The 144179-nt window shown below is 44.1% G+C and overlaps 1 protein-coding gene across 7 annotated transcripts; it reads left to right on the forward strand.

Moving 5' to 3' along the window:
• Window positions 1-3980: 3980 nt before the first annotated feature.
• On the forward strand, window positions 3981-120216 carry NFATC1 (nuclear factor of activated T cells 1). 7 transcript variants are annotated; one of them, XM_034066887.1, is made up of 11 exons: window positions 3981-4155; window positions 13551-14649; window positions 23804-23963; window positions 50110-50312; window positions 53470-53642; window positions 56076-56216; window positions 71605-71660; window positions 72938-73070; window positions 87206-87585; window positions 87697-87892; window positions 117657-120216. In XM_034066887.1, exons 1-11 carry the CDS (start codon window positions 4023-4025, stop codon window positions 117704-117706), a joined length of 2724 nt encoding a protein of 907 aa, XP_033922778.1. In that variant the 5' UTR covers window positions 3981-4022; the 3' UTR covers window positions 117707-120216. The 7 variants fall into 7 exon arrangements, with proteins under 7 accessions (XP_033922778.1, XP_033922682.1, XP_033922861.1 ...); XM_034066791.1 differs by having other exon boundaries at window positions 87206-87892; XM_034066970.1 differs by lacking the exon at window positions 87697-87892.
• Window positions 120217-144179: the final 23963 nt, after the last annotated feature.

Below are 144179 nucleotides of genomic sequence, written 5' to 3' on the forward strand. Positions count from 1 at the left end.
GGGCAAATTTATAGCTTTCGCTTGCAAAGATGAACATAAGAGGTAAAAAGTGATCCAAAACTGCCCATTCGAGCCTGTGTCATTTAGCTCCTTCCCACAGCAAAGGAGTGGTGTGTGGGGTTTGGAGGAAGCACATGTCAGACGCCAAGCTGTGCAGGGAAAGCCAACGCAGGCTCCAGGGAGTGCAGGCAGCTCCAGTGCTGGAGGGGTGCAGGTGGGAAGTACCGCAGAGCTGTGGCAGCACTTTCCACCCACCCCGCTGATGGGTGGGAAGAGAAACAGAGGGAAGGCTCCGTTCCTACTCCTGCCCCACGTGCCTCTACGATGCACAGTTTTTTTCTGCTTGTGATTTCTACAATACATACTGATCACTATCAGGGCAGCGGAACCTCAGTGAGAACCTTCGCCTGTACCCCAAAACAGAGGCTCTGTGGCCTGCTCTGTGGCTGCGCTGTATCCCCTTCTTCTCAAACCCTCGCCCCAGTCCAGACGCTCCCCATGAGGGAGAGCTGTGCCACCACCGGACGAGTTTCTCAGCCTGACCTGGGCCACGCAAGCCATTGTGTGCTCAGCCCCAGCCAAGGTGGAAAGGTAGAGCAGGGCAGCTGAACTCTCCCTGGCAATTTACCTAATTACTAGCTAAATGCAGCAAGTACTTTGCTTTCAAGCACAACTGCCTCTGCTATTAGCACCTGCGAAGGGGAGAGCCAGCTCATCCCCTCCTCCGTGCTGTGGGAGGTGTGGACAGAGAAGAGCTGCCCAGGAAGCCCATACAGCTCTCTGTAATGGAGATGGACTGTGATAAAAGAAGGGCCAGCAGAAGCACTTGTGTGGAAAGCTGGAGAAGTGTGGTGGCACAGCAGTGAAGGGGGGTGAGACATGGCCTAGCACAGCACTGGTGACAAGGGAAGGGTTTCTTGCTGGGGTACACATCTGCTCACTGTTTCGAGAGGGGCAGAGCCTGCTGAAGTCTCGCTAGCTCTGCTGTGATTTACCCAAACGGAATCATGGCTGGTCAGTGCAACACCAGCCTCAGACACAGGGACCGCTGAGCCTGGTCTTAAGAGCCTGAGCTGCCATGCAGTGATTCCCATGTGGGAAGAAGAGAGATGATGGGGAGAGAGGCAGTGGGAGCAGCCACATTTCCTCACCATTGTGTATGGCCAAACTCTCCCTGCACGTGGACCGTAGTCACTCTGTAGCCCAGAGGACTGCCAGAGATGAAGCGGAATGCAGAGCCCTTCCTCATTCCCCTTCCACCTGGGAGAAGTCCTGCAGAAGAGCTAGCTGTCCCAAAAGGCAAGGGGGATCCAATTTCAAGTGCCTGCTGACCCAGTGCTGGAGATCACTGTAACTTGTTCCAAATACTCCATAACATTTTTATTTCTTTCTCCTTTCCTGTGGAAGGAGTTGTAGGTTTGTGTGTCAGAACTTTATTAATTAATTAAGGTCAAATTAATTAAGGCCAATTGTAGCCCCAGCAATTCTGGGTAGGGTTTAACCAGTAGACGCAGGGAAGCAAAGCAAACAATGCAGGGGCCGGTCAGGCGTGCTCACCTCTTCGGCAGCGCAGAAGAAAGGACTTGGCATCTGGGAAGTGGCTTTTAAAAACGGCCAGGGTGCACTCGCTACAATGATCCACCGAAACAACAGCCGTCTAAAAATAAGGTTGTTTTCTGTACTAAGCTCCTTTTAACTTCGTTAGTCATCACCCGCTCCCAAAATAAGCTCCGTGTAACAGTCTCTCCTAGTAGCAGCTGTAAACAAACTTGGGGCGGCGGGAGGGAGGCGCAAGGGAATGGGAAGAGTAACAGTGGGAGGAGGCGGAGCGGCGGCGGGCTGCCCCGGGGAGGCAGACCGGGACTGTGGGGCCGGGGAAGCGGCGGGGCCGGGGCCGGGGCCGGGACGGGGGCTGGGGGCGAGGGGCTGCCGCGGGCCCCGCGCTGCGCCGCCGCCGCCGTCTGCCTGCGCCGGCTGGCGGGGCCTTGGAGCGGCGCCACGGTGGTCCGGGCAACGGCATTAAACAGGAGGAAACAGACGGGGGATTCCGTCATTTGAGCGGGGGGGCGGGCAGGAAAGGAGAGTCCCGCCGGGGGGAGCGCGGTTACCGCCCGCCCCGCGCCTCACCCCCGCTCCGGCCTCCCGGGAAGGCGCCGGGATCTCCTCAGCCCCCACCGGGCAGTGGGAAAAGGCCCCGCGCAACCCCCGCCCCGCCGGTAGCGTCCAGCGCCGCACCGGGGCCGCGTCGTCGAGGGGAGGCGCTGCCGAGCCGCCCTCTGCCAGCCCCGCAGCGCCCCCTGGCGGCGCCCCGGTGCGGCGGGGTCCGGGCCCCATCTCGCTCCGCGACCCCGGTCACTCCGCGTTTGCCACGGCCAGGGTCTTCTTCACCTGGTGCCTTAGGGGAGACATCAAGGGTGGGGACGATAGCGCTGAGAGTTGAGGGATTTTCCCTCTTTCCCACTCGGTTTTCCTTGAAGTAAAAGCATCCCCTTTTGGATTTGTTTTTATTTCTTCCCCACCCGAGGGGACAGCAGGGTCCGGTGATGTCGGGGGGATGGCTGAGCTTCTGGCTAAGTGCACTCGTTGGTGAGGACTGTCTTCCACCATGATTTAGTGGAGGATCTCGCCCCGAAGAATCAGCCGCGGCCTCCTGTTCCCCAGGAGCAGACAGTATTTCGTTTATATTGGGTTTATTTTCAACCACATATGGGTGTCAGGCACTAGATTTATGATTTTATTTTTTTTTTTCTTCACACACACCAGATACGCATAAAACCACCCCAGAGCTCCGCACGCCGCCGTCCAACTCCAACAGGAAAGCACGGTCTCCTCCTGCCAACTGTGGGGGCAGAGGGACGGCGAACAGTGAGCGCAGGGAGCGGGCAACGGGGCTGGAAGCTGAGGGGCCCCTCCAGCATCCCTCACCCGGGCGGTTCCGGCCCGTGCCGGGGTGTCACTGCCTCGGCGGGGGCCGGGTCGGGGCATCCCGGAGGTGGGAGGCAGGAGGAGGAGCCGCTGCGGGTTGGAAACCTCTCCTTTCCCCTCTGCGAAGTGATGAGATACAAGTGGGTTGCTGAGGTATTTACAGAATAATAATAAATGAAACAATAATAATAAATCTGGAGCGACTGAAACCAAGTCCACCGGGTCTGTTAGTAATTTAGCAGAATGGGATTTTCCTTTCTCTCGCCTGCCAGTTGATGCTCTTTTCCAAATTTCCACAGCGGGGGAAGCCTGCGATTTTTTACATAATGATTTCAGCATGCGAGGCTGCCTCGCTTTTCCTTTTTTTTTCCCTCCTTCCCTCCCTGCCTGCGTCCCTCTCTCCCCCGTCTCCTTTCCATCCCTTCCTTCACTTCGAGACCCCGGCGCTCCGCCCGCTCCCCCGCAGGAGGGCACCCGGCTCCCCCGGGCTGCGGGGACCCCGCAGGCTGCGGCGGGGCCGGCGCTGGGCGAGCCGGGGTCCGGGCGGCCTCGTGTCCCCACGGAGAGGAGGGTGGCGCGGCGTCCGAGGCCCGTCGGTGCCCGCCGGTGCCCGCCTCCCTCTAGCCGCCAGCCGGCGGCGGGGCCGGGGCCCAGCTGACATCACGGGGCCGGGGCGGGGAGAGGGGCCGGGAGGGGAAGGGAGGTGGGGGGGTGTTTTCCAGCTTTAAAAAGGCGGCGCCGGGCGCGCAGCCCTGCGTCAGAGCGAGACTTCCCCGCTCCGCACACTCCCTCACCCCCGTCCCCCGCCTGCGGCACCCGGCGGGCGGGCAGCGCCCGCCACCCCGTTCCGCCGCCGCGGCGCGGGCAGTGCCTCCGAAGTCCCCACGCACACCCGCCCTCCTCTCCATGCCCCGGCCCCGGGGGGGCGGCGGCGGCGGCGAGCTCCTGTGCCTCCGCGGGCGCGGCTACCACGCCGGGGGCGGCGCGGCACCGGTCCCCGGGGCGTGAAGGAGGGCGGGGGGGGCACGGGGCAAGGCGGCGAAGGGCCGGCAGCGGCCCGGGACGCGGCGCCGGGGCTCCGCTGCCCCGCCGGGTGGATGCCAAGCGCTGCCCCGCCGGTTGCCTCCGCGCCGCCGTCGCGGGACTCAGGCAGCGGGAGAGAGAGGCCGGCAGCTGCCCCGCAGCGCGGAGCCCGCCAGCTCGGCAGCACCATGAAGGCGGCGGAGGAAGGTAACGGGCGGCTCTGCGGGCGGGTGGGCAGCGGTGTCCCCCGGTGTTTCCCCGCGGCGGCCCGAGGTTTGCTGGCGGCCGGTTGCCAATAGGTGTCTCCTTCGCCTCTCGCACGGTGCCGCCTCGGCTGCGCCACCGCTCCCGGCCGGCTCCTGCCGGGCCCGGGCCCGCTCCCGATAAAGATCCCGGTACCGGCCCGGCCCAGGGGGGCAGCATGGCAGCGGCGTGACATCTCTCCTCGCCGCCAGCGTGGGGCTACGCGGGAGCCTGGGGTCCGGTCAGGGGGAATCGCTGGGATCCGGTTCGGGGATTCCCTTCGCAGCCTCGGGTTTGATTCTGGGGGAGGTCAGAATACACCCTGTAACTGCAGCCATCCCTGGCTCTTGGGAAATGAGGGAGCCTACTAAAACACGGGTCCCGGGCAGTGCTAGGCGCTGTACCAGCGGCCGGCCCTCCCCAGCGCACCGAAACAGGCGGGAACGGCACGGCCAGCTGCGGGGCTCCGCCGCCCCGGGTCCCCCGGCACCCCTGAGGGACCGGAGGAGCGCTTGCTCCGCCACCCTGGCTGCCTGTCGCGACTTCTTTCGATGCCCCCTAGTAATCCTGCTGCGAAAAGTGCCCTGAAAACACAGAGGCAAAGTTTAGAGAAAGAAGGTCGCGGGAACGGGACTTGGGAAGCACGTTATGGGTTCCAGACTGAGCTTGGTCCTGCCAGGGGCAGCGTTTGTTGTTTGGAGCCGGGACCGGCTTCAGTCTCTCCTGTGCCAGTCGGGACATATTTCTGTCCCCGGAGCATCGTTTCCCAGCACCGCTGTGCTCACCGGCGAAACTTAAGCTCCTCGCTTTCCGTGCCGGCGCCTTTAGGTAGCACCCGCGCCCCGGGAGCGGGACCCCGCAGACAGCTGCTCCGCATCACCTCCGCGCAGCTGCTTCAGCTGCGGGGCAGCTCCCGGCCCCAGCTGCAGGACTGGGGGGGGCACCCCCGTCTTTCCTCTCCCCCCCCTCGCCACTCCTCCGCCTTCTCCCGGGGTCCCAAGTTTCCTTCCGATCTGGTGGTGCCGCCGCTTTGCTGCTGCTGCTGCTGGTGATGTAGAGCGAGTTTTGGGACAACAATGGGGCTACCATGGCCTGCCGGGCTCGGGCAGGGCACAGCGAGCCCACACAGCGCGGAAAGAGGAAAGTGTGAAGAAATGGGGCAGAGGGTCGCGTGCATGGCCGCGGTGTTTATTCCGTAGCGTGGGACAACGGGGCTCCCTTCTCTGGGTTTGTCCCCGGAAAGCTGGACGGGCTCTCAGGACGCATCTTTTAACACAGATGTTTTCATTCCAGAGGTTCATTTCAGTTGACAGGACCCTGCCAATGCAAAAGCTACGGCCGTGGCTGTGAGTGCGGCTCCACTTTTGGAGCATGCGAGCGCCTTTCGGGATGAAGTTAATTACGTTTTATTTAATAGCATTGGCTTGCGTGCCTTTCACACGCTCGGACCTCCGAGGGCTGCACGCACGGCGTTTCCAGAGCTCTGGGCTTCAACGGCACTGAATGCCCTAACTTGTAAAAATTACACCCAGAGGCAGCTGACACAAAAAGAGTGCTAGAGCCTCTTGTCAAAAGCGGGGGGGGACATTCCCCCTCTTTATTTCTGTGGCATTTCTGATGCCCGTGTTAAAATGTCGCCAGCCCTCGTCGATAGTTCTCTTCCCTGTTGATGTATTTTGTAAGGGACTAAGAAAATTAGGCCAGCCAGAAAGTGTGACCCAATCCAGGAAACACGTCGGGGAGCCCTGCAAATCAGGATTGCTGCCTGCAAATTAAGGTGCCCCTTGATTGCCGAACTATGACAATCAAAGAAAATACTCCATTGCTGGCTGAGCCTGGGAAGACATTCCTGCAAAGTGTCCCGGTGGGAGGACCCCTGTTTCTTCTGTGGGTCATAGCGAGGTGTGGAATCCTTCGCCTCTGAGAATACCACATTCAAGTTAAATACTCCTTCAGGCTGCGGGGCTGCAGCTAGAACAGCCCGGCCGCTGGGTCCCTCGTTGGACCTGCGTGGAGACCAGGAGATCCGGGCAACACAGGTTAACCACGGGGTTGGCCGGTGGGTCTGTCAGTGGGTGGCACAAAGGCACCTGGAGGCACCGGGATGGCCTCGTCGGGGTACATCCCCTTCCCTCCCACACCATTCGTTTCGCTTTCCCCAGTTTAATGGCAATCTCCCAGTTCTAAACTGGATTATTAACTGGCGGGACGCTGTTATTCCATCCCTGCATGTGGCATCACTTCGGTTTTGCCTTTCCGTAGTACATCTTTCCTCTGTCTCCAAGGGAAGGATGCCAGCTGAAATATTTTATTGACAGCACTAACATTTATAGACCTGGCAAATCAAGCTGTCTGTAAATAGTTTGGACAATTCATCCCTCCAGCAGGTACCAGATGCAGGAGAGGCAAAGGATCAAGAGCAGCGAGTATCGGGAAGCTTCTCATCTCCCCTCTGGGGAGCCCTGGAAGGAGATGGGGAGCAGAGAGCAGTTCGGCATGGAGAGGTAGCCGGGCGGTCAGCCAGCTGCAACCGGGGGTCCGAGGTCCGGGGCGAGGCTGCTGTCCCTCCGGTAGGCCAGGGCAGGCAGTGAGAGGTGCAGCAGTGCCCGCCGTCGGGGCAGAGGACGCGGGTGAAGCGGTATGCTCGGCCTCTCTCTAAGTCCGGGGCAGGCCGCCTCTGGCCTGCTCCTGCATCCGGGCCGGCAGGGCCCCAGCAGTCGCATGTGGAGGGGTTTCGCACACTGTGTGCCGACACGTCGGGGAAGCGGCTGCAAGCGGGGGGACAGAGGGCAGCCCCACGGCTGCCTCACCGCCTCCCCAAAGCAGACCCGGGCCCCGCCGGGGTAGCACCTCGAAGTCGAGCGGTCTTGCGTGACCCAGGGCTGCCCCGTCAGCCCCGGGCGCTGCCGGTGCCCGCCGGCTCCTGCGGGAGGCGAGACTGAAGCGCGACTAGTCCCGGCCGGGGGAGGGGAGGGGGGAGGAAAGCAAACGGGCTCTGATGGAAAAAAAATGTGTTTTCCTGGCACTTTGCAACGGAGATTTCAGTCATACGCCTGGAAAATGGTATTCCCTGAGTTTATAAGGGAATACCGTTTCCATAAACGCTTAGAAAAAACTATTCCTTTTGAAATACGGCCTGAAGCTCATGGAGCTCAAGGTCTAGGAGGGGAGGTCCTTTACCTGGCAAAGACTTTCAAATCTGGTAGAAGTGCATTTCTGAACAAAAACAGTTTTCCCTAATTGACTTTTAACCCGTAAAAGTGGGACAGGCAGGGGGTCAGGGGAGCACGGTGCCAGTCCCGTCGCATCTCACTGTCTGCAGGGCCCTTTGGACCCCACCCCGTCCCTCGGTGTGCGGCCTCGGACCGAGGACCTTTCACTCCCTCGCGCACGGAGGCAGCCGGTAACGTTACGAGTCCCACTTTAATGAGCTTTTTATAGCAGCTGGCACTAGTGGGTGCTGCAACTAAATAAAATAAATAATAAATAAATGAAAGCGAAGCCTCCTGGCTCGCAGACGCAGCGCGGTGGGGAGCCCCAGAGGAAGCCTTACCAGCTTCCTCAACGAAGAGGGGGTCTAGCCGGTGCCCCGGACGGGCGGGCGGAGGCGCTCCCCTCCCTTTTCCTCTAGAAGCCCCTCCGGCTGAAGGTGTAAAGAGCCGCTCCTGCTCCGCTCCTTTTAGCGGGAGCTCAGCACCTGCGGCAGTTGGTTACCACCGGGCGGGAGCAGGTGAAGTCCAACTGCCCGACTACTCCCGGCCTTCTCATCTCCACCCCGGAGAGCCGGTGGTTCGGGATTGCCTCCGGTGGTGTCCCGCCATCTGAGAGGGGCTCCCCGCGGCGCGGAGGCTGCGCTGTAGGAGCAGAGCCCAACGGGAGGGTGCGGGTGGCGGGGGGGCCGGGCAACGCGGTTGTTTGCATCGACCCGGAAACATCAACAGCGGCAGGGAGGGCGGATCAGAGGCGGTGGCGGCAGCGAGATAGGCCGCCCGTCGGGGCTGGGGTCACGTTACCGCCCGCAGCGGCCGCCGTCCTGCGCCTTGCGGGGCTTGGCAGCCCGCCGTCGCCGACGGAGAGCTCGGCCCGGCCCGCCAGCAGCAGGTGTCCGGGCACGGCGGGGCGGACCCGACGGGGCGGGCCGGGGGCTGCGCCGCTGCCTGAGTGCCTGAGTGTGGTGGGGATCGCGGCGGGAGCCATGACGGGAGTGGAGGCCGAGCAGGAGTTCGATTTCGATTTCCTCTTCGAGTTCAAGCACAGCGATGAGGGTAGCGGTGGAGGTGGGTCGCGGCGGGGGGGCTGGCGGAGGAATTCCCTGCGGTTCGTGTCGGGGAAGGTTATCCCTTCGGCCGGGGTGGGAGAGCTAGCAGTCCCGCCCGGCGGGGTCGGCCTGGTGGCGGTCGGCGCTTCTCGTCTACGCCGCCCTGGGAAGCGGCGAGCGGGACTGCGGCGGCCGGGAGTGAAACCGTGCTTCGGCGGCTGGCACCGTTCCCTGCCGTGCCCTGGCAGCAGCCGGGCGAGCCTTCAAGAGAGAACAACTCCGGCGGCAGGCGGTGCCTGATCTGTGAAACTTGGGGATTGTTTGAGCTCTTCGAACCTCCGCGTTGCCCGCTCGCGCAGCGGTCCCCCCCTTTCCCTCCCCCGGCCGGCTGCCCGACACTGGCAAGGGGCTTCCACCTCGCACCGCTCTCACCGCCCCCCGAGTCCCTGGAGGGTGGACAGGGGGTTCTGGGTCGAGCCCGTTACTGAGATGGGCCAGTTCAAAAGCCACATCTTCCCCCCCCCCCCTTTTTCCCCCGGGAGCTGGAGCTAGTTAGGAGCAGGGTTTAGTTTGAAGGTCATCCATAAATAAAAATAACGGGCCTGGATTTTTCACGAGTCAGACGGTTTCCAACTCTGCTGTCTCGTCCTGGCTGCTTTCTTTTTTTCTCTTTTTTTATGACTTTTAAGAGTACTTAAGGTGGGAGGGAATGAGGCACAAGAAGTCTGGAATTGACACACAGAGAAAGTTGTTTCCTGGCACGAGGTTGAGTGCTATGGCATCGGAGATCACCATAAAAAGCTCTCATACAAGTATGTGATTTAACACAGCCTCAGAGTAAGGCTCTCCCTATGTCTGTACTTTATCCTTTGACTAAACTGAAGCAGATTCCCAAATCTTTGCTTGCATACCGCAGCCTGCCAGGATGGAGGCGAAGGTGTAGTGCCCCCCTTGGAAATGCTCCCCAGTTGCCCATCTCTCTGATAACGTTGTCAGTGTCCAAATAGACGTTAGGAGCTTCACGGGTTTTAGAGAAATGCGAGTTTAAGAGTTTCACACCAAGCTTCTCAGGTGTGTCCTGGTAATTAGACACCTGGAAAGTGGAGGAGCTTGGGCAAATGAAGTGTCAAAGTCCTAGTGAGAAAAGTACCGAACTCCATCAAGTAATTTTGAAGGCATGAATTTAAACAGACCTGGAAGTGGCTTCATCTTTAAAAATATAAAGTAGCTCTCCCTTTTTCTGAAGCTCCTCTGAGCTGCAGGTGTTCAGCATTCCTATTTAAAGAATGTAAATAAAAGCTGATAGTAGCCCGTGGCTTGCAGGCAGCATTTAATGATAGAAAGGAGTAAAACCTTTGCTCTGTGAAATCATCGCGGGGAGGGGGAGGTCTGAATTTTTCATGTTGTCCCAAAGTGAAATGTAATATGTGAAGAAGTGCTCACAAATCAAGGGGTCCAGTTTCTTGTCCTAGTTATACTTAATGTAAGTAAGGGGGCTTGTTGGAACAGAACTGTTGCAGACCTGCACTGGTCTGTCTGACAGTGGGGTTTGGCTCAAGATAACAAGACAGTGTCTTGGTAGTAAGTGGTAAGTGCACTGGTTCTGGGGGCCTCTATGGATCACGGTCATGACAGCAACTCCATGTTAAAGCATTACACCTTTTATCCCTAACAGCACTGTTGAAATTCCTTACACAGCTGCATTCTGTGATGCAGTTTCATGTCTTTGTAGCCACCCCCTTCTCTTATCCTCAGGATGGGCATTTTATTTCTAGATGTCTCATTCACCCTGGTGAGGAGAAGATCAGGATGTAACAGTGCTGACCATGAATGTGCATTGGGTTAATTTTGTAAATCTGGAAATTTTGGAATGTGGTGTCTCAGAAATTGTAGCTGGTGGTTTTTAGCTCACAAACCAAGGAATTGGTCCCGTTCCTAATTCGGGCTTTGGGGCTTTTACATTTGGTGGGCATACTTTTTACACACTACCTGAAAATTCAAGATGCCTAAATATATTCGCAGGGCTTTGGATCTCGCTTCTTCAATGTTGAGTGCTATTGCGTGAGAAGCTATATCACATGGTATTTTTCTTGGCCCTTTAAAAGTTGACTTTTGTGCATAATAGTTCTAAAAGAGGCTGTTCCTTAAGATGTGCATCAGGAGGACTTGTTGCTTGGAGCACTTGAAGCTGTCTTGTAACTTAGTTTGATTTTTTCAAATTGAATTCCGAAGGCTGGTCTTAATGCTTTATACTGCCTGTGCAGCCTGGGCTGCACATCTCCAGCAGGATTCAGTGTTTGAATTTCACCCTAGTCATGCATCAGATTGTAAGAGAACTGCTGGGTTCACAGAACTTTTCACACAGGTAATAATTATCCCTATTTATTTTTAATAAAAGATCTAAAAACACTGGTGCTGCAGTCAGCAGATGCTGTTGTTGCACCTCTCCGCAAAGCTTACCTGATGGGCACAGAGTCTGGGCAGCTTGTGGAGCCCATGGTTGCCTGCCAGAGGTGCCTGGCTCCACAGTGGGTACAGGCTAGAGGTGGCACCCAGCTGTGCCATGTCACCAGTGCCATCTCTTACACACCAGGCCAGCAAGCTATGGAAGGGCCCATGGTGCATCTGTGGAAGAACCTGGCCAGGCAGCAGTATGGTGCTAGGGACATCATCTTCCTCTAGAGCTGGAGGAAGCAGAGAAAGGGTTGAAGCTGCCTTTAAAGTGATGCTCAGACCCTTTCTCTGAACTAATTTCTACAACAGAGGAGGTCTTACCACTGTTGTACCACTTTGAGTTTTTGTTTCCATGAAGAGTGAAAGAGGAGTGGTGGTGGTTGTAGTGACACTGAGCGATGTGGCCATGTGGCAGAGCAGCAATGAAAGGGGGCTAATTTTGGAAGGAGGGGGACTCTGATCCTCCAGGCAGATCTGCGTTTCGCTGTGACCACTGCAGTCAGATTATCCTTGTCAGAGTATCACCTCTTTCTCCATAGTTCCTGCCTGCCGTGGTGTTGGAAAAGAGTGTGAAGCTGCAGCATGTTTTGAATAATCCAGTTTTATTTTTGGCACAGTCTGGTGTAATTTAATGACCCTTCTTCAGTAAACGGCTCGTCTCTGAAGGCAGACTATAGAGTGAGTTCAAAAGGTGTTGTTGCTCATCGTTCCTGACTGTTACCTGACATGACATACATCAGCTGGAACATTGCAGAGTTGCTGTGGAACTGCGACAGCACATTAATTTTTCCTAAGTACCGTTTGCCTTGGAGTCCTTGCCAGCGAGAAAGGCATCGCTGGAGGATGACACCAGAGAGGGCTGAGCTGATAAACAAAAGAAAGAGAATAGCCGGCTGCGCTGGCGTTGCCAGCTCAGAGGCTCGTTTGCATTTGTAGCACCCATTGGGAATAACAGACGCAGTAATTACCACAGCTTTTCCTTATCTCCCTAGGGAAGGTGGGCAAGGGTGACTGCCAAGGGTACTTTCCTCCTGGGAGGGAACAGGACAAATTCGCCTGGCTGTGGCTAGGGGGGACACAGAGTTTCCCTCTCTCCTGCAGGAAAAGTGCCACTACTGTGATAAACCTTCAGGGAAGACTGATGCACTGCAAGCACAGCTTGGGGCTGGAGTTGGTTGCATTTCTAGGCTGCTGAGAGGCACCTACAGTACAGCATTACCGATACTCAGAATTCCAGTGGCTGTTGTCCCTGATAGAAAGGTTTTGCTCTCTTTTCCCAGTAGTGCAAGAGGTACTGGCATTTTGTTATGAAGGGTGCTGAGGCCCTGGCACAGGTTGCCCAGAGAAGCTGTGGCTGCCCCATCCCTGGCAGTGTTCAAGGCCAGGTTGGACAGAGCTTGGAGCAGCCTGGTCTAGTGGAAGGTGTCCTTGCCTGTGGCAGGGGCTTGGAACTGGATGATCATTAAGGTTCCTTCCAACCCAACCTATCATGTGATTTTATGATTAGGGCCTCAGGCTCATGTGCTGGTAATGCTGAGCCTCCATCTATCAGAATGCATGGGTAGGATGACGCCTGATCTCATCACTGCTCACAGCACCAGGGACACATTGTCCTGGGTGCAGTCCACCGATGTCTCCAGGTAGTAGAGAGACACATATGCAGCCCTCTGGAGGGTGAGCAGAGCTGAAGGAGTCCCTTCAGCAGGCCTAAAGCAGCGAAGGTCAGCTTTGAGATGCTGGTCCCTGCAGAGCAGCAGGGGTGGAGGCGTGCTAAGGTGGGGTTGTTCCCCTGTGCTAAGTCAAGGACCCTATCAGCACAAGTCTGTGATGTGATCTGTCACCTCCCAGGTTTTCTACACTGTCTGTGTGGCTCTGCTATTGCTTTTGTATACCTGCAGCTGCTAAATGGTTAGACCACCGGCCAAGAGCACTCTGCTGGCAGCTTTCAACGTGATGTGCTCAATAACCAGCAATTTCAGTGGAATTGCGGCTGTCGTGGAGTAGTGAGACATCCTTGTTTATCCTTCACCTGGCCCCTGCCAATTGGGCTGGAGGATAAGTGGTCCCAGAAACCAGAGCAGGTCAATAGATCCATCTTGTTCCAAAATCCTAGTTAACTGGAACCAGTTGGAAACTTGCTGTAATGGAAATTTTGGTTTGTATAATTTTTGTAACAAAATGCAGTTGATCATGATTTTTGCTTTAGTCTGCCTCCACTTTTGGTTTTTGTCCTGTGATTTTTACGTATTCCAACTTTTCAGGGAGAGAATTAGGCTCACTTACATAAAAGCACATCTCCTGGGCAGCATTGCAGTCTCTGAAGCAATGTCGTTTGAAGACTCAGTTTTTTGCTCTGAAGTTTCCCATAAGAAGAGTGTCCTTGAGATAAACTCAGTCCATGTGCATCCTTCCAAGATGCTTGTCTTGTATGGTTCAATTAGTGCCATTTTCAGAGAAGCTAATCTGTAGCTTCTTCCCTGTCATGGCATGCCTGTGGGCTGGATTGTTAAGGAGATCTGTTTTTTTTTGTGTTGTACCATGTTGCTCTGTTCCAGCTGGATATACTAAGTATACAGCTGGTTACTAAGTGACTGTATTTGTGCAGCACCTCGTATCATTCTTGTTTGTTTGTTTGTTTGTTTTCCAGAACACTATAATTACACATCTTCAAACGTAAATGCTGTCATGCCTCTAAATGTGGCACATTCCTCATTGTCAACTCCATGTCATGGCCTTCAGACATCAAATCCCGTCATTTCCGTTGTCCCATCGACAAACCATCCTTCTGGATATGGAGGACACATGGACAGTGGGGCCTCCGACTATTACCTGCCACCAAACATCAGACCTAATGGAGCTCCAGCGCTAGAGAGCCCTAGAATTGAGATCACTTCTTACATGGGACTTCACCATAACAACAACCAGTTTTTCCACGACGAGGTTGAGGAGGCCATCCCAAATGCCAAGAGGTCACCTTCCACTGCCACTTTGAACTTACCGAACATTGAGGCGTACAGAGACCCATCTTGCCTGAGTCCAGCAAGTAGCTTGTCTTCCAGAAGCTGCAACTCTGAAGCGTCTTCCTATGAGTCCAACTACTCATATCCATACACTTCACCCCAGACCTCTCCGTGGCAGTCGCCCTGTGTCTCTCCGAAGACCACCGACACAGAGGAGGGTTACCAGCGCAGCATGGTGGCCTGCACCTTGCTCAGTTCCCCACGGCACTCTCCATCGACATCTCCCAGGACCAGCATCACAGAGGAGAACTGGCTGGGGGCTCGCAACTCGAGGCCTCCATCCCCTTGCAACAAGAGAAAGTACAGCCTCAATGGCCGGCAGACCTCCTACTCCCCGCACCACTCCCCAACGCCTTCCCCGCAGAACTCACCACGGGTGAGCGTCACGGATGAGACATGGCTGGGGAACACCAACCAGTACACCAGCTCTGCCATCGTTGCCGCCATCAATGCCCTCACCACCGACAGCACCATTGACATGAATGACGGGATTCCCATCAAGTCAAGGAAGACCGCCATCGACCACACGCCGTCCATGACTCTCAAAACTGAACCAGCTGGCGAGGATCATGGGACCATATCGCCAACTGCTGATTTATCACCAGAAGACTTCTCCAGCTTTCAGCACATCAGGAAAGGAAACTTCTGCGAACAGTACCTGTCTGTGCCGCAGCATCCCTACCAGTGGGCCAAACCAAAGTCTCTGTCTCCAACATCCTATATGAGGTAAGGAACCCTGACTTAGAGAGCAATCCTGATAGTATCTTTATTGCATGCTTCATTTTTTATCTCCTTCCCCTTCCTGTCTCTGTTTCCTGGCAAATCTGTCCATCCATTCATTCCACTTAGCCATATCTTGTGACTTTGCCTCTGTTGTTGGTGTGGTGTGACCATGAGTAAAGCCTTGAAGGATTAAAGAGGCTGTTCTAGGAGGCGGCTGTGCATGGGTTATAAGTGGCAACTGCTTCCCAGGAGATGAGCTGCAGTCCTGGCAGTCTGGAGATAGGGTATTCAGAAACTCATCAAGCAGCAGGACAATTCGGTGCCATCAAATCTGGGGCTTTACTTAAATAGTTCATCATATCTTAGTATGTTTTTCTTGCAGAAGAAGGAGATGGTTTCATTATTGTGGCTATTAGAGGTCCTTTGACATTTACGCTTTATAGATAGTGAATACAAACCAAATAGTAATATGGCTCTTTTGTGCACTCTTTCAGCTTTTACTTCACTTAATCTAAAAGCTGCTCATCAGCCTTCTTTTCCTGTCTGTGCTGTACAGTGATCCCCCCCCTCCCTTTTCCCCTACCCCCCCCCCCCACCCCCCGGCTTCCCCACCGCTTTTATGTTTAAACTAGAAAACCTTATATGTCATCTGATAATATACTGGTTGCATAGATTTATCACAAGAGGACTGTTGGTATGAAGCACCACAGAATAGCCAGAATTTGAGTTACATCATTGCTTTTTCTTTCAGTCTCAGTTATGGTCTTTATCCTGAAGTCTCCTGAAGGCTGTATACACAGAAGCATATGGTGCAGGAAAAGAGTTTAGCTTTCCAAAAGTTTGCAGGCTGTTCCCATTCACTGGCTGTGATGGCCACCCCTTCTCCTCTTCCACCCCAAAAGCACACTTGGCTTTTTACTTTTGACAGCAAAGCTGTCTTTCTGAAAATGAAATAAGTGGGCACATAGCTGAAATGATAACATTCCCTGGCTCTCAACTTGCCAGTCTGACTTTTCCCCAGCTGGCATAATTCTGCCACGTGCCATCTCCCAAAACTGAGAGTGAGGGGTGCATGGCACTTCATGTCACAGCATGTAGTACTGTGGTCCCCTTCCTCATCATCTCCTGCTCCTTCCTGCGTTGCCCAAGCCAAGGGCTGCAGGACCCTAACTCAGTTCAGTTCAGTGCTGGGAAGTGTAGCAACCCCTTTGGGCCTGGCCAAGCCATCCTTGGTACCTTTAGGAGATGAGACTTTTAACATCAGTCAAATCCTTCAGAGCCTTCCTGAATCCTAAAAAAGCCTTCTATGCTCTCCCACTGAAGAGCCGTGTGGCCCGCACTCATCAGAGAGGCCAGCCGTTGGCTTTTGAGTCTCAGGGGGGTTGCTTTTTGCTGAAGACTTGAAGGGCAGTAATAGGAGAGTTTGACCAAACAGGCTTTTATCTCTCCATTGCAGCGAGTGGCCCATAGGCACTCTGCTGCAGTCTGTCAGGAGGCACCCGACATGCCTGTGCGCTAACACAAACAAGAAAGGTGAAGCGTACAGAACAGAGCCCCACTACATTGTGTATTTAACATTTTTTTCCACTGTTTTGGTCTTGTATAAAATATGTTTCCTGGTTCACAATATGTTTCCATGTGATCTCATTAGCTCATGCTCTGGGGCAGTTGGAAGTAACTGTTGAAACGTGATTTTAAGTTATTTTACCAATCAGATACACTGACCGTGCTTCCTTCCACCAAAAATACCTCTCATTTTATGTATATTCAAAGTGCTGGGCAAATGAGCACAGACGTCAACAGGATCACAGCCTACGCAACAGAAACTGTTATTTTAAATCTTTCCAAAAAAATTGGTTAAGAATTTGTCACAACAGAGCTGGATTTTTTTCCTGTTATGTTACACATCTGTTCTATTTCAAACACGAGGGCTGGAGGGGTGCGTTCCAACAAACAACTCGGGCTCAAAAATCTACCCACTCACAATGATTTTGAGATAACCAGATTTGATTGCCTCCTCTGTCCCTTCCTGAATACGCGGTACAATTTTCATCAAAAGCCAGCATGCCTTGGAAAATCACTGAAACCTTTCCCTCCCTCTCTTGCATTCCCATCTCTTTGGGGGCAGGAGGGAGGAGGCTCAGGCAGACCGTCAGCTGCATGCTGTCTCCCTTCCTGGGGTTTTATAGCAGGCATCACCCTAAAGGGGAAACTACCTTTTTGTGTTGTTTCTAAAATTGATGATGTTTTTCATTTGTTGTAATTAAAGCACAATCTGCTTTAGGCTTTTTAAGTCCCAGAGGATGGGAAAGAGTATATATAATGACATATAATATGTATTATATGTGTACTAACAAAACTATGATAATGCCTGCTTTAACAGAAACACAGTATTTCTGTGCCTCATGGTTCTCTTGGTTGCTCACGAGGATTGTGAGATCAGAGGTTCAGTCTGGTCCCCAGGCTGTGGGCCCCACGGAGCAGGTTTGGGCTCACACATCCCCTTCAAGGGCTATGAGCAAGTGACTCTATTCCTGCATGGGACTTGTCACATGGGTGGTGAGGATTGTAGAAAATATTTGGAGACCAAGCAGAAATTTCCAGGGGGAGTTTGGAACAAACTCTGGTGTAGTGATGGCAATCATACATTTCCAGACCAAAATGGGTTACCTAAATATACAAGTTTACCTCAAAAACTACTGGAGGTAAATCATTATGAAGAGAGTCAAGCAATGGCTTTGTGAAATTCCACTTTGCTTTTAGTTCTGAGGTCCTTTTTTTTTAATTACAGTATTTATGCATTGTATTCAAGATGCAAATGCAAGAAGTTTTCATCTTAGTCCCTCTTTTCCAGTTAATGTAGCAAATAGTTCAAAAAGAAGCACTCTACCAGGCAGTTACTGTATGAGTAGGTGACGCTCTGCGTTTCTCAAGTTCTTGCTGTCTCAGTTGTGTTCCTTTCTGTGGTATTTCTCCATCACTCCTTACTGCTGTGTAATGCAGAATCTCCCATGGGCAAAAACGTCAAAGATAAAATGGAAGTACAGGACTTCTGCCCTCGGTATGGGGGCAGGATTAGTGACTATTTCCAAAACTAAAATCCCCCCCTTTTTTTTCACCCACTCATTAGCATGTCCTAAATCATCCTATAATATAGAAAGTATAGGGACCAATACAGAAAGTATAGGGACCGACAAAAGTGAGGGATTTCTGAGTATCTTGCACATTTTTAATGACTTCCTCTGTAGCCACTGTATTTGACTAAATACAACCTGAAATTTCCTGGAGAAGTTTCCTTACTCATTGAAAAGTAACACATTGTAGTTATTTCAGGTGTCATCAGTTTAATCCAAGAAGTGTGTCTGCCTGTAACACTTGAGTGTACATTAAATGTAGTATTTTTTGGGGAGGAGGAGGAAGAGAAATGATTGGGTTTGTTGGTCAGGCATATGGCATGTGTGAGGTCTACCACACCAAAAGGAGCTTCCAGGAATAGACACCCAGTTCCAGGTGCTTATGAAAGCTCCCTACTGTATATTCTTGTACAGTGTATGTTTTTTAAACCGTCGAAAGCCACATTTTCTTCAGCTGCAGTCTCCTCAACCTCAAAAATATACATGTATGTTCTTGACCTCACAGGCAAGGGGTCATGTAGTTTTACGTATAGAGGCTGTAGTTTGCACCTAGAGAATGTATGGGTGGATACCTGTCTACCCATCGCAAAAATCACATTTGGCTTTTACCTGCATTAATGGGCTGGTTTATTTTTTGTGGATTTTTTTGATTCCACTTTTGTGACTGTGACAGTATTAAACTCAAGCAAGCAAAAATTGTTCATTAAGGCCCTGAAACATACAATTTCCTTTAAAATTGTGATTTTAAAATGTGGCATATCTTTTCCTTCTTTCTTTTGATTTCTGGACCTTCCAGATGCTCTGATGCTCTTGATGCCTTTTTAATTCTTCCTTTTTTTTTTATTAAATTAAATATATGTTTTGTTCCAGATTGTGAAACACAGTACAGCCTTACTTGGGAGAAGTTAGTTTCTCAAGAAATCGGGGTTTTCTGAAGGTGGAAAAAGGCACCAGCTATCTTAATATGAGATAGTCACTGGCTCAACAGCACCGGATTTGCTGACCTGTGAATTCATGGCAAACTTGCGTGTTTATGGCAAGCCAGAGGAAGTTCCTCAGACAAAGCAAAGGCAGGACTGTCTGAGCAAGACCCAGTGAAATGGGGACTTGTGCCTGTGTGTCGGTGACCATCTCCTGGGGCTTGTTAGTGTTAATTGAGGGGCACAGGGAGTGGAGGAGGAAGAGCCTGCAATGCCTCCAACCTTTTTCTCTCTCCTGCTGTATATTTATGCTGGATGGGAATATTTAGATGTATCAACAGGTTTGGTTTACCACCACATAGCAGTGGCTTTTGATTATGTTAGGTTGCTGTATCATAAGGCTGAAGACTGCTTGGGAGCCTGTCTCAGTAAACCAATTTGCTTGTTTGTTTGTTTGATTGATTTAATCCTCCCTGTGCTTTCTCCTGCCTGTTCTCCAGTTCATTCATACACCCTTGTGAACATCTTATTAATGGTCTTCCTTCACCAGCTCCTTTTAGCACTGTGTGATTCTAAATTCAGAATGAGCAGAGACGTGATGCCAGCTGCTTGTTATCTCCATTCCCGCAGCAGTAGTTCCTTGTTCTCTCTCTAAGCTAACAAATGCAAATTTTCCCATGCAAATCGATCTCTGAATGTGCAGTTTCAGGACAGTGGTGTTAAGTATTATCTGGAAGTATGATGACGACTTGCGTTTTCAAGACTTCAACGTGAGGAATTCCAGTGCGCTGCATGCACTCCACAGAGGAGCTACTTGCTCGGCATGCCAGGAAAATGCAGCCAAGTCTGGGGTGGGATGCAGCATCTATTTTAACAGCTCGCAGCCAGATTGCTCAATTGTCATACAGGAAATTAAAAAAAGGAAAAAAAAAGAGAGCAAAATCTCTCCACATTAACTCATAGGTGAAATATAAAGCAGGTCTGTGTTTTTCTGACCACTGTCAAGTTGGTGGGCACATAGGCATCGTCGTTGTTTTCTTACTCTTCCAGAAACCACACAAGGATCTTTAGCAGCCATCCGCTTCGATGTGAGACATGGGTAATAAATAATAAATTATAACCGTATTTGCATTTGGCACACAGAGCAGGGGCAAGCTAGCAGCCTGGTAAAAGTTTCAGCAGCCCTGTGGTTTCTCTAGTTTGTGTTTTTGTTTCTAAAGGAACACTCCCACATAGAAACAAATAAGTTTAGTGCACACCAATCTCAGCCACACTCTAAGTCACTTGTTTTACTTTTTTGCTGAAGCACACTTACCATCCTGTTCTTCCAGGCAGTGGCTTATGCTCCTAGCAGGCAGCTGTCTGGGGTAGATGCTGTGGTAGTTGGCCAATGAGCAGGGTTAGGCCCTGTGTGAGACTGGCAGTTGTTCTGACACCTTTTGCCCAGTAGCCTAGTTAAGGACAAAGATGTTTGCAAATCTCTTTTTCAAGTGGCCTTATGCATTTAGTAGCTTAGAAAGTGTAACGGTAGTTTAATTCCCAAATGCATAGCAGTCGTGAAAATGGGGCTTAAATACCTATGCAAAGTTTAGTAGCAATGTTTGGCTTTGGTTCCTCCCTGTCTATGTTCCAGTGTGCTGCTTAGTATCTTTTTTTTCCTTTTTTTTTTTTTTTTGGTAACTTGATAAATCTTTCTGCTAAAAGCAGAAGTCAGCCAGACTGGATAATCTGTTTTTGATTTAATCATATTGTGTATCTGGTGTATGAAAAATAAATCACTATTCATCTGGTTTGTAATCTGATTTACCTAGGACAGAGGAGTTACATTGAGCAAATTTCCTATAGCCTAACACCAGATTTTGTGAACCCACCTTTAAACAACCAACCCTCATTACAGCATTTAGGAGGACTGCAGTTAGATTTATTATGGTGTTGAAAGGAACGGGACAGGTTTTCAGTTGGTGGAAAATTTGATCCGAGGGAAATACACCAATGTATATTTGATAGGAAGACTGTGTGAAGACCTTTCATTTCTCTTCTTGACCCCTGTGGAAGGGCTCTCCTCCCCTCTGTGTGATGCTGGCTAGATGAGGTAGTTTGGGCCTTTTCAAATTGATAAGGCTTATTTGCATCAACCAGATTTGACCACTACACCATTTGCTTGGTGATTTTTTCCTTTAACTGTGTGTAGCTGCAGGAAATTAAGTGCTTGATGAAGATAACCTAACATAGGAAATAGCTCTGACAGCCCTAGCCCATGACACTGTTAAATGCATCACTCTGCTTCCTTTATCAGGAAAACTGCCATTAATTGTCAATTTATAATTGGGCAGGTGGTATTTTGGAATTTTGATGATAGATTGTAGGCTAACAGCAAACTGTATTTTTATTTACAGGCATTATTTAAGAACCTGAATTTTACAACTCAATTATACTGGTATTTTCAGGTGATGATTTGAAAGAATTCTGCTTTGGTTTTGGCTTGGTTTGTTTTTCTTTTAAAGAGATATAATTAGTTATGAAACTACTACTTGCTTCCATGTGTCTTCAAAACAAAATCCCTCTTCACTTGAGGGCTACCTGCTGCTGGTCAGAGTTGTCCTGTTTAATTAAGTTCTTACAATTTCTAATCTGGTAGATGTTGTGTCCGCAGGAAAAAAAAGAGATCCATCAAGTGAAAATTTACTTAAAACCAGAAACATCTGTTTAAAAATGTGTGCTGATCATCACCAGGAGAGACACAGCTGTTTTGCTCTGCTCTTTGTCATTTATCATTACTCAAATTTGGTTTACCCAGATTTTTTTTTTGCTTTGACTTTTTCAGACTAGAGTGTGTGTACCTAACATGCTATGCAAGGAATAGTGGCTATAGACAAGTTATCTGTAGTTTTTTTTGGCCATTCCTTCACTCTTTCTTGTGCCTAGTAGTGGAATAGCTTCTCCTTGCCCCTTGGGTGGGTGCTGGCCATTTTTGGGGAAAGGCTTTCACAGGAGTTCAAAACATGTAGCTTCCTGCCTCTAGCAAAGGCTGGGGTTCCCATGCTTGATGGGCACTGCATCCAAATTCAGGATTTGTCCCTGGCAGGGTCTTGCCTCTGCAGAGAGTGCCCCATTGGCTCCTGCTGGATCCAGATGTTCACAGGAGCTGGGAACCCTCACAAAGACAACATCTTTCTTTTGGATGAGCTCACATGTGGGCTGAGCTGGGAGCTATGTGGCTACTTTCTTCTCTTTCCCTGTTATTTTTGAGGACACTCCACGTCCTGAGGGCCCTAGAGCAGAGTAGTTGGAAGTTTGGAGCCTGTGATTCACCAGCAAGCTGTGCTGGGGTAACAAGGAGTGCCCAGGGAGTGAGTATGGTCCTGGTCCTCACAAAGGGCTGGGACTTAGTGGCTCAAGCTGACCCCTATAATGCATATAGTGTGTGTCTATAGGTGTTCAAATCACATGGCTCAGCTTTATAAGCAGTGAAGAAAGATAACATAGAGAAACTTGGCACCACCTGAAGTTGCATCAGTGTATATGCACACGTACAGTTGGCAGAGATGAGTTAAATATGCCAGTGATAAAGGGCTGGATAAGCACTTAACCAAACTAAAAATCCCCTCTAAGTGGTTAAAGTCTGTGTCCTGCAGTGAGAGATAGCAAGGATGCTTTGGGGAATATGAGAGCTGTAATACCTGAGGAGCTACAAGGGCACTGGGTTAGTGTATGGGTCACTGGGATATTAAAATAAAGTATTAATTCTCCAGCTGAATATGTGCTTGGAATACACTCATCCAGTGTGGAAGCTCTTGTGCATCCTTTCCCTCCCAGCCAGCTCATTTCAGCTGTGATTCACACTGCTCAGGCTGTTCTTGCACCAGCACTATACAGTGAGGAGTGGGACCAGTAAATCCCCAGTGGCCAGCCTCCTTGCACCCTGGATGAGAGCTAATCAGCTCTTTAGCTTCTTCATCTGCATGCTGCAAGTATCCCTGGTCTGTTGTGGCAACAACAAAGGGTCAGAGACCCTTACTTTCGGCTTGCTGGTTGTGTTCTCCAGGTTGATGGGAGAGATAATAAAGTTTGATGTAAGAGGGCAGGGTTGCATGTTGTGGTTGTGCCATTTAACTACTTATAAAGGCTTTTGAAGGACACCTGGTGAGAAGAATCCACCAAAGTAAGGAACATACGCTAGACATAAAATCATTCTTTTCATTGTGAAGCTTTTTGCTTCGATTTTAAGATCAATAAATTTGTCTCAGACCTACTGTTTCTGCAGTCCTCGTTTGTTCCTTTTTCCACTTTTTTCAACCCAAAGTATCAGCTTGGCGTTTCTTACATCTGAGCGCTCCTGACTGTTTTCAGTGTGGTTCTACACTGGAAGTGGGTTTCTAAGAATGACACTTCCCCACTATCGCATGCTGTCAGGCCTGCTTGCTTGTGTGATGGTAATGAGTCCTTAATATTTCAGTTAATTGCAGAGTCAATACTGGGCCGGAGGAATGAGCTGGATTTTCTTCAGGCTTGTGCATCGTCATTAGTAGAATTTGTCAGCAAGTTCTGACTTCAGGGCTTCCTCCCTGGTAGTGCATGAACCAGAAGGAGATCGGCTTCGCTTTGGGACTGATGTGTTTTGTGTTGGAAAGGAAGCTGGGAAGTAACTTTTTTAATTCTTCCTGCCTCCTGTAAACTGAGCAGATTTGTTCAAATCCATTAGATTCATTAAAGCAGAACCCCTCCAGAGCTGGTTTGGCATTCAATTTCACAGCAGAAATACTGTTCCTTAAATTCTTCTGCATCTTTTCTGCCTACCTTTTTCCGTTTGGTTCACAAATCAATTTGTTAAGATATTTGTAAGCTGTGTCTTAACATTTTTCCATTTTGGTTACAAATTTGATAGCATCTGGGTCATCAGATGTATTCAGTCCATAAATCTTCATAAAATAACCGTTAGCTTCTAAATTACTTATGGCATTATCCACACTGATGAAGTCTTAAATGTAAGATGGTGAAGGATGAACTGTGAAACATAGTCTTCAAAGCAGTAGCGCTGGATGCTTGTGGTTTGTGATAGTGGACTTGATGTTAATTTTTAATATGTTTTCCTTTCCTTTGTAGCCCATCCCTGCCTGCCCTTGATTGGCAGCTGCCATCCCACTCAGGACCTTATGAACTGCGTATTGAAGTGCAGCCGAAATCCCACCACCGAGCTCATTATGAGACAGAAGGCAGTCGAGGGGCTGTGAAGGCATCTGCAGGGGGCCACCCTATTGTGCAGGTACTGAAAAGTGTAACGAGCAGCACAGGTTGTTTATCCCAGTGCTCTGTGGTGAGCACCCTTTCTTCTCCAAAACTGGAAAGGAGATTTTTCCTGTTCTCGGATATTACCCTGTGTGAGTGTGCCTTGGTGCATATTTAAAACCGGATGGATCAAGCCTTTATTAGAAACAAGGCAAGAGCAGCCAGTTGCTCTTAGCAATATGAATATGATGCACACAGATTGCTGCTGTGTCGATGTACAACTAAGCAAGTGTTCAGCTGGCAAGCAGTGATCGTGGACCTATCTGTGCAGTCAGATTCCAGACATGCAGTTTATACTGAAATCAGCTGGGGACGTGCCTCAGTACATTTAGTCCTTAACTTGCAGTTGGATCTAATCAGAGCTGTGAACGCATGTTGGAGGGCAGAGCTGTAGCAGTAATGTGGAAGTATGTTGCTGGTTTGGATGTTGCAGTGAATACTGAGGGAAGTGAGGCTTTTTGAGTTTCTTCTGTTTAGTTCTGTAAACCCTTCCAGCCGCTCTGGAAAACATCTGAGGTCTGAATCTAGTTTCACGAATCCTACTCAGCTCTTCAGTTACTGTATAGAAAGCATTTTAATTTAATAACGCTGTAAACTGACCCTTAATTCATTTATATGACTAGTCTCATTCAGTTTTAAAGGACTTTTCTCAGGAGTGGGAAGAACAAGATTTAGTTGTTTAAAACAAAAATGTAGCGGGAGAGAGCCAGCTGTGCCTGTCCCTCCTTGGCTACTTCTTTCTAACCTAGAAGTTAAACTTCCAGTGTTTTGTCAGGGTGGTGACACCCTGTGCAGCACAGTGCAGGTTTTATCAGTGCCTGGATGCCATGGCACCCATGGGTGTCAGGGCACAGTCTGTGGGAAGGAGGCAGGCGCTGCCACCCCACTCGTGCTGGTTGGGTTTATGCCACAACTCTTCCCATAAGAGCAGCGGCTTGTTGAAAATCTGGATGGCTCAAGATGATGTACAGGCCACACGTGCAGGGCTCACGTGTGTTTGTTTATTTGCTGTAAAACCCTGTTAGCAAATGTGTTGTTTGAAGGAGCAATGTGAGTCTGAGATGACACTGGGCAGGGAATGCTGCTACAGAGTTTGTGTGCTCCTGTGGCAGCTGAAAAAGGAAAGTGAGGGGAGTTGTCAGCAGCAAACAGAGTTTTCTCTTCAGCTCTGCCAAAGCTCATCAGTGACATAGGATTATGGAAGTCATCCGCTGAAAGACAAGGTTTTAGCAGAACATTTGTGAATGATATTAAAGAGGGATCTGTGGTAGACGGTTCATACCTACTCTGTTTGTGGCAAATGGAAGGATATGTAGATGAGGATGCATTAATTCGCAGTGGCCAGCCTGGTGTTTAAAGTTTCCTACGTGCTTTTTGGAAAGACTGAATGTGATGCCAACATTTAATTGGACTAAATGTGTCCAGACATTTCCCTTCTCATCCCCTGTTGGGATTGAGCGTGCTGCTTCCAAACACAAACAAGTGTCAGAAAAGAGGAGAGGAAACTGCGGAAGGGCATGAAGGGAAAGGGGAGGAAGCAGCCAGTCCTAGTCCTGTCAGTTGGCTCTACCGGTTTAACAAGGATTAATGTATTTTTCAGTCCTTTTATTACAACCTGAACATCCTTTTCTTGCAAAAGAACCAAAGAACAGAAACATAAAGGGCCACAAAAAGCTTCTCCATGCTGACATTGCTATCCTAGGCATTTGAGGAAATAGTTAAAATCTTCTGACTTTGACCAGAGATGGATGGATGGATGGACGGACAAAAAGTACTTCCAAAAAGAAAGTGCATACTTAAAAATACTTTTAATAAAAGAAATAGTAAGGACTTACAAATAAAGAGAGTACAAATAAAGAGAGTACATACGAATAAATGAAAGGAGGAGGAGGAGGAAATCTAGGGAGTTACCTCTTATGAATCAGTGGCTGACAAAAGCTGTAAAGTGCGCCTCTGAACCAACGTCCAACGTATTTCCAGATGTTGCAGGTGTTTAAGTCAGGTTTGATTCAGCCTACTATGTGACATAGAAAGAAGCCCAAGCTTCAAAGTTCACACCCAGGTGTAAGTTTGAGCAGTATCTGAGTGTTTTCAGGTGAAAGATTCTGGTCAAGCTTTTCTCCCTAATGTTTCTCAGTGTTTTCAATTGTGTTGACTCAGGGAAACCTGTCATAAAACTGCTCTGACCTCTTTTTCTACCTTTTTGAGTTGTGGGGGTTTTTTTGCCCCATGTGGGCAGTTAGGTCTTTCCTATGTCATTGCTTTGGGAGAACTTGTTAAAACTCTTACCTTTTACCCTTAACAAGAGGAGAATGAAGAGCAGGTCTCTTCCTCCCTTCTCCATTTCAAACCCTGTCTTACAGCATCCTGCTTCCTAAGCCAGGAGATTTTCTTGCACTAATACCTCCACATATCTGTAGGGCATGCTAAGGCAGAGGAGAAGTAATCCAAAAATCATACGCAGCTCATGGCACGGTTCTCCAGCAAAATTGCCAGGAGGTCGCCTTCTCTGCAGCTGGAGTCTGTTTATCTTCTTGTTCCAGGCAACATTAGCTTCTTTGCTGCTGCTTCATCTCCTCTGGTAGGAGGTGGAAGGTCTGAGAATCAAAGGTTTCCAAGGCAAGCATGCTGGATGAGGAGAGCAGTGGTGTAGGAGGGCAGGAGTCTCTTGTGGGTGTGACATAAGTCCAGGGCTGGAGGCTAATTTTTTTCCTTGGCTCTAGCGGCTCCTCCAGGCTGGAGACTTTTCTCTGGAGCTGGAGAGGGACACATGGAAAGCTGAAGAGTTTTGCACTGGGACCCAGGCACATGCTGAATGCCAGTCGTGTGTAAAATTCCTCTCCTCTTCCAAACCTGACCCTGGGAAAGGGCAGCAGTGCTGAGTGCAGCAGGCTGCTGAAGGGGGTTATGCTGACCTGTGGAAGGTACAAACCTGTGGGTACTGGCAGCTGTCCGCAGCAGCAGAGTCTTGCCCCACCTCGGTGCTGGAAGGTGCCACTCGATCCTTATAATCTTTCATCTGCATGGGGCTTGCTCACTGGAGGCTCCTGCAGGCTGCCTCCCAGGAGTGTTTCATGCCAGCAGAATTTCCTATGGATTTTGTTCTGTGAATGGCTGCGCTCTCCCTTCTGCACTTAGGAACAATATGGTTTTGAGCACTTCAGGTTGCCTGTGAGGGATGAGGAGCCTGGTAACATAATACTCCTCTCTATCTCATTTTGCCTTTGCCTCTTTGGGTGTTTGGCTGCTATGGCGGCCCCAAGCCATTGCTGGTCTTGATTGCTAAACCCACTGCTCACTCCCATTGAGAGTGGGATGAGCTGGCACACCTAGTGAGCTAAAAATGCTGCAGAAGATTGGCAAGCAAGTGGTGCCAGGGAGCGGTGCTGGTGAGCTCACAGCTGGCACCAGCTTTTACCCCTTGGCTTGGAGAAGTATTTTGTGAGTTGTCGTTGCCTTTGGTGATTTCAGACCAGGATACTCCCGCTTCTGAGTCAGAATGGGGCCAGTGCTCCAGATGGCATCAGGTGTTAAGAAGCTGCATGCCCTGCCAGATGAGGGTGAAACCTGCGACCACTTTGTGGAACAAAATCATGCCTCTAAACATCATTCTGGCACCTCTCTGGAAATCCTCTGACTAGGGTGAGGATTTCTCTGAATGAAGCAGGATGAAGTGAATCAGGACGTTAGGAAACTCATGGAGTTGGATAGCTACAGCCATATTTTAAGTGAGGTGAATTTAATTCAGGGGGTTTACATCCTTGAAAAGGTCCTCTATTTGTACCTATCTCTCATTTTTCATTTTGATAGTGGTGGTGAGGAGTTGCACAAGATGGGGGTTACATTCCAGCCAGCAATGGCTCTGTTTCAGCTACAGGTCAGTAATCTGGCAGATAAAAGTTTAGGCTCCCTGGGGAGGGATGGCACCAGGTTATAAATATATGGTCTGTAGATATCCTAATTAATAACTCATCTTTGGAAAAGTCAAGAACTTTGGCTGGCTGAGATGGAATTTTTACAAGCAGGGTGCGGTATATGTGTGAGATAAAATCCAAATACTCAAGTACGTTTAATTAAAGGGTATGATGTACTCCCATAGAAGGCTGGACTAAGTGGTGAAAGAAAATAGTCAAATACACAGAACAGTCTAGTAAGCACTTTAAAAAGTCATGATTATTACTCATTTTTTTCACAAAAAATATGCCAGGAATTTTGTTTAAGATTACTCTTGATGTGAGACAGATAAATTGGTTAGGACAAGGGAAGAAAAGAGGTTATAGGGGTTTCCTTTTTTCATCTAGGTAACTGGTACTAGTCAGAATTTGTTTTCCTCTTGGAAAAAATAAGTTAATATTGAAGATGCAGTGAATGCTGCTTTGCCTTTCACAGTATCACTTTGCAGTGAGGTGTAAAGAGGTTGTATGGCATGTGTGCTCCAGTAGAGAATTTGATATGTGCCTCTAAACAGGTGAATAGTTGGAACTCTCTCATTTTGCAGGCAAAACACAATGATTTGTCTGCTGATTTACATAGGCAAAGTGTTGTCTGTGCCAGGAGACTTGCTCACAAGAGTTGGCTCTGTCATTTCTTGACAAGATCTCAAGTATGCGCTTTGGGTTTGATTGTCAAAGGCCTCGAGGCATATGTTGGGATTTTAAAATCCCCTCATGACTAACAAGGGTCAAACTCGGCTCTAAAGCAATTGTTGTCTCGATATTTTTGTGCATCTCCACATCACCACAATTAGGCACCAACATGCCTCTGAGCTATTTGTGCACCTGGTAATATGTGTTATCATTTGCTTCCCGTGAATCAGCTGGTTTTGTTGCTTTTGGATAATGAGCTCAAGTAGTCCAGATCCAGGTGCTGGGCACTGCAGGTACCTATTAGAATCCTTTCTCTTTGCATCGTCTGGACTCTAGAGCTATGAATACTTTTGCAAACACCTCAGAGAATAAAAAGCCTTGTGATCAAACTTCAGGAGGCAGCAGGCAGTCCAGCAAGCTACAAATACATTTGGGTTGGGGCTTTATGTTTTACTTCAGAGCTTCATATCGCACTTCACATGCACCCAGCTTCACAAGTAGTTAACAGTGTGAGGTAATAGAATTGTGCAGTTACACAGAAGGCAAGATGGGAAGAAGAGAGAAATAGAGAGCTTAAAGGAAAAAGACTGGAAAGAGATGTTCACCATTGATGACAGAGAGGAGATGAAAAGGTAAAGAAGCTGATAGGACGACTCTTCCAGACAGAGTGGGGCAAGTCCTTCATAGCAATGCTCTGATGCTGCACAGCAAGACTGAGCCCATGATTAATTTAAGTATATAGTCTGGGCCTTCACGTATATGTGCAGTGAGTGCAATAGTACTTTTCTTAGTAGGGGTCCCCCAGTGCTGCGAGTTTGTTTAAAACAATGTCTGCCACCATAGCTGGGCGAGTCAAGCGAACAGGAAGGAAAACAGTCCCTGGTGGGTCCAGCTCATGGACATCAGACCAAGAGGAGTCAATACACTAAAAATCATGTTAGCTGCTTTCCCCTTCCCTCTCTGGGTCTATCAGAGGTGACAAAAGGACATACTCTTGTTAGTAAGCAGTGATTCAACTTGTCGTGCTGTAGTGGGCTTCTGCTCTGTGCTGGTCTTAAGTTCTTTGATAGTGTCATACTTTTATCCAGATGGAAATATAATGCTTTCTTATGGTGAGGATATTAAGACGTTGGCAAACACCTGTTAGCCAGGTTGCAATTAATAGCACAAAGCCATGCAACCATACAACAAACCAGACAGGGAGCCTACATTTTATAGCCTTGTTTTAGACAGCCGGTACTTCTTAAGAATAAATCTAAGCTGAATGACTTTCTCAGTTCTTGCATCTGTATAGTTAAAGCTAACCTCAAACTAGCAGACAGATAATCAAAACTGAAAAGTAGAATGTTTTGGCAGATGTTTTAAGGCTGCTATTGCTTCTATAAATCCAACAAATGGAACAAAGCCCATTGAAAGCTTTTTATCACAGTTTTTCATCATTAGAAGATTGTATTTTGGGAAGGGGAGTCTCTCTGTTTTGGTATTTCACATGAAGTTGGTCCCACAAGAAAGCTCCACAAGCACAGCCATATAGGTAGCTTATGGCCTCCCTGAGAAGGGTCAGGTTGAGGAGGGAGCTGTTGTGGGAAGTGTGCTGCTGTCAGACATTGAAGGTTTCATGACCCTGAAAATGCAGCTTCAGCTCTGATCTATGAGCAGTCCTGGGGACAAGCCTCTGCTGTTTGGTGCAAATGAAAAATGAATATTCCACCAGCCAGTGCTTGGGGGATGCGCTCTGCTCTCTTTTAAAAAGGATACCTCTCCCATGCTTAGCCTGATGGATGCCACAGTACATATCCTGGCTGTTAGGATGCCGAGATACTCAGTCTGGCTTTCCAGCCTGAAGGAGTTAGCCCAACATCCTAATTTTCCCTTCAGTTTGGAGTTGCTGGCTGCTGGCAAAGCAGAGTTAGTGGTGGCCTTGAGGGACGGGGGATGGAAAGAGTTCCCACTCTGCCACTGTTGCTGTCTCTGTTCCCTTGGGAAAGGAGATGCTGGTATCATCTCCCAGCATTTCCTTTCCTTGGCCTCTCCCAGTTTCCTTTCTGCGGCATCCTTTCTGACAAGGTAGTTAGTTGATGGCATTGCTCTTGCTCTGTGGGGCATCTTCTAGCTGTCATCTGGTGGTGGTGGATGAGGCAAAGACCTTCTAGGTTAGACCTAGGAAGGAAGCAAAGGAATCATCTTTATTTCCTCCACTGCTCACAGAGACATCTTTTTGCTGCCCTTGTTGGGCTGGTTTTGGTGACCAGCAGCACATGCACCCTGAGTGTCTTAAAACAACATGATGGAAGTCTCTGCAAGACCCAGAAAGACAAAACATACATGTAGAAGCCTTTTTTTTTTTTCACTTATTCCTCATTTACTTTGTCCTCAGGTCTCATGCTGCAACCTATACATGGTGAATTGTTTGCAGTGTGGGCAGAATTTTTTCTGCACATTGTCTGAAAGGGCGATTCATCATTATTTTGGAAGCGTACCTCAGAAGTGTGTATCACTGCTCTCCAGGGAGGAATCAGGACTCATCCTCAGCTGTTTGATTGCCATGCTTTTTTTGTCCTTTCCATCCCTTTTTCCCCCTGCTTAATAATGCATCACCCCTGCTAGAAGTTGCAGATGCCATGTCTCTTGCTCTGTCTCTGAATTTTCTTTCTAGAAGTTGCCATTCCTCTACCCTCCAAGCAAGGTAAGACAAATGCCCCTTTCCTTGTTTTTAATACATAACTAAATAAAGTGCAAGTGTATCTATGAGCCTGGGGAGTATCTGTCAGTGGATGATGTTCAATGAAGATGGGAACAACAAAATTAATGTAATCAGCAGTTGAAATGGGAGATTTCCTTGTAGTGCTGTGCTAGGAAAATACCTGCATAAGCCACATCAGCCCAGCAAAGGCATTTGCGGTACTGCTAGTGAGGCTGCTGCAGATGTGCTTATGGAGCTGAATGTCCCCAGTTCCTTCCTTTACGCTCCCTGTCAAGATCTGCTAGAGCTCAGGAACCCATAGTGTGATCTGTTCTCTCTTATAATTCTTAGGAAGAAACAGTTCAGCTGAAGTGATGTGAGAAGTAACAACAGCCAGTGAGATTCCTTAGGTGTTTGGCACATTTGAAAGCTTAAAAAATTGTCATCTTGTAAAAACTGGCAATTGCTTAGTTCATACTCTGATAGAAGTTTGTCTTTTGGAATTATTCGAATGCCTGATCTATTCATGTTAAAAAGTGGCCCCTGCATCTGCACAGTGATTGCTCTCTCTCAAGGACAATTGGTGGTGGTGATTTTTTTCTCAGTAAATTTGTGGTAGAAGCACACTTCCACTGAAAATGCACGCCTGAGGGGGAACGCTTAGGGGTGATGAGAGTCACAGAATCAGAATGCTGAAGTTCTGCAGGCCTCTCTGAGCTTCAGCACCTTTTCTTCCGCCCTCCCAGTGCTGCAGATGCTTCTGGTTAGCAAAAGAGGCTACCAGTAGTGCTCCAAATGGGTATCGGCTTTTCTGAGGAAAAATGCAACATGGGCAGAGCATTTGCTTGCCTCAAATTGCCAGACCTCAGTTACAAAAAGAACCCAACCCCAAACCAAGCCACATTCAAGCAGTGTTGAGGTGCTCCTGAAGTCAGTGAGCTTAGTCTGCTTAATTCAAGCAAACTCTGAGGTGTTTCTTGACTCTGTCAATTTAGCTGTTTTCAAGAAAATAAGATGGGTAGTATGTTGAGGACTGGGTTCAAAAGGGCTTTACAGGAAGGTTCAGATGTTATGTGAGGCTGTGGTCTGGGCATGAACCACAGTTGTTACTTGACTTAGTTTTGGTTGCAGTTGAGAAGACCTACTGCAAAGTTACCAATCAGCAAATCCACCCTAGACTTGTCAGATTATTGCACGTTGACATGCACCCAAAAGCTGAAATGAAACACGGTTAAAATTAAAATGCAGCTTTAGCAGAAGCCAGATGCTTCATTATGAGCTGAGCGAACCTACCTGCCAAATACTGCTAACCTGCGTGAGGCAGGTGATTAATTTTTTACAAGTCTGCTTTGGCAAATAGACATCTGTCCTCTATTCCTAAAAGTAAGATCTCAGGGCAAATAATTTTTTTCCCCCTTCTTGGTAGTCCAAGTTGCATAAAACGTACATAGCATGAAAATTACGTGCATTCTGTATGAAGATATATTACAGTTAGTTCGTATTTCAGATCACTTTCACATCACTAACTCCATTGGAAGAATTTCTGGTTTTATACTTTAAAATTTTTATATGTATGAAGAATAAAAAATTACATCCGTAACATACCTTGTAATCTGGAATGTGGGTATATGTGGTTATAGTATAGATTTTCCATTTTAATCAGTCATTGTTCCAACTAACAGGCTGAATCAGTGGAAAATATGGTGTCAAATTACTCAGTTGCTCTCTTGAAGTATGTTGCAGCTTTCATTATGAGCAGGGGTTTATCATTTCTTTCCTTGTGAAGAATAGCTCGAGATCTTCTTTGATACGTGCCGCAAAAGGGAGATGATCCTTTAGCAGCATCTGCTATATACATACACATAAGTAAATATGTTGCATGCTGTCAGTGCAGTGAAATCAAATAAACTTTCTCCTCCCTCCGCATGTTTAAGAAGTAATTTAGCAGGAGTTGCATATTTTCACTGAAACAGTTGAAGCAGGCTAGTGATCAATTTACTCGCACATGGTAAAAATAATACAGGTTGCAGACAGATTTTTAATACAGTTTTTAAACACCTGTTTTTAATGTTTCAGTACCCAATAAAGTGGAGGAACTCCTGCTTTTGGTTTGCATGCAGACATTAGGTACATTATGTACATTGGGATTTAAAAGTCTGCTGCCTATGTTTCAGATGCAGCCGTGTTCAAAGCAGTAAACAACACTTGCAGGCACAGTGTGAGTATGTTTTTGGGAGTTCCTTGGCACTTCAGTTACAGACACCAAAGTCCCCCTCGATGAGTTTTGCTCTTTGAGACACTGATAACACGGTGTTACTGCCAAGTGTGAATTCTGGCAAAAAAACCCTGTCATCCTCACCAGGAAGGGAGTTCTTCCCTTGCCATTTGCAATCCTACTTGTGTAAAAATATTGCTGTTCCAGTTCTGTGTAATGTAAGGGGAAAAACGTAAAAGAGATTGAGAAAAGTGATCTATTACAGTGCAACAGAGCACTTAAATACATCCTTAAATTTTCATAAAGTGGGACTAAATATTGAACATGTGCTTAAGTTTTCTACCAAGCAAGGTTACATTGATCGAATGGCAATTTATTGTGTCACTTACTGTCTCTCAGGTTACTCGGCTGCAAAATCTGGATTAAGACACTTTCACTGCCTTGCACGAGTGTTGTAAGAGATTGGGTGTCACATGTGAGCATGTGGGGCTGCCAACTGCTCAAAAATAGCATGAAGAAGGGGAGCAAGTAGCAGAATCTGTGCTCTGCTCTTGTAGATCTCATTGGAGCTTTTCAGGAGATCCGTTAAGTTTTCCATCTTAAAAATCTGATGCACTTTGGGCAGTGGTTGCAGGTTGCCCGTGTGTTGCTGCTTCCTTCTTAGAATTTTTAGATGAATGTTGTCAACTGAATCCTCCTTTCCTCTGCTATGCCTTCTGTCCCTTTGATTTTGGGAACCCTTAGGATGATTGCATGGTTTTTTTTGTCCCATCACTGCTACGCATGCCCATATCTAATGGACATGAAGTCCCAGTGTCTCTGAAGCTTTCACTGATGTCTTCATAGAAAGTCAGGTGTAAAGTTAATTATGATATTAGCACCAAGCTTCCCATCACCATCCAAAATCCTCTCATTACTTTCCTCTTTATTTGAGCAAACTGTGCCTTTCTTCCTGTCATTTAGGTCTGTAATTTAGACTGGTCACTGAAGTCTGCTATATTTAGCTGATTCCTGTGCCTGCATCAAAATAGCAGTATCAGCATATCGTGTATGTTCTGTGTAGGACATGGATACCCATATTTGCTGTACTTAATGAGCTGCATGTTCCTGTCTCCTTTGCTCTCTGTCTGTGAAAGGACAGTGGCTAGTGTTTGGGAAGCCCACAGCGCATCGTGGCCATACAGATGTAAAAAGAGCTAGAAGGAGTGGGTTGGAAGAGAGATGACGTTTTGTTTCTGGAGAGCTGCTCAGAGCTGAGCTGTGCATGAAACCTGGGCATAACTTAGTCACAAAGGGTTAGTCCCAAGTTTTTATCCTGCTCTTAGCATATTCACTGAGGCCACTGCTTGCTTTAGCACTGCAAGGAGAGAGACCTGAGCTGGAGGTGACTGCAACATGTCAGGATTAAGAAGCTTGAGCAGGGCTTGTACGAGGCTGCCTGTGGTTGCCTGGGGCCAGGACTACCAGCACCATGGCTCTCCTGCATGTGTGTACTGGGGTATAATGCTTTGGTCATGAGCACAGGGCAGAGAAGGGATGCAAGTACCTGTTTTGGATAAGACCAGCTGTTGCCAAAGTGAGCACAGTCCATGGTGGTCTGGATACAGCCATGGGGTGTTGGATATAGCTTTGCTACCACCATCACCCCACTCCCTGCAGATCCTGGCCTGGCATGTTGTTGTTGTGATTGCTATGGAAATAATATGTTTTGTAGTTTCGAGATGCTATGTCTTGCATTGTTTGGCTGGAAAGCTGCTTGACTGGTTTTAGAGGCTGGCTGTACATGCACAAACACTAGCTGATTTTTTTTTATGGTGGAAAGTAGGAGATTCACAGCATGGTTTTAATTAGAATTGCTCATTTAGTCTTTCACTGCAGTGTGTTCTTTAGCTGAAAGATAATTTAATTTTCTTTGTTTTGGAATATTTTCGTGCTTGTCTGTGTGAAATGTCTTTATTTACTGTGCCTCATTGTGCTTTGCGCATAGCTTTGATTGTGAGGAGAGTCAAAAACAAAAACTTCCCTGGGCTGTACTATTTTCCACCTGCTGTGGCTTTTAATATAGTCTCACTGCTATATATGTACCAAGTGCCTGCATTTCTAGGAGAAAAACACCAGAGAAAATTGGGAAAGCATGCAGGGTTAGATTTAGCCATAAAACTCATTGACTTGAAGAGGAATAGCTTGTCTGAAAGTTGTGAAGCGCTGACAAAGTGTAATTGATACGGGTCAGTCTGGATTTTAGTTTTGGAGAAGTGCACAGATAACACATGTTGAAAAAAAGTCAAACCCCCCCAAAACCATGCTGTTCTGCACAGAACTCTGTGTTACAATCTTGTAACACCTCCTGTACTATGGAGAGTATTTGTCTGGTTGAAACGCAATACAACATGGAACAATCATGTTTGTATGTATAAAAATACCTAGATAGTGCTTGTCAAATAGGAATTTAAAAAAGCTACATCAAATATGTACATCTCCCCGTATATGCAGGAATTCATAAAATGACTTGAAATGTGTAGCTTTTTTTTTTTAAAAAAGTACAGATGGCATTTATTCATCAATAATCCTTAATAATCTTGCAATAATTTTCCAAATAGCTTTCCAATTAATTTCCACTTCTCTTGAAATGATGCTGTTTTCATTATGTGGGCCTTATAGCTCTTACTGTGCAGTAATATAGTATTCCTCAAGAGACTCAAATATTGTTACTGAATATAGGCTATAGAGTATTATTGACTATAAAATGTAGTTATAGAATTTTACACAAACTCCATCCATAGCTGCAAACATGAGCTGCCATGGACAAACAAATTTAGACCACAACTTGCAGGCACATGTGCTAACATCTAGGTACACAAGTAATCTCAAGCACATGTCCTGAACACATCAAAGCCTCATTTTCTAATCCCTCCCAGTTGTGAGGAAAACCTTAAAATATGCGAACTGACATAGCCCCACCACTGGCTGCAAGAGACCTGGTTGAAATGGAGGCAAGTTGGAGAGGTTTTCAAAGAGCAACACAGTGCAGTGGCAATGCTGGAACTGGGTTATGGCTCTGCTGGCATAAATGAAGCCCCTGAAACTCTCAGCCCAAAATAGATTTTACACTGGTAGTTGCTGTAATCACAGGGCAGTGTTAATCTAGAAGCCTAGCCATAATAGCAGGTGTTTTTAGGAAAATCATCTGGGAAGTGGAAGCATTCTTTGGTTCCTCCAGTGTGGAGTTAAACAGTGTAATTTATTTATAAAGAGAAATGTGATGAAATTTGACCTTTAGCCTCTCATATCTCCAATTATTTGCGGATGCTCATTTCCCTTTTTGTGTTAGGAAAGGGTGCAGTACATGTTTGAATTTAATACAGAAATGAACACTAGCAGGAATAGTGCTTGGATTGTATTTCTCTCCCAGTTTTAACTTGCACCTCAGTTTCAAAACAACAGCAACAGCAATGCCACCAAACATGTACCTGACTCTGCTCCAGAATGTCCTGTGTGTTGCAGAGCTGAGGACCAGGGTGGGTTGCTGCAGTCATTGCATGCGAGTGGGTTGCTCCTTACTGCAGCTCTCTTCTGAGGGAGGGAAGGGATTTTAGTCTCATTGCAGGCATGGTGAGTCCATCTCCCAGCTGTGATCACTAGCTGCCCACTCTGGGTTGGGGCTGACTGTACGTCCGGGGTACAGCAGGCCCACAAAATGAGGGTAGAGAAGCTGAAGTGCTGAAGTTATGCACTGGTGGAATAGACTTTGACCTTTCCCTCTGGGAGAGTAAAGAAATGCAAAGTGCCGCTGTTGAGGTTGATGGTCTTGTACCTCTGCTGTGAAAAGCTGTGGGTGACTGCCTAAAATGTGTGATGGTGAAGTGCAAAACATGGTTTCTGTAGTGGGTTCTGCCACAGTGGGGGGCTTCTTGCAGAAGCACTGCTCTGCGCCTCTTTGGGTGAAGTGCAGTGTGCCCTTCTTGCAGCATTACCCTGGGTTTGTGGAATACTCATGCTTTGAACTGTGGCTGGTTACAAGGGCAAGTCTACCTTTTAGGTTTATTTGGCTAACTGTAAATGCATGCACCTGAGCCTTAGTTTCTCTCTGTAATCAGGGCCAAGCTTGTCGGTATAGCATTTGGGAAGCTATTAATTGTATTCTGATGTGAACATCTGAAGCAGCTCAGGTAAGTCACACCTTCAGAGTGCACGTCTCATTTTGATGGCTGCAAAGACAGCCGAGGTGACTAGTCACTGTTGTTGCCCAGCCTGCATATGTTAAAGTTAGGTGGTGTGAATCACCTGGCTTTTCTCTGTTTCTTTTTTACTTGATGTGTTGTGTATAATTATGTGTAACTGGGGCCATCAGGCTTGAAGATCTTACCAGTTCACCAGGACCAAGGTTTACTTCTTAGGTTAGATACCCAAGTAAGGATTGAGTATGATGGGGAGGAGCAATGCCCTTTAAGACTTCAGCATTCCTGTGTCTAGCATGGGACTTGACCCACCCTTGTGTTTGAAGTCAGGAGGCTGATATAGATGCTGTCTTGGTTTGGTGTAAAAACACAGGTCTTGGTCATTGGTACTCATCATACCCCCTGTAGGAGAAAGTGTTGCCCTCAGTGTCCTCCTCACATTGTGCACTGACATCCTGCTACACCAGCATTATTCATTTGCAGCAACAGATAAGATACTCTATAACGCTTTTATTGGCAAGTTCTGGCATTAATCTTTGCAACATTTTATTTGGCTTTAAAGGGTGTTGTGATATTAGCTCGTCAGTATTTGGATGAAATTCTAGTGCAACAGCTGTTGCTAAATAATGTTACTCAACATGACAATATTTAGAATAATTAATTGAAAATAGTGCATACATGTTGAGCAAATTTATCTAAGAGTCTTTCATGCTTATTTTATTTAGTTGCTGTTGGAAATCATGGGTCTTCCAGTTGATATTAGCCACTGTGGCCTGTTACACTCCTTGGTCAGAATCTGCTCTTGCATGTTTCATTTTGGTAAAACAAGTGACATCAACCAGTGGCACCACTATTGTTCTTAAACAGCTTAAGAGTCTGGAATGCAAGCTCTCTGGATATTTCACAGGTTAATCAGACTGTCTTGGAGGTCAGAAGCTTGAAGTCAAGCTATCAGATATACCTGACCTATTTTTATTGCTGCATTAAGATGCTTTCCATGGCAGGCATGCTCTCAGATAAAACTGCAGCGTAATCAGAGCTGTAGGACCTGGTGGATCAAAGGTGTCTTGTGGAGGGAGAGCAGGACCAGAAGTGTGTAGTGACTTGGCAAAACAGCACTGCCTTTTTCTGCTGTGATACAGGAGGCACAAATAGCGTGTTTATGAATCTTGCGCATGTGATGACAACACTTTTTGGGTGTTGAAAAATGGAAGCAAAACCTGTCCTGGGGAGCATACGCATGGAGACAGCATGTTCTGACTCTGAAGAGCAAGGAGCTTGCATTAATTTGCATTAATCTGGGGGTTGGAACTAGATGATCTTAAGGTCCTTTCCAACCCTATCTATTCTGTAATTCTACGATTCCCTGAAGAAGGCAGGTGTAAATCGCATGAGGATTGGTACCAGAGGGCTGGGAAACACTGCATTTTCCATAGTGAAGAAAGGGTTACCAAGCCACATGGCACAGTTACTGGCTTTTATTTTATAAGAAGACCGAAGCACAAACTGATTAAACATAGAGCAGGCTGGAAATATGTAAAAACTTGTTATGAAATTTTCTCTGCTCTAATCGAGTCATGTATCTGTGATGAAGCAAAAACTATCTGGCAGAGCTAGAGATGGGAACTTGATCACCCTGTGCCCAGCTTGCTGCTCCTTCAGCCACAAAGCCATCCTTGCTCTGAACTCTTGTAAAATGCCCTCAAATTCTTTCCTTCTTTTAATTCATTTCTACATTAAGAAAAACCCAAAAGACAGAGGGTACTGTGAAATTTGGAAGCCATTGGTACTCATGTGACTTGCAGAAGAAGCAAGAAAGTTTATTTCAGACCCTCAGACAGCCTTCCCACCCACTCCCTCCTTTCCCAAACACAGAAAGCAGTCAGGGCTTGACTCATGGACTGTCTGATTATAATAAGTCCCACTTGGGATACACAGCTATATAGCATGCTAGTGCACTATGTGCTTTGCCTGCCTCTATCATTTTGTTTTCAGTTCCTGCTCTGTGATGTGGCTTTTGACTCCAATGGCTAATTAAATAGCAAGATGTCCTACATAAGAATTTTTTGTCTTTTTAAAAGAGCTCTTGGCAGAGAAAAATCAGAGTAATTAAGAATTGGAAGTGTATTTATAGTAATTTTCATGGCAACAGAACAGTAAGTCCAATATTCGTGTTATGAATACGGCTCAGTATTTATAGCTCTCCAAATATTTACAGAGATAAAGCCTTTAAACATAGCCCCAGCTTTCTGTCTTCAGTAGCAGTTTAAATAGATGTCATTTGGATAGGAGTTAAAATTTAGGGGGAAAGCGAGCATTTCTGAGCTAATACTGTCTCAGTGGTGGCTATGAACCCCAGAGGAATTTTGCCTGGAACTGTGTTGCCCGGTCCAGTGTGAAGCAGTGTTCATATTCATGTGCAGGAAAAGCATCTCAAAAGCATTGCCCCCTAGCAGGTAACCCCTGGATGTAGCTGGACACTCTGTTGCCCTTGAATTTGTGAGGATGGGAATTAAAAGTCATGCAGTTACTGCAGTAGTGAGTCCGTGTGCAGTAGTGAGCCACCAAGTGATAATGCAGCATTTGGGGTTGGGGGTGTCTCAGTTTGGGAAAGTTGCCAATGGACATTGGCAGTGGTGCTGTGCCATTGCTGGGATGGGCATGGGGGGGGGGGGGGCATCACGCCCATCCTTCTTCCACTGATGGCACCTGACACACACCCGAGGATCCCAGGCCAGCCTGTGCTCACCCACAAATGGGAGCTTGCTGGATGCGAGTAGTGCATCAGTAGCATGACGAAAGGCAGAATCACAAGTATAAGCTTGTCCAGGATATCTGCCTCAGAATATGTAATAAATTCCTGTTGCAGTGCTGCTGTGACTTTTTTCTTAACTCTTACCTGGCTGTGGGTATGACTACACAAACTGAAAGCTGTTGTGGATGCTCTTTGAGTAGAAACTGAGTGGGTTGAGGGTTTGGGTAGTTTGAGGGAGGGCACTATTGCACTGGATTTACATCCAGACCTGGACTGTTAATCTGCAGTTTCTAGAGCCCCTCTCTCTGTTGTCAGCCTCCATTTACTCAACAGCAATTTAAATGCCTCCCATGCTTCAGCTTCATGCTGCTAAGGATCCCATCCAAATGCAGGCTGCTAGGGTTGAGAGCCCAAAAAGGTCACCCATTGTGGCTATGCTGTAGGACAAGCTATTCAGGGGAAAGGTGGTCCTACCACACAGGGGTCAGTGGTGACCCCCCCTGCGGGAAGCATAGAGCTGTTCACAAAGAGGAGAACTTCATTCAAGTGGACTGCCTGGTGAGGGTGCCACCCTCATCCCTCTATAGGGGAGCAACTCTCCCCATCCCTGTCTTTCGAGGAGATCTTGGAAGCTCCCATGGCTGCACTTGTAGAGATGGGCCATGGTGCAGAGACAGCTGCCTGATTAGGGGAAGGACATCCCTTTGGTCTCATAGTAAAAGGTGGCACAGGAGCAATAATGATATCCTTGTGTCCCAGTGAATAAGGTGCCCAGGACCTACAAATTAATTCTGTTAGTAACTCATTTTCTGATGGCCATCCGTCTTGTGAAACTAATAGCTTTAGGAAGAGTGTGACTTGGGTTGTTTTCTAGGTAGGTGTATTTTTGGGGAGGAAAATCCTTCCTAGAAATAGGGAGCAGCGTCTTGCGGCTGTTTAGACAAGGAGATTTCATGGCTTTGTTGAGAGCCAGCAGCCACGAAGGCTGTTTTTCCCTGGATAGAAATTGAAGTTACTTGTGAGCCAATGACTGAGTGTCCAGCATCTCTATTACATTAAGATTAATAATTCCTCACAGCATATTTGCAGCTGGAAGTTTTATATAGATCTTTATTCATCATGATGTGAACAGCTGCTCTTTTGCTGCACTGTTAAGTTAAAGTCCAAGTGGCAGCACTGGAAAGTGCCACATAAAACACACTCCTGCTGTTTTCCATTCACTCCTTCTCCTGTCCAGCTCTCACCCTCTGCCCACATTTAGCCTTTTGCAGGAGCAAGCCATCTTATTTTTATTTGTGGACCAGCTCTGACTGCATTTGGATCTTGAAACAGAGTTTGAGTGAATCCAAGGAAAATTAGTTCTAGAAAGGAAAAAGAAGTCTTGAAAGTAGCACAGAAAAACACAGGAATTCCTGTTACATTTTTATTGGAAATAAGTGAAGAACTAAGGGGTAGTAGCATGTACGTTATGTTGCATGGGGAATAAATTGCACACTTTCTTTGTTAACTGTGTCAGATAGAATTTAGCAAAAGGTATCACAGCCAGAGGGGCACCTCAGCTCCTAAAGAGGTGTTTTATTTTCTGGGGTTTTGTTTGGTTGGTTTTGGTAGGTTTTTTGTATGTTTTGTTGTTGTTTCTGCTGTTGTTGGTTGGCTCAGTTTTGCTTGTTCTGGAATTGATTTATTTATCCATCTGTCTGTTATTTATTTATTAATTCTAAGTCTGCTCTGCTGTTTTGAATAGGATGTTTTTCTTTTTTTTTTTTTTTTTTGATTTGTGCTTTCACTGAAGAACAGATTGTACAGGAGCATCCGAGTGGCCCAAGTTTAGCACCTCCATTTTGAACCCTCACTGACAAGTGGTCTAGAGCTGAGCTTTGCACCTCATCCAGAAACTGGCACCCACTACTGCATGCCTGGTTGCTGGCAAAGGAAAGAGGTACCAGGTCAGGATGATGTACATCTCAGTCCTACCTACGCTGTGGGCTACAGAAGCTTTCGTCCTTATGGGCTAGAGACCTAAAAAGCACAGAGAGTATGTGGATGGTATGGTGGTGGCTTAAGCATGTACATCTGCAGAGCATGATGCTGAAGGATGAGAGAAACAGCCGGAAAGAGACAGGGATGCTGCAAGACCCCGCAGTGAGGTGGGTGCTGCAGACAAGTCTGGGGTTGTTTGAGCTACCTTTAGTCAACAAGCAGTTAGTGCAGTTGCCCTTTTGTTTGGGAGAGGAGGCTAAGTGGAGAGCTTTTACAATACCCTATATCAGGCCACCTGAGGAGCGTATTTCCCCTCAAGCCTCCCCTAGCAAAGGGAATTCAGAGCCAAATGGAGTGGTATAGGTTGAGGGAATTTTGTGATGGGGGGCAGACTTTTCATAAAATCATGGACTGGTTTGGGTTGGAAGGGACCTTAAAGCTCATCCAGTTACAGCCCCCTGCCGTAGGCAAGGACACCTTCCACTAGACCAGGTTGCTCAAAGCCCTGTCCAGTCTGGCCTTGAACACTGCCAGGGATGGGGCAGCCACAGCTTCTCTGGGCAACCTGTGCCAGGGCCTCACCACCCTCACAGGGAAGAACTTCCTCACATCTGATCTAAGTCTCCAGTCTGTCAGTTTAAATCCATTCTCCCTTGTCCTGTCACTGCATGTCCTTGTAAAAAGTCCCTCTCCAGGTTTCTCTGTTTCTTTTTGTGTCTTTTTTTCCCATAGCCGTAGGTTGCAGGTTCAGCAGCAGGTCCCTGGGCATTTTCAGCCCTGGGCCACAGAGGCAGGGAAGTTCAGTGGCTGCCCAGGCAAAGGTCAGCCCCTGATCTTTGCAGTGAGCTCGAAGATAGATGCCCCCGTCTCCTGACCTCTTTCCCAGTGCCTTCACTTCACATGACCGTCATTGCCCACAAGACCAACTTTTTCCCCTTCCCATTTAAACCCATGATGCAATGGGTTATGTCTCCTACTGCCTCTACCTGGGAACTAAAAGTAAGTTCTTCTTGTTAAAAATCAAATTGATGACCCTATTGTTATGCATGCTTGGTGCTCACAGCTGAAATCTATACCCAGAATGTTTGTGCACTTTCTTTATAGTTTGATCTTCAATTTGTTTGCAATAAATCAGGATGCTGAGCACTCGTGTTACTTTTTGAGCCTGTATATTGGTTACATTTTTAAAACATGGCGATTTGTCATTCATCATTGAGCAGTTACTGTAACAAGAAAAAAACTGACTGCTGAAGAGAGTTAGCAGTAAAGCTGTTTGGTGTGCAGCTCCCCAGTCTCTGGCTTAAAGAGGCAAAAAGCAATTACTTTAAAAAGTTCACTATTTTATAGGTTTTATCCTCTTTGACATTTTTGGAAGCACTGGAATTACATTCCAAAACACTGATGGGAAGAAAAAGGAAAGAAGCCCCCTTTCCCCAGACTGGGTGTTTGGCCTCATTAATGATTCTTTCCAGACTGACTCAGGCTATTCCGTGAACAGTTCTAGAAGTGCGAATGGGACAGATAGTTACATGTTTGGATGAGAAAATGTAGGTGCTATTCTTAGTATTTTTAGAGGAATAAATGGGTGTGTTTACTTGTTTTCTTTATTATGCACTGAGCGTACAAAAAGCAGGCACACACACTTGTAGATGCATCACTGACATGGACGTTACCGATAGATTTTTTTCATTATTGGTAAGGATGCAGCCCCTAGTAGCCTGCAGAGTCTCAGGCACAAACGGCTGATGAGTTTAGAGGATGAATACTAAGTCCCTGGTAGTGCTCCAGTCTGCTATTAGTGGGAACTCTGTCCTGAATGCACTGAGACTGGCTCAGCCCTAAATCAGCCACTATGGTCATTTAACATATTTACAGAGTCAGAGTCTGGAGGAATTTACAGCTGTAGAGGTTTCTCAGTCTTTTCCTGGAACTCCCAATAAGTACATTTAAAAGCTATTAGGTGGTGTAGCTCCCTTTTTTCCTGATGGCACGGGTGGTACCTGGCTGCTGTGTTCTGTCAGAACAGGACCATTCTTTCAGTGGCCTCCAGGAGCCTCTCCAGGCACAGAGGGCTCCTTGTTATGACAGGTAGCTTTCTGAGCATTTCAACAGATGCTTTGGCATGCCAAAAGCATAAAGCACTTGGAAGGGAGCATCCAGAGTATTTCAGCTGCGTTTCTTAAAATAAATGCTGTAGCTTAAATAATAGAAGTTTTCCTTGCAGATTCTAGAATAACCACTCATGCTGAAACAGTGTTTAAGTTACTGGATGTGATGTTTGCAAAAAATCCTCAAAATTTCATAACTATAGTGGAAGTTTGGGGAAGTTTTGGTTTTTTTTCCCCTAATGCTCTTGTTAAAAACATCTCACCTGCTTCTGCTCATCATTTCTTAAGTCTGTTTAATTCTGATTGCCAGATTTCTTAGATATGCATCAGGCACGCAGTTGGAATCTGGGCAGACTATGTATACTCAAATCTGTGATAAACCTTAGGCTATTGTTGCCATGGGACTGAATTAGATACTACCTGGCAGTCGGACATTGGCTGTGAGGGGTGAAACAGCACTGTTTCCCCCAAGCTTTGCTGACCACCAGAAGAATCATAGAATAGTTTTGGTTGGAAGGGACCTTCTAGGGCATCTAATCCAACCCCCCTGCAATGAGCAGGGACATATTTAACTAGATCAGGTTGCTGAGAACCGCATCCATCCTAGCCTTGAATGTCTCCAGGGATGGCATCACCACCTCTCTGGGAAACCTGTGCCAGTGTTTTACCACCCTCATTGTAAAAAATATTTTCCTCACATCCAGCCTGAATCTCCCCTCTGTTACTTTAAAACCATTACCCCATGTCCTATCACAACAGGCCCTGCTAAAAAGTGTCTCCCCATATTTCTTGCAGGCCCCTTCTAAGTACTGAAAGGCCACCATAAGATCTTCACAAACCCTTCTCTTCTCCAGGCTGAACAAGCCCAACTCTCTGAGCATTTCCTCATTGGAAAGGTGCTCCATCCCTCTGATTATTTTTGTGGTCCTCCGCTGGACCCCCTCCAACAAGCCCGTGTTTTTACGGTAGTGAGGACTCCAGAGCTGGATGCAGTACTGCAGGTGTGGTCTCACCAGAGCAGAAGATGCCTGGTGTTCAGCGCTGCAGCATCTGGATGCCCAAAATCGTTCAGCCCCAGTGTATGGTGCGCAGCACACCTCCCCAGGGAAAGGCTAAGATTTGCTTTGGCACCCTGTGCTGAGATGAGCAGAAATCTACTGGTGAGAATCAGGACGTGTTGGTGGGAGAGGGCGTTGTGAAAGCGATGACGGAGAGGTGCAGGAATCCCAGGGAAAGCTTGGTGCGGTGAGAAGTCAGCCGGCCGGTGCAGTTTTTCCCTCGCACTTGCGTAAGATGACGTAAGGTGACACAGAGCTTAACTGTGATCGGTCCTGTTTTGGTGTTAATTACCAGTGACTGCATTGCGTTTGATACAATTAGAGGAGTGTAAAACAGGCCCACAATTAAGTCTGATTTTGATCTTAGCAGCTTCAGACAATATAAATGCAAATACCATTTGAGACCAGTTCAAGTGTTTTTAACAGTGTTGCTCAAAAAGGAGAGCACAGTAGTCAGTGGTCAGTCAGAACAAGAGAATATGACCTACTTTCATTTCAAAACCAAAACACTGGTCACAGAGGCCTTACTGCATACTTAAGTTTAGTCTGCATCTTTCCTGTGTACTAAATCAGGTGAATGCGATATCCTCACCTTTATTTGGGAAGGAAAACTCATTCAAAAATACTGTGCACTTGATCCTTATTTGAAGCTAAATCCTTTTGAACTTTCACGGGGGGGGGGGGGGAGGGAAAGTACAGTTCTTTCCACTTGGATCTATGTATTGCCAAGCAAAGCTGTGCTTGATAGGAAAGGCATATGCTGTATTATGAAGGCTGTAGCGAAGAGCAGCCTTTGTCACCTGTACTCAGCCACTGAGTTATTAAGAGAACTTTGGACTGTGTTACACAGAGAAAAAGATAAAAATAGGGTGTCTGACGCATGCATCCCATGTCACACGCCAGGAAACGGAATCATTATACCACCGAGTACAGTATTCCAGAGCATTCGTGGAAAATATGCATGGATGTGAATGTGCAAGATCTTTCCTCACCAAGAAAACTACTCAGTTCCCCTTTCACCCTGTCCCATTTTACATGTCTTGTTGAATATTCCCCTTACCTGCTGACAAGTCAACAGCCTAGAGTACCGCAGCCCTGCTTTGCTTCCACTGCTCCTCTCATTGCCTTGCTGAACAGTGGGACAGCAGTTCCACTCTCCTATATTTTGAGGGAGCCACAAAATATTCTTGATGTTCCAGCTGAGTGTAAGCAAAATGCTCCTTGTTTTCCAGACACCTACAGCATGCTGAGAACTCCCAAAGCTCAACACTGTCTGTCACAGAAATCATGGGCTCGGTGCATACTCTAAAATTAGTCATCCACAGTCGGTGCCCCTTTAAATAGTAATCTTTGCATCATTTTCTTTTATTGCTTCTGTTGGCATACCTGATTATGTGACACAATATAAAAGTAAATAATGTGATGCAATGGGTAAAAGTGAAAGGGAAATACATGTCAGAAATCAGATACCTCCTGCCGCAGACTACAACATAAAACTTGAGGTGACATGAATGTGGATTTTTCCTGTTTTGAGGGTGGTAAAAGCCACTGTATAGTGATTACATTAGTCTTTCTGGATGTTTTGACAGTTCCAAGCTCTTGGAAACTCATGTTTGTTCAGTGCTGTAGTCACTACTTGTCTTCAGGTGCAAAAGTAGCTGTCAGGGAGCAAGTAACTGTGCGTAATGGATCCAAAGCAAATCCCAGCACAACTGTATCATAGAATCATAGACTGGTTTGGGTTGGAAGGGACCTAAAGCTCATCCAGTTCTAACCCCCTGCCATGGGCAGGGACATCTTCCACCAGACCAGGTTGTTCAAAGCCCTGTCCAACCTGGCCTCGTATGTATGCCAAGGCCTTTAAAAAAAACCCAAACATAAATTTAGTTTGAAGATCACAGCCCTTAAAAACCAATGCAAAACATGCATCTGAGATCTTATTATTTATTTTCCAGCATGCGAACACTAATTGTGGAAAGGAAGGTGTGCAAAACTGAGGACTTTGGGTGTACGATTGCCTCCTGATAGGAAACCTGTGGGAAAAGCTCAAGCTGAGACTCAGCAGTAGGTTATGAGATACAGCAGCAGCTGAGTTCAGATTTAAAGATAAAGCCTGAAATAGCAGAACCCAATGCAAGACCAACATTTATTTACCCCTTTGCCTGGATTCAGTAAAACATATGGGTACCTTGGTGTGCAATTCTGCTTTTGCTGAATTGGGGTTTGAGTTACTCGCTAGTCTATTTTTACTTTTTAAGCGGCCTTGTAATTCAATATGTGTTTGTTTTAATTTTACACTCTCCATAAAAAGCACCATCCATGACGAGTTGGAGAAGTGACCGCTGTTAATACATAGAAATTTAATCATCTGGTGTGTCACACTGTCTTACTTCCCTGCAAACCTGCATGCCTCTCTTGATCAAAAATACCCCACAACACCTTGTGTCTCTTCTGTAACCTCATCTTTGCCATTGAGGGTCTGGAGATGCCAAGGCACGCTGAGATCAGACCAGGCTGAATCCAGGTCACCCTGCGAGGTGGGGGGACAGGGTGGTGATGAGTAGGACAGAGGTTTCCCTGTGCTGCCGGCTGTGATCACCTGCTGGCTGTGATCACCTTATGGGGGTTAAAGCCAGAAAACCCTCTTTTTGCAGTGTAGCACCGGTGTTGATGTCAAGGGTTGTAGGAGGCGTGTGTTCTGTGTGGGGCTGAACTGAGGCTTGTAGCCCATGGCACCCTGCTGAAGGCAGCGTGCATGCTTGGCTCTGCTTTTCTCTCTCCACTGTTTTGCCAATACCGCAGATTTTCAAATTGCCTCTAATGTGTTTTCAATTTGACGATGCTGGTTTGGAACCCCCCCCCTGTATCATATCACAACCCCGGGCACTGAGCTGCCTTTGTGTGGTGTCTCAGCAATGTAGAGCTGATAAAATACTGTGGTGCTGGAAATGAGTCTCCTCTTGCTGTCCCTGCGTCCTGCCAATATCCATGTGCTTTAGGTAAGGATGTAAAACTTGCTGCACCAAATCAAATAAATTAGATCACTTCTGTTTTTCTCCTTGCTCTTCTCACAGAACTGTGGGATGAAAAATCTGCAATGCACCCAGTTAGTGATGGAAGATGTGTCTATGTACTTCCTTGCTCATACACTGGTCATTGTAGTATCTGAAACATTGCCTTTAGGCATTCCTGTTGCCATCAGCATGTCTGATAGCAGTGGGAAGGCTTAGTGCCTGTGTTTGCACCCACCAGAATCTTGCAGTGCTCAAGGAGCAAAAGTGACTTTTTTGCTGTCAAATGGTAAAACACCCTGGAGAGATAGTTCTTAAGTTACTGTGAAGCCACAAATTACTTTATAAGATTTAAGGAGAGTAAAAGCAAGCAAAACACAAATACCAACAACATATGATGTGGGTTTCACCACTTGCTTTCAGCTTTATTTAGCTTTGAACTTGCATGCACCATACATCAAAAATGTTGCTACTCATCAAATTATGGTCAGTGGTCTAATCTTGATCTCTCAGATTAGTGATGGTGCAGCAATAGTGTATAACTCATGGCCAAATCCATGTGAGCTGTTCACAGAGGAAACTAAACCTGAAATGCAGTGAGCAGGTTCACTCTCTGATGGCGCATCTCCTGGGACAGACACTGTTCCCAGGCTCCCCTTTCCTATAGTTGCTGGATCCTCCCTTCCCTTTCCCTGGGATGAGGCTTTGTAGCTAACTACTGCAAGATAACTGTATTTGTGAGACTCATTTCCCCACGTCAGGCAGCAGCGTTAAGCAGAGGTTGGAGCTCTCTCCAGAGAGCTCCACCCGTGGTCTCCTTTGCAGCAGTGTGAACCCAGAGTAGCTTCTTCAGAAGATTGTGGGGATGAGGTCAGGCTTTGCTACTGCTCCCTCCCCAGCCTGTGGCAGAAATAACTCTTGTTGTCATCAGCGTGGCCACTGTAACATGGATGAGGTTCAAGTCAGGCCCAGTAGCTTCAATGAGATTTTTGTGCGATTATAACAAGAATTTGACACACATGGTGAGCTACTAGTTGTGTATATGTGATCTGTCTCCACACTGTCCCAGAAGGTATTTACCAGCATAAAAATCAGTTAATGAGGGGACATGTCATGAGCAGCAGCCTGCTGCTACATGAGGGATGACCCAGGAAGCTCAGGGATGGATGAGCTATGTGTCCTTTCCACTTGCAAACGCCATTGGTCTTGCCACCCTCAGTACCGGGAGGGAACATTGAGTTCATTGTGTTTTTTTGCTGAACACCACAGCAGAATTAATGCAGAGTGTTCTGTGGATGTGGCAGGAATGCTCACAAGCTCACCCCATCTAAAGTGCCTAAGGTCCTTTAGGATAATGAGACATTTTCTGAGTGCGCCTTTTTATTGTACCAATATTACATTACAGGAAAAATGGAAGGGGGGAACTTAACACATAGCACCTGTCACAAGTTCTCTCCTTGAATTAGGCTCTCCTGCTTATAAAAATTTAATTGATTCCTAGCAGTTTATGTGCATGGTGCTCAGTGGGCGTTTTCTGTTCTCTTGCCAGCTACATGGTTACTTAGAAAGCGAGCCGCTCACGCTACAGCTGTTCATTGGGACTGCAGACGACCGCCTGCTGCGACCCCATGCTTTCTACCAGGTTCATCGAATCACTGGGAAGACTGTTTCCACCACCAGCCACGAAACAATACTTTCCAACACCAAAGTCCTGGAAATTCCTCTTCTTCCAGAGAACAACATGAGAGCAATGTAAGACCCAGGCACCATATCCGAATCCTAGCAGTTTCCTCTTGGTTATCTCCCTTGATTTCTTCTGTGTTGTTTTGAGGGGGTTTTGTACACAATTTTCCTTTTCCTATATTTTTTTATGTATGTGTTAAAGTTCTTTCAGTAATAGTAGGTTTTTTGCAACTTTGCCAGGACAAATTGCCCCTATTCAGCTTAACAACTAAAAGGAGTTTACAAATATTTATGACAACTGATTGCTTTCATTCTAAAGTTTCAGCCAATGTGCCTATTTGCCATTTAAAATAAGTATCTCAGTTACCAAGCTGTAAATATCTCCTACCTCAGCTCCTGCATTTAGTTTCTAAATATGACACCTCTTGCTCCTATACGCACTAGCACAAGGAACAGGGCCTATTAAAATTTATCTTTGGATGTCAAAGGAAACTCTTAGCATTTCCGAGTACCCTAGAGTATTTTTTTAGACTTATAAATCCCCTCTTATTTCTTACGTAATAAAAATCAGCAGTATTTTTCATTACATCTGTGTAGAAGCAAAGTTTCTAAAACTAAGAAGACGAGTAAAGGTGATTCATTTTACAGACTGAAGTTATTAAACTGGGGTAAGTTGAGTCCTATGCAGAAAAACAGGCAGGGATGTCTTAGGATCTCTGAATTGGTGGGAGTCTGAATGATAGTAAGGGTTTTGTAGGTCCATTACACATAGGTATATTTCATTATAGGATTCAATATATAACAGTTCAAATATCACTCTGTGTGTGACCTACATGAAAGCCTCCACATTGTTTAATCTCGTCCTTTCTGCCCGCTTTGTTCAGATGCTCTCAGCCCTTATCTGAGTTGTCTTCTTCCTCACTGAAATGATCCTAGTGCTTACCTGAAGTGTCCACCTTGGGAGGAATTTGTGTGTGCTTGAATGCATGTATGGCTCTCACTGCATGTATAAATGTGAATGTATTCATACTTATATATAGATACATGCACCTTTGTGTGCATATCTAGGGAGATAGAAAGGTAAGTAGGCAGATAGACAGCAGGCAAGCAGGAAATCCTGGCCCCACCAAACTGAATACCACGGGAAGATCCCAGGGAGCTCACTAAAATCACAATTTTACTCCTTGTTATTCATACAGTTTTCCACGCCTTAACAAAGTGAAAAATGGTGTCAGACACCTGAAGTCCTTCCACACATAGTGGTTATTAAAAGCTGGTTTGCAGTGTCATGTACAACATGCCCTGGAGCACCTCATGTAAATAAGAAGAGCTAGAATGTGTTTAGCTGCATTGCCAGCTGGGCTTAGGGTGATCACTCAAGACCTGAGGACTTCTTGTCAGTGCACTGCGTTAAAAGTCATGACAAGCCTGCAGAATTATTGGCCTCGTTTGCTGTTGTCCTAAGCTGGCACAACTCCGTTGAGGTTATTGAAATTCCACTAATTTGTATGCACACCATATTTGTTTGGCCTTTTATTTATGCAGTTTCAGTCACATTTTTGGCCGCCTAGGAGTATTATTGCTGGTTCAATCATCTTTCTCCCTAGAATAAAGGTAGTTACACAGTTTGGGAGCCAAGCTGAATATTTTCATGATATGCGTGCCAGATCGTAGTAGAGCTCTCTCAAGAACCACAAACAATGCTTTGGCATATGTACGCCTTAAACGTCAGTAGTCTAAAACCTCATGTAGCACTAACAATGAGTTGAAATCTGGAGCCAAGGACTTTTCTCACACATGCTTTATGTATTCAGGCCTTAATTCAGTGAAACCCTGAAGCTCATCTGCACATTTAAACTTTTGTACATTTAGTTACTCCCACTGACTTCAGATTTTAATGTCCATGACTTTACAAGCCTGAATTTAAATACTGCTTCTCCTCTGAACTTTACTGTTTCTGAACTAATTGTCATTAAGTATCTTTATTTTACAAATGTTGCTATGGGAGAGAGAATATTGAGAAGCACACTGTTTATTCCGTATGTCATGCATCTTTGTGTAGAATTTTGACTTGGTACAAGTATTCTGTAATTCTTATGGCTTCACCTGCTAACATGTTTGGTTTTGAGAAGCTTTAATACTTTTATTAGTTTCTTTGATTGTATCAGCAAGGGCCTTTTTGTTATTCTGAAATGCGTATTTTAGAAAAAATGCAGATCAAAACCATGCTGCCATAGTTCTTGTTTGCAGTTTGCTTCAGAACAGAGCTTCAAAGGTCTGGAGGGGGAATTAAACTCTTTGAATGCAAAATAAAATTAAACTATGCATATTCAGTGTAATAAAATGCATGCCAGAGACCAGTACCCAGAAGAAATTGCCATGTAGGCTTTGTAGTCATGGCCAACACAGAGGTATTTTTGCAGTGGGTTTTTCAGGGTGTATGTTTATGTATCTTTTGTTCTGGGAACTCTCTCTATTGAAATTTGCATTGACAAAAATCCTGACTTCTGAACGCATCCAGAAAAAAACAAAGTTAAAAGAAAGGAGAGAGAGGTCAGAAACAGTAATAGTTCTAGCTGATGAAAAGCATATTTTTCCCCTAGTGTGAAGGGAGGACTCTAAGTTTAGGTTTTTTTTCAAGCAGAGCTTCAGCTCATCACTCAGTTTGGAAGTATTTCCAACTTACTCAGATGCAGACGAATTGACAGTAGAACTGACCTTGGAAAGAGGTGTGCTCATTAATAAGCATTTTCAGGACTTTGCCCTAGAATAAAAATGATGTCAGATTTTTATCCAGATTAGCTGTAACGAGTAAAATTGTAAGTAAGCCTGTGGTTTAGGTTAGTAACACTTTGTGTGTCTCTGTCTCATCCAGTTGACTTTTTAGTCTTGTTTCTTTGGGCTTTGGTTAATCTGTAAGCTCCATTCTTACAGGATGTGTTGGGGAGGAAGAATCTTTTAGATTTTCTTCCTCTGGGAGCTGAAGTAATATCCAAAATTCATGTGTCTAACAGCAGCCACTACCTTTTACTACAGATAACCCCAACTTAGATACCTGTGGGTGCAACAACTAGACTTAACAAAGTCTGATATGTTCAGCCTGGCCCTTGGGTCATGCCTGGCTCAGATTTTAAGAATGTATGAGAGAGGGAAGATACTGCAGGTTCATATCTTCCTGAAGTCTACTTGAAATGAAGTTAATTACTCTGTGTTTCTTCTTGGATAGCATTGACTGTGCTGGGATATTAAAGCTCAGAAACTCGGACATCGAGCTGCGCAAGGGGGAGACAGATATTGGTCGGAAGAACACGCGTGTGCGGCTGGTCTTCAGGGTTCACATTCCACAAGCCAATGGCAGGACCCTCTCCTTGCAAGTAGCCTCCAACCCCATTGAGTGCTGTAAGTAGCAACAAACATCCTTATTCTTGGCACTGTGCCAGACCACATGCCATCATTGTCCACTGGCATGCTATACACTGATTTTACTTTACCTGTCTAGTCAGTGAAGCTGGATTTTCTTTTCAGAAGCACATGGTTTCTGTTGAAGAGTAAATACCTGTGTCTTAGAACAAAAAGCATAGCTTTGTGCATTGATTTTTATAGGAAACAATGCACTTTAACCTAAAGTAGAGGGCACTTTAACTAACAGTAGACCTGGGAGTGACAAAGCTCTTTTTTTTTCTTTTTGGTGACTCCCTGTCACATAAGCAACTGCTGTAGGAGTTTTGGAAAACAGCGATCATGTCCTGTTAATTCTCTTGTCTCTCCATCATGAAGCAAAAACCAGCAAATGAAACCCCAACCCTTTTGATGAGGAGCTAGCAGTATAGTAAAGCTGACACACTGGCACAAGCTGCTTGCGGCTTCAGAAAACCTCCAGAAACAAGGTTTCCGCACTGGGATCTCTTTGATTGAGCAGACTGCTTTTCATCAGATACACTGGAGCACCCTCCAAAGACACCTAGATCATTCTTGCTTCGCAAGCTTCCTCAGCCTCCCACACACAAAACAAAACCTATTTGGTTTGTGCAGCTTTAACACTCCAGCAGAAGTGGTGAAAACTGAATTTCAGTCCAAGCCCTAATGCTAATTTGTTCAGCTGGATGGACTGAGACAGGTTTTTAAGGTTTTGTTTGATTACATAAAGTAGATATTTCTGATGCCAACAGGGTAGGGGTTGACTTAGCATCTGGCAGGTATGTTGGGGGTGAGCTCTAGGTGGGAGAGCAGGGAACATAGGAAGGAAGGCTTGACCATCCCTATCTCCATACATGCTAGAAGGTTGTGTCTGCACTTGTCCACGCATCATTGCCAGGCTAGAGTCCCACACAACATGTCTGGCAGTATTTCAGCTCTTGGAGACATGGGTCATTAATAGTGAGGCTGCTGGAAAGAACAACCCTGCATTCCTCTTGCAAAAGCAGTGGCATTGGTGTCATACTTTTAGACCAGTGACAGTACTCCTTCCTTTTGCTTGGGTAGCACCACTGCCCCTCTAGTAGTCTGAGTCTGCAAGAGAAGCAGAAATCATAGGAAAGGGTAGTACTGTTAGACAAACAGTGATAGCTTCTCTCCTTCACTGACATTCATTTAGATAAACAAATGAGCATTGGCAATGGGAAGGGACTTATATTAATGTAAGCCTAGTTATTTATGAAGAATAGCAGAGCTGCCTTATCTGTAGGAATATATAGGTGTAGGAATAGGAAGGTGTATTTCTTATCAGGTAGACTGGCAGAAAGCCCTGTCTTATGTCCAGAATATATATGAAATGAATAATTTCCCCTTTGTTTCTTATTCAAGGGCAAGTTCTAGGCTAACAGGCAAAGTAAGAATATGTGATGAGTCATGATTCCATCCTGGTCCTGTTGAAGTTAATGAGAGCTTTTTGATTGCTATATAGCAGGATAAGGCACAAACTGAATACATCCTGAGCTGGTCAGTGCAAAGGTGCCAAGCTCAGAAAGACACTAAATATGAAGTTTGGATTCGTATCAGTGAACTGCAGTTCTGAGGGTTGTGTAATGAGCAAAAGCATGGTACATTCCTACTGGAGGAGTGGAAAACAGGAGAAAAAATAAGGGCTAGTGTTATTTCCAGTGCAGAATGTGGAACAAGCTGAGGTCAAAAACTTCATACATCTCTTAGTGCATGTGACACCAGGAGGAACCATGTAATCTGGATAAAATGTCACGTCATTCCTTGAAGCGCAGCCATGCTCACTCTGTGTCCCAGTTGGGGGGGGGACAAAATACGTGCCACGAGAATACCAGATCCTGTTTGCATGGATCCACGTGTGCTTTGGCCCTCAAGTTCTGATGGAAATATGCTCTCTAAACTGTGAGCTTCTGCCAGACTGTGATACACATGGCTGCTGCTGCTGCTGCTGCAGGACAGTTTGCAGCATTGACAATACAGTGTATAGTGACCGAAGCACATTTTGGGCATGGATGGTCTCTCTTGTCACGTGTTTCTTATAAACACATTGCACATATAGATAACATAAAATAAAATTATTTAGAAGAACTTAATTTCATTAAAAATGCCTTTTTGATATGTTACAGATGAAGCTAAGTTTTAAAACACCTTTGTGAGGCTTTTGAATCTGTACTGCTATGTTTGATAACCCTATTGTTTATGATCAAGGCATTTGAAAACCAACTGTATTTCCTGCAATCTTTCTGACCTTTCTTTGTTTCTATATCAAAGTGAGCTTATCTTATGAGGGTAGGCATTAGGTTACTTAATAATGCAGTATTTACTTATTTGTGTGTGTGTGTGATTGTGTTTGCTGTTCCACTGTTTTTTTTAATCTCCTTTATAACTCTCCAGCTCAGAGATCTGCCCAAGAACTGCCTCTGGTGGAGAAGCAAAGTACAGACAGCTTTCCTGTTATTGGAGGGAAGAAAATGATACTGACTGGCCATAACTTTCTGCAAGATTCCAAAGTCATCTTCGTGGAGAAAGCACCAGGTATGTCTTTTCAATCTAGACTCCAGTCTGCCTTTTTTCCTCAGTTTTAAAATCTCTGCCAAATGATGAAAGCATAAATATGGTAATGACATTTTCTTCTGCACATAATATGTTTTCCATGTCACAGGGCAAAGCTGTGAAAGCAATCCGAGCTGTGCCTTATGCTGAGCTTTCACACTAAGGCAGGTGTAGTTACAGGTAGACAATAGTGACATTGAAAGTCAATGTTTAGCATTTGTTTCTGTAGCAAACTGTGGCTGTACCCTGTAAGATCTGTGAAAGGAGTTCAAAGCCTCTAAATGGCATGTCCCCATAAAACCTGCAAGATGGTACATCATGCTAAATCTCTGTAATTTGTGGAAGAGGGAGCGGTGCTGCTGCTGGTGGAGTGTGTGTACATACCTGTATTTCCTTCTGTGGCATTCAAGACTGGTGGCATTTACAAGCTGATGTCTGAGGAGGGCTTGCAGTGCACGTGCTTTCATTTGAAGGGTGTTTCTGGCTTACTTGGAGGACTAGAGGAGGACTGGACACAACTGACACCTCCTTACTCAGTGCTGCTTCCTCAGTGCATTGGTGTTGGGGCTGTTCCTCCTGGGAAAAGGTTCCAGGCCAGGCAAGCATCATGGAGTGGGAGCTGGGGCTGGAGCAGGAGGTGTGTGCACAAGTGGTGGGGTGTGTGCAGGAGCAGTAGGTCACAGGGTGAAAGTGCATAACGCGAATGCCCCTCGTGGGAAAAGGTGGTAGGAGCGGAGCTGTGAGTCAAAGTCAGGCTCTGAAACGAGATCGTTGCAGGTAGTTTTGAGTCTTGTTTTGGAAAGGGTTTCCGTGGTGCTGGCACAAGCCACGGATTCTTCAGCTGCCAGCTGAAACCCCCCTGAACTTTAAACAGTCCTGGGAGCTCCTCAGGCCGCCAGCATTGGCTTTGACACTGAGCCCATTTAACCCTTCATTTCCATGAGGTTCTCACACAATTCTCCTCCCCGTGGCCCCTACCAGCAGCACAGGAAGCAGAAAGAGGTGCCAGGGTGAGCAGGGGAGTTTATGGAGGGAAAGGCATCTGAGTCTTTGGGCTCAGTGAGCTCAGAGGAAGAGCAGAAGAATTTGCTGAAGTTCACCAGCAGAGTCCTGGTTTGGTGAGGTTTCAGTCACCGTAAGTGCACATGGGGCAGAGGTGACTGAGAGCCAGTCAGCACCATTCCTGTGACCCCCAAGTACTACACGGTTGGGCTGTGGCTGTGAGATTAGCAGATCACTGTTTTTGTTTCTTATGAAGTTTAAACAAAAAAAGGAAAGAAGGTGGTATTGCAATTAAAATTATCTGAACTCTGCTCTGCATGGCATGAGGGGAGGGAAGAATGTGACTATTTTATATTTAAACTTCCTTTGCTGCAGAGAAGTGGGTTAGTATGACATGTTAGGAGCAAAGTCCTCGATCTGTCTGATTACAGGAAGGAAATCATGTTAATGTGTGCTTTCCTTCAGATGTACTTTCTCTCCTCTTCCTTTATTAAGTTGAAGAAAGATTATGATGGTGATGTTGCTCACCCACCAGCAGGTAGCACAGTGTGGATTTGGATACTGTTGCCCTTAGGACTAAGTACGCCAAATGCAGATGTTCACTCTATAGTTTTAAATTACAAAAATGCAAAATAGAGCCAGTCTTGTATTTCTTAACCAGACAGATACCTCCCTTGAGCAAAAGGAATTTGAAGCTGCCCAAAGACAGCATAAAGATAGAAAATAATTTATATAAGTGACATTTTCTTAACATTGTGAAAAAGATGGAGTGCACTGCTGCACACACTGTATGTACTGATGAGGGAGATAGGACTTGCCTGTCACCCTGAAAAACTCTTGGGTATATGGGTTGACAGGATGGACCAGAAGTCAGTCAGTGAGCTGCTATCATTGAAGAATAATCAAAATCATTAAGCCAGTATTGAAAGGTCTGATTCGAAACTGACCTGCCTGGTTTTAGTAGTCTAATGGTAGATTTGTTGCAGTTGCAGGGCAATACTGACTCAGGGAGTTACAATGCAGAGAGAGTTACAATGCAGAGTCGAGAGTGTTCAGTATCTGCGGGAGATGCAGTTGTGTCACTAGGGATGGCACACAAAAATCTAAGTTGCTGGCTGATCCAGGATGAGCAATTTCTAAGGCTTCTGTGATGAGTTATGGGCTACACTGGCAAACACAGCTCAGTGCATTAAAAGCAACCAAGCACGATGCATCGCTGTCTTAGTGGCAGACTGCTCCAGCTCCATTTTTGAGCAGGGTATTTAATGTCAAATGAGCAAGCATTAGCAACCTTCACTTTTGTAAATCAGCACAGTGTTTCTTTTCCTTTCAGCTGTTGTACATCTATTAAAGTAGGTCAAGAACTGGAACACCAGCATAGTTTCTTTTTCTCTTAGAAAGCTAGTTATGAACTTCTGTGATTAGCTGGAGACGTTCATTAGTTTTGCTGCTTTTGTTTTTGATTTCGAAATGTTAATCACGTTCCTAGTGGGTAGCAGCCAAACACAGCTATTACAAATAGATCATAGGAATCCCTGCACTCATGAAGAGAATATATCTTTTATATAAAATTTAAACATTATACTGCATGAGCTCATGTCTTCAGTCCCCACTCAGGCAGAGTCCCCAAACCAGAAGGCAGTCTCTGGAAGCTCATCTAATTCATGCTAGTCTGCATACTTAATTGGTTAATGCAGAGTTTGAAAACACTTCTTGTTTGCTCTATTCCCTCTCCTTTCTGTCTTAATAATTTCTTTAAGTCTGCTGAGTGCATAGTGGCCCACTGAAGATTTTTCCAAGCACAAGTCCCAAACTCTTCATCTTCAGGGCTAGCCTTCAGCTGTTCTGGTCTTTGGAGGAATGGCATTATCCTGGCCTCCTTGCGTGGGGAGTCAGTCTGTGTAGTGACTCATACAAGAGGGAATCCCTGAAGAATGATCAAATCAATCCTTCAGCCAGGGAGGCAGCAGCTTGGTGCTTTCAGCTTAACCCCTTACTGCCTGCTCTTTAGCAGAGAAGCATATGAAACAGAACAGAAGATTGCAGCCCTGTGGCTCTGCACGTCACAGAGGAGGAATAAGACGGCTGAGAGATGGAGGCAAGACACACTGAAAAGACATGGGAGGAGCACTGTGAGGACCTCCCCTGAAAAGAGAACCCTTCACAGTGTGGTCCAGTGCTCAGGCAAAAGGCAACCCTTTGGATAAATAATGAGTCTGTTCAGAAGTGGACTAAAATTTGCTCAAGCCTTTTACAGTACCATAAAAAAGTTCTCATGTTGAAACAAGTCCTTATTTTACAGGATTTTGGTCAATGTTTTATTGCTTGCACATCAGACCATATTTTCCAGTGATGAACGATGATATAAAATGAGTGTCCAAGAAGCCTAGTGGTAGTAAAAATGTCAATGGTGAATGTGCTTTGAGAGGTTCACTGTCTTAAATTCAGGATTTCCTTATACTGGGGAGTTCCACGATGACTCTCTTACAAATGACACTAATAATTGTTTTTCTTACCTTCTTTCACTTCCTGTCTGTCTTTGTAGTCATGCTTTTCTCTTCCTGAGTTTCAAAAGGGTTTTGTGAGATTGCCTGTCATGGTTGTTGAGTGGTAGGTTTAGGATATCCAGTACTAATCTGTTTGTCATCAGAAGAATTAGTACTTTCTAAAACATATAAAAGTCTGCAACTTCTTACCAGCAAAGGCCCTTGATGTCTGTATGCAGGTATTTGCTGTAGAGGCAAGGTGTGCATTTTAGTTGCAACAGATGAAGCGAAGCTGATGTTTGTTAGCTGTGGGAGAAGGTATTGGGTGAGGAGGGACAAAATGTCTCCTTTCTAACACACGCATCTGGGAGACAACAGATTATGATCTGGAATTCTAATAAAAGACATTGATTTACTTATCTTTTTGAAACTTATTATTTTGTTTCTAGATTATAAATGTACCACAACATAAAAATCTTGAGGGAAGTTTAGAAAATGCAGAGGTATTTGGAAAGTATGTTTTAAGGGCTATATATCTGTTAGCTGCTTTTTTTTGGTAACAGCTTCTGCAAACTGTGTATTGTTTTCAAAGCTGGTTTCTCAAAGGTAATGTGAGTTACTGAACACAAAGCAGCACAAAAGCCAAACAGAAATGACCAGACTTCTGGCTCCTAGTGTATCAGATTATGAACAGTGATCTATAAAGTAAATTCGGTGCAAAAATCCTAGTTTCACTCAGTTCACAAAGTGTTTCCTGTAACTGACAAATGAAAGCTTACTGATAAGACACAAAGCAAATACCCCTAGCACCAAAGCACAGGAACATTCTGGTATGTCTTGTTGGCATGCCATAGGATTTTGCAGAGTTGCCCAGGATGTTTTGTGATTCAGAGTCTCACACTAAGATCTGAAAGAGTTAATCTACCCTGAAAATCACTCCTTGCTCAAAAATTGCTCCTTGCTCCTGTAGCTAGAATGGTTTTGGCGCTGGAACTAGCTCAAGTATTTCTGAACTTCATGGATTTGGCCAAGTCCAGACATACCTAAGGGATCAGGTTAAACTGACTGAAATTTTCATTATTAGCAAGTTGCAAGCTACGGGAAGAAATAGCTATTTAGCGTGTTGTTATTAATTGTCATTCAGTTGAGTTTCCACTAGTTAAGTTAGAGCTCCAAACCCATTTCTCTGGTTTTGTGCTTAGTGACCAGAGGTCAAGGCAAAATTTTAAAGAGCAAAAAGGCAGAAATGTAACACCCAACTTCACTACGGGAATAGCTTCTCGAATAACACTGACTTTGAAATTCTGGTTCTGAGTTGTTAAAGTTGAGGGCCATTTTGTCCTGGTCAAAGACACCTGCCTTTGAGCTTTCTTGTGACACATGCCCCTCCCTCAAGCTGTATCACTCTCTTTGATGGATGTTCATGATTTGTAATGCTGTATCTCTGAGTAACTCCAGGCTTACAGGCTTCAGAGGTTTTGAACATATTGTTAATTACTCAACCTTCAAATCGACAGTGATCCTAACACCTACACACTCTGTAACCTGACTGCATATCATCAGTTATTACGCTCAAAGCATTTGAAACTCAAGTTCCCAACAGACAGAGAAGTAAACAACATCTAAGCAATGTTTCCTCCAGGGATTATTCTCTTTTTTAATACTGTCAAACAGGGTTCTTAAGATTTAGTTACTGTTTCAAAGTGTTCATTCTGCTGTTTCTGTTTTGTTAAATGGATTTTTGTATCAAAACTATTCATTTTCTCTGCTGGAACAGGTTTTGCATTTAGAACATGAAGGTGCTGATGTGGCGTGATAATGGTTATACTAGAGCAGATGAAAGATAGCTGAGTGAAATCACTAAATTTTTTTTGTGTTTATGCCAAAGGTAATCACTCTTTTCTGTAAGTATTTCAGATAGGAAAACTTACCGTTTGCCTCCCATTAGACATGTGGTCAAGAGTGGTCAGCCAAATGTTTGCGCAAAGTAAATATGATATGGAAAAGAAGGAAGCTGGATGAATTTAAGTGTTTCACAGGTTTTTTGTTCCTCTCAAATTTCACTGTCTCTGGCAAAGATTAGTATCAGTTGCTGCTTTAAGGTACAAATGTCAGTCTGAGAAACTCAGTTTTGTTTCCCCCATGTTGTGTGAGCAAAAGTTACCTTGCTGTATATAGCAGGTAGCTCAAGTGCAGTATTTTAGCTTCAGGAAAACTTATAAAAAGTTCTGGAAAATGATACATTCATGAAACATTTGATTGGCATGTGGATGGAACAGATGCATTAGGGAAGCATGTGGGCTTCTTGGTTTGACTCAGCTACACTTTGGAGCTCAGGGTTTGGAGTCTGTTTTGACGTGATGTGATGTGATGGGGAGACGGGTGACCTGAGCCTTGGCAGAACTCCATCTGGTAAAAGATCTTACGTTCTCAGAGATCTTTCCATTGCTCTTTCCATTGCCAGTAGCAGTCACAGTTTGGGGGGCGACTGGCCAACAAGGGGTCATGTTTCACACTGGTAATCATACTGTAGCTCACATAATAAATAAGCAAGTGGCAGAACTCCCTTTCCCCCTCTAGTCAGATGGACAGATACTACGTAATTTTGTCTTTATCTGTCTGTTTATCCAAGTCCAGGACACACGTTCCAGTTGGCAGTGAGTGGTTGCACGCTGACTCATGCGCAGTGAGGCTAAAAATTCTGGAAACTAGATAAACTGGAAATTTCAAAGGCATACAAGTTGGAAGCACACAGTTCATGTGAAGGTCACCTGAACCTATTTCCTAGAGATGTATTGATAGCTGAAGGGGTGTCTGGCCACTGCCCAGAAAGAGATATCCTTGGGCAAATAATGTCATCAAATGGTGGAGTCATTTGATGGTGGAACCCTTTCACACGCATGCAAGAGGAGTGATGTAGCTTGTAGGAAATGTCAGCACATTTCAGTTTTTCCTGGCTGTTTAGTCTAGGGAATGGTGAAGACAGAATGGGACAGCAGCCATACGCATGAGATGGTATCAGTGGCAACAAGCCTCATCCAGGGTGTTGCTCTCACAATGAAGAATGAGATCAATCAATCACAGATATTTACTGTGGACAACAGAGAAATAAGGAATAACCATATGGTCTCTAGTTAAAAGTCACTTGTCTGAGTAATCCTGTAAATTTTTAATTATTACAGAAACTGTGACTGAATGCTTGAAATTTGTCTTTTCATGTCTTTTCCAGACTAAGTGGCTTCAAGCAGCCCTATCTGTGCAATCAAAGCTTTGTCTCTGAACTTTTATAACTATCACAAGTTTTCAGATAGTTTTTACTGTTACTGTTCCAGTAGAACGCTCTGTCCAAACACACAAGAATTTACAGCCCTTACCAGAGCACTGAGAGTCTAATGAAGCAATCAGTGCCCAAAGACAGGAGGGGAAAAGAGTGGGTTGACCTTGTGTGGCTGCCAGGTACCCACCAAACTGCTCTCTCACTCCACCTCCTCAGCAGGACAGGGGGGAAGAAAAAATAGGATGAAGAAGCTCATGGGTCAAGATAAAGACAGGGTGATTGCTTACCAATTACTGTCACAGGCAAAATAGACTCTGCTTGGGGAAGATAATTTATTACCAATTAAAAATAGGATAGGGTAGTGGGAAACAAAGACAAAACTAACACCCACCTTTACCTCCTTCTCCCATCCCAAGTCAGACTTCACTCCTTCATTCTCAAATTTTATCTCCTCCCTGAGTGGTGCTGGGGAGCAGAGAATGGGGCTGCAGTCAGTCCATAACAGCTCCTCTCTCTGCCACTCCTTCCTACCCACACTCTTCCCCTGCTCCAGCTTTGGTCCCTCCTTGAGTGACAGTCCTTCATGAACTGCTTCAGTGTGAGTCATCTCCATGATGTTCAGTCCTTCAGGAACAGACTGTTCTGCTGTGGGTCCCCATGTCCGCAGCTCCTGCCAGGAGGCCTACATCTTCATGGGCTCTTCTTCACAGGCCACAGCTCCTGCCAGGAGCATGGGCTTTGCACAGCCTGCAGAGTAGATGTCTGGTCTGGTGTGGTTGTCTGATTCCATGTGCTGCAGGAGGAGAATCTGCTTCACCATGGCTTTCTCCACAGGCTGCAGGGGAATCTCTGCTCCAGCACGTGAAGCACACCCTCCCCTTCTTCTTCACTGACTTTGGAGCGAGAATGTTTGCAGGGCTGACCCTCTCCTCACATATTCTCACTCCTCTCACAGCTGCTACACAACGTTTTTACCCCTTTTTAAATACGTTGTCAGAGAAATGCCACCAGGTTTGCTGATGGGCTCAGGTTTGGCCATTGACCAGTTCATCTTGGAGCCAGCCGAAGCTGGATCTGTCCAACATGCAGGCAGCTTCTGGCACCTTCCCAGAAGACATCCCTGCAGCCCCACCGCTACCAAAACCTTGCCACATAAACCAGTACAAGGGGATACTTCCTAAGTACTTAGTTTTGGGGAAAATGTCTGAATCTCTTGGAAAAGCACAATTTATTGTCTTCTGTTACTTCCCTGACATCACTAAGAGTTGGTTCGTGTCTCAGGTGGGCATTACAGGAAGAGTGGGGAGAACTGGGGAAGAGGAACATGTTCATTTTAGGTCTGTTGGGGGACTAAGACTGCACCTTCAAAAGCAATGTATAAGAAAGTACAATGACATTTAAGAGAAGAATAGAGAGGTAAGACGTTTCCAAGGTGTACCTTGTTGCAGGGAAACTGATCCAAGGCAGATTATCAGAGGAGAAGAGGAAGGACTTCTGTGATTGAGCCCAACCTTGCTGGACAAGAGAAACAAGACAAGGGACATGAGAAGGACAATGAGATGAAAAAATAAAAATGCCTCTCAAATGCTTATTGCTTAGACTCTGCTAAAATGTCATGTGGGGTTGTCATAATGTGATGTCTCTGGAAGATGAGAAGTTGTGGCCATATAAATAAAATGAAGACTTTTTGTCTTAAAAAATAATTAAGAAAGAAGAATTGAAAGTATTTGGATAAAACTTACATCTTAAGATGAGAAAGAAGAAGGAGTAGTTATAGTACAGGTGGTGATGTTGGCATCCCACACAGAAGTAGAGGAAAAGAACTGTTAATGGAAGGAAAATTTGGAACTTGGTTTAAACTGGCTGTGAGGTTTGTTACTCCAGCAGTCTCTGAGAAAATATGAGACAAACTAGACTGAAGAAGGTGGACCAGGAATATTTTACTCAGTTTCAGCTGCAAAGTCAGAGGTTCAGCCTACTAGAGGTTCCGAGAGCAAAGTAAAATCGTGAAGACGACATAAATGTAAACAGAGTAAAGTATTGTCATGACTGCTAGTGGATGGCTGTGCTGGGTGTGCTTGGTTCAACTTGCCTACTCTAGAGGGATTTTGCAGGGATATCAAGCTGCAGTTTTACTTGGAAGTTGAGTATCTTAGACTTGGAATTACTGAGACTTATTGAATATAAAACCGTCAGACCAACAGTAATTTCAATAGGGGGAGGTGCCAGAAAGCACAAATTGCATAACCAGCTTCCATTCTGCTGAAAATAGGATCTGGCAGGTCATTCCAATGATTTTGGCTCAAAATGAAGCTGGATCAGTCAGTTGTCAGCACAGTACCTCCTTTTAATTACCTGGACTAAAATTACAGTTCATTTGCAAACACTTGATCTCAGAATAATTAAGCCTGTTAGACATACTGTGGTAAAAGCAGCTAAAAAGGCTCACCATTTACGTAAAGTGAGTCCCTCAGCTTTTGGCTTGCCCAGCTGAGCAACCAGAGAGGAAGCGCATGTCTGGCACAGATGCCAAAGTACTGCAAGATACAGTTTGTACTGGATTTTTATCACCTGATTGCTGCATGACTTTTTTATTGCTAAGTTCAGGTAAAAAAAAAAGTAACTTGAGAGCATCATATGCATGACAGGCGCACCTATGTTTACATAATACTCAGCTCCATACTGAAAAAATATATAGCTGAAGGAATGGACAATATCTCTATGCTGCAAAAAATGCCTGAGACACAAATATAGCAGCTTTGATGTGGAAATAAAATACGTCAGCTATGCATGAGCCCTGCTGCACATGGACTGATGCATGCCAGAAGACATGCCAGGGGCAGGGAACAACGCTATCGGGGAAGTCTTGATATCAGGGAAGCAGGAGAGTAAACTGTGAAAAGGGTAGAACAACTGGGGGTCTTCCTGGCAAGGAAGATGGAAATAAAAGAGGCAAAAATCAGACCAGCCATGTGGTCTCATAGCAAAAGTAGTGGAAGAGCAAAGAGGAGATCAAGATGGCTGGAGGCAGATGGGGATGAGGTGCTGGGCAGCAGGCAGGCTGTGGCAGCATTGGGAGCATGGTGAGAGGTGGAGCTGCTCTGCAGGTGGCTGTGGGCCTGCAAACAACTGGGAAGCATCCTGCTCCTTCAGCAGGTCTCAGGGGAGTGAAGTGCCACTGGGGTGGTTGAAAGAAAAGTCCTGGCCTTTTACACTGAGGATATTTATTCTCTGCTCCCTCTGTGTTTCTGAATGTTTTCTTGCTGTCTTTCTGCCCTGTCTTCCTATGGCAAACTGCTTGGCTCTTGGTTCATCCTCATAGCCTTTCCCTTGTAAATGTCTTTAAAATGTATGCTGGTGTGAAACATGACATAGACTCCCATCCACAGATTATTGGGCTTGTTGGTGTCCAGCTGGGGAAATGTTTACAGCATGACACCTGCAAGACCAGCCTAGGAAAGTCCTCTTTGCCACTTTCATTGCCAGCCCAAGCCCAGTGTGTTCTTCACCGGGAAGCTGGTAGCATCTCATCACACAACTGGATGACTCATAAGTCTGAATGACAAGACTTTGCCTTAGTCTTCATCCTTTTCTCTGGCTGGAAATGCATCCTTTCCTTCTGGACATGTTCACAGATCAGTTATCTCAGTGCTATGAGTGGACTTCCCAGGGAAAAGGGGCTAGGTGCAAATTGAAAACTTGCAAATCCATCACTCCTAAGGGATTTGAATATGTATTAACAGGGCTGAATAGGAAGGTAGACAACCTTTGCAGAACACCTCAAAATTTCACTGTATAAACATTCTGCATTACATCTGTTCCCTGCCTGTTGTGGGCATGTTAAAGTAATCTGGAATATAGTAGAGGCATTATTGTTTAAGGTAATCTCACAACACATTAATCAAGTAGTGGGTTCCTTTGGGAGAGTAGAGCTAGTTTCACCATCTTACTTGCAATATATGAATGTAAATACAGATTTACAGTCTAGCCAGTGCAGTCAAGCTGTTGAGCCACAGGCTGGAAGAGTATGAAATGTACACTGTGTACAGGCAGTGAAATCCTAGATTATGTCTATTCTTCTCATATCACAACCAAACACAGGACTGCTAAAGAATATAGACTGTTTTAACCTTCTGTAGTAAAGTGAAATCACTTAAATATATCTGGACACTCCCATTATGCCTGTTACATAGAGGCAAGATTTAGGTGGTTGCCAGATGTTATACCGTCATGATTTTCCAGGTTTAGGATTTTTTGGTACTGTGCATTCTTTCCTTCTTGCCATCCATGGGTCTGTAATGCAAGTTATGCTGGTGGTTTGACTGTTGTGAGCTTGCAGACCCTTGGCACTATGACTGCAGTTCCCTGTGGGTAAGAAGGTAAACCCAGCCCTGGAAACCCTGTAGGAGTCCTGATGGGCATTGAGGAGGGGAAGACTAGAAACCTATATTTGGGAAGTCTTTACAGGTCTTTGTGTTGCTCTTCCATGCAGAAATTCCATATGTTGTAGTCTGCTAGGCTTTATGTGTAAATAACTGATGCCGTTAGATTTACACAACTAATTTTTAGCACTGCTTCTGTATAAAAACAGGCCTCTACAGTGCCTTTTTATGTGGAAATCTTGTAGCTGGGTGTGGTGGGGAAGCCGTTCAGTGACTCATACTGTAGGGAATTCCCTGATGAATTAGAGTATTTTTACTTCTGGACTTGTGCACAGTTTCCCTTAACGCTGGAGCGAGCGGCTGATAAGAGCAGACTACAAAGGCCCATTCACCGTTCAGCCACTGCATGTTGAAATAGGGTGTTTATGCTTTGCAGAGCTGACAATCCACCCCACATAACACAGTAAGTTCATGGTATTGTCGTCATTAGCAATCCCCGGTGCTCCAAGTGTCACAGTGCTGAAAAAAAAACAAGGCTGAAGCGGCTGGTGGTGAAGCACACCCGAAGCAGGGATGGCTATAAATAACATTGATCAGTCTGTAAATGTCAGGCTTCCTGACAAAACCCAGTGTCTTTGGCTGGTGGCAGTGCTGATGGCCACCTGTCAGTGGAGCACTGAGCCCAGGCACATCAGAGCCTGTGTGAAGCAGGGGGGTTCTGGCTCCCCAGGCACTTGCCACGCTCCTGTGCTGCCGCTTCAGAAGAGGGATTCAAGGGTACTTCCTCCAGCCCTTGGCATGGGTCCCAGGTGAAGCCTTGGCTGTGTCGGGTCAACCACTGCTGCTGGCACCAGGGGAGTGGGGCACTCCTCCATGGACTCTGCAGGGCTTTTGCACCGTGGTTCTGTGCAGGGCACTGTAATGGTTTTGTTTCCCTTTTGTAAAAAAAAAACCAAACCAAAACACAAAAACCCAACAAACCATCAGAAAACAAAGCAAATCCAATATGATACCTTGACACAACTTTCTAGCTATATAAAGAGATGTCTTGCTATTCAAAATATCACACTGTAAATGCCAAAACAAAGCCAGGCATTTGGTTTGGAGAAGACACTTCGTATTACTTGGTAAAAAGCAAACAGTGAAATGACAGGGAATGAAATAAAATCTTTGGAAAAGCTGTTTTCTCCCTTTTCCCTTTTCCTCCCTGCCTCCTCCTCTCCTTCCACTCCTGCCTCCATCACCCCCCACCCCCCCCACCCCCCCGTATAACAACTGCCCATTTGGGTACGGTAATTCCAGAGAGTAAACTTTAACGGGAATGCCTGAAATGTGTCTGCTTCAGCTTTGTGTTATGTCTGTAATTTGAATTATTTGCATTTTGGAAAGGTATAAATTGCTCTGGTGTACTTTGGTTGGCCGGCGGCCAGGAGGGAGTTGCCTCGGGCCCCGAACCAGGCGGGCTGCTGCAGATGTGGCAGGCTTACAATGGAAACTTTTGTGGTCGAGCAGCCCTCACTCCTCCAGCACACGCTGACAGGAGGCGGCATCCCGCCTGCTCGCCAGGGTCCCCAGCAAATGGGCACTGAGGCAAAACCATTCCCTCCAACATAGGCAGATTGTCTTGAGGCTCCGGACTTCTACAGATGGTTGCGAAGCCATTATTCCTTTCTCTACTTATTTTTTATATTTTTAGGGATTTTTTTTTATATTTCAGCTGAACTGTATAAACCTGCAAAACATGTTTACTGTAAGAGGTTGACGTAGTGGTCTAAGGTTTCCCTCCTGGAGCTGGTCCCAGTCCGTGGGCGTTGAGATTTCCCTCTTGGTTCACCAGACGTAATATGAGGAATTGTCTTTTCCCCCACCCCCCCCCCCCCTTTTTTTTTCTGTCTCTTGCTTCATAACAACTTTTCCTCCCTGTGTTTTTGTTAAATGAAATGTCACTAGCTGTTAATGAGTTGTCTATTCCCTACTTCTTGCCTCTGTTCCCCTTCCCCTCAGTTGCTGAGCAGCAATGGTCTGGACAGTCTCAAGGGAATTTCTTGGAGCAAAACCCGTATTGTTCTTACTGGCTTCCAAAGACGAACCATGGCTCTGGATTTCTATTTTCCTAATAGTTTAGATTACAGCATTTTAAATATTTCTGAACAAACTCTCTTTGTCATCATAAAAATTTCAAAAGCACATAAAGGCAGTGCTGCGTGAAGTAATTGAAAGATTAGCTAGAGATGGAGTCATTTTGAATTTTACTGAAGTATTGGCAGGAAATAAAAACCAGAAACGTGAATCAGATCATTCCTCTTGCAAAGCAGAAATTAAACGCAGCAAAAAAAGCTGAATTTTTGGTAATCCATTTGTGAAGGCAAATTGAACACATGTTAACTACTAGTCTGGGTGTCTGTAGATTGGAAACAAAAAACCCCTCAGAACACCAACAAACCCCTTACAATGAAGAAGAGCAAAATGTGTCAGCACCGGTGTTACGATAGCATTATATTACTTTTAGCACTGATTGAATTAATTGGGGGGGAGGGGGTGAGGTGGAGCTACAGGGGCTCTATAGGGAGAAGGCTGCAGATGAAGGAGGCTGCTTCCAGACAAGGGATGTGTCCTGGCTTGCCGAATTTCGATCAGTTTTTTTCTACTGACAGCTCAGGGGAAGCATCTGTTGGATAAATTGTGAAGTGATCGCCAGTCCTCCCGAGAAGTCTGCTTCAATTCTGGTGCTCTCCAAAGGCATCGTTAAGGAGAATCGAGCACAGTCTGGCTGCTCCTTCTCTCCCCCCAGCTGAACGTGGCAGTACCAATTAAAGGGATTCCTTTTCCAGGGTCACAATTTAAAATGTAGGAAGAAGCTAAGGGTGGATCTGCTAATTGTTTCCTACAGAAAGACTTGCCAAATCCACTGTGCTGTTTGTGCTGCAGCTTTCACGTTGCACTTCTTTCCATACATTAAAAAGAAGGGAGTTTTGGACATTAAAACAATCGCCAGGGCTAGTCCTTCAGCAGCATTCCTTTCACAGTAGGACAGCTGTACACAAAAATATTATTTACAGACACTTGTAATAAATCAGGCAGTTCTAAATGCGTCACCTTCATCCTGGCCATGAAAGTGAGAAGAGAGAATAAAAAGTGCATTCAGTCTTTTTACCTTCCCAAGAGCTGTTTTTCTAAGGCAGGTCCACGTCTGTGTGATGAAGTTCAAAATAACTAATATTTGCATTTGCATGTCCCGATGCTGCAATAAAGGTACAAAAGAGATGACAAAAAGTCTCGTTTTCCTTTCCATTCTGGTGACATCTGACAATGGTGCGACTCAGGAAGCTGCATGTATCCCCACTGCCTAACTTAGCAGTCTGCTTGTGGCCTTCCATACACATTTGTGTTTTTCTAGGCTTCCAGAATGGAAACCATATGTTTTGTATTATTTTTCTGTTTTCTGTTGAGTTTTGAAGTTGCAAGGAAATAAAAATACCTGTTATTGACCAGTGACTTCTGTATCAGTGAGGGACAGAAAAAATGACCAGATAAAACCAAAGAAAAGTAAAAAAAAAAGGTCCCAGAAAGGTCCCAGAAAGAGTGATAGCTGTGGCGTAAATCCATGTTTGCTTGAAAATAGAAATTAGTAAATTAGGAGGACCAAGCACACCACTAGAAGCAGCTTCAGAAAACTCTTAAGTGGAACCACTGTAGCTGAAATAAGCCAACTCTAAAATGAAATCAAAAGCTGTATTTCCAAGCCTGTGGCCTTGCCTTTTGATCCAAGGAGCAGAATTATGACAAGCCAAATTAGGAGTATATTAAAATTAAGTATTTCATGGCTGAGGAGCTTCTTTAATACTGCTTGTTTTGTTTTGTAGTGATCAAAAGGTCTCACAGGTAGCAGTGTATTTTTTTCTGAAAGTTTGGGAAACTAAGGTGTAGAACAGTGTTTTGTCCAAACTAGTAGCAGAATAAACTCCTGCTGGCTTTCCCACATTGCAGTATTATGCACTCTGGATTGTGGTTCCCCCCTTCAAAACAGCTAAGTAAGTGGACTCCCATCACTGGTTACGCAGATGGCATCCTGGTTGGGCAACACTTGGACAACGCGTTTTGAGAGCTGTTTTTCATATATGCAGTGCCCCTTCAAAGAGATTTTTTTTGCAAAAGTCATTCTTTTGTTGGCTTGGGAGAGGAAAAAAGGACGGAACTAGATATCTTTTTCTTTTGTCTTTTAGATGGTCACCATGTGTGGGAAATGGAAGCCAAAACCGACAAAGAAATGTGCAAGCCAGTAAGTCTGCCTTAAATATTTTAACATCAAGATAAAAAATATATATTGCCTTCTCCAGCACTGTTGCTAAAGAGGGATTTCCAAGGCTCTGGCACTGAAACAGAACAAGTACTTAGGCCTCCCCTCCTGGAAATCTTTCTTTAATGGAAGCATGGGGTAAAAAGCCTTTGTTGGAAGCTGTCCTGAAAGTAGGAGAGGCCGTTTGGAAAATATTTTTTCATTGTCCGGGATGGGCCAGCCTCTTCTGCTCTTCTTCTGTCTTGCTGGGTCAGTTCTTCCCTTTGCTCCCAAAGCAATTTCTGAGCATTTTCCTTGGCTTTTGTCTATCGTTGGCTGAAGAAATGTGAGTCCCCTCACAGGAGATCAGCCCCGTGCTGGAAAAGAGTGGCTCCCTCAGTCACGACTGTAAGTGGGAAATAAGGCCACTATTCCGCCTCTGCAGGAATAAGCAACAGTTTGTTAGCTGCAAACCTGCTGGAGACATGCAGGCAAACAATTCAAAGACCTGAATGCAGGCCAAATGCTAAGATGAGCATTCTCTTTCGTTCTTTAAAAAAAGTGCCAAGGGAGGTTTTGATGGTCATAGCAGATTTCACTGTGCATTTGTGTAAGCTGGTGCCCTAGCAGCTAACTTGTTCCTTAGCCCCATGCTGGAGCATTTGGGTTTTGACAGTGGAAGATCATCTACACATCTCCAGCCCTGATTCCTGTAGCACTAGATGTTCTTGCAAGATCTCCTGTCCACAGAAACTAGCATGTTTAAAACTTCTGAGTTGTTACATGAAAAAAACATTTCATTGTGGAAAATTGAAGTATCTGAATAATCATATGCCTATTCTAATTCTCCTCTCAAAGGAAGTTGTGTTAGGGTGACATATACTGGGGATGACCTGCCAGCCAAGCAGCTGTGCTTTCTCCTCCTGAGTTAGGACCACAAGTTGACTGTGGTCCCAGATCCTTGTCAGAGTCAGGAGGTACAGAACCTTGTCCATTTGCAGTGTCATATTTGCTGTTAGAAAGGGAAGAGATGAAGGCTAGTGATTTTGAAAAGACCTGAACCATGCTAAAATCTTATTTTCCTACTTCTTAAAACCTTGGCATGGATACTGGGGTAGTGGGAGGCCATCCCTGCTCAGAAAGCCCACCACTTCCCTTGCAAAGAGTGTGTTTCTCCTTGTGAGCCCAGGCACCTCCTCCTTGTGGTTAACATGTGAATCCTATTGTACAGCTCGACTGCCTTAGTTGTGCCTTGACTTTCTGTTTTGTTGCTTTTGCAGAATTCGTTGGTGGTTGAGATACCACCTTTCCGCAATCAGAGAATTACCAGCCCTGTTCAGGTCAACTTCTATGTCTGCAACGGAAAGAGAAAGAGAAGCCAGTACCAGCTTTTCACCTATCTTCCTGCTAATGGTAACAAAATATATCTCTGCTAGTAAAAATAAGAGATAATAATGACTACTTAGATACAAGGTGTTGATAGTTCTTTAGTAATTGAGTAATTTGAAGATATACTTCGTACTATGAAATGAGAGTGAGAATCAAACCATAAGCGCTGCTTTCTCTGCTGCCCACATAAGAGACCTTTTCTTCAGATTATTTTCTTTGATAGTGGTGGCAGAGAACTGTTGGAACAAGGACTTTTTCTGGTTTGGGGAGCTGAAGATCCCCAGCACAAATTCAACTGTGTAGCCATGAACTGTGAATGTGCTGAGCTCTCTGCTGAGTTGCTGTTAACCTTCAGTCTCGCTTTGTGTCCCCAGAGCGTACCCTGCACTTGAATAATACTTCTGAATTTGCACAACAACATTGTTAGCATGATGGGCCCTAAGCTGGAGGTGTGTGGGGATTCTCCTTCCAGTCATCATGCACCTCGCTGTCTCTTGCAGGGTGAAAATAGCACTCCAGGCTGATGCTGCTCTTGGGTAGTGATGAAGAGCACAGTATGGATGGAGATCAGAGTGCTCCATATGAAATGCTTCATGTATAGGAAATGTTCAAAAACACCTGTGCCAGATTTTTTTTTAAGCTCATGTTGGTGGCTCTGAAGTGACAATAAAGTCACTCTTGTTAGCTGAATTCCAGGCAGGCTTTTATGAAGATTTTAATAGCAAGTAAATTTAGATTTCTTTAATTTGAAATGGCTCTTTTTCTGAGAACAGTTTCTGGGGGAAAGTAGGAAAAAAGGATGGTTCTTTTGTTGTGGTTGTTTTGGAAGGAAGAGAAATTAGGAAAATTATTAGCTTCATGCTTTTTTTGTAGATGTTCCAAGCGAAAATAGTCCTTCTGAGGGAAATTCCCACAAAACAATACTTGATCCATGTCACATGATGACAAGAGACCTGCCAACTTTTTGCAGGTGAAATCCCATAAAATACATGTTTGGAATTTCATGCAGTTATCTTGCGTGCGCTCCAGACTTTTATCAGGACTTCAATTAAAATAAAAGTACAGGAAACCTTACATGGACAACCAACTGCTTATTGCATGTGCTGCATAACTGTGCTTTGCTGAATCAGCCTACTTATGCATTCTTCATCCCCAGTGGATACGTCTCTGTGTATTTAAAGTCTGTTCATCTCTCAAACTGGAAAGGAAAAAGTTGTTATTCTCTTGCACAACACTTTTCAGCAACAAAAATCTGTTGTAGAGGCCAACAGGTATTGCCTTGCCACCTACACATAAGTATTTCAGATATATGCCTGTTAACTGCTGTTTATTAAGTGGCATCTTTCCTTTCCAGCCTTTACATAGCCCATTTTTTAACATTTTATTCTAAACTATGGAAATAGTTTTCACTGCTGCAGAATTGGTTTATACTACCACCATTCTCAGTTTGAAATATTTGATGTTTCATTTGATGTGAAGAGATGGGAGTATCTACCTAGTGAAAGGCAACAGAGAACCAGCCTAAGCTTTATTCTGCAAAGACATCTTTAATTATGGTAATTTTTGAAAACATTGGGAATCTTGTTTAGTCTGTTTTGCTGATCTAAATTAATATGAAATATTTTTGCTTCAGTGTAGGGAAACCTGAAAGAAAAAATGTAACACAAGGGCAGGGTAAAGGGAAGCAGGTATTCGTAGTAAATATGCCTCTACCCACCACCTTCCTGCTTGGTTCTCCACTCACGTTCCCTTAATATTTATGTGTATATGCATATAGGTAATTGAAAAACATCTTATGTTCTTTGTGAACTTTCTCATTAACAGTGGTAATAGTGAATGTGCTTTTGCAGCCATCAGAATTAATAGCATAGTATGTTTTTATTATGCCTGTGTTGTAGCTGTTTTGCCCTTATATTGATGGTGGTTGTTTCCATCGTTCCTTTCAAAGGTAGATACGATCACCTTGGCTACGTATTGAGAAACTATGCACAATGACTGAATCAGTCATTTACACTGCTGTATTTCTAGGAGTCATTTTAGGATGTTCTGCTTTATTTGATTTCAGTCACAACATTCTTTTAAAGTTTTGAGATATTACAGAAAATTTAAGTTCAGCTCATGAATTAAAAAATACTTGCATCAACAATCACTGAGTGAGCAGTGTAAAAAGTTGTAAAGGAGATAAGCTCTGTTTTGGTCCAGGTAACACTGTCGCTTGTTTAAACAAATCCAATGAACACAGAAGGTCTAGGGTTTTGACAAGCAAATGTCAGAGTGATCATCGAGTGTAAGATGTGGTTTTACACAAGTCAGATGGTGTCCCGTAAGCTTCTTCTCCTTTCGTACTTTAGTACTAGTCAAAATGCTAACATTTCAGTGCCTGCCATAATATTGCAGGTATATCTGCATGAGGGATCCTTTAAAAGCTGCATCTTGCACAGTAGACATTATTTTACAGCTTAACTGGATTGTGCCAAAGCAAAACACTGTATATGGATTAAAGCCTCGGTACTGTGTGAGCCTGCTGTCCATGCTCCTGGGGTGGATGTGGGCATATGCAGATGGTGCAGCCAGTGGGAGAGCCATGGGCTAGCTGTGTGGCTCCCACACTGACCACAGAACAATAGGTGTTTTTTTTTTCCCCCATAGCTCCTATCTCTCCTCGTTCCCTAGGGGGAAACAGCCAGTGGATCCAGGGACACGTGGACTCATTCATCCCATCTCCTGTGGATGATCCTATAGCATCTGTATGGAGTACAACTCTGTGACACGCAGCCAGCACAAGCTGCACTCTCCAGCAGTGTTACTGTTTCGCCGCCATAAGGCCTTTCCTGGGCTGCAGAGATTTGGCAGGATTGTACTTTCTCTCTGTGTTAACTCAAGTGTTTTGCAAAGCAGGGGCTTACTTGCTGAAGATGAGCTCCTGACTCAGAAAGAGGAAAAAAAATGCTGTAAAAATTAAAATCTTACTGCTTTGTAAATGAAAACTTTAAATAACAAAACAAGACAGAAAGTAGAGGCTTCACAAATGGGGCCAAGGTCTGGAAAATGGGCTTGTTTAAGTCTTTGGCTTGGGACAGGCCATAAACCTAAGTACTTGTAATCCAGTTTTAACTGAAATTTTTATTTACTGTTCTGCTGAATTTAAGCAATCTCAGAATCCTGTATTAGCCTATATTGTGCTAATATAGACCAATAGTTCTATTTCATACAGAAGTGACTGTAAAGTCATCTTTTTTTAGCATTGCTTCAGTATTGCGCATCGCTGTGCAATTGCGTATCAGTTTTGTCCTGGAGCCTGTAGACTGTAGGCTCTTGAGACTCCTCCCCAGACATGCACAGAAATATAGGTAATTTCCATACCATTCTGTCACTGGTGAATTCCCACAGCTCATATGGTAAATACTGATAGGTTTTGCATTGCCACATCCCATCAGAATGTGAGGAGGAAGGCACATGATTGGACCCTCCAGTCAGGAGTCTGAGACAAGCACAATGAGCAGATGCTTGGATATTTGGCTTTTAAAGTCCCTTCACTGCTGCAGCTCTGTGCAGGTGTGCTCTGCAGCCCCACTATGTGCAGCAGTACACTTGTGGAAGATCATTGGTGAGCCCTGCACTTGTGGACCCTACCCTCTAGAAAAATGCTTTGGTTTCATTTCTGGTTATGAGAGTGTATCATTTCGCTTCTATGCATTTGTTATACCATTGGCCCATATATGCATTTCAAAAAGGAGTTATAGTCTTCTGCAATCACTAGAAGTAAGCAGTAGCATTTGAGATATAAACTAATCTGGAAAGGCCGAAGAAGAACAGAAGCAGCCAGACGTGCATGCTGTGGTTCCAAATCCTGTGCTTTCATCTGCTAAGAAAGCTGAAGGAGTTCTCCAGTTCGGAAGACTTTAAACAACACAGTGGATGATAAGGGTTAGATCTCTGTTTATTCAGATTTCTTTTAAGTAGTTACATCAAAATAGAGGAAACATGTTCAAGAACTTATTTTTCACAGATAGGAGCGAATGCTCTCTATGATTTCTCTTATCTCAATGAATATTGATATCAAGAATGGTGAACAGAAAAAAGTATTTGAATTTATTTATACAAGTAGTGGTATTTGACTAAGAAAGACTAGTTTGTCTAGGAAATATTTAATAAGATGGAAAAAGGAAAGTTGATGTAGTTGTTTTACTGGAATGAAAAACACGCTTTTGCAAAGAGTTGATGAAATATGTCCGGTTTCTCTTTCTGTCAGGATTCTTAATTGTTGAAGCATTATTAAAAAATCATTTCAGTACTTCAAGTATTTATTAAAATTGTGTTGATATCCTGGGCAACTTTAATTTTCAGGTGTGTTTCACCACACACAGGGCCAGATTTCCAAGTGCACTGCCTTCACTCACAGACCTAGCTTTTCTGCAGTTCCACTGCCTCCCTGCAGGCACCTGCCCAAGCCCAGAATGCTGAGCTCCTCTGAAAACCTGATCACATAGACAATGGCCTGATGAGGATGGAGGTCCTTTGAATCTGTGGGTACAGAGCTGTGCTGAGAGCTTACCTGTAGTGCCTAGATATGCCTCAGTATTGTTGATTACAGCCCGGTGGCACAAAAGTGAAGCTCTTGGAGTGCTTCTGAAAGGGGTGAGCGGTACCCACTGCATTGCTGTCAGCATCCTCCTAACTTCCTGCTTCTGCTCTAAAATTATCTCATGCCTGCCCTACAATCAGCAGTTTTCTAGTGATTGCGTTGAGGAGCCGTGCCTGTTTCACCTCATCTCTTCCGCCCACAACTCACTTTCTAAGTTAAAAGGCGACAATTGGTGGCCTTAGCTGGAAACAATTAAAGGGGGATGCAAAGTGTTGCAGCTCTCATGTCACACACAGCATAGCTTTTGCTGATCATCTCCTGACACCTCTCACCTTTTCAGTATTCATTGAATTTTCATGCTTGAGGCTGGCAAAAGTATTAGCCTAGCTATGTCTGCAAAATAGTAGTGATTTGGGGGCGGTTGGGGAAGCAAGGCCAAATTCAGTGCTTGGGTTATGAAAGGATCCTAACCAGCAGCATATGCAACATGACCACACAAGTGCCACGGTGGGCAGCATCTCAATGGTACCTTGCAGCTGGCCTGGGGAGCCAGAGGAAGGGACATGGAAGTCAGTACAAGTGCATTACACCTTGGCCCTCCGTAGGTCAGGGCCACATTCCTGGGGCCATGTATGAGGGGACCAAGTGCAGCTGAGTCAGGCCTGAAGCCTTGGACCTGTTGGAAGTGTTTCCATCCAGCCCAGGGAGCTGCCAGGGTGCTGCAAAGCCTATGCAGATCAGGGGGCGAAAAAGGAGAGATGATGGGTGAAGGTTGGCCCCAAGGGATTTTATTTTACATGAAAATATGAATCATGGTTGCTAATTTTTGCACTATGTGCTGTTATAGTTTATTTCATTTTGGCTGCTAGTTGGCTGATTGTTACTTTTGGCATCTGGCAGAATAACAAGAAGCAGGTGAGATTTTGTCAGAGTCCTGTTTCCATATAAGTGGATCACAAAATTCATCATCACCAGGTGAATCAGCCGCTCTGCTCCCTTCCAGCATCTACATGAGGTCTGTGGTGAAGCAGAGATGCACATTACACTTTATAGCATCACAGCCTCATGTACTTTTGCTCCCAGTTGCTCAGTCCCCACTAGAGCTGCCTGTATTTCATCTAGGTGACATCCCATTTTAGCTGTCAGCCGGAGCCTAGCCAGTGGCATCTGACCTGCACATGCAATCGTCTTGATCTTTAGAGGTAAAACTGCCTCACTGTGTGGTGCTCCATCTTCAGCTGGAAGATCAAGAAGGAGCATTACCTGTGAGATGTCCTTAGAACAGGCAGGGGTGGACAAGCACTGTGTAGAAACCCCTGGCTGTGCCTAACCATCAGGCTCTGTCACACAGCAGTGATCACCCATAATAGTTAACTTCCAGTGCATAGAGTTGTCTTTTGGCAGTACCTCCGTTTTCAAATATTCCCCTTCAAATGACAAAACCCACTCTGTAGTTTAGGTCACCGAACTCCTCTGCATGAGCATTTTGAAGACTCACTCCCTTGCTTTCCAGCGATTTCACATGCATATGTTAGCAAGTGTGGGGCTTTAGGCTCTTCCAATTACTTTAAAAGCCAAAGGCAGAACTTCTATGAGAGAGAACAGGGTTTAGGATTACATGAACTGGATTACAGGAAATGCTTATTTTCATTCTCCTCGAGTGGCTGATCACCATAATTAACCTAGCACAGTGACTGATCCTAAAGGGGTCATGGTGGTGATGGCTGCTGGAGGCAAAATGTATGGACAAAGATGTGTTTTTCTGGCTGTCGTAGGGTCTGCAGCCATCGCTGAAGACAAAGACCAAGTTAGAGCCAAGATGGCTGAGGTCAGCCATGTACAGACACCTCTCTGGAGAGGGTGGATCTGTGGATAGGACTGGCACAGTAAGGATACCTTTCTGCCAGTCCATCTTTGCAGAGCTTCCTACATGACTGCAAGGGATGAGCAATGTCAGGCTGCCCCTGTGTTGGTGCTTCGTGGGACCCCTGCCTGCAGCCCTCACTTTCTTACTCTCCTCCCCTTGTTGGGATAGCAGAAGTAATACCAGCATTCCTGACAGTGTAATGTTGTGCTGCAGCATCAAACAAGACCTCGTCCCAGTGAATCTTAGCATGTCTGACATAGAAAGCTTTGGTCAATGCAGCCTAGGTGTTGTGCTCATTTAAACCTCCAAATCAAGGCAGCGGTGGAGCCACTGTGGGAGCAGCAGTAGGGCAGCCCCAAGCAGGCATACCACAGGACTTGATTTATCCTTTTCCACATTGTAGGATTTAGCAAGGTATTAAGATAAAAAATGAGTCGTGTCTTTTAAGAAATTTCTTCTTCTTTTTTAGAAGAAAGCTAATGCTTTCTGTTGTGTTCTGTACTAACACAACCCAAATGCCCTCCACCTACCTTCCACTCCCCCTCAATTGGTTTAACAGTGTATGCACCAAGCTACCATGTATAATCTTCTGTCTGATAAATATGCATTGATTAACCTAATAGTTTAACAGCTGGTGAAAAGCATTTAGTAAATGAGTTGGATGAAAAGTACTTTCTAATCAGATAATGGCATTGTCCAAGATTATAGGTGCAAGGCTTCCATCTACCTGGAGGCTATTCTTGTATAAAACTGTGCATATGCATCTGATCCTATAAAAATATATACACATAAACCCAAAGAGGGCGGGCAGGCATGTGTTAGGGGTAGTCCTCCTGATGAACAGTGCCCATAAGCAGTGAGTTCAGATACTTCAGTAGATAAAAGCTCCAATCGCACATCTGTACTGCCTGCAGCTTCTTGATAGCATGAGGCTCCCTTTGTTAGAGTCACCATGCTCTGGTTTTACTAGCTAAAAAACAAAGGCTTGATAGTAGCTTGACCTTTAAAAATTGTTTTGGTTGAGTTGGTTCCTAAGGAAAAATACCCAGTTCACGGACAGCAACTGCAAAGGTCCCTGTAGTGACTGTCTCACAAGATGCCTGGGGTTGAGTGCCTGTCCCTTGTTGCTGAGATTGCCACTGCTGCGGATATGTTGGCAGGGTATTTCAGAGAGTTTTGTTCAGCCACTGCTGCTCTTGTGTTGCAAAACAGGGGGATTGTAGTTTCCAAAGGCAGCCAGCCCATTGCCTCTCCCCAACACCAGACTGCTCCAGAGTCAGAAGAACAAGGGGTGAGGTCCTCACTCTGTTAAGGCTGCTGGATCCAGATGGTGCAGCCACAGTGGCCAGAATTTTGTCTTTTCACAAATCCAGAATGTCTGAGCTGTACATGGAGATGTGTCCACGTCGCTCACTGTGTCTCCAGCCTGCCAGCAGTAGAGGTGTGGCAGCAGTTGGGATGACCTGTGCAGCATCTTCTGAAGGAACATCTGGTTTGTGGTGACGGGGGTGTGTTGCCTGGCTCAAAACTGATGCGGCAGGATTTTGAAGGCACAAATGGCATTTCAAAGCTCAGCTCAGTAATGGAGATTTCGCCACCTAACTCCTCAGCCCTCTTTGAAAGTCTCATCCCAAATTCTTACCAATTATGAGATGTTTAGTCCAGAAGTTGAAGAAATGTGTGTGCGTCCATGATGAAAAAGTAGTGTTTTGCTTTTCATATGCTAACCAAAATCTGTGTGCCAGTGCCAGGGAACTGCATCATAGTCTGCACTGTGAAAGGTGGCTATTTTGTTTGATAGGTTCAATCAAACTTAAGGGTAAAATAAATATATTATAGTGCCATAAATGTCTGCATTGATAATACTACATGGAAATGGGAATTTGGTAGTTTAATGTTCATCAGGATAAACATCTGTTTAATTTATATTTTTATATTTTCTCAGTTCACATATTTTAATAGAAAAAAAAGTTTAAAAACCCATCTGGATTGCTAAAGTGTAAAAGCAAACAGACTTGTTAGAATTGTCAGAAATACATATAATTTATATATAAGCACTTTCTGACTCCCTTTACTGAATGTGCATGATTTATTATTTTTCTTCAAGATTTGATATATTAAGTTTTTACCTGCTAGAAAGGCCTTTCATTTAAATGTGGGCTTGCAGAACTGCTTGGAATATTTCTCCCAGATTCAGACCCACACAGAAGGACCATTGTCTTCCAACCAGTGCCTCAGTATGATGTCATAACTCTGGTCTCTCTGAGTAAGAAGCTTTGATTTATAGCCAGGGCTGCTGCCAATGTGTGGTTCTCAGAACTTTGTATTAAAGTAGATGACATAATGACATGAATCCAGAGTCTAAGAAGGCACCATCAAACCACTGAAAACCAGTCAGCACAGATTAAGTTGCTGATCAGACTAATTTAGAATGGTGAGTTCTGTCATACTTTAATATTCAAAATTGAGGACCATTAAAAATCATGCCAGCCAACCTAATGCATTGTGAAGTAACAAGTTTAAAATTTCACCATACAAACCAAACTTACACTCATTTTTTGCTTTTTATGGCAGGGGTCTGTTAAGCACAGTAGGGTCTCTTAAGTGAGTAACAATACTTTTCAGTCTGAATGTATATAAAAACTCAACATTTTCTGTTTACAATTTCACAAATCCTGGCTTCATTGCCATTTATTATTAGCATTTATTATCCTCTCAGTGCATGGCAAAGTCAGCCACAATTTTTCATTTTAGCCATTGGAAGGGTACTTAAAGATCATCCAGTTACAGTCCCCTGCCATGACACCTTCTGCTAGGCCAGGTTACTCAAATCCCCTTCCAGCCTGCCCTTTGACACTTCCAAGATGGGGCAGCCACAACTTCTCTGGGCTACCTGTTACAGGTCCTCACCACCTTCACAGGGAAAAATTTCTTCCTAATACCTGATCTCAGTCTCCCCTCTGTCAGTTCGAATCCATTCCCCCTTGTCCTGTCCCCACCTGCCCTTGTCAAAAGTCCCTCTCCAGATTTCTTGTAGGCTCCCTTTAGGCACTGGAAGCTGCTCTAAGGTCTCCCCAGAGCCTTCTCCAGGCTGAACAAGCCCAGCTCTCTCAGCCTGTCTTCATAGCAGAGGTGCTCCAGCCCTCAAAGCATCTTCATGTTCCTTCTTTGGACTTGCTCAAGCAGGTCTATGTTCCTCTTGTGTAGGGGACACCAGAGCTGAATGCAGTACTGTGGCAGGGAGAATCCCCTCCCTTTTACTGCTGGTCACACTTCTTTTGATACAACTCAGGACACAGTTGGCTTTGTGGTCTGTGAGTGCCCATTGCTGGGTCATGTTGAGCTTCTCGTCAACCAACACCACCAAGTTCTTCTCAAGGCTGCTCTCAATCCAGTCTCCACCCAGCTTGTATTTGCTTGTTGCTATTTGATAAGGCTCTGCTGAATTTAAGAAATAATCCGGTTTCTGCTAGAAGTGCTTGTAGATTCTGAACTGCTGTAGGGCTTGCCACTGAGTTGTCAGTCCAGGCCTGCTGTGTGACTAGGAGTGTCTCTTTCCACTGGCAGGTTTCTACTAGGTCATTTAAGATTTGAAGTATTTTAGGTGGAAGTTAGTCAGGCTAATGCTTTTCTCTATTAGACATTAATCCTGAGAAAATGAACTGTATTCTTGTGTATCACATCGCATTTCCCTGTGTGAAATACTCACTTGTGCAAGTGAGCGATGGTAGGAATGTATGTGTGTTATGGCATCTAGCTTACACCATGCCTCCACAGGGATGTATTTGAGAATGAAACCCCTTTTTCTAGCTCAGGTGTGTAAAGATTTGCCATTAATCAAGCATGAGTCAGTAGGTAAGCAGTAATGCAAGTCCACAACTGGCCAGAGATCAGCTCTGACTGCTCTAGAGGAACCCACTGTGTTTCTTCCTAGGGGAAAATTGTGAAGCTGGGCATGTTAAGATTTGTGCTGCAGCTGTTCACCCCACTGGAGGATCTCAGCCCCCCAGAAGTTACTGAGACACAGGGTAGAGTGTGTTAGGAACTGGTAGCCTTATTACATGTGAGTATTTAAACTCATTTGAGTAACACCACAGACACTGTGATGGTGAGTGGGTAGCCAGTGAGTATACAGGTACAGGTGGGTCCTGCATCGGTTTTGGAAGGTGTGCCTTGAAATACCCACAGCTCCTGCCTTGGGCCTTCTGCAGTACTTTGTAAGGTGCAAGTAAACAGTTGCTTTTAAAGAAAGAATTTAAAGATATTTACACCAACTTTTGACACATTCAAAGTGTTTTCAGAATGACCAGGAGGTCAGACCCACAGCTCAGTTGAGTTGAGTTTGGAAATTCAAACATTAACAGAGTTCTGGCCTGCTGTTATTCCTTTTGTTGAAAGTTACGTAGGCTGCGGAGAAGCAGATACAGGATAAAGTGTCATAAATAAACTGTTGGTGTAAGGTAGCAATTTGTGGTATATCTGTCCCCCACAAGTCAAGTAATGTAGTTACTCAGGTAAAATACAGAAGTTGAGGTCTAGCCAGCAAGGGAAGTGTGAATGTCTTAGGTTTCTGCTGACAGGCTCAGCTTTGCAGGTCTGATTCCACATCATCTGGGTCATTAGTAAGCATTTCTCCAGAAAAAAAAAGAAATTAAAAATAAATCCTGCAGTGCTTCCTTCTCCAAACTGGGGCCCTGTGAAGACATTTACACTTTTTTTAAGGGCAGTGAGTTGCTGCATCCCAGCTTGGTAAGATCCAGACGGTCAATCTGCAGTGTTAAATGGCTGTACTAATGCAAAGCATTGAGAAATCAGATACAAAGCCTTTCACGGTTTCACCATTAATGCCTCTTCTGTGTTTCAGTGTGATACCCATGCTAGTGATGAGATTAGCATGAAAACAAAACTTATGATACTTAGTAGGGGGAGACTTTTTTTAACTGTGTTGAAAAAAACATGGTAAAAAAATTTAATGGAGACAATTCAGTTGAACAAATTCAGACACCTGTAAGACTAAGTTCAGGTAGTGGCTGTCTATTTAAGGGTAGTTGGTTTCCTATTACATTAAATAAACTATGCTAAGTATTATCAGTTCAGAGCAGTACAAGGAGACAATGTAAACAGTTGTCAAATAAAATGGAGGTCCCACTTAATCTCATATCCGTTCTTCCTGTTTCCCTCTCTGATAACCAGCCTACCATCAGCAAACAAAATACTGTGACTTACACTGACTAGTCCTGTAATTAATGCCAGTCTCTATTTTCCCTCTGATATCTGAAGTTATGGGCAGCCAGGAGTGTCCTGGGTTGCTTTCACCACCTCCAAGAGAGTTTTTGGACTAACAAGGCTGGAATAGTGTGCCTTCCACCCATCAGTCCGTTGCCTAGTCCAGAACAGGACTTACTGGTTACCCTCTGTTGGTTGAAACAGGTATATTTTGGTGTAGCAATATATGAAAACAGATTCCCAGTGTTTAAGGCCACTAATCAGATCTCCAAATAGACCCCAGGCATTGCTTTTATAAAGAAAAAAAAGTAACAAAAGTGTCTGGTAAACCAAGTGGCAAAGATGTGCTGTAGATGAGCTACAATGGGAAAACAGCCTGAGATGAGGAACCTGTTGTCTTTAAAGCCTCCAGCCTGCCTGCCACCAGGGCTATAACCTTTCCCTAGGTTATAACAAGTCAGACAACTCCAAGGTTTATTGGAGTTGAATTGCCAGTGGTTGAGCTTGGAATTATTTAGCACAGGTGTTTCTATAACAGTGATATATTGGGAAAATTCAGTGTTCAACAACCATCATATTTCCAGCTGTGCTGTGGTTAGTGCTAGTACAGTGAACCTAATATAAAACATGTGAGAATATTTGCTAGCTCAGGAACTTGTTAAAGGTATTTTCTTACAATATCTGAGCTGCTGTGTTTATCTAGGTGCGTTTCTTTGGTCTTGCATTTTCATAAAAGGTGTGATATTGGTCTTACAAAGCTGTCACTGAATCTGGAATCTGCTTCTCTGCAACCAAGTGCATTAGTAGCCTGCTAGCTTGTATGCAGCACATGAGCAGGTGAAAATAAGATTATGAGGAATCCAATGACAATCCATTATCCTTAGCACATTCATCTTGAGCAGCACCTGTGCATCTGTTACGTATATAGCCATATTTTTACTAGGGGTGCTAGAAATCTTGAAACAAGTGTTACAAGCATCTATATGTAAAAGAACATAAAAGGAGCAAAGTTAACAAGAGGCTGGGGGACTGTAAAACAAGGGTAGTGAAGTGCATTCACCAGCAGCAAAATTTGTGAGTGTTAAAAGAGGTTTTACATGTACACAGGCACACACGTGCATTTTTAGGGGTTAAAAAAACTTGTACATGAGCATACTAAACACCTGGAGAATGTATAAAGGTTTTTGTAGAACACATGAAAATAAAAATGCAGTCAAAGACACTCATATAGCATGGGTATGCTCTGAGCTAAGTTTTGCAGAGATGTTTCATTAATAACTTTGTGCCACAATTGGTCGGTTTTCTAATATTCTGAAAGATACTCTTTGGTGTCATCATAAATTTCCAACAGCCCCTTCAAGCCACAGCTGTTCCTGTGGATCTCTTTTTGGGAAAGAAGATAAATACCACTGTGCATCCATACTCAATTGTTGTATACATTAGAGTTGCATCTGGCTAACAAAAATACATCTACAGATTATAATTTTCCTGATGGAGAAAATGGGTGCCTTTTACCTATGCACTATGTTGTAGGAGATGCAGCAAAGGAAACTCTGTCTGATTTGAGAGAGAAAGCCAATGTCTAAAAGACACTTTGACTCGAGGAGGGCTCTCTTTTCTGATTTGAGAAAGCATTTATTACTACTGTTACATTTGTTATGACTGAGTTAGTGCTCATAGAGTCATTCTGTCCATGTGCTGGTGGTATTTAATGATGTGGCTTGACAGCTCAGTCAGAGCCTCTTTTGGGACAATGAGTAGAGCAAGCAGAGGTCTAGAATAGGAGTCAGTTTTTCTTGGTAGCCAGAGATTGAGTTAACATTTGTTAGGAACTGGCATTAGCATTTTGGATCTGACTTGGGATCACTGAGAGTTGGATGGAACTTACTGAATATTTTACACCCACCGGCTAGTTAGTAAGATTAAACACAATCATGTAAAAACTAAATAAATCAAATCCTGCTCTTTCAGAAATGCCCTCACAATTCAAAACTTCTTGTATATAGTAATTTTTCTTGTATCTTTGCAATTTTACTTTCACTGAATTCTTCAGGCCCCATCTCTACCTTATTATGTTCCAGTTTACCGAACGTGCAGACATTTATCAAATGGGCCATCAGTAGCTGTAGAAATGCAGTAGTATATCCAAGTTAAAATTCTTGCTTTGATTACTACAAATCCATGGAGCCCTTGGGTCCAAAGCTTCTACTGAAGCACAGCTATTTGCAAATAGATTTTTATAGCACATTAGTGCTGGAGGAGAGTCCAAAGAAAATAGTCCTTTTCAATATTAGAACCAGCTGTGACTTTCTTGTGCTGATGACTCATTCATTTTTTTTATAGGGTGGGAGAACTAGGCAAAAGACACACAGAGTCTTATTCAAGACGTTGTTTGTTTTGCAAAGGGTATCCTAGCCACAAGCCAACTTGATCATACCAATACGCAACTCATGTTTATTTAAAACTTTTTTCTTTTAACAGTTCCAATTATAAAAACAGAACCCACAGATGACTATGAGCCTGCTCAAACCTGTGGACCAATGAACCAAGGCTTAAGCCCTCTCTCTAAACCATACTACAGCCAGCAGATCATGATGCCCCCTGATCCTGGTTCGTGCCTCGTGGCTGGCTTTGCCTCCTGTCAGCAGAGAAATGCCGTGATGTCACCCTCTCCCAACGCAAGCCCCAAGCTGCACGACCTTTCGTCCTCTCCCTACAAGTGCATCCCCAACCCAGGCCACAGTCACCTCGGACTTCAGCAGCCCGCTGGAGGTGTCCCCACCATACAGGAAGTGCCAAGGTCTATAGTTGTGCACCCAAGCTCCCCCGAGCAATCATCTCACATCATGCTGCAGCCGCAGGTGAGTCAACATCTGAGCAGTAGCTGTCCCCTTGGTTATCAACAAACACTCTATCCCAACAGTCCCTCTTCTCCAGTTCCATCTGTTACCCAAGAGCCAACCTATTTGCAGTCCTGCAGTCCAACTCACTCATCCATAATGGGTCAACAGCAGCAGCAACTGCCGAAGGTTCACAGAAATGAATCTCCAACAACCCAACCACTGTCATTGCCAGAGTTGCATGAGGAAAGTAATCATAATTTGGCCCCTATTCCTGTAACGATCAAGCGAGAACCTGAGGAATTGGACCAGATGTACCTGGATGATGGTAAGTCTTCCACAGCATAGGTTTGCGTTCAACCATGTTGCTAAATCAGTGAGTTCCCTTAACCACCTCCTTCTTTTGAATCCTGATGGAAAAACGTTCAATTAACAGCCTGGTGGAATGGTGCGGACTTTTGCTTGGATTGTCTCTGTATGGGGAAGGGCTCTTTAATTTCGTTTGTGATAATGAAACCATATTATCTGAGCATTAAATGCTATTACCGTAGAGCTAGCTGCATGACCAATAGCTGTGTTGCAGTAATCTTAACCATATGGTCTTGGCCTATGCCCATGCCAGTGACCTGTGGAACTGCAGTAAAAACATATTTAACATTGCCCCATCCATAAAGTAGTGAAGTGTCTGATGTGCAAATCTGTTCATTGGAACTAAATGATAAACTGCTCTACTTCAGTTGAGAAGGTTCAAATTAAAAATGGAAGCACATCTTTCAGTGTAACTTTTCAGTGTGTTGTGATTTGACATTAAGACTACTTTTTCTTCCATTCTTATTGTGGCCTTGCTGCCTTTTCTTTGCTTTTGTAAGATTCTATATGTATTCTACACGCACCACTGAAAAGTTAAAATGCTGTGATGAACTTGTCAGACCCTAGTTTCCAAAGATTTATTAGGCGAACATAATAAAAGGGATAATCTGGAATTTAATTATATGACCTCACTGAACTATGATTTAGCACTTGTGACTAAGTATCCCACTAGTATTCTGGACCTTCACCTTAATGCAGTACGTGCATTCCCTTCCAATAGCCACATAACTTTATATAACCATACCATACTTTCTGAAGAAGAAATGTCTGCATTGAAACTAATTGGTGCCAAGGAACATCTGAATGCGATTGTCTTTCAGGGAGGATTTAAAGACAATTCATAGCACTTTTTTTTTTAAAAAAAGGACATTTAGTCATTCTATTTTAAACAGCATGATACTCACTGAATCAGGATTACAAATGAATGTTTTGGAGCTTGAGAAAAGCCTTTTGCTTTTCAGCTCTGGCAAAATGATTTTTCTTAACAGAAGTTATTATTGGTTACATGATAGACAGGTCTAAGGAATTTTTCCTAATTAGAAGTTCAGTTCACTGAAGTTTTTCACAACATATCTTTTGTGACAAGGTATCTTTTTTCTTTATGTAACATGCATTTTTACCACACACCCATGCCGTAAGAGCAAGATTTCAACAAACCAAACAAGAAACATGCACAAAACAAAACAAAAAGCCATGCCCAAACTTTGATTTTGAGAGAAACCAGAAGTTACCTATGGAAGGAAGAGAATACAAATAAAATCTAAACCTACTCTGTAGCTGTTTTTCTGTAAAAGCACAAAAAATGGGCAGCCTTTCTGCCTTACTTCTCCAAAATCCAGCAACCATTTCTTTGACAGCACTATGAAAGCCGCCTTTGGCTGATCGCTGCTGGAGAGATGAGACTACAGCTCAAGGATGAAGGGTGAAGCTCCTCAGCAATTTCTACTTCAGGTTTCTCTTGGAGAAACAGAGGAACTTTGCTACCATGCGGTCTGAAAGAGAGATTTTAGTGTTTAGCGTAAATGGTTTAGTCTTTACCCCATCTGTCTTCCATCCCCTCTTCTGGACACACACGCACACCAGTCCTCTGACAGGAAATCAGAAGTAGCTGTAGAAATCACCATGTACATCTGCACTGATACTGAAGATACCTTCAACTAGCCAAATCCAGATATACTTCCCTTTAGCATCATGCAGGCTATCAGAATGGTTCTGTGGCTGACCACAAAAACTGTAGGCCAAGAAAGAATTCATAGACATAACAGGCATAGCAATAATATGTAATAGAAAAAAATCAACTTAATGTAGTTCCAAAAAAAAATTAAACACCAGCTGTTCCCTAAGGGTGGTAATCAGAAGTAACCAGAGGAAGTCCCTTTACTATTTCTAAACTGGTTCTGAGGTTTGTCTCAGGGGTCACACTGATGGAGCATAACCTACGTGCTCTGCCCGTCTTATCTGTGCCTTATCTCACTGCCTGAAGAAAAAGGTCATCTTGTCTTGCTGACAGAATGAATCCCTTGTAGAAATTACGAGTGAACTACTCCTGTCTTATTTGTTTCAGTATTTGGACAGTCATGAAAGAAAATATGTGTCAGAGGTGCTAAAGGTGGGAAGCGTATCTTGTGGGACTTGTGCTGGCAAAGACCCTCTCTTCAAACCATGCAGAGCCCTGGCATGCCTCAGTCACACAATATGAAGCTATGAGTCAAGCTGGAAGCCCATATAGGTCTATGCTGTTTGCATTTCACAGAGGCAAACTTGCCACCACCAGTGCATACGTTGATTTCACATCACATTTAATCTGATGTAACTGCAGGCTCCCCTGGAAAGGGTGGCCTTGATCCATCTTGCCCTTAGCCATGTGTTCTTTCTGCTTCCTTTGACTCATATCAGTTGATTATGGAGTAGCAGATCAGGCTAATGGAAAATTAACCTGCCCAAAATAGCAAAACCCACAGAGTTTTCCACTGGGCCAGCTCATGGAACCTCATCCCCTGGGTCCAATAGCAGAGTCCAGCCCACGAGAGGGACAAGAAGATTGTTGCTGCAGGTCAGGGAGTACAGTGGGACCCCTCTGGGTGGCAGCAGCCCACCCCTAGGCCTCAGTAAATGTGACTTGAAGCTACATCTGATATTATCTTATCCTCCCCAGCAACTATCTAATCAACTCATCCTGTCTCAGTAAAAAATGCCCTTCTCATGCTCACCTATTAGTTATGGAAAGATGACATCTGGGCTGCATCTTGCAGTCACAGAGGACAGCTTGACCACTATGGTGACTGCCTGGAAACCACATGTAATTGGTCCTCATGGATCTCTTAGTAGGTGCTCTTCACCAAGATCTGCAATGAAAATGAAAAGCACTTCACATGTACAATGCCTCTGTGCTGATGCCATTTCATTCAGAATTCTGGCCATAACTGTGGAATAAGAGAGAATGGGTTTTGCAAAGTGGCTCATACTGAACAGGAGCAACTCAATTTACATGACTTTCTTTTTATTAATTTTATTTAATTTTGTTGTATTTTATTTTATTTTATTTATTTTATTTTATAGGCACTTTTAAGCCATCACCATTGTTTCTTGTTAGTATCATATCCATTTTTAAGTGTTTTCCTTGGAAGAGGAGTGAGTGGGATATCTGTGCTTTATGACCATATTCTGAAAAACAGAATATTAAATCATACCCGTTGAGTAAGGACAGACAGTTTTTTGACTGCTGTTTTACCTCTTTATAATTTGTTATCTCACTGATTCAGTTCTGATCCCTTTCTACAGCGTGGTTTAAACTTTTTTTCAGTATTTTTATAACGTTTGCATCTGTGAACAATATGAAAGCCAGGAGAGGTCAAATGTACTTGACTGTTTTCCTTGCCTGCTACTTTGCCTGCTACTATAAGTATACCAACTCTTTCCCTCATCCCTAAAGTAATTTAAAAGTAATGAAATATTTTAATAACATTATAAATTACATTCTCAAAGCATCACTCCATTAAAAAAGTGTATCTTCACAGTGTTATGTAGCTATTTAATACCTCCAGTTTTACCTGAAAGTACTTACAAAGTGTGAGGTATAGACATTTAACATTTACCGGATTACCACACAAATAAAATGTTTAACTGGCTATGCCAGATTATGTTTGGTAACCACTTCAGTGAGGTTTGATTTATACATCTAATATATGTATAGCAATCTTGGACTAGGTATAACAGAAATTTTTTAGTTTCAGTTTGTGGGATCAAAGTAGCAATATTAATTCCCTTTTGTCTGGAGTGTCTCCAAATATAGACCATCTATACTGCAGAATATAAATGGAAAAAAAGAGTCAGTGAATTTATATGTGTCCTATATATGTCATTTTTCTGCTTCTGTAATGGTGGGCAGCTGAAGTGATATAAAGGAAGCACATGAAGAGCCTTCCATTTTGGCACATAAGTTTTGGTCTTGGCAATCTTATTTTAAATCAAAATCTACAGTAGCCACCTGGGCTACTCGTTAAATGTGCTGTCCATCTGAGTATGTGAATATATGAGTCAACTTGTAGAACATATTTAAAGTCACCCCATAAAGTGATACCTGATATATTATGGCTGTGCTGTTGATATTGAAAGGTACCTGGCTTGTATACCAGCACTCGTTTCAAATAATTCTGAAATCAAACCTCCTAACGTAGATTATGGCTGATTCCCTTTGCTGCTTTCATAGCAAGAGTTGATTAAAAGTGGTTGAAAGGTGACAGTGATGCCTGGACTTGGTCCTGTGCAGAAGCCCATGGTCCTTTGCAGCAAGAATGGAGGTGTCTCCTGTCCTCCCTGCCAGAAGCTCTTGCTGGAGCATGTTGGCAGGCAACACAAGGGCTGTGTGTATGCCACCCCTGCCCTAGACAGTGAAGGTTACATGATATTCACAGTTCAGATCTAACCTGGAGTAGTGTGGGGGGCTAGGGTATTGCAGCTCATAAAGGGACATCTTCAGTACTAGTCCATGCAGTAGTTGCTTTTAAGAGAAAACATTTTATTTGGTGATCAATGAGTCTAATGTACTGTACAGCCCTTTGAGGCATGAAGTGGAGTTAGCATTGCCTGGAAAGGATGGCCAGTTTGGGGAAGCTGTGAGCTGATAAGGACTCCCCCTGGTCCCTTGAACCAGTTGGTCTCTCAAGGGGATGTGAAAATTTACCAGATTTGTATCGCACTTACGAACGTGCTCCTCTTTCCAGGTCTCTAACTAGGACTTGGGTCAAGAGCTGTGCCAATCTGCTCTTAAACAAATCCGGCTTCTTTTTTGTTGACCAGGGCAGCTCAGTTAATTTTTTGAAACATTAAATTATTTTCTTAATGGTAGAAGAAACCCCAAGCCAGAAGCAGTGGAGCATAAGTCCACACAGCTTTCAGGATGTTCAGGCAGCTGGGAACTGGCCAGGCTCACAACAGGAGATGCTGAAGGTGGCTAGAAATCACCTTCTTTATCCCCATTTCCCTTTCCTGGACCTAGTGTAGCCTGGGTGGAACACAGAACTGAGCTCCAAATCTTTTTATTTCACCAGGATGGAGAGAGTTCAATTAGGCATGCTAATGCCAAGAAACATTTTTCAGGTTGTAACTGGCACTCCCATAAGCTTTTAGATTTTTTTACCTGCCACAAAATGACACTCAGTTGTGAAATTACTTCCTGCCCTTAGAAACATCAAAGAAAGTAGTTTTTATTACAGATGAAAATGAAGCTGTTTCAAAAAAGGAAGGGGAAACACATTGGTACCAACAGGAAAAAATGTATGACTTACGTTCTCAGCAGATTTCAAGGTGTATTGTACATGCTGTGACCACATTTGTTATATTAATGCACAGAACTTTACAAAAGTAGTTCTTAATTGGAAAGCGAAGCAGCATCCTGGATGATTCTTTAATCAAGGTATATTTGAGTACTGAAGTTGAAGATCTTGGCTTCTATAAGCTTTGCCTGGGTTCAAAGCTTGGCTTTTGAGATGCAGTCCCAGCCGTATTGAAATCAGGAGCACACTCCCGTTGCTGGCAGCAGGGCCAGGGTTCCACCCACCATTGAAAAAACTGTTTTCCAGAACACCTTGAGTCCTGTGTTGGAGCCAGAACTGGAATAACAGTATCTGAAAGACAGATCTCTTGTCTGAAGGTTTGTATATTAATTCAACCTCCTCCTCTCCGCATGGGTGCTTTCATAAAGGTCTCTATCCTGATCTTGACTTGATCAGATCTATAAATCTTTGTGTAGCAAGATGAAAATACATAGGCCATAAATGAAGGTATCTGATGTTTAGATACATGGCTAACAGAAAGTATCAGAACCACATCATCATCTTTTTTAAAACAAGGAGTCTTTTGTTCTTGCAATTGTCTTTGCACAGCTGTGAGTTTTATAGCACTGTGCCAATGAATGCACTCATTGCGACTTTTATTTTACTCTGAAAAGGTAAATTGGGAGCATTAAGCCCCCAATAAGTATGTAAAAGTGGCAAAACCACAGGTGAAGTGTTACTGAAAGCTGCAGCCCTGCCAGCCATTTCATTTTAAACATGGCTCTTTTAAAAATAACTTTTGCAGTAAAAGCTGTAACTCGTGGATGTAATATGAGCTATTGCTAATGTCATTCCCATGAATTGCTTACAGTGTTGAACTGTTAGATGTCTGACAAGTCCATATATCTCCTATACGGTATATATGAAAGTTTTCTGCCTCTAAACCATATGTTCCTTTTTTTCACTCCTCCATATTCTTCAAATACACGTGGTTTGGTGATATAGTTTATTTGAACAGGAACCATAGCAGACAGAATTATTCTTTTGCTGAAATGTATCCTTTTTCATACATCTCAGCTTCATGATTAAAGCAATTGGCTCTCAAGGCATTAAGTTTAGTCTGCTGCTGCCACAATTATGCCTTTGAAAACTCCTGAGTGCACTCGGTGATTTCCAGTAGTCCACATGTCATTAGAACAACACACAGGTAGTCTGCAAAGTCCAGGAACACTGTCTACACTTCAGTCTGGCTTGGGAGAGCTTTTCCCTCCCTCTCTCTTGGCCAAGCCTCACAGCTCTGGGAGAAAACAAATAGCTTTCCTCATGGAAAGTTTTACTTAATCTGGCCTGTTGCCTGAGCCTAGACCCTCCTTGTCTCTAATGATGATTGAAAGTGTACATGCTACTGTGATAAAACATGCTGAGTCGTTAACATTTGGGGGTTGGGTTGTATGCGATGAGTAAGGGAGGACTGAAGTAATGTGTTCAAGTCAGACCTTTGGTGGACTCGCACGTCTGGGTTGAGTGGTATCCTCTTACACAAAACCCACACCCACAGGATCGGGTTTTGCTGTTTCTAGCAGGTTTGCTGAATTGGGTCTCCCTGGAGGCCCACCAGAAGAAGGCCCCCAGAAGAACAGCTGACCAAACTAAGTGTCACTCCTGGTTTTCTCCATTCCCATGTGTGCAGTTGCCCACAGAGCAGACTTGCCTACTTCTTAGCTTGAGTATGCTATGAAATCTAATAGCGAACTTTGCTCTCTCCTAGCATCAGCCCTTAGATTCCCAGGGAGGTCCTCGAGTCTCTGGCTTTCAAAGAAGTTTCCAGTCCCTTCAAAGAAGTCCTGAGTGCCTCCATACTCATACTCCATACTCATACTCTGGGAGACACTGGCAGAGGGAGCAGGAGGCTAGCCAGGTGATGGGAAAGCTGCAGAAATCAGCAGACAGTACTTTGCAGTGTCTTGATACTCAAGAGTATTTTTAGTGTTGAAAACCCAGTATTTGCTTGATGTGCATCGGCATGAGCACCTTCGCATTAAACCATCTTGAGTCATCAAGCGTTTAGCTGAAGCCATGTTGCACCCTCTGTTTTCAGCTAAGAGCCATCTTCACATTGCAGCCTTGCTAGTGGCCATGCAGTTGGCAAGGGAAGAAGCTACTTCTCACTCCCATGCCTGATTCATTCTCCTATTTCCATAGTAATGGCTGTTGGCATTGCTGTTTCAAATGATAAAGGTTTTGTGGGTTATTTTTTCTAAGCTTTCCTTGGTGGTCAGGGAAGAAGTTGTTGTATCTGAGCCTTGGTAACATCTGCTTTTAAGCCTGGAGGAGGGCCAATGAAAATATGTGGCTTGCAGAAGCACAAGCTTCATGAGAAAGCTTTGTTCTGATGCGATTCATTTTAGGACTATATTGTTTGTTTGAAACAATTCTGCTGAGCTCTACAGTGTTAGCCCGTCAGGTGTGGCCCCGTGGCTTGTGTATGGCTCCTGTGCTCTCATGTCCTGAACCCATCCTGGCAAAACAACTGCTGAGGAAGTTGTTGTGGAAAAGCCTTCTTCTCCAGGAAGAAGAGCATCACACAGACCCCTGCTGCCACTCAGCAGAGCAGGGCTGAACCAAGCTGCCGGCTCAGCCTAGCAAACACATACGTGTCAGAGGAAGCACTCTCATGAGTAAACTCCCTGCCTTCACGTACAGTGCTCTTGGCTAAGTGCTAGCAAGCTCTAGTGTTGCTCGATCTCAGAGCCACAAAGGGCCTGCCTTTGCTCCCACTTAAGTCAATAACACAGTTCCCTTTGGGTTCATCAGGAATAGGACCATGCGTATGGCTGGTAGTTAAAGTGCATAATAGCTGCATTCATTGAAATCTGGTTGCTGATAGACAGGCAGAGAGGGAGTTTTTTCTAGGAGATTTCTGTGCAGCACAGTTGATTGTTTCATCTGCGTCTGCCGGACAACTGCAGGGCTCAGGAATGGGCCTGATAGCAGCTTGACCATCATGCTGAGAATGGTCTGCTTGATAACCTGGCTCCTGGTCTTTCCTCCTCTCTGAGGAACTAATGCTGATTGTAACCAAAGGGGGCACAGGCTTTCCACAACAGGCTTATCTCCAGGCTGTGAGGAAGCTTATGAAAAAAAGCAGACCCTTAAAATGTTCCCCTCCTCCTCTTGTCATTGAAAATACCTGGAAACAATTGGTGAGAAATACAGTAGGAAAACCATGTCCTGTCCTTTACTGGCCAGCCTGGCTGGGTTTGTCTACAAGCCAGAGAGCTGAACCAGCCCTCTGCCTGATCTTACAGTCTTCTGCATTTTGGATACTTTGGAGCTACTGCAACACAAATACCAGAAAGTGGAGTAAGATGTTGCTGCAAGTGTACTGAAATTCCCAAACTGTACTGGCCCTGAGCACATGAATTGCAATATGAGCACTTGAACAGTCTTGAAAAGCAATGCCACAGTCAATAATTAGTGGATCAAATTCTTTGGTCCTTGCACAGTTATAGCTCATGTTATCCAAGTGTGATGTATGCACAAGAACATTCCTCACTTGCCATTGCACAACCAAAAGATGATTTTTCTGCTTAATTTTGTCCCTTCTGCAGCCATATTAAACGGCAAAAGACAAGACTTGACTCATTATGTCTGTGCTGTCCAGATTGCTCTTGATGTTAGATTTCTGTGGGAGCTAGGGCTGAAGATTTGTTCCATTCATAACTCTTGTGATGCCTTTGGGGTTGCAGAACAGGTATTGCAGTAGGTATTACAAATCAATTTTGATACCCTGGGAGCAGCAGGCCATTCTTTTTCTAGTGCTTCAAGGAAAATATGTGTTTCATTGCCACCTCATAAGCAAAATCTTCCACAAATTACTTAGGAAGGAGGAAAAAAAAAAAGAATGCTATTTTAGGTCAGACAAGAAGCCTCCAAAATACAAAACTAAGGAATATTTATTTTAACTTCTATTTCTATCCTGTATATATGCAGTTCCATACACACATAAAGTATCTGTGTGCATATATATGGGGTGGGCAAAAGTGATGTTAAGTCTCTTCTGCTCATGACTGACTTATCCAAAACTGCTGCAGGTGCCTGTTGAGTAAATCTTCTAAAAACATGAGGTCAGGAGAAGCCCATCCTGAGGACCTTCTGTCGTGCACAGTTAGTTTCTGAACCAAAGTGCCTGTTGCATCTCTGAAATCCGGCTCGATGCTGCTGCATGCCTCTGCGCTGCTATTGTCACTGCTGCTATGTCTTTTTCCGGCATCTGAGCTTTTGCTCTCCAGATTTTTTTTGCAAAACTGAGGCAACTGGTAAAGATGATCTTTTTGCTATTAGTTGACTTTTGTTTTTTTTTCCTGTGATAGCTCTGCTCCACCATGCTCCGGGCTGTGCTTGAACTCAGCTATTCACATAAGGACTTTCATCTCAGAGCATCTGCATGAGCCATTAGCAACTTCTCCAGGCATCTTCTTATAGTAGTATGTCTCTGGGTCAGTAGTATTGGAGGTTCAAATGTTCTTCTCAGTCTAAGATGACTATGTGTGAAATTGTCATCTTGAAAGAGGTTAGTAGAGAAACTGGCCCTGATTTATTTTCAATTAAGCACCTTCTTGTTTGTTTTCTTTCTTGTGAAAAATTTCCCCGACTCATTAACTGTTAACTGCTGTGCAAGAGGATACAGAGAGCTGTCCCTTGGGCCCTAGCAGTCAAAGGCTAGAACTTCCTGAAGTTGCTAGAATTGATGCAGTGCGAATTCAGGGTTTGCAGAAAGCAGTAATGAGTGCAAGCTCTGGCTCAATGTACCTCACCAGGCACAGTACGAGGTCTGTTTGAAAGGGGGCCCTGGAAGGGCTGCCAGCGATGGAGATGGCTGCTCTGCTCCAGTCCCTGAGTTCCTAGGTAACTTTGAAAGAGTTCTCAGGGATTTTTGCTTCTTTTTTCTTCCACATAAGGAGTATGTGACCTCACTGCAAAAGAAAAAAAAGCAAAAGTGATTCCTGGGCAGAAACTGCCATCAGCCACAGGCAGACTGCGCTTTCTTCATCAGCAGACAACATGGCAGCAATATCTGCTTCGGAGAACTTCACAGGAATTCTCTCACTGTTTCCAGAGACCCAGGCTGGACCTTGACAGGCCAGACAATCACCACTACAGTCCATTTAAACCACAGACTCACAACTGGATATTCTGTGTCAGATCACCACTTGGCAGGACCCTGCAAACCTCCATTGTTGCCAGACAAACTGATGGTTTCTGCCCTATTCAGTATGTAGCTAGAATTGTAAAGATAAAGGTGACCATCTCCTTTGCAGAAAATTTAGACTTACCTTTTGCAGTCCAATATTCCAGATATTTCACATTATTTCAATGGTAAAGTTCTAAAGAGGAGCCAGCACTGCTGAAATCAATGAAAAGTTTGCTCAAAGGAATGCTAATGTGAAAGCACCTTCTTGCTCTATTTTAGTAGCTATCTTACAAGTCCAGAACTATATGCAGCCCTCAGCTGAGCTGGTGCACAGTTGCTGGCAGAGCACATCTGTGTGACAGGTCTCCAGGATACCCAGCTGAAGCAGGGGCTCTGCATGGGGCTGCTCCCTGGCAAGGATTCAGCACAGTCAAGGAATCAGGGCACTCTGTGACAAGTGCAAACAAGTACATGTGTGTATATACATTTATTCTCTTTGGGAAACATACTAAAGAAAACCCAGAAGCTTTCTCGTGATGCTGTAGCATGGTTAGCAAGCATTTTGAAGTTTCAGGCTGGCTGTGAAACTACCTGGTGGTGTACTTAAAGAAGGCTTGAGAAAAAGAGAAATGAGAGGAGGGTTAAATATAACATCCTCATTAAAAAAAAAAAAAAAAAAAAAGACAAGCAGAGGTGAATTCTGGAAGAAGAGGGGAAAGGGTGAGTGTGGGTGTGAGAGAGAGGAGTTTGTCTAAAACTGAAATGGTAGAAATGAGTAGTAATAGCCTAGGAGTTGACTGCCATGGCAAAGTGTATCTAAAGAATATCTCACTTTGTCCCAAGCTCATTTACATATAGAGAAAAATGAGAGGGAATGATGGAATGAGCAGTGCTCTCATTAAACTTACAAATATCTGAGAAGAGAGTATATCTGGGGAGTAAGCTCAAGCCAGAGGAGCCCATCTATCTGATTGGCAGTGAGATGGCTGCATTGCATGGAGATAGGAGGCTTTTGTGGTCCAGGTCCACTAGGCAGGATCGTCAAATAACCCTGGGAGTTATTTCCATGCTCTATTGCCGGGTTTTCTAAGGAGCAAGGAAAGGGCTTCAGTGCTACCACTGGGTGGAGAAAGCTCCAACAGGAGCCCAAAACCCCCTCAGAAATATGGTAGCAAAGAAGGGGTGGGAAGTTCTCTTTGAGTAAATATAGTCACGTCAGCTGAACTTGGTGTGAAATCTCCAAATGAGACTTCTCTTGCAGGTTAACAGGGCATTTAATAAAAATGATAAAAATCAGAAAATATTACCCATTGATTCTTCACCAGTTAGAAATTACCCAGCAAAAACACTGCTAGAAGGAGTAGAAGTGGTAAGATGTTGACATGGCAGAGGAGGATCTGTAAAAGCTCGTTTTCAAGGCTACACGATTGAAGAGTAAAACAGGAAATCCCCTTACTTTGCAACTTTCAAAAGATGGCATTCAAATACATTTAGGATATGATCCAAATGCCAGGAGAAAAAATTTCCTTCAACTTCGGTGGATGTTCTAAAACAGGATGTGTTAAATCAGGGGAAATAATAACAGAGTCGCAAGTAAATTAACAGAAGATTCACAACACATTATGAATCACTGTATTAAAGAATCAATCAGAGTCAGCTATTTAAATAAAGGCAGAGTAGTAGTAAAAAAAAAAAAAAAAGTGAACTAGAAAAGATCATCACATCTGCTGAAGTTTCCAAAGCTATATTTAATATTAACTTGGGAAAAGCACCTGGACTGAATGGTGTCTCATCAAAAATTTGTAAGTGTTTCCAGACCAAAATCACTCGGATACTTTTTTAAAAAAAAATAATCTGCTCAACTGAAAAAACAAATTCCTCTCTAAACCCTTCCCTACCACTGAATTTTATTATGGGGAATATCACCATCTTCAACCAGAGAAGCAACAAAAGGCAAATATTTCTGTATGATCCAGGTTTTTGTTGACTGTTAAGATCTAGTACTAGAGCCTCTGCCCTCCTGGCTACTACACACAAGCTGTACCTTCTGCCCCAGTGAGCTAGTGTGCTGGAACAGGGCCTGCCTTTGTCTAACAGTACAATTAGCTAACAGTGAGGTAGACTTTATCATTATAAAGTATATTTTGGATTCAAGCACTCAGCACAGAGGAGAGTATGAAAAGTGAGCAGACTTTTGGTAGAGATGCCAGATTTCCTTTCAAGAAATCTGCGAATGCATCGATCATTTCTTTGGTTGTTAGGTGAATATTCAGGAACAAAAAAAAAAAAAAAATCTGCTTTTGAAATTTGAAGCCAATTTACTGTCCATTATTATTATTATTATTTTATTTTCATCAGGAAGGTAGTAAGAGACAGGACTGCCTGTGTCTGATTGTGTGAGTCATGACCCTAAGAGCATTTGGTCAGCCATCTAGAGATCAGCCAACCGTATGCCTGATGTTTCATTGGCTATATTTATGGTTTCTCTGATGATGAAATCTAGATTTCTGCAACGACCAATATAATTTCTCTGCTGTCAGTTAAGATCTTGTTTGAGGGAGGAGCTGGAAGATGCTTGTGATGCCAAACGAGGCTGTATCATGCTTTCTGTTGTGCACAGTCCCCTGAGCAATGGGGGCCACTGCCTTTCTGTGCCTGTTTCCTGAAAAATGTCACTGTTGTCTGAAGCCAGATTCAAATTTCATATGAAAAACATTCATCGGGGGGAAGCACCACTGCAGGGGGAAAACCCCATACCTTGACACACTAGAATGATTGCAAGAATTCTTCTTTAAGATGTCTAAGAGGAGATATTTCTCATAACATGGAAAAGGTATTTAGATTTTGCATTGCTGCTGCAAAATGAAAATTTTAGAGTGGGAGAACTTACCTTTGGTTATTTCTGATAAGGACAAGAGTAAGTCAGCATAGATCCATGTAGAGGTATTGCAGCTGCGCTGATTTCTGCCTGTTTAGACCCTAAATCCACTTATTTAAGAATGAATGTACTAGCTTCAGGGACAGTTCTTCTAGCTACATCCTTATTTGAGATAACCCCACTTTTAAGTACAAACAGACATTCTGTGTATCTTTTTCCCTTTACAGACTTTTATTTATATTATGTATTTGTATCTCACATGCCAATGGAAATCAGGAAAGGAAATTAATTTGTATGAATGGACTTCATAAATTTCATGATTTACCAGTAATGAAATCCTGGTTTGCAGAATGAGAAATAATAGGGCTTTTCCAAAATATCTTAATCCTTGGCTATGATTAGTGGCATAAAATGAACCATTCTTTCCTATGTGTCTAAAGTCCAAGTTGTGCTCCATGTAGCTATGTGATATTCTTTCCAGTCCCATGTCAGTAAATAATTGCAGTGCTGCTCTTTGGTCTGTCTCTGACCTTCACTATGCTTGTCTTTCTTGAACAAAAGCTAAGAATTGTGGCAGATTGATCTCTTATTGTGATCTGATCTAGCCTGGTGTGAAAGGAAAGTTTATTAATCCTACTCCCAAATTCCTTAACCAGTCTACTATAAATGTACTACTCTATAAGCATATGTAATATAGCACAGCCATAACAGTGCTTAAAACAGGATTAGGCAATACCTCTGATTTTCTAACTACTTCTACTTTTGCAGAAATACAAATTCACTTTCTTTATACTGTCAAGGGTGATCTTTTTGTAAAAACAATATATTTTAACTAGTTCAGGTTTTATGAGTTTAGGCTAGAATATTGACTAGTCTGTCTAAACTTGGCCACTTTGTGTAATTCTAGTTGCTATTACCTGAGCACAAACTGAAGATGATTTGAGTTTCAAGGAGCCTTTTTTGGAGACAGGAAGAACTAGATAGCTTAGCATCATCTTGTTTTATCAATTAAAAATTGTCAGCTGGCCTGTGTACTCAAGCAAACGAAGAACTTCTAGGTCTAGAGAAATGGTTTAGGATCTAGAAAAGAAAAACCATATGCTACTAAAACCCTGTGTGTGGTTTTCCACTATTCCCTAGAAAGCGGGTAGGTCTCTAGGATCAAACTGTACCCACACACCATATGCATTAAAGCAAACACACTGAAGTAAACACATAAGTGTTATTGACCTCTTTGAGTGGTAGGAATCAGAAGTATGTCTGCTGGCATCAGAGAGACTGTGCATGCTTCAAAATTCAGGCAAAATAAGAGAACAGATCTACTTGTCTTTTTTGCATGTCAGCATTAAAACATTTCAACTAATCTTTAGGGAATGAGCAAAATAGGGTGTTTATAACGCAGTGACTGATTCTTTCCTGCCAAGCCATCAGACCTGTACCTTTGCATGTGTGGACCACCTTTAAATATCTGCCTGTGTTGAATAAGGAATTCATGCAAAGCCCATTGAAGCAAATAAGAATTCTTCTGTTGTCTTCTGTGCTCCTTGGATTAGGTTCCAGTTTACTATCATATGAGAACCTATCACTTAATTTTCTTTTAAAAAGTCCTATGTTTAAAAAAAATGCATGAAAATGTATAATACTGGATGAAAATTTAAGGGCCTAAAGGTTGATGCAGACACTAGTTCCCACAGTAACTGTAAAATATTATATTGCATTAATATGTGAAGGTTAATGGCACATACAATAATCTAAAATACCGTATGTATTGCATATAGGGCGTGACTGACTTGCAGGGTTTTAAGAACCCTCACTTCTGTTGTTTAGATGTGCTGATATTTAAAGTAATGTTTGTGTTGGTTACAAGGCCTAGGCCAAAGTGATCTCAAGAAGCCTTACATGCTTGCATATTGAATAGTGGATAAGTATGTTTTGGGTGAATACACCACTGTACCTGTTTCTACCCCCTTTATACCAGTTGAAAAGAGAAATTTCTCTCCTCAAGTAGTTGTCATACAGGTGCATCTGCTATTTTGGAGGTTTCTTGAGTTGCTGCACTTTTTCCTGTGATCTGTAACAAGACAGTGGTAACATTGCACCATGCATTCTTCATGGAAAATGGGATAATTTCAACAATTTTCCATTTTCTGCACTGTTCTTCACTGAAGCTGAGGGCCTTCTCTTTGTGTGCATTGCAACTCTCAATAGATAGCCATGACAGAGAAAGCATGAAAGCTTCTAGGGCAGAACATTTGTCTTTGCTTATCTGGCCCTTGGAGACATTAGCTAATCGAGCCACGATACTTCATACAATAGGACAAGTGCTATAAAGCTATGTCTGTTATCCCAGCAAACGTGGACACTTATCATTCCCATGGCCATTTTATAGTACTTGTTTTCTTCTGACAACAACATCCACAGCCTATGGTGCTATCGACTCCAACAATGAATCTGATGCTGGCTCTCTGTGTTATCGGCTCCCTAATAACTGTCTTTTCTTTTTTCCTCTTTTTTTTTTTGTCTTTCCCACCCCATTTGTGAGAATTTGTCCCCTGGAGCTCTTCTCTATCAGGCCCCTGCAGCTGCTGTTATTTTAGATATGGCAGGAAGTAGGTACCGGAAAACAGCGAGAGCTCGCAGCGCTCAGAAAAATCTAGAAATTCCTCTGATTTACCCCAGGCTCTGGCTCCAATCAAAGTCGGCTGCTAAAAGGGAAAAAAAGACGAGGGAGAAAGGGGGGGGACGAGGAGGGGGGTGTGTGCTGGCAAGGGGAAAGGCCCTAGGAGACAACTGTGTCTGGGCTGCGTGTGTCAGGAAGGAGAGTTTCAGCCATCACCTCCTGCAGAGTACTGGAGAGATGCTCCAAGCGTTCGTGCCATCGGTGCAGCAGAGCTGTGGCTGGCACCCTTCCTCACCAGCTAGAAAACCCCCCTCTCGCTTCCCCAGGGACATGTGTTTCTAAAAGCTCATCCCTTTTTACACTCTCCCCTCTTGTGTCCAGTGTGTGCCTGAAGCAGATCAGCTTAACCAGTCATACAGCAGGCTCCCATAAATGCTTTTAGCACAGCTTAACAGCTAAAGCCAGCCAAAGGCACTGATGGAAAGTCACTGGAGCAAGAAGCTTACATCACTACTACTATTATTATTATTATTATTGTCATTATTATTACTATTATTATTTTACAACTCAGGATACTTCTTAATCTGCTAAGCAAAGACATTTTCAGCCACCCTGAACACCTTTTAAATCAATCAGGCCTACTCTGGCATTGACTTCTGAAAGAAAAGAAAAAAAGAAGAAACGATAAACACCTCCACACCTTTCAGTTCGCAAGTGGTTTAGAAAACAAAGACACCACCCCCATACACAAAGGCATACACGGAAAAGATACTACCTTTAGAACTGGTTTGAATAAACAAATCTTCCTCTTTGACACAGCAGATAAGGAGGAAGATGTCCACCCACAGACATCTCACACCATTAGCAATCTAGTTAACATCTGTAAATGTTTTAGGGAAAGAAATTACACTTTGAGACATTTCTTTTTTAATTACAGGCTCCAGATGAGATTTGTTAGAGCAGGGAAATGTATCCCATAGCGACTGATGTCAATAGCAAGCAGTCCCTAAAGCCAGCCAGGATTGGGAAAGCCATGCTGTTTGCTGCTCTTGGCACTGGTCCCTGCTTTCACAATGTCAAACTTAGAACCGCCTTTATATGCACTTTCCATTTTTTTTTCCACAGTAGCTTTGCCAGCAAGCTGTAAACTACCGTATATCACTCAGATTTAAGAACCTAAACTTTAAAACAAATTAAACTCTTGTTGACATTGTAGTAAAAATCAGAATCGAACTGAACAGCTCAGTAAAACTGCACTTCAATTATTTTATGGATTTAAGATTGTTTTCTAGGATTCCCAGACTCCCAATACAGCAAAGTTATTTCCTCTTGGCAGATGTCTGGAAAAAAAATTCATTGAATGGATAAAATTATGTGGCAGACACCAGGTTGAAGCCTAAAGGGAGGAAATGGTGTCTCCCCAGCACCTGTAAATATTTGCTCAGTGTCTTGACCAGAAAAGGCTTTAGTCCATACTTTGAAAAAAAAACCAAAAAATCATCAGGGTATTTATTTTGACAGTTTTTAAGAAAATCGAGTCTTCATCTGTCAAAGCCCAGTTCCTAGCTAGGTATTTATGTGGTTTTGAACGAGAATGGCAAATACAGGTCTGACCCACCCCTCAGAACCATGTCCAAAAGCAGGTAAATGCATGCCGCACATGAGTGCTCCTAGTGGCTGGCCTCTGCTTATCTTTCATCTCCCTACTTAGCAGTTAATGTTAGGTATTCTTTTTATGATTCTCTTTTTTTTCCTATTCTGTAAGATGGAAACAGAGTTTTCCATCTGATTAATTGCCAGGTTTCCATTCTTTATAATGTTTCCTCTCAAAACATTTTGGAATTAAAGTATTTCAGAAATGTGGGGAGACGGAAGCTACCGGAGATAATAATTTGTTTCATGTAACTGTGTTTTACAAAAGGTGTGGTGCATGAGGAAGGCTGTTGCATGGAGCAAACAACAGTCAGCTTGTGCAGCCTTTCATCAAAACCTTTGTTGCACTTAACTTTTCCCTTTCATCACGTCAGTGAAATGTCCTTTATGTCCCTAAGGCCCCAGCCTGAAAAGTGTTGCATTCCCAGGGTCTTCAGCAAGAGCTGATCCTTGTTGAGTTGCTTCTGTCACAAGGATGCTTCTGAAGATTGAGCCAGATGTTGCACATCTGCATGGCTGCAGCTAGGTCCGGGGGTCTGCGTGTTCTGGCTGTATGCCCAAGGGAGTGGGGAGGCTCCTGTCCCTTGGGCAATGAGTAGGGTGGATTTTCCAAAGCTGCTGTGTTAGGCTCCATGCATTCACCTCCTGATCTGAGTTGGCTGACTTGACCTGACCGAATCTCATGTAAGCAGCCAGTTTTCTTCATTGTAGCATTAATAAATTTTTTAAAGCTACTCTTGAATTACTGTTAAAGTTCTTCCACTCATTTTGTTGCCTGGAGCACCTCTCAAAGTGAAAGCCAAATTCCTAGTGGAGTTTGGATGTGCTGCCAGATCACAGCCTGGGCTGTGGAAGCACCCTGTCATTTCTCAGCTATCGAGAAGTGAGGGGTTTCTTGAGTCCAAGTACTCAAAAAGAGGCAGAAGTCTGTCACATATAGCGAGTGGTTGTTTGGAAAGTGTAATACAAACATTTTGAATAAAATTTCAGGTCCTTAAGTGTGCTTGAGAGATGAGTGTTGTATGCCTATGTTTTTCAAGTGCCTTTTTCCTAGCTCTCTAGTGCTGGCTGCAGGTTTGCCTGCAGGCTTCATTCTTGGGGCACAATAAATTTCCCCTTTAGTGGAGAGCACTGAGCTTCAGCACAGTTCTTATGTCAAGCACTGAGCTGCCAGGGGGAAGGTTTCTACTTCCCTGAGAGCCCAGCTGTGATTCTTACTGAATTTTTGCAGCCATACCTGGTACTTTTTCTGTTGACATTGCTCTGTCAGTCCAGCCTGAGGAGCCATTCTGCAGCTTAACACAGCATGTGGGAGAGGAGAAAAGAGGAAAACACATTTTGCCATGTTGCAGTTCTTTGCACTGGGGCCATGTACAAATGAAAGTGTTCTTCCAGCTACTCTTAACTTGAGAGGCTTGCATCCTCAGGTGGTTTTAGCATATAAGGAGTACTGGAGTCCAGCAGCTGTCTGGATGCGGTGGTTTTCACAGCTACATCTTCTGTGCTGGGAAGAGCACCTTATAACACCCCACCACAGCCCAGCTTGCATTGATATGTCACCAGTGTGGCTCCGCTAAATCAGCCTTTGGATCAAATCTGAGCCAAATTGTATGGGAGTTTTGTCATGGAAAGGTCCTTACTTAGTGTAGTTAGTGTGGTGAAAAACCAACACAAGAGTATCATTAACCACTGCCAATGCTCTTCTCCAAGGCACCGCAGCAGAGAGGACATGCATTCCTCTTTGAACTGCAGCATTCTTCATTCTTCACAGATGCTTCTGTGGTTAAAATCCTGTGGCATTACGTACAGCTCGTGTTATAGTGGTGGCCAGAGTATCATGGCACAAGCAAATCAATTGCATGACAATTTGCCTGCATCATGTTTTTTCACAGACTGTTTGCAGCCACCAGTGCAGATTCCCAGAGCTAGCCCTGCGTCTGTGCCCACAGCTTAGCAGCCATCTTCCATCGCCTAAGGATTTCCCCCAGCTAGTGTGACCTTTCCCAGCCTACCCCCCAGCAGGCTCATAGGTGGATTTCTTTTCTCTTACCAAAAACAGTAGCCACACACAGCTCTTCTCGTCCATCGAGCAGCATGTGGCCACTCACTGAGTCATTTCATGGCCATCATTCTGTATGCCTGAGCAACCCCCTTGTGAATTATGGGTCAGCAAACAAAGCTCAGCCTTCTCCACAGCCTTGGTGGGAATGTGGCCCAACAGTGGTCACCCCATAATGCAGCACATAGGTACATCATGTTTGTATATGCAGCAGCATCCTAATGTTGTCCCTGCCTCAGTGCCCTCTTTGCTAAATGATGTGAATAATAGCATTGATCTTTTCTGTTTAGCATTCACTTTGAGGTTTGCTGATGAAAAGAGCTATAAAGGAAAAAGGTACTGATGATGGTAATAGGGCAAGCAGGGTACATTTAAAAAGACAACCCTTCTTGCTCAAAAAACATATCTCTAGGACACTTTTATTGTTGAGGCCTAATGTTACTTCTACTGAAGTCTAACAGACTTTGAGGCTGGTTGAGTGGCAGAAGAGCTGAATCATTTGGCTGTTCTCTGCTCCTGTGTGACCCAGGGTGCTTTTTCCTTTCATCCATTCATTATTTCTTGGCTTTATTTGATATTCTCAACTGCACATGAGCTGATTTTTATGAACAGCAGCAAAAGGTGGCTAATTTTGGAGGATTCCAGATGATCACTAGGGGCCACACTATTATTACATAAAGTCAATTAAAGAGTATACATGCACATCCCATTGATTTGATTTAGAACTAACAAAAGCTTCAGTAATGTGCAATTACAAGAAACTTAATGACCCCTTTATATTAAATGCAACTTCTGTGGCACCTAATATGCTTTGATGAATTGCTCATTATGTGCAATGTTGGAAAAGCTTCTAAAAAGATTAATAATTGTAGAATCAATAGAGAAATTCAGTCTTATCTGGCTTTTTTAAAACTCTGAAATCAGTAAGTCATACAGATTATGGATTCTCTTTTTGTTTTTTTCCTTCTGTACCCTCAGAATTTGATATTTTTTCTAAAGCTGACACTTTTTTAGCACGTGGAGAAACCCCTTCTTGTGTTATGTGGTCAGGCCTGGCCTGATACAGGTTACTATGTGAGGACCAAAAGGCTGGTGACGGCTGTCATCAGAAATAGACAGTGCTGGACTGGATATGTCCACATGGGATGGTCCTTTGTCAGGGCAGGAGGTCTCAAAGTAGCAGTCCCCAGCATTGGGCTCAAAGCTTTCCACCATGGTCCAAACCCACTACCCCTCTTCCATTCACTGCCTGTAAATTTCAGGAGCTGCCAGCCCTTGGGGCATCAGGGAGGCTTTAACCTTGCTCTTCTACCTACACATGCTTTGAGAGCCTCATGTCTCAAGTGTTGCCTATGCCACGGTTGACTGCTAGTTGTGAGATACAGCAAACCTTGTGGGATGGGATAAGAAATATGAGAGTAGGAAGGGAAAAAATGAAGTTTCATTTCTGTTGCATTCATGTTTTAATAAATGCTGCCAGAGACGTCTGGAGGCTAAAAACAGGCAAATGCAGAATTTCTTAAATTTGTTTCAATTTTGAATCCATACTTGTCTTGCTTCGGGGCATTATTTTTGAATGCCAGGGTCTGACAACGCTATTTTACTGTTGGGCGCTAAACCAGAAAGTAAAACTGATCACTATGGTCAGTTTGTATTACTGTATTTGCTACGGCAGGAGCAAATTGCTGTTGTCTGTAGCAAAGCAGTGCGTGCTCTTCTGTATTCCTTCCTGACTGGTACCTACAGAGCTTCCAGCAGTATCGACCTCTGGTTTTAGGTAGCATTTGCGTAGTTCTTCTGTTATGTGGAAATTTTGTGTAAAGTGTAAAATACATCTGTTTTGTTTCCCTTACAGATGCTCTCAGGAACGTAAACACATAATTTTGGTTAAAATGCGGTTTATTTCTCCGTTGCCCAGCCCTACCCTCACGTGTGTGTGTATGTGTGTGTGTCAAAAGTGGCTTGCATCATACTGGGGCAAATCCTGCAGCCATTGCACAGCCCAAACCCCAGCTGCTCCAAGCAAGGCTGGCCTCTGTAAGGGCTACTGAAAATTCCTGTTGACTCTTTGGTATAAAAGCTAAATCAGGTTGAGCACAGCCACCCCCAGATTAGGAATAAAAATGAGCTACAGTTTAGATCCCAGTGTGCTGGGAATCACTGTGGCTCTGATTCCTGTGCTAATTCCCAGCAGTTGGGGAATTAATCTCTAAATGTTTGCAGAGCAGGAGACTTAGGGTGTTTTCTAGGGTTGCATATGGGAGGGATGAAAAAAATCCAAACCCAGGAGTTGTGGTGCGATAGGATGGGACTAATTTAGTCTGGGCACCTAGTCAAGAGCCCCAGTTAAATTACTGCCACACGGTGCTGTCATCACACTACAGTGAGGAACCATTCCCATTAGCCCTCCACAGTGCAGCCACTGTGGGAGATTTCGCATTTGTTTGGAGTTGTTGAGCTCAATAAGGCAGAGGGTAGAGCAGGTAGGAAAACGATTCCATGTTAATGGCTGTCATGCACAACAATACCGTCCATCGTGCCAAGCCAATGCTCATATTGGTGGGATCATGTTTTATTAAAACCTGCTACTTGTTGTCACCCACTTGCTCCACTGTCCTATTCACTGTCTCCAAAAATAGCATGCCCTGTGGTGGTGGCTTATTATGATTAAACAGATAAAAATAAGTTTAAGGTTTAAACGCATCCAGGACACCTGAGGTAATAGAAGATCTGACTTTCTTTATGGAACGTGTGAAGTTATATTTTCCATTGCTTCACAAGACTTGTTTTGTTTGCTTTTTAATTCACTAAGCTTTAATGTGATCTATAGTTTCGCATTACATGCTGGCACCTCAGGAATTTGTATAATTTTCTGATTTGTTTTTTCATTCACAGGACAATACTTACTAGCTCTAAGACAGCCCCATTTCTTTTCAGTGATTTTGTTTGTTGCAGCTCTCATATGTCAGAAAGGACAGAAGTCAGGAAATAGGTACCCTGATAAAAAGTGTAGGATTTTACTCGTGGGATAGAGTTTATACCAGGAGCTTCATTTCTTTATTCACTGTATGTGTGACTACATTTAACCATATTTCTCTTTAAATAAAATCTCTATATGAAGATCAGAGGAAAGACTTTTTAATCCTGCATTTCTGCTTTCTCTGCATTTATTTGTAACATTAAATTCCTATTCAGTGGTGCTAACATGTAGAATTTAATTTGAAATGAAAGCCATACGAAAGCACAAGAGCCTGATGGAGTAAGATGTGGCATCACTGGTGGAAAAATGCGAGGGCAGTAATTATAGACAGCAAAGTGAACGTCATACTATGAAGCATTACTACAGGTAGTATGGTGTCAGCGTCAGACTTGTAGACTCACTCCAGAGTTATGTTCCCCTGTTCATATACTGAATAGTATATGGTATGTATATATATAGTATATCACTGACTGCATAGTCAGAGCTGTACTCAGTGGAGAGGAGAACACAATCCCTGCTCCACAATGCTTGTGACCAGTGAGCTGTTGCCAACAGTGGAAATTCGGAGCATTTAGGGATATGTCCATACTGTATAATGAAGTATTGGAGAGTTCCCTGACCTGAATGTCACTGTAGTTGTACTAATGTAAGGCTTGACTAGTGAATTCTGCTGGAAGACAAAAGGGATGAACCAAACCAAGACAGTTTTGCTTCCAAGACTGCTGCTCATTTCTGGAGATTGCTCAAATGTGACACCTAGCTGTGCAGTTTGACCAGTGCCAAACATGGTCCAAACGTGGTGCCCAAATGTGACACTGCATTGCTTGGGCAATTACACCAATCTAAAAGATGAAGCATTGTTGTCTGGACATGGCAGAATCCAGACGTAATTTCACACAGGCTTTTCACACGTGTGTCCTGAAAGATGCAGCTGGTATTACTTGTATTTTCCATGACACATGCACCAGTCACAGCAGGTTGCTTTTGTTCATCTTTGGTGAGAAAGCATTATGATATCTGAATCTCCCGAACTTCAGATCTGCTCCATCATAGTGATGATGGTCCCCAGAGGTCACAGGTGAACAAGAAGTAACAAGCAAAGGTTGGTTAGTTAGCTGTGGAAGAAGAGCTTGATGTGACCCTGAAGGCCTAGATGTCCTGGGACATGCCATGTGGCTTTTCTATTGATCAGGAAACTAAAAACCATCCTGAAGGAACTGAGCTGATGCTGTTGCTATTTATGAAGGAACAGGGACATGTACATATCCAATAAATCACAAGGTGTCAGCTGTGTGCAAAACCTCTCACTGACCTTTGGCTTCAAGTCTATTACATCCCTTAAAGAAGAGTGGAGCACAGAGCCATAGAGCTCCCATGTGAAAGAGAAGTGTGCAGTTCAAAAGGGGGGCAACAGTAAACACAACCCACAACTCCGCTACTCAGCCTACTTGTACAAGCCTTTCTGGGCTGCTGCTGAAGTGGACTGAAATCAATGGAAGGATGGTCGTTAACTTCCACAGCCTTTGGTGTGCGATGTGTGAAGAGATAGAGGCTTAACTGAGACAGAAATTGGACCCCTAATGTTACCACTAACAAAGTGAACAGAGATGGGATATGCTTTCAATTTGTTCCTTCCCAGCACTGTTGAATTGTGGGTTTGACCGTGGTTCTCAGCTCACCTTCCATTTTTTTCAGATTCTTGGGAACATTCACCCCAAGGAGTATGAAGTTTTCCAAGCTTTTGTTTGTAGCCCCAAAGAGCTCCCACACTGTGGAAACCCACCGCATGTACCTTCTCCCTGCTCCCCGCACCACTGACCTTGTAGCTTCTTTGAGTGAGATCATTATCTGAGCAGAAAGGCAGAATCTCGGAAGAACAGGTATCTATTAAAAGAAAAGGCCACAGTGTTACCCATGTTACTAGTCAGAAACAAGTAAAGCAGGAATCTGCAGAAGTTTAAAGTTTTGCCAGTTGATGGAATCCATGTACAGCCACCAAATGTTAAAAATATTCCATTTCCTATGAAGTTCACATCTATATATGGAACCCACATTTGTTCAGATATATCTGGTTGTCCTGTTCCATGCAAGAACCCAAACTGTTGCATCAGTAAGACACTGATTTTGCTAATTAGTAAAGCAAAAATTTCCATTGCAAGGGCATTTTAAAGCAAAATTAAAATACAAGAAGAAAAAACTCCTTATTAAACTAAAATGTGGTGTAACAGCTCACCACATCCTGCTACTGTGGCATCTGCTGTTTAGCAAAGGAAAGGTTCCTCTTTCAGATGCCTTGACAGGTAGAGAGGTCACGTGTTACCTGCATTTCTCAGCACTATTATTTTTTTTTACTTTCTGTCAGTGGAAAAGCTGAACATGACAATGGAAAACCATCAGTTGAGGGAAGGCATTGTGGGGAACTGTAGGTGTTAGCTATAAAAGCGACAGTGGCCCCCCTCCCCAGAAAAACAGTGAAAAAAATCTGATGACAAAGATGCTGTAAATCATTGTACTCAGCTGTTTGATCTGATAGGGATTAACCTCTTGTTTTAAGGAAAGTGTTGTGCTAATGTAGGCATTGAAAATTAGACATTTTGCATGCTGTTCCAGATCTACTGCTAAGCTGTATGTAGGGCCTTCAGCAAGACAGGTAATTCTTCGGATCTCATCTGTTCTGTCTGTAAAATGGGTCTTTTTGAGTACTCAAATTATGTTGTTTTAAAAATGAGTGTAAAGACTTTGCAGCCCTTCTTCAAAAAATGTTGCACTCATTCAAAACACAACTGCTCCTGGAATGGTGCTTAGATGTGAATGGATCTGTATCCAAGCAGCAGCAGAATCAAAGACCAGCATTTGCTATAGGAATGAAACTCAAAAACAGTCCAGAATACCACTTGCAGTGAATACTGTTGTTCTGTGGAGCACACACAATACTCTTGTAGTAACAGGTTTGTAACCCAAAATTTAAGCATTCAAAACAGCAACCAGCTGACTCTCCTGAAAAAATAAATTAAACATTTTGTTAGAAAGGTGGTAACTAAGAGAAAAACACCAGTTATTTTTCTCTCCATGAGCAATATGTCTTACCTCTCGGGGGGGTTCTGCAGTGGTCCTACAGGACCAAGTGGAGCCTTGAGGTTACCAAGGAGAAGGAGTGTGATGGACAGCAGAGGAGATGGTGAACAGGGAACAATCAGCTCGTTCACATGATGCATGAATGAAATTATCAAGAAGCAAATTTAAACCAAGAAGAAAGTACTTTTTCCACCAGCACATCCCTGAAGTGTGGAACCTGTTGCTGCAGGAAACTACAAAGGCCAAAACAGGTTCAGAAGGTTATTAGAAAACTTAATAGAAGAAAGTTCATCAAAACTTGCTAGAAATGAGCATGCAGAATTCCTGTTGCTCACAGGGCCCTTCAGCAGAGTAAAGGTGTACTAGAGAAATCATCTCTGGGGGTGTACCTGGTTCCTATGCTCTTTCCCAACAATTTGGCTGCTGGCCATTTTGGTTGATGTGACGCTGGTACATACAGACATACAGGATGCTTCAGATGTCAGAGCCATACTTCAGTAACAGAATTTTGATTTGCTGTTGGGAAGGACAATCTTGGGCCAACCTACAACAAGAATATTTGAGTTTTTCTTAAAAAAAAATGAATCAATTTTTGAACAGAACATTCCTAAAGATTCCATTTGATCCAAAATAAAACATTTCCTAACATGTAACAAAAGAATTAATATGTTTTGGACTATTAAAAGAAGCAAATTTTCCAGAAATGTGAAATAAAAAATGTTGATGCTGAAGACTTGAAACTACTCTGAGTGACCCAAAATGCATTTTTCCCCCAACAAGTTTTCACTCAGCATTTGTTTCTCAGCCCTGGAGGGAGAAACTAGTGTCTTCACAGGAGTTCTAGACCCTGCAGCTGGAGGTGGTGGAGAGCATCCTTCTGGCCAAACCCACCAAGTGTCTCTCAGGGCACATCATGTGCTTGCCACCTGGTTTCCCCATGTCTGCACCCACTGGAGGGTTTTCCTTCCAGCCTCAGGTGCTTCGGCAGGCGGCATGGGAAAGCCCACTCTCAGCACACTTCCCCTTTCAGCTCTCATGTTTAGTGCTCTCTGCTAGCAATCTGCCCCTACGAGATCAGCTGCTTTGCCAAATCACATATCACTCCACCTGGGCCTTCTTCCGTGTGCACCCTTGTCCTTCTCTGTAGGTTTTTTCCACTGTGTTAATTGGGAATTTTTGCATTTTCAACACTGTGGTGGGTAAAGGTGAACAAGCAACAGAAAAAATAGAGACCTCTGTCTGAGCTATGCCGTCCGTGGTCCAATATGGATGAGAGAGATGATAAACATCCTCTTGGTGTTGTTGGCCCTGTTTTATTGTGATATCTGGTGGCAACGGGTGACCTTTAGTTGAGGTTCATTTTTCTCCCAAGTCCATGCTGACATCGTCTAATGACTGTTGTTGAACAGCTCTCAGATTTACATGAGGCCTCCAGACTTGACTGTTACTCATAAAGGTACCAGAAGCCCACCTATGTTAAGAAAGTAACATAAAAATTAAGAATAAATCTGAAGGTCTAATCTGCATCCTATTTCAGTCAATAATGAAATTATGAGTTATTTCAGCTAGGTAAAGATTGGTTTGGCTGCTGAGATCTAGAGAAGATGCATCCTAAGGACCATGGTGGTCTTATGGGCTGAGACAAGGCACATGGGCTTCCAGCTGAAATGAAAAGTTTTGTCATCTCTAGGGTAAGCCATGTGCCCTACAGTGCTCGAGTGACAGAAGATTCAGGTCAGAGTACCTAGCGTGGCTGGAAAAGTCAGCCAATTTTGGAGATGAGCCTTTGGCTCTTAGACCCTCACGTCATCAAGTTTCTTCTGAAATACTTCTACTAAATGCTTCAATAGGAAAGCACTGGCTTGTGGGCTGGGGGATGTTACTTTTGAAAGCATTACTGAGTGAATCAAGCAAGAGTACCTCAGCGTGTGCTGTAGCTTTAGTCTGAGATTTGAGTGCTGATCCTAACTGAAATGGGGAGTTTCTTTGCTTTTCCACTTCCATGTCCTCTTCTGTGAATGCTTAGTTCACATTTTGCTGAAGCACTTCGAAGACTGCACAAAGCCTTGAGTAGTATCTTAGTTTTATTTGATGTAACATAAATTTTGAGAGAAAATTAGCAAAACTGTGACACTGGCTGTCCTGTATGAGGCTTTGTTTTCATTGTCGTGCTCAACACCAAGGTATCACTGTGTGGTTTTGCTGCATACCCAGTGTTACTTTGAGAAGTTTATCAAAGAAACTATGTTTACAAAAGCATCATCCTACAAAAGGATCATCCTACAGAAGTGCGCTGTTTGCATTCAAGGCAAGGGCTCCATCCTGAAAGCTGTCCTGAGTCTTGCAGCATGTAAACAGGGTAGCACTTCTTGCTGTGTTTGGACACATGCAAGGCAGTCTTTGACATAGAGCAGGAATTGCTGTTTGAGTTTGCTTCCGTTGTTTGGTAATAGTAAAGATGAACTCCATGGCACTCTCAAGAGAAAGAAATGCTTTGTCTTCACATCGCATTTCCATACCACTCTTAGTATGCTGCCATAAATAGGTAGTTGCAAATACAACTGATGTTTCCCTTCTGAAGTAGGGTGTGTGTATCCATGAGTAAAAGTGGTTTCAGTGGCCAGGACCTGTGACACAAATCCTGCCTGATTCATGTGCTGCTATTACTAAATGGGCAATGGGTCTGCAGGGAAAAAAAAAAAAAGGAAAAAAAAAAGAAAAAAGAAACAAAACCCCAAACCAACCAATTGCTTCAGGAAGTTGTTTTTAGACAGGCTTGGTCTTTTCCAGTAAATACAAGAAGTTATCTGGATGGCTGTGAACAGCAGCCCACAAGGAAAGGAAAACATGGGCTTTTCTGTGGTGCTTCCATGACGTGGGCTTGTGTTTCCCACTCCCAGCAATGTCAGGGAAACTCAGAAGCAGTGATAGCCCTACTGATGGCATTTTATCTATCTTCATGTAAATCAGGTGGTGGCAGTCACTGCAGGGAGGAGGTGGGGTGGAAATAAAAGGGATGTTGTGTAGTCCACTGTAGATGGCCTTTGCCAGGTTCAGTCATTTCCTGTCCATCTGCCAAAAATCACAAGCTGATAAATGGACATAATTGGAGTGTGGGAAACTGTATTGCTTGATGATCTGCAGGGGAGGGAGAAAGGAATGAAAGAAGACTCGTGAATAAAGAAAACAACACTTTATCAGTGGAGATGCAGTATGACTGGCTGATGCTGAGATAGGGGACCTTGTTTATTCTTTCCTCTGACTCTTGCCAAGGGTTTTAACATGCTTGTCCCTCCCATCTGTCTGTGTGGATAGGAGCAAAGACTGTGTCCACGTGTGTTGATCACCATGAAAGGAGAGTATATATTTATATATGTTACCAGCTCCAGGATCTGGACAAGCATGCAGCAGTTTCTTCTGTTTGTTTGGGGGTTGATTTTTTTTTTTGTAATACCATCCAACAGTGGAAAAAATCAGCACGTGAAGTTGTATTCTATCTAGGCATTGCAGCTGCACATACCCAGGTTCAGTGGCTGGCAGCTTTCTGCCATCAGTAGCTACCATGGCTGACATACTTTCCAAATGTTTGGTTTTTTTCATGGAAGCAGTAGATTATTCTAAGATTTCCTGTGGTTCTCTTTGCTTTACATTTCCAAAGCCAGTTCTAGAGCAAATGAAATGTTTTTTTTTTCTGTAACTGATTTGAAATGTTAAATATGTTGGATGCAATCAAGGATCCAGGATGCTGCTGTCTTGTGATGCCTGGTTTTACAGAGTATTTAGCATGTGGATAACCTTAGTTAATCCTGCTGGTTTGCACTTTGATCAGCCTGTACAAGCTATCTCGTGATGTTACGTTTCCTGTTTGGAGCTATACTGAAGCTGTCAAGGAACGGATGCAAATCTGGGGGGACTCTGTGCTGAAGAGAACTGTCTGCAGCAGTGGGATGCTAATCAATTCCTCTTCTTTTGTTTTCTTTCTTTACAGTAAATGAAATTATAAGGAATGACCTTTCCAGTACCAATGTCCATTCATAGCTTTCAGTACGGGCCTAATATGAAATCCACACACACTTTTGACTCAGCTGGCATGTCAGCTCAAGTAGAGGGATACTGAATAGACTGAAGACATTGCCTGGTACCACTCTGATCTTCCACCTTACTGAATGTCAGGAACTGAAGATTTACCTCTTGCTTACAAAGAAGTAGCTCCTCAACTTCAACTGATGAAACAGCTTCTTTAAAGAAAATCATCTCGAAAGAAAGAGGAGGGGAGCATTTCATGGGACAAAACTAGGAAACTCAGCAAAATCGGAGTACTTCTTCCCAGTGCTGATCTTTTTGGCATGGCACCGCTGGAATACAGCCCTGGAAGTGCCTTATTTTACCAGGTTGTGGCATCAGGGCATTTTTAATAAGCTTTGAATTTGCTACCATTAGAAGTGTTGGTAGGTGCAGAAACTATGGAGCTTGCATTCTGGAGAGTGATAATTGGAAAAAAGCATAGGACTCTGCAGCAAAGTAGGGAGAGCAATCCCTACTCCAGTAAGATGTGTTTATGAATTCCAGAATTTCTTCAGCTTTTCCTCTGCTGTAATGTACAGCCTATTGCCTTATTCTCAGTGCATTTCAAAAGCCTCCTGATTTGTCATCATCTCAGCTTTCTTTTACATATTGTCTTTATTATGTGCTAATGAATCATAGGGTTGTTAGCAGTAGCATGTTAAGGTTTTGATTTTAATCCGGCTTCAGTCATAGCACAAGTGAGTTGAATAGCACAAAATAAAAAAGGTTGATGGACAAAAAATTGAAATCTATCTTTTACATGATAGATGAATGTGTATGCATGTACATACATACTAGTATATATGCATATATTTATATATGACAAATAATATAGATGATTGCCTAGTGAGGGCACTGAATTTAGCAATAATTTCAATTTCTGAGAATGCATTTCAGATCCACAACAAATATTTCAGCTACTTCTTTTGAGGGTTTGTTGCACCTAAAGCAGGTATGCATTTTCTTTCCTCATGCAGTTAAGCAAGCACTTTAGATAGGCAAGAAGGATGCATACAAGATACATGTTATTTACCAAATGGCAAAATACGAGTTATAGTGACTGTAAATACCATTATGGAAGAGTGTAAAATATTTGTTCAGTTATAATATTATTATTCCGCAGAAGCCTTATAACTCTCTGCTACGTGTATGAAAAAGAATATTACCAAAAACCCACAAAGGTTTAATATGCAGCGCTGTATAGTGTGTTTTCAGATTAGCTAATGTTTCTGGAGCTACAGGTAGGCATGTAGTGTAGCCTTTAACATTGTATTTTTTACAATCAACCGCTTATTATATAACTACAAACAACCTATTATTTCATATAACCAAAAAAAAAAAATAAAAACAAAACTAAAATAAAATAGCATGACTTAAATTAAAAATGTTTAACATTAATATTGTGCCTTAGGAATCTCTGCCCCCTTCTGGAAGTACACCTGAACTACACCTCCGTGCTCGGGTGGCTCCTTAACCCTAATGCAATGAAGATTGAACAGGTTTCACAAACAGGTGAAAACCTCCTAAGCGTTTTAAAACATTATTCTGTATAATTATGTCTTACTTTCTTTAGGAAAAAATTTAAAGCCATATTTGTCACATTTGCACATTACTGTGAAGACATGAGAATATAATATGGCTATATGTACATACTATGCTGTTATTGGTCCTAATAATAGTCTGTTATTCCTCACCTGTTTAATCCCAGTTATTTACCCTGTATTTAGCATTGTAGACGTTGCATGAAACATTTCTTATAGACTGCCATATGAAAAGTTAAAAAGCTTGACAGATGTCAGCTTGACTTGTAGCTAGAAAATAGATCCAATAAAGCAAAACGTTTTGCTGGAAGCTAGTCTTAGAGTGGTTCATTTTATGTTATCGTGACAAATCTTCCTTTCTCATATAAAATAAGCATTTTTAGATTATATGCATATATATAAATATATATCTCCATCTCTTCTATTTAAAGCTGTTTGCATCCTGCTGCATCCTGCTAATATAACTGTCAGTATGGAAGTAAAGTCTCTTGTCAATAGACTCTTCTTCATTTCCCCCCTGTATTTGGAGTTATTGCTGCCAAGGAGAGAAAATGATATATGATATAATTCTCAGATTTTATTCTCCTAGTATTTCAGAAATGTCAACAAAATGTGCATGGAGGAATCTCTGGTTATGCCAAAGCATTTTTTTATTCATATACATCACTGCCTTGGGTGAGGCTTTTAACAATACACACACACAGAGACACACCCTCCACATATTCACATTTCAGCAGTAATTTTAGCAAGGTTTTCATCTGTATGGTTTGGGTATGTTGCATCTCCTTCGTCCTTCTTTTTATTTTCCCCTTTAAGCTATTTTGAAAAAAAAAAACAAACAAAAACCCAAACAAAACCAGCCTGTTACTTTTAAGCCTGGATAATGGAAGATTATGCATCTCTTGTATATGTATTCATAAAATAAAAATGAAAGCAGAAATATTTTCCGTATGAGACTGCTATCTTGTTTTTGTACGTGTGTTATGGTTGTTGCTGTCAGTTTATGAAAATGGTTTTCATCAGCCCTTTTTAAAAACAAAGCAAAACCAAAAAGCCACAACGCGTCAAGCTTAGAGCGTAGTCCTGGTAGGTATGTTCAAAAAGATTTTTGCCAGGGATGATTCTATCTATTAAAAAAAGCCCTCTGGATGAATTTTAAGTGGTGAAACAAACTTACGTTTTTAATCATGCAACAAAGTACTTGCATCTGGATATATTGCTTGGACAACAGTTTCTTTTGCTCTCCCTGGAACTGCTCCTGAAATGCGTGGGTTATAAGGGTAGGCTTCGGATCTGTGGTCTTCAGTGCGGTAGGTACAAGAGACAGTTTTGCTAGGCTGGAGGCTTTCATAGCTCTGTGAGGGGAGGGCTGCCCACAGATTGGCAGAATGTGTTGGCTTGCCATGAGCTGCGTATGTGTGGTGGATCTGTATGATGGGTCCTACTCCTGAATCCCTCTGGTGCTCTGCCCTGAAGGAGACGGGGCAATGAAGAGGATGTCAGCTTGGTCAAAGCTGGGCTTTCTAGTCACCTCATCAGGTGATGCATTTGTATGTGTCAACGGGTGACACCTGATGGGACAAATCATACAGAAATGCCAGAAAAACATGACCTGTTTCAATTTTTCTAGACCAAAGGCAAGTTACAAAGTATATAAGCACAATTGCAAGCCTACCACAGGAGTCCGTATTTCAGTGAGCATTTAAACACATTTCAAAAATGTCCTCAAGAAGAAGGAGACACAAATACGCATTTAAGTCTTTGTTGAGGGATGATCTTTCTCTGCCTCGGGTTTTTTTTTCCTGTGAGTAAAGGGTGACACATCCTGCTCACTCACACCTGGCTTCCCTGGGGCTGCTATCCCAAACCCTTCACAATTTAAGGAGATGCTCCAAACCCGTTAAAACCCAAATATAGCCCAGCTCTTCAGAGGTCAGTCAAAATTCTCTTCCTCTGTTTCTCTCTCTGGATGGTGGAAATAGTGTCATTTACACCTCATGTGGACAGCATGAGCCGTACTGTTGGTGAGGTTCCCGGAAAAAGGAAAATACTGAAAACTCATTCATAAATTCCCTATGTTTCCTGGAGACTCTGGCATCATTTTGTATCAAAGCAAAATGTCTGGCAACATACCGAATTCATCTAAGCAACAAACTTTGTTCATTGTGCTACCTGGTTTCCTTTGAGCTTCCTTTCCCTCTCATTTCCACACAGCCCCTCCTCAAAGCACAGCAGACCCAAGTATTAACCACATCTTGACCAGACTTCTTTAAGCAAAAATAGCCTTTGCAAACCCCTATCTGGCTCATCCATTCATAACCAAAGCAGATGAATCTCACACATCCATCTGGTGCTGCTTGAATGAATAGCCTTGCTGGAGTCATGCCTTTGAGATTTTCTCCTTTCCTGCTGAAAATGGCAAATTTCAAGGAGTCGAGTTTGTTGGACAGAGCTGTACCGCCTTTAAGTTAAGCTTTCCTTCACAATGTGTGTAATTTTGTTGCATTCATCACTGTAAATTGGTTGAATTTGTATCAGTAAAAATAAAAATCTCATCAAGTATATTACAGAGAAGTGTTAAGGTCAATGGCATAAGATCTTACTGGTTTCTGTAGCTCTTTTTTTAAAAAATGGTCTAATTTTATGTCAGAAGCTGTGATTGGATTGTTCGTCAAACCAAAGTGAGCCCCATCTCCTCTACCTTTGCACATGCCCTGTATGGAGATCAAGCATTTGCCCTCCTTAATTTGCCCGTATTGTTTCCTCTTTCTCAGCAAGTTAATGTTTTTCTTCTTTGACCCTCTTTCCAAAATAGCATAGAGGTTTTGATTCTCTTCAGGTAGCCAAATAATTTGCTCAGAGCAGATCAGTTACAGACTCTCATACTGCAAGCTTCAACTGCAAGCTATTACTGATTCCAAGAACCAGCTTTTCTTTGGCCAAAGAGGCTGTATTTTTGTACTGTTGCAAACTCATGGAACTTTAACAATTCAGATGGTTGCATTCTGAGGATTTAAGGCACTGGTAGTATACCTGGCACTTGCCATCACCACGGGTACATTAGCTTTTGTCATTTAAACTGAAAAGTTGCTGACTGCAGCACTTCCTTAGCTGCTTTCAGAGGCAGGCAACCCACAGGCCACTCTTTGCAGATGTGGCAAATTCATTTTCAGTTGTTTTAGGAAATCCCTTTTTTTTCCTTTTTTTTTTCATCTTGGGGAAAGAGTTTCCAAAAATGCTGTCAGCATCAGTTTCCAGCACCTCTTCCGCAGTCTCTGTACCCAGCCAGTTTCCAGTGCTACTGGCAGAGGGCTTTTGGGTTGAAATTAACATAGAGCAAACACTGACAATGGGTGTCAGGGGCAGAGCCCAGGGCTTGCTCTCAGCCGAATGGCCAGTTCATTGTCTTGACTTCACTGGTCCGTAGTTTCTCCAGCAGGAGCAGCCGCCCAGCCGGGCAGTCATGCACTTCACACAGCTGGTTTAAGCTGCCTGGATAAATGTGCCCTACACGTGCTGCTGGGGCCACCACATACCCATGATGCTGAAGGATTTTGTAAGCAAGCCTTTGGTGTCTGAATAGAGTGAGAGTCTGCTTCTGCTGGTGTCACTCTCTTGGCTTTCCTATGGGGGTTTCTGCTGGTTTCTGCCCACTTGGACCATCCCTGAACCATCAGGCTGGTTGGGATGGGGGCACTGACTTGCTAGCTGGGAGGTTATTTGTCTGTGATTCCGGGAGGTCCCAGGAGAACAGACTCTGCATTTTCAGATGCATTTCTAGGCCCTGCACTGGTGACATTTACAAACCCAACTCCAAGAACATCCATGGTTGAGGTTGTCCCAAAATTCAATGCAGTGCTGTTCCTATCCAGCTGAGGGGTATTCCAGTAACATGAGTTTCATGGTACTGGGGGTGAGCAGAGATCTCTGGGCCTCACCAGAAAATATTTCAGTGCTTGGCAGGAATTCTTAACTGGGATTTTTCAGTTTGTTTTGGTTTTAAGTAGGAAAAACGACATTTCCTCCAACACAAAATCTTTTGCTCTGCTTACTCTTTTGCTTCTTTTTTTAATTTTCTGCTCAGAAAATACAAACCTCATATTATTCTGGATCAGGTTGATCCAAACTGCACCTTATTTCTCCCCCTTCCCCTCTCCAAATCTCTGGGCTGGGCTGCTTTCCCAGACCATGGCTCCCCCTCCACCCAAGCAGAGCCGCACAGGCGTCACATGCATGCTGCCTCTGCCCAATTTCTTGGATGGTTTCTTTACAGGAAACTCCTCATGGATCTTTCCTGCCTCCCTGGCCCCCTTCCAGGGCTCCTGCCTGGGCTGAGCTGCTCCAGCCCACTGCTCTCATCCTCCTGGCAATCTCTTCCTTTTCTTATTTTTACTTTTTTTTTTTACCACAAGCTTCTTGTATATTTTATCCTATAAAACAGATTGGTTCTAGCTGGAAGATGACAATAAATTGAGCACACACCTTTTAGTGGATTGAGTGAATTACTCCCATGCTTTCCACCCACCCCATGCACAGGCAGCCACCCCTCTGGGTTTTAACCCTGTCTGCCTTGCCAGCACACCAGGATGCCTCCCACCCAGCAGCAAGCTCCTTGTGAAGTACCCCACAGCAAGAGGCTGAGACACTAGCTCTACACGCAGAGGGACAGAGTTCATCACTGGTGATACAGGGGCTATAGCACATAGGACCTCATGAAGGACCTCACCAGCCGAGCAGTTTCTACTCCCACTGCTGGAGGAACAGTGCCTAGGAAGGACTGATGAGGCTCTGGCTCCGACCCATAGCAACCACCCTGCCCTGCCCTCCTCGACAAGGCTCCATCCCCCACCATGCTTTGTGACAAATCATTGGTAATCCCTTAATTTAGTGGTGGCAAAAGTGTGTTGGGTGTGAAGAGCAGGAGAGGCAGAGGGAGGAGGAGGAACACCACATGGTGCTAACCCATGCCTTGAGCAACCTGGTCTACTGGGAGGTGCTCCTGTCCACAGAACTAGATGATCTTAAGGTCCTCTCCAGCCAAAACCTTTCTATGGTTCTGTGATTCTATGACTGCAAGGCATGGGGCTTTCCATCTGGCAATGTCATGGGGCTGGGCAGGGAGAGGAGACCCCCCCGCAACACAGACCCGTGGGGCCACACTGCCAGGGGTGAGTGTGGGCCTGCCCAGGTGCAGGCTGAAAACAGCCACACTTCAGTGCACCTGTGGGAACAAACCCTGCCCCAGTGTGCCCCTGGGATGTGCCCCGGGGAGACCACCCATCACCCTGTGATTAAAGGGGAGTTATGGTGGTTTCTCTGTCCAGCAGCAGGAGGGGATGGGGTGAAAGGGCTCCAGGGGCAAGGCTGCGCAGCAGCAGTGGTGTGTGGGAGGGACCGAGCTCTGCCTGACTCCCGGGATGAGTCTCTGCAGTGGGTGTATGAAAACTCGTCCTCTTTTCTCTTTAACTTTCCAACTGAGCAGTGTGGTCTGGGCAGAGATGCTGAGGGGAGGAACTCCAGCATCATTTCTCTGTTCCTCCTTGTCCTCAGGAGCAGAACCACCCCATCAGCAGGGAAGTGGGAGCAGGAGGCACCAGGTGGTTTTAGGTGCTCTGGTGCAGCCACTCACACAGCTCCTGCTGACCTCAGCCATGCAAATGACAGCCCAAGCATCTACATGAAGACGCAGGCTGGCGTAGGAGTTTCTGGTTTTGGTTTTCCCTGCAGGCATGTTGCCATCGACACTTTAGAAAGCTGATTTCAGGAGTGGTGAAAAAGGTAGAAAAATCCCACTCACGATTTAGAAACTCAGTAGTTTCAGAGTTTAACATGTAGAGATGAGCACGCAGGTGCACATTGGTGGGATGGGATGGGAGCTGGGTGCTACTTTTCTTGCAGTCTACATGGCTGCTGAAATATAGGGGTGAAGTACCTGGCCCAAAGCCAGAGCCAATTTCCTTTCAATGATCACAGAATCACATAGAATCCTATGCTGGTTTGGGTCAGAAGGGAACTTAAACATCATCCACTTCCAACCCCCTGCCACAGGCAGGGACACCTTCCACTAGACCAGGTTGCTCCAAGCCCCATCCAACCTGGCCTTGAACACTGTCAGGGATGGGGCAGCCACAGCTTCTCTGGGCAACCCGTGCCAGGGCCTCACCACCCTCACAGGGAAGGACTTCCTCAAATCCCATCTCAATCTCCTCTCTGTCAGTTTAAAGCCATTCCCCCTTGTCCTGTCCCTACCTGCCCCTGTCAAAAGCCCCTCTCCAGCTTTCTTGTTGGATGCTTTAGGCACTGGAAGCTGCTCTAAGGTCTCCCCAGAGCCTTCTCTTCTCCAGGCTGAACAAGCCCAGCTCTCTCAGCCTGTCTCCATAGCAGAGGTACTTCAGTCCTCAGAGCATCTTTGTGGCCTCCTCTGGACTTGCTCCAACAACTCCACATCACTTGAACATCCATGTGATCATTCAATAGCAGTAATCGTCTTGCTCTGCTGTACAGTAGCAGACACCAGAGACTTCTGTCAATACTCAGAGGCACAGGGTTCCAGGGCATCTCTAGCAGTCATCCCAGCTTGCAGGGAGGGGATGTTTCTTTCAGCAAATTAACCCCTTGGTATTGCTACCAGTGAGCAACCAAGAGAGGCAGGAACCACTGTGTTGCCAGGATATATCAGTGAAGCAAATTGCCACACAGCAAAAAGCATAATAAAAGCTTAGATGCAGTAAATAAATTCTGGTCTACCCAGGTCCTTCTAAAACACGTGGGTGTACAAAAAGATAAGTAGAGAAGTAAAACTTATTGCTAAAAATAACAATGGAAAATGATTGTTACATTTGTGGTTCACATGTACATGGCTTGTACAAGTTTTATAGGCCTTAAAGAGTCAAACAGAGCATTTAATTGACTAATAACGTTGAATAATTTCTGATATAACACAGTGGGTCTCTAAAACATTTTTGTGGCTGAATTGTGCACATTTCTGGTGACTCAAGTACATTATCTGAGCTCTAAAGCAGTGGCCAAGGCACGTCACTTATCACTGTTACCTACTGGTCCAGTGGTTGACCTAAAACCCCAACACTTCCTTTCCCCACAGCCGGAGTTGTGAAGTGCAGGATAACAAACACACCATACACCATCTGCTGACGCACTTCAGTCCCATTGCAGATTACAGCACAGTCTTGCAGAGTGATGGAAAACACAGAAAGGTCTTTTCTTTCTAGGAAGATCTATATCAGCTTAATGTGTCTGAGCTGCTGGGGTCAAAAGGAAAGACACTGAGGCAGCCTGGCCCCAAGGTTTGTGGTTTTACACTCTAGTGCTTTATGGGGACTCCTGTGGCAACCTTGGTCGGGTGTCCCCTCTTTGAGGGCACATCTCAGGAGAGCAGAAAGGTATGTATGTTTGCCTCCCAGGGCAGGGGACCTTTCCTGCCACTGGCTCCCATGGATACACTACTGAGCACTTGGTGAGCTGCTGCAGAACGAATATGGTCTCAGCAGACATCATGGTGCTTGGTCAAAACCCCTTGGGATTTTTTGATCCAAGAAATCATTATTTTAGTCTCTTTGGGCCTTTCTTTTATGTGCTCGGAAGTGCTGACTGTACATTAAGCTTCTCATTTACTAAACACAGTCAGTTGCACTACACAACACTGGACTATACTCTGTGAAGGCTCTAAGTATCTTTGTTTCTAGAATTGCTTCACAGCCATGTTTCAAAACCATTACAAGGAATGAGTTTAAGCCTCTGTGGTCACACATGCAGTTAATCTGGACTGATACTCAGCTGGAAGATAAACCCAGTCAGTGCTTGGGGTTCCTCTCTCCTCCTGTCTTCCCACACTGCGGCTGCTTGTAGCTTGGCATGCAGACAGGCTTTGGCAAGGAACCACATCAGCAGTTCACTGGCTGTGCTGTCAGCACACCATGTGCCTTTCATGCATCCTGGTGAGTTGCCGAGGGTCCAGCCACCCCCAGCCAACCACGAAGAGCGAGGAGAGTTCACACTTGAGAGGTTCCTAGATGCTGAAGGCATTGAAACTGGACTTGAAGGGATGTATCACAGAATGATGCTGACCCTTGGAGGGCTTTTGACCTCCTGGTTGCTTGGAAGCTGACTGAGCATCGTAGCACTAGAGGTCCAGGCCTCTGTATAGAAATCATGCCTGCTGGATGCTGTTCCCCTCAGCACTGACCTTCCACATCAGGATGGGAAAAGAGCAATGTTTTACAGCTCTTTTTTTTTTCTGAATATTCATTTGACATTACTCAATGGAGTTCAGTCAGTGCTCTTCTATAAGTGAAACCACACATCCCAGCACTGCCATACTCTGTCTCATAATACAAGTTGCCACTGCAGACAGTATCAGTACTGTTTTCAGCTGATGGGAATTTTCCAATATTTGTTTTTTTCTAGAAAACCTTGCATCACAATGCCAAATGCTTAGGTACTGTGAGACTTTTTTTCCCCCAACAAAACTTATTTTTCAATTAGTTAGAGAGTTACTCAAGAAAATACTGAACTTTGAAGGAGAGAAAAAAAAATCTCCTCCTTCTGCTGGCTCTGTTGTTCACATCTTTGGTTATTTTCTTCTTTCTGCAGACCACAAATTTTGCCCATTTAAAAGGAACCAGGCTGATTTTGATCTTCTACAAGTATAATTACAGTTACTCCTGAATTCTGCCAGAATAAGTGAGAACAGAATTGGGCTCAAACCCCTGCTTCTCCAAAGCTTTATGATCAAAGCTATGTTGTGCAAGAAACACTGAGGGGATAAAGGGAATAGAGGACAACCAGCTTACTGCAGTCAAAAACAAAAGGGATTAGTGCAGTAGCTGTGCTACATGCTCTGCACTTTGGCTGCATCACAGAAGAAAAAAACTCATGTGCATCAGCCCCATCCTGGCTCTTTAGAGGGCATGAAGTTGCATCACGCTCGTCCCAGCTGATTTTCAGGCTCTGTCTGGCCACATACTTAGGCCCATAGATGCTGATTCTCAGCATTTCAAAGCTCATCAGCCACCCTTCCTGACCTGGGATGTTTGGCTGAACTTCTGGGTCTGAGGTCACCCTCACTGTCCTCCCAATCTGTCCTTCTTCCTTCAGCAGGTCAGCAACTTATCCACATGCTACAGAGAGCACAGCAGTGGCAATCCCACAGTTTCCTGCCTCTGGCTTCTGCTTGTCTGAATGATGGAGATACAAATCTGTAGAGAGAAACATGCTGTCTGCACACTGGCTCACAGAGGGGTCTCATTTCAGATGGTGCAGAGCACTAAGGGATGTATGCAAATGGAGAAACCAGAAGCACTCGGTGAAAGGCTTTAACACACATGCCAGGTAGGCAATAGATGAGTGGCTGGTGAGTCACTTGTCAGACAGTGAATCAGGGGATACTGTGCAGGCTGTCACCAGGTTATTGGAGACTTTCTCCAGCCAGTGAAGCTTCACCAGGCTCAAGAATTCTCTCTGCTGTCCAAATGGACCTAACTGATGAGGCCAAATCCTGTCCTTCTATCATTGCAATATCCCAGACTGCAACCTGGAGAGGACTGAATAGGGTGAAAAGGAAATCTCAGAGCAGGAGCAATGATCACATTTAGAAAGATTTGAGCAAAGATATTCAGTATAAATGCTGTTATCTTCAGTCTTACATTATTACAAGTTCTTAGACCAGATACTACACAAAGCAGGAGTCCCTGCCACTTGCTCCTGAACACAATTGGGTGCACCTCACTTGGGAGTGCATTTCCTACCAGAAAGAATCAGGCCATTATCAGCTGCTGCTTTCTCCAGCTGCCAAGATCACTGTGATGAAGAGCCAGCCTTTTCTAAGTCTGATCCTGTGGCCATCACTACCTATATTCTGCTAATGTGTGTGGTTTGTGTCAAATGGAGCTAGGATGCTTCACAACCTAGCAACAATACATATTTACATAAACTCAAAGATTCCCAACGTAATCCTTGTCAAGGCTTTACTCACAGACAGAATAATGTTAAAATACTGAAAGAACGGGAACATGCCCAAAATTATTCTTGTTTTGTTTTGTTCTTGTTGTTGTTTGTACTTGAGGATGGCTTTGCTTCTTATTTTATGAGAAAGTTTTCTTTCTAAGTTTTATGTGTATTTTTTTCAGTTATGCTGTGTAAAAATAAAGGCTAGCAACTGTTTATCTATATTTATGCATGAAGGAATTATTTTAGAAGGCCTGTACCTACAGCACAATCCTTCCTCTCTGTAGTTTCATAATGATTTCATATGGCAAAAAGGAAGCTTCAGAAGGAGTGTTCTGTCCAGAGCTTCTGACGGGGAATGCATCTTGGTTCCCAAATTTAAAAGGGGGGCAATATATGAAGTGTCTATGCAGCGAGGACAATGGAAAAACTAGTATTTCAGTTTTGGTTGCACACAATGTTTACTGCCAGATCTCTGAATGTGAGGTTTTGGTTTAACCCTCCTTCTCTCCCATGTGGTTGAACTTTACAGAAGTTCCTGAAGCTCCAAGCAGCGCCTTCATTCCCGGTGGTCCTGAGTCCTGCTTGTTCTGCCAATGCAGTTAAGCATGGTGGATCCAAGCCTGCCCTGATGGAAATCCCTGCGGCTGTGGGACTGTAACCCAAGCCACAGTTTGCCCAGCTCAGTTTATGCTGTGCTGGACATGAACAAAGGCCTCGCTGATGGCAGCTCTCTGTGGAACAACAGCCTCCAATCAAGATGCAATGTTACCACCAACAGAAAGAGATTACATTCACACTAGGAGTTTTGCTTCGCTTTAAATTGCCACCAGAGATTCATTTCTTTTCTTTTAATAGTTCTTTCTTGGCACAATTTTCAGTATTCTGTTTTCTAAATGCGGGTACCCACATTATCTGTCTGGTCCTGCAGTTTATAGGCTCTATAATAATATCCACTCCCAGTTCACCATTCACTTAAAGCCATAAACAGAAGACCTGAATATTCTGTTTGAAAATTTGGCTCAGCCTCTATGGCGATAGATTTAATAATAAAAAAATAAATAAGTAAATAAAAAAGCAAATACAAGAAAGAAGTGGGAGAGGTTTTGGAAGGGCTGTGTTACACTAACAGTCATAAAACAGCCCCTGAAAGCAAGGCAGTGTCTGCCACTGCCAAACAACCACATTTCATTACTTTGGAACCACAGTTCAGGGCTCAGGCAGCTTGTTTAAATACATTTATAATGCCCCACTACCATGGGTAGGCCTGCTACAACCTCACCTTGGGTCTCTGTCATTTCTTGTCTGATGCTGTGGGGCAGCTCCCTTCCAGCCCTGTGCATGGGGCTGCTGCTTATCCCAAGGGATGTCAAAGACTGCATGTGTAAGGATGGCTTGGCCATGCCCTGGAGCAGCAGGGTAGGGATGCAGCAGGCATCAGCCAGACGTTATTTCACAGATCTGTTGCTATAGAAAGGAAGTGAGGAACAACTCCTGCAATTAGAAGCACAGAGGTGATTTTAAATAGGTAGACTGCCAGAGCTGGTGATGTGCCAGATGGGATTTGGCCAGGACACCACAGCTAGCACCTGCAGAGATACAAGAAAAGCCGTGGGATCAATGACTTTGAGTGCACAAAGCCTCCCACCTCCTATGTCACTTCAAAGCTCTCCCCTCCAGCAGCACATCACCGAGATGCAACATCTGTTCTGCAGTTGACACCAGAAACATCATCATTATGAACTGGTCCAGTGAAGACTCAGCCTGAAAACCACAACCTAATGAACCTCCAGCCCCACACTGTGCAAAGGCTCTCAGCCCAGCGCAGGCTGATCCGGAGATGGTGGAGGCTAATGGAAAACCTCCCCAGCACACTGCCAGGCACAGCTATCAGGCCAGCTTGATTACTGTAACGTGTGAGCTCCGACTAGAACATAGCAAAAAAAGAGAAAGAGCTGACCACAGGCAGATTTCTTCCTAACTGTGTCACTGGTGAACGCCGTAATTCCAAGTTGGAGGTGGGAGAAGGGGTTTGTTTTTACAAGAAACCTGTCGACGGAGAACAGAAAAATTTGAGGCAAATTTAGCAACTGGCTGAATCTGGCAAATACTTTCAGCTGGAGAAAATAGCTAAAATAGTTCAAACTTGGAGGGGGGAGTGGGAGAAGAGAAATTCTGAAAATCCATTATTTGCACAGCTCTTCTCCAAAGAGCTTGTATTATACTGCCCGCTACCAGCTGGCCCGAGATTTAGGTTGCCTAATATTTTCCGTTATAAAAGATTCTTTCAACATTTTTATTTTTTTAGAAGCTCTAACACCTCCATTGTTTGGAGCAGGCCCTTATAATTTGGCAGGGACAAAGCCCCTGGGCTATAGAAGTGCCTTTTCTTTCATCCATGAAATTCCAGTCAGGTTTGGCTGGATTGAAAAAAAAAAAAAAGAAAAAACCTGTTAAAAATCACCATTTCCCTTCTCTCTCTTATGTGCCTCAAGAAAATATGCTGGCGGGCAGCCAGCATAGCAAGTGAACGTGAACGTTCTCATTAAATTGAGCCCAGGTTGTCACCAAAGCAGCCGTCCAGACTCTGCTGGGAATGTCTGGGGGCTTGCAGGGCAGCTGCAGCAGCAGGAGAAGAGTTGCGGGAGACCGAGCACTACCCCGAGGAGTTTCCCCAACAGGAGAAGGAGGCAGAGAGGAGAAGGAGCTCCTCCTGCTCCTACTGTCATTGATTTAAAAGACCTAGCAAGCCAGCCTCTGTGCCCTAGGGCTCCTGCCCCTGCTTGGGCTGAGAAGAGTAGAGCCAAGTTCTCACTCAGCCAGCTGTGAAATAGCAAAACAAAGCCACGCTCCTCTTTTTCCAGCACCTTGCTCTTCTCCTCGGGAACATCAGTCTTATCCTGCCCTCCCCTAATATAATTAACCCTGTTGTTCTACCTGTATTCATCTATTCCACGATGCTGAACAGAATGGGTTTGGTATTCGTTGGGGGTGGGGTTTGCAGCACTGAGGAGGGCATAGTTGTCTTGGAAAAGTTTCTGGTCTACAGATTGGACTGAGACCAGCCCAGAAGACTGTGCAGGAAGAGATGAGAACCTAGGAGCCAGACTTAGTAGGAAGGCAGCTTCCAAACAGCAGTCAGGAAATAGAAATGGGACCATGTGTACAGAAATGAGCCCAGAGAGCTAATGGGAGTGGAATGGGAAATGGGAAAATTTGGACATCACTGTGTGGGAGACCTGGTGAAGGCCTGGAAGATCTGAAGTAGCCAATATAATACACTCTTGGCAAAGGAGACTGTATTATGAAAGTCAGCATTGAGCAGAATAAAGCAGGATGAGCACTAAAGCCAAAAGGAAGACATAAATATATCATTTAGCAGTCCCTCGGTCTAGTTTTTGGCCTCCACAAGTGACTTCGGAAAGGATGGCATACAGAAACTCACCAGCTAGCAAATTCCTGCCATTTGTGAAAATCCTAGTTCAATCCTAAATAGCAAAATATGTGGTTTATGCCACAGAGTATCGAGTTTTATAAGTTTTCCCAAATCTGTTAATATTAACTGAAAGTTGGATTGAAAACCAAATGTCAGAGTACACCACACAGAAAAAAATTGTCTTGCCTGTGCAGATCTCTTTATTGCCATAGATGTGTAGCTGTCAAGAGAATATAGCTGACTTCATAAGGGAGGTGATTATCCACATTAAAGTTGTTAGTGCTCATTTAAGAAGCTTGGTTGTTGCCTGTGGACAACAGGGAGAGAAGAATAGAAGGTTGCCTTAACTCTGTCATCCTGCCGCTGCTCTGCTGGCCATGGTTCAGGTATGGTCTGACCCTGTGCTCCATCTAGAGATGGAGCACAGTGAAAAGCCACTAGCCATTCTCAGCCCAGAGCTGACCTTTGCCAAGAGGTATAACTTATTCCAGTGGGCATAGGGAACCAGAGCTCTTGAAATCTGTGCTGCTGCTTGTGAAGAGCATGGATGCATGAGTTAATGGGCTGGTGCTAATTTATAGTTCTTTGCATGGCACTTCATTGTGCCAAGTAGATGCAGTGGTAAATATCTTGGTAAAACATAAAAGATTGAATGGTAGCAGTGAGAAGGCAAGAGCTGGTACTTTCATCACTGCTTAAGCATTTACTTTACCCTGAAGATAGGCTTCTAAGTTAACAGAGAAGTGTGGGGCCAAAAGTATGCCAAAACTTGGCTTTGCTTAGATGACCTTTTAGAAATTAAACACTACTATCGCATCTGAATTCAGAGTCCCTCAAGGGAAAGTGGCAGTTCAAAGATGGGTCTTAGTACTGCTTCTAATTTGAAAAGAAAAAATTGTGTATTTTCACCTTCAGCTGGATATTATACTAAGTAGCATAACTTCTGGAGTGCTACTAATAAACTATATGTTCAACAACTTTGGCAGTAAAAAATGTTGAAGTAAGCATCAGCAATTCCTGAAGACAGAATATAACTATGAGTACCTAAAGACTCTTTCTTTGGATTGCAGGAGTGGGATAACTTGTCAGGAATGGGTAAATTGGAATCAAATACGTCCACAATTCAGCCTAGCTAAAGATAGAATAATCAAAACCATCAAAGTTTGGTGCATAATGGTTTGAGACAAGTGGTCTAGCAAATATTGTTCTGATATCATCTTAACCACAAGGGCTGCTCAGATGTGTTTCTTGAAGATGTTTAAGTTAGCAAGGAGTACCCATCATTAATCTTTTATAATGGCCTTTGGGAGCCACAGTTCATTTAAACATTTTACATTTTTATTACTTATGTATGCAGGGCAGCAATTAAAGCTGTCGTGGTCATATAATGAAGACTAATGAAAGCTAGACGAAGGCAGGTTTTCATTTTCTGTCAACCTGAATATCCGTCTGCTTCTGCCATCTCCCTGCTCCCTTCCCCCCAAATAAGATTTTTTTCCTTGCTTGAAAACCAGCTCTCCAGTCTTTAGGCATTTAACCAAACACCTTCACAACTGTCCAGGATGAACTATGAAGACTAAGTGGTCATTTCTTTTCTTACATGAAAGAAACATATCTCTTAGTAATCAGACAAGTACCGTAAAAGGCTCAGTCTTTCTCAATGCAAGTGAATGTGAGTGATGCAATAACAACATCTTTATGGTATGTTTTCTTGGCCACTGTGAAGTAATAGTTTTGGAGGGGAGACAGGGATTAGTCACCCCACAATTAGTCATTCTGCAGTGTAGTTTGATACTTGAGAGATCTGTATTTCAGAAATGCGGTTCTGCAACCATAGGACCTATTTTCAAGTACTTTCTGCTTCCTCCCTCTTTTAATTGGAAAGAGTTTGTAGAAACTAAAAACATTCCTCTTCACTTTTAATGTGCTTTTGCACTCATGTGTATCTGTTTCATCTTCATAAAAAACTGCTTTCCCTTTCTCAGGAGCTGTGACCAAAACCACAGTTCAGGAAGTGCCTTCATTCTAATTTGTCTAAGGGAAAGCCAATCAGCCTGGCCAGGCACCCTAATTCTGGTGCTATAAAGGGGGTCACACATGTAGCCTCGGAGCCCCACAGAGACCAGATCTCTTTAGTGCTTGGTGAGATGCAGAGGGGCTCATGACCACTGCAGCTTGCATGCCTGGAAGGAGCTATCTGGGGAGGGAGCTGTGAGCTGGGGAACCTGGAGACATCTCCTTCCCAAAGGTTATTTATTGCTTTGGGAATAGTAAAGGTCAGAGACAGCTGGACTAGAAGTCTCCTCTTTTGTAACAAGTCAGAAACTTTCCTACAGAAAATTTGTTCCCTTTAACTGGAATTCTTTGGAGTCAAAAAGACTATGCAGATGTTTTAAAGTGTTAATCATAAATATCAGGGGAAAGCGAGCTTAATGGCAGAGCTCCCAATGAGTAACGACTTAATGTTTGGCCTCAAATATTTCAGCTGGTAAGATGTTGCATACTTCACTGATCTGTGCATGGCAGCTCCACACTTGTCTTAACCATTTCATTTTTGGAGTGAGTAGCTGCAGTCTAGCCCATGTGTTACAGAAAGTGTGCCACGCAGCAGGGTTTACACTAAGCACACATTCATCACTGGTCAAGGCACCTAGACAGGATCCAGTCCTCTCCTTATAAAGTGGCATGTTTCATCAAATCTCCCCACCACAGCAAGAACCTGGACTGTCTTTCCAGCTGACTGTCCTCCCAGCTCTATGGTACTTCTCCATTTCCACACTCTCATCTCCTGAACGTATTCCATACATACCAAACCCTGCTTGAAATTTGGCACTGGGAACCTTTCATAATTCTGCTTCTGTTGGTAAAAATAGAGTTAATATCTTCTTGCTTCAGACATGTTGTTATTATTACTTACCAGCCCAAACTCCAAACACAAAAATCAAATCTGGCAAAAGCAATACAGAGCAAGTCATGGGCCAAATTGATTTGACTTAAAACAGCATTGAAACAGATGAAATACTGTATTTCATTTGGAAAAAAAAAAAAAACAGCAGCTGTGTCTGTACAGTAACTACTGTGCTTCTCCAAAGGGTTTTTCCCACATGCAGGGCCAAACACAACCAAATGTAGTTTGGAGTTAGAAGGTAGAGCTCCCATGAAATTCCTGGATCAAACTGTTTGAAGATGTAAACAGGGTTACTTGATTTGAAATCAGCCAAAAGTGGTATGCGTTGCACCAACTATGGGAATTCAGCATAGCATTTCTGATGATGGCAGTCAAGAACTGAATAGAAAATCTCCAGCACAGAAGACACCAGCTAAAGATAGAGCCTTACTCTTCTACCATTTTCTCTGGCTGTAAGCAGATGCCAAGGTCTGTACCCCATAGAATAGCAATCATCATAATTTGCAAGGATTTAATGTTAAAATGTCATCACCAAATTGCAAGCAATTCTATTTCTTCTCAGTCCCCATGTACAGTAGCTATAGACAGCTTGCATCCTCCTGCAGCCCTGGCATGGTATAGGCAGCATGCTATGATTACAGGCTAAACTGTTTTCTGGTGTACTGGAGAGCCCTATTTGGTGCAAGCATGCTGCACTGTCATGATGTGGTTTCACTTGTGATGTGGTTTAAAAGCTAAGCTAACCTGGAACAAAACTGAGTGGACCTGGCAGAATTCTGTATATGTAACTCAGCAGGGAATCTGGTTGTGTGGTGCTGTCCCTGGAGGTAAAGTATGCCAGAGACAGTGGAATTCACACTTGCTTGAAATGACTGCAATACAAATGCTGCCAGGGTTGGAGCAAGCACTTTGATGCCCTTGTAGAGGAAGTAGAATTTGAAGTGATCATTATCTTCAGTGTGGTTTGAATCCTGATGGTTGCTCTGAGAATGGGATACCTAAAACATCTTGTAGATCCCAGAAGTATTTTTATTTCTTTTTGCTTCACTGGTGGGTTTTGTGCCTCAGAGGGAGGGGAGAAGCTGGTTTTCTGATGACACTCATAGACCTTGTTTTCCTTTATTCAACAGGGTGTGCACGGCACGCCTGCGTTCCTGAAGTTGAATACTGTCATAGAGTCAAAGAAGGAGGCATATCCTTGAGGCAGCTCCAGTCCTTTTACACAAGAATGATGCAGGGGAGAAAATCAAAGCAGATGCAATTAGTGAAAATCAGAAACTGCAGTGCAGCTTCTCTTTCCGGATGTGTTTGTGCAGGGCTCAGCACAAACAAAGGAGCCTCCCTTGGGCCTTGGACTCCTTACAGTCTAACAGAAGGAAGATCACTACAAACACCAGGTATTTCTGTTAGCGGGAAGCCTGGTAAGTGTTCTTTCTGTGCCAGCAACACCTCCTGTTGGCAGGCTTACTTGGCAGGCTCCAGGCGCTGAGCAAACGTGTTCCCTGTTTTGTAAGATGCACCAAAGTGGGGGCTATCCCTGTCGTGCTTCTCAAGAGAGTCTGAGTTGTGACCCTTTAATATGAAGGAATGAAGTGGCCAAAAAAATGGAACTGCCTGAAAAAGAGTTGTCCTTAGTTATGCCAAGCAATATGGAAATAATTTCAGAGGGGATTATGTTTCACTTTTTTTATTATTTTTTCATAATCTCACTATATTTTAAGTCTGGGGTTTTCTTTACATTTAATTTTTTTTCACAACTTCACTCTAAGTTAAAAGAACAGACCCAATACAGTGCAGAGGGAGAGTGGGGAGCAGAAGCAGGATGAAAAATATCTGAGAGAAGCAGCCAGCCTGAGCTGGCTGCTCAGTGGTACCTGGAAGGATCACAGTGTGATTCAGGCTGGAAAGGACCTCTGGAGGTCTCTAGCCCAACATCCTGCTCCTACCAGGCTCAGCCCTGAGATGGAGCTTACGCCATGAGCCCAAAGCAGTGTCAAGCTACCTGTCATGAAGCTGCTTCATACCGAATAACCCATGGCATACAAGATCAACTTACTACTGTGCTATTGGACTTACCTTTTGCTTCCTGGCTTTTCTATGGGCTGGTATGCCCTATTTTAAGAGGATTTTGTTTAGCTTACCAGTTTTCAAGTAGTGCAAGGGAATGGGATTTGCTCCCCTGCATGGAGACCAGCCAGCAGCTCTATGTGCTCCTTCTCACTTCACTCATGGTCATGCTCTCTGAGGAGAAGAGCATGGTCAGGCTGATATGGTGGGGAAAGTTCCCATCAATGCAATTCCTTCATCAGAAGTAAGAGCATTGAGGGCTTCTGCAAACAGAAACATCCTTGGTGTGCCTGGTTTATGATAACTGCTTCTTCTTTATACTAAACCTAGCTGGTGGCAAATGTTAGCACCACACACATTTGCCTTCTAATTGCTGCTGCCTCCTCTCCCTTCTGCTACATGAGTAAACAGAGCCACTTAAAATCCAGGTGAATTGCTTGAGATGGTCTATCTAGGTGGAAATGCAGGGCTCATATACAGCAGCTACCAGCTTGTAATCCTGTCTTCACATTGTTAGGTCATTCTGCTGTGAGCACATCCATGCACAGAGCATCAGAAACTGGGACAGCCATGGAAGTTATTATCAGGCAGTGCACAGGCTGGAGTGGTTGGTCGCACAGCATGGCATCCCTCCTCTGCCTGGCCCGCATCTGGCGTGGCTCTCCTCTGCACAACCTACCACAAAGCCAACAGACTAGAGGAGTCACACCAGCACTGCTGCACCCAGAAATGGGTTATCACTGTGATACACTAAACTTTGCCTTAGAGTTTGTTTAGGGAGGGTGGGAAACAGCCACACAGAAAGGAGACAGAGGCAAAAAAACCCTAGAAAAATAAACTGCAAACAATATCTCATTGATACCATGTCTGGGGCTGGCACCATAATTCAGGCAACACACAGAGGAGGGAGGAAAGCCCTGGCCCTCGTAGTAGCCCATTATTTTCACTGGTACTGCCTGAACTTCTCCACCTCTGGGCATCACTGTAGCTGGTGGGGGTGTCTTTAGAAGGGCCATTAAGACATTTTTCCTTCTGCTGCTTTGCCCCCTCTCTCATTATGGCAAGACAGCACTGACACCCCCATGCCACTGCTGTGGTGCTGCTGAGGGAAGCTCAGGACCACACTGCGAGCACATCGCTGTTCCCAAACCTTACCCAAAGGGCTGGTCCAGCAGCCGCAGCCTCAGCCGCCTGAGTGGGGCCATACACTCTTGCTGGCTCCTGCGCCTGTTGAGTCACCCCACTGCCTACTTCTTTTTGTTGCTTTAGCTAAATCAGGCGATCCGCCCTGCCCTCACAGGGCTACTTGGCAGCTGCAGAGGAGCCTGGGCCGTGCCAACTGCTGAGGGGCTTTGCTCACCCTCAGGCTGGAGTTGTTGCTGGAGAGAGAGCAGGCAGAGCGCACACGAGGAGAACGGCAGCCTTGTATATCTGTCACATAAAACTCAGAGCCCCTAGTCTGGCTGTTTATCAATTATTAGCCTGCTGCTAAAATAAGAAAATAGATTTCATAAGTGTGTTTCTGTTCCACACACCAGACAGATAGTCTGGCTAAATGATTTATGGGTGTGAGTTAGTGTGAGTTAGTGTATGTGTATATGCGCATATGGTTCAAATCCTGTAAAGCAGTGTCCTGCCTGTGTGTGCGTGTGTGTGTATTTAATGCTTTATATGGTACATCATTCTTTTTTCATGTGTGTCTGTCTGGTTTTCTTGGGCAGCACCAGTTAAATTTCTTGTTCTTCTTTATTTTTTTTCATTTCACATGAACTGTGTGGTGGAAGCCAGGAGCCTCTGCCAACTCTGCTGTCCCAAAAATAAAAGTTGACACTCTTGTCCTAGAAACAGTTATCTCCTCAGTGTAGTCATGGTCAGACACACCCACACCCATCCCTTTCTTGAAACTGAGGCTGAATTTAATAATGTGCTTGGACACTTTTATTCCTGACTTAAAATGTCAAAGATTGAAAAGACCTTTTTTAAGAATGCAGAGGATTTAAGTGATCCCAGGACACTGCTCTTACAATTCTAAGTATGCACAAAGAGGCGGACTGCTCTCTTCCACGCTGGCAACTGAGAACAGTGCTGCAGAAGCCAGGGGCAAAGGTGGAAGCAGTGGTAGGAGAGTCACCCCACCTTCTCTCCAAGTTAAAATTCCTCTGTTCTCTCATTTTCAGTAAATGGGCTGGTACAATTTTCAAATTTCTTTGAATTTTTAATTTAGTTTTTTGAGGTTTGGGACCTCATCCTCTTTCCACACCCCTAGTTTACCCTGCCTACCAAAACAGCATCTGGGGTTTGTAAGAGTTCTGCAGGACACAGTCGTCCACCCCGAAGTTATACTTGCCCTGTGCAACGTATTTTCCAGGTCACTTGGCAGAAAAGTGGCTATTCAGTGTTTCTGCCATAGGTATTTCAGAAACGGTGCTTTTAGTAGGAGGTGGCAACAGCCCATGGAAACGGGCTTTTGGATAGGAAAACATAACTTAGAACATGAATGAACAATCTGTTTTCCCAAATCACACCCATTTCCACCTGTACAATACCTAGAGACTAAGTAAGGTTCTTTTAAAGCAACAGTAAGTCATGAATGCAAAGTGACTTTTGCCACTGCTGTTGTGAAGAGCCATGGCAAAACATGTTCCTTCTTGGCCTGCAGAGACAAAACATATACTTTCTTGGCTTTCTGTCAGTTTAGTTGCAGGAGTTTCATGCTCCCACAATATGACGACTTTTAGGCTATGCTAAAGAGCTGACTCTATTTTTTCTCTCCTTGAGTTCAAGCAATTGTAGCTAGCTGGGTATTTTTAAGCTTCTGGGGTTGTACAGTTCCCAGTTACAGGAGTTGTTCCATGTGGTCAGAGCTGTGAGTGGTTTGAAACCAAGGTCAGATGTAAGAGGGCTGACATGATGGCTAAAAAATATACTCTGTCTTTCACTGTCCATGTGATTACCAGCCTAATCAAATCATTTGATATAGAAGGCACTAACATCAGAGATTGTCTAAGTACCTGAAGAGGGTCGTGTGAGCCTCTAGAGTCTTGTGGCTACCTAAGTGGTGTGGTTGGTACATTGCCTTCAGAGAAAAGAAGGTGTGTGTTTAGGCCTTTAGGACAAGCAACCAGTTCAGCATCTGTTTCATTGTTTTCCTTCCTCAGTGAGCATGGAAGAACAAAGCTGTAGCGCAAAAGGATGGGTTTTTTTTACCATACAAAGCAATATTTCTGGCACTGAAAGTGCCATTGGAAGATGTGCTCTTAGATCTTGTGCCTGTGCTCAGCCTTTGCAAAGTAACATTAAGTGTTTTGGACTGTTACTGCTTGCATGGTTTTGCAAACAGACAAGAATTGTATTATGAATTTGTAAAACTCAAATACAAAGTTAGTCTTGGCACACTTGGAAACCTGGATAAATGAACTTTCTCAATCATGGGAGACAAAAATTTTGTACAAGCAGCTTGGATTCAAGGCAGCCCTCTGCCTAAGTGCCTTCTTTAAAGACAGTGTTTAACTGATCCACCTGAGTTGTAAATTATCAGATCCCACACATGGATTGTGAAAATCAAGGTAGATCCAAGCGGAAATGAATACTGCAGTTTGAATATAGAACGAATGTCCTTTTAGGCATGCATCTATGCTCTGAGCTGCTATCTGAAAATGTCTTTCTTTTTCCCTTTACAGTAAACCTGGGCTTCTAACTGTAGTTCTGTGTGGCTCTCAAATGAGATGTCTGGAGGAAATGGTATGCATAGTAGGCTGAATTTGTGACTCTATTTATGACTGTATAGCACAGCATCTTGCCTATAATGGGTAATAACTGCTCATCTTTTCCATTTCTTTAAAACCCTATCCACATGTCATAGACATTAAATATTGTAGCATTTTCTGAAGAGGAGTGTTTTCTTCCTCAGAACATATTTGTTTTTAATGAAAGTGATAAACATTTTACTGAGTTATAGAATCATAGAATGGTTTGAGTTGGAAGGGACCTTAAAGCTCATCTGGTTCCAACCCCCTGCCATGGGCAGGGACATCTTTTACTAGAACAGGTTCCTCCAAGCCCCATCCAACCTGGCCTTGTGAACACTGCGAGGGATTGGGCAGCCACAGCTTCTCTGGGCACCCTGTGCCAGGGCCTCACCACCCTCACATGGAATAATTTCTTCCTAATATCTAATTTAAATGTACCCTATTTGGGATTAATGCCATTCTCCCTTATCATATTGCTACATGCCCTTGAAAAAAGTCCCCCTCCAGCTTTCTTGTAGGCCACCTTAAAGTATTGGAAGGTTGCTATATATGGTCTTCCCAGAATGGGTCTGTTCATCATAGCTGGGTATAGAGCAGATATGGTTAGGAATACTGTATGAGAATTTAGAGCACGAGGATCAAAAAGAAGAGCCTGAATCAAACTTTCAATCTCTGAGAGGTTTTTTGTAGCATTTTCCTGTGAAAGGTATCAAATATTGCTGTCTTTATATAACAACCCACCCATGTATTCACGCGGTTAGGACTATGCTCATTACATCTGAGTGCTAGCTTAACACCTAGAAGACTTCCAGTTGGTTTCCTGCAGTGCAGAATCTCTGTCAGTTAGATTACTCTCTTTGCACAGTTTCTGTCCATCAGAGGGCAACTGCATGAAACATGTTAGAGGCTGTGATTCTGCAAGTCACCCAGGTGGTTACCTAACTTCTTAGCACCAAATGTTGAAGAGAGGGCAGTAGCCATCTGAATGTGGCATTCTCCTCTTTGAGGAGGATAGCTAGGGAAGATAACCTGGTTGTGCCAAGAAGTCACAGTAAAAGAGAAATCAGTGATGTTATAAGCCTGAGTATTGTGAATGGAAAAGGCCTAGGTTGTTACTGGACTCATATAGAGACTTGTATAGATAATAGTACCAGTAAGCTGCACTACCTCTTAGGTGAAGGCAGGCCTCTTGGACCAGCCATCCTCCTGTAACTAAACCTGGCTATCACCATGGGCTAGTGGGGAAAGCTGATGAGTTACAAGAAGGAGAGTCCATGCTATCAGTATAATGAATTAGCTTCCCTTTGAGAGCTGTATCAGACTCAATGAGACAAGTTCCCATTTTGTAAGTTGCAATGTTCCCCATTAACTTCAGGAAGCCTTTATCAAGGCAATCAGGGAAGGCCACAATAATCGAAGTAGAGGTAATGCATAGGGAAACCCACAATACTTGGAATACAACTTGTTTAAAAGCAACTTGAATAGCATGATGCATGACCTAACCTTTCATCTTTGTGCACTTAGGAGATTGCTGATCTGCATGCAGTGACTAAGGCAAGAAACCACACTAGTGGGTGAGTGGTGCAATGGGGAACTGCCATGAGTCGGAACTGAGGTCTAACCTAGAGGTGCCATAAACACCTGCCTGAAAGAATATGGAAATTCAACAGATATAGACTACTATGAGAGCCCAAGAGCTGATACAAAGGGTAGCCAGAGGAAAGCAAAGTACAGTGCACAATAATGTGTTTTATTAACCCTGCAAAACCAAGGAGCTGTCTAGGATAGAGACTAATTGCTGGTGTCTCCTAGCATATTATCTACTAATAACTATTTACTTACAGAATGATATAAAGCACTCCTGTAATGAAAACTGACCAGCATGGAAGGGAGACACTGCTGCTACGTTGTGATAGCATCTTTTTTAAGGAGGAATTTTTCAGTTTGAAAATGTTAAAGAGGAAAGCTTTCCAGTGTGTGTACACCATATGACAAGTTGTTTCACAGCTGAGATTCACACTGTGTTTTCTGAGATGGGCAGGTACTTACCAAATATGTAGCCTTGTGTCTGCTTCTCATGATGTCTCATGAAGTAGTTAGCGAACCAGAAATTTCAGATTCACTAATCATGCAGTACATGGCTCTGATGATCTGAATGAAAAAGAGCATGCGTGTAAGAAACTGAAAAACATGCGTCACATGTCCCAGTGACTGGGAGAAAAGCCACAAGTAAATGCTGAAGCCATGCTGAGACAGAAAGAGAAGGAAATAGAAACCTCTCAAAACGCTCGCAGTACTTAAACACTTGTTTCACAAGCCATATATATATGATCCCATATATATGTGTGTGTATGTGTGTATATACCTGGCAACAAATCTTATTGTATAGGAAAGCTCTGCCATGTAAACTACCAAATATCACTTTTTTTTTTTTTTTTTAGGAATACACCTGGAAAAAGGGAGAAATGCAGCTTTTAAAAATTTGCAGAAATAGTGTATGCATCTAAGATTCTAAGGATCATTGCCCCTAGTTGTTTATTTTAGCAGTCTGCATCAGGGTGCTGTGGAGTAAGAAAGAAGGATATTTTTCTTCCCTTTTTATAACTATTTTGTACTCAGATAAATACAAAGGCAGTCTGCAGCTTTAATACAAACTGATATAAGGTGAAATACAAGATGAAATACTAACAAAAGCTAATCAGACTCTTAAAGAAAAAAAAAGTAAATATACATGGCACTCAGTGTTGCTGCTTTTTATTGTTACTACACAGAGAAATCCAGC

Source organism: Melopsittacus undulatus, chromosome 1 (assembly GCF_012275295.1).
Source record: "Melopsittacus undulatus isolate bMelUnd1 chromosome 1, bMelUnd1.mat.Z, whole genome shotgun sequence".
Taxonomy (NCBI): Eukaryota; Metazoa; Chordata; class Aves; order Psittaciformes; family Psittaculidae; genus Melopsittacus; species Melopsittacus undulatus.

Coding starts and splice junctions, on each gene's coding strand:
- NFATC1 (XM_034066791.1), top strand. CDS start 4,023: ATGCCAAGCGCTGCCCCGCCGGTTGCCTCCGCGCCGCCGTCGCGGGAC. Junction 53,643..56,075: donor CTCCAACCCCATTGAGTGCT/GTAAGTAGCAAC, acceptor ATAACTCTCCAG/CTCAGAGATCTGCCCAAGAA. Junction 73,071..87,205: donor CACCTATCTTCCTGCTAATG/GTAACAAAATAT, acceptor TTCTTTTAACAG/TTCCAATTATAAAAACAGAA.